This window comes from Dipodomys merriami, unplaced genomic scaffold (genome assembly GCF_024711535.1).
Source record: "Dipodomys merriami isolate MVZ:Mamm:240054 unplaced genomic scaffold, mDipMer1.0.p SCAF_4, whole genome shotgun sequence".
Classification (NCBI taxonomy): Eukaryota; Metazoa; Chordata; class Mammalia; order Rodentia; family Heteromyidae; genus Dipodomys; species Dipodomys merriami.
The window spans coordinates 48425382-48555862 of NW_027205603.1; the positions used below are offsets into that span (position 1 = coordinate 48425382).

The 130481-nt window shown below is 34.4% G+C and overlaps 1 protein-coding gene across 5 annotated transcripts; it reads left to right on the plus strand.

Annotated features, from left to right (window-relative positions):
• The first annotated feature begins 23540 nt into the window (after nt 1-23540).
• Nucleotides 23541-101597, plus strand: Pkia (cAMP-dependent protein kinase inhibitor alpha). 5 transcript variants are annotated; one of them, XM_069990955.1, is made up of 4 exons: nt 23541-23662; nt 24123-24191; nt 94933-95110; nt 99415-101597. In XM_069990955.1, the coding sequence occupies exons 3-4, from the start codon at nt 94960-94962 to the stop codon at nt 99492-99494; spliced, it is 231 nt and encodes a 76-aa protein (XP_069847056.1). In that variant the 5' UTR covers nt 23541-23662; nt 24123-24191; nt 94933-94959; the 3' UTR covers nt 99495-101597. The 5 variants fall into 5 exon arrangements, with proteins under 5 accessions (XP_069847056.1, XP_069847057.1, XP_069847053.1 ...); XM_069990956.1 differs by lacking the exon at nt 24123-24191 and adding an exon at nt 61438-61548; XM_069990952.1 differs by lacking the exon at nt 24123-24191 and adding an exon at nt 89389-89529.
• The last annotated feature ends 28884 nt before the right edge of the window (nt 101598-130481 follow it).

Genomic DNA, 130481 nt, shown 5'->3' on the forward strand with positions numbered 1-130481 from the left:
TAGACAGACTTGGTGAAAAGTCTATTAGGGATCTAGTAGCCGTGGCAGAAAAGGTTTACAATAAGAGAGAGACCGAGGAGCAAAGACAGGAAAGGAAGGACAGAGAACGTGAAATTGAGCATGAAAAGAGAGACCGGGCCAAGGAAAAGAGTTTGGCTAGAATTCTGGAGCAACAAGTACAACATAAGAAGGACCTCAGAGAAATCTTGACTTTCATGCAAACCAGAAGGTTTAATCGGTCCTCCTTTCCAAATAAGGAACAGAAACCTAGACCCCGATCACAAGTGGGGAAAAGTCAGTGTTTCTATTGCAGAGAGGAGGGGCATTGGGTCAAGAATTGCCCAAAGGTAGCCAAGAGAGAAGAGAGAGAACTAAAGGCAAGATGAAGAGTGTTGTCAGCCTTAGAATTGGCTGAGGACAGTGACTGAGGGAGTCAGGGCTCAGACCCCCTTCCTGAGCCTAGGGTAACTTTGAAAGTGGAGGGGAATCTACTCACATTCATGGTAGACACCTGAGCAGAAAATTCAGTATTACTAGCCCTGAGAGGGCCGATGTCCACTAATACAACATGGGTGCAAGGTGCAACTGGCATCAATCCATATAAATGGACTACCCGAAGAACAATGGACTTGGGAATGGGCCAGGTAACTCACTCATTTTTAGTAATTCCGGACGAGCCCCCACTAATATGTTGTGCGTAGGTTGCAGGATCCCCACCAAGAAGACCACCCAGAGTCAGACTTTACAGCTGTTTTAAGGTTTTATTCAGACAGGCTGCATCTCGGGCCTCGTCCTACACTCCAACACAGCAGAGCCTAGAAGGAGAGCCCCGAGCTAAGGATTTTCAGGGGTTATAAAGGCACACAATCAACCAGGTGTTTGGATTACCACCATTTATTGCTCTGCTAGAAACAAGCAACAAGTGGTCATTGCCTCAAAACTTTAACCCTTCACTATGAATTCTAAAATAGTATACCTATCACTATATCTAAATATGAGCATATAACCTGATGAACTTTGTTCCTCACATATATGATAGTAAAATTATATAGGGGAAAGGCATACTGGATGAGACAAATATTTGTTTACATTTCAGGAAAAAGAATTTACACTGGAACCACAAATATGTCCTTTTTTTGTTTTATTCAATCGTGGGCTTGAACTCTGGGCCTGGGTGCTGTCCCTCAGCTCTTCAACTCAAAGGTACCACTTGAGTCACAGTGCCACTTCCAGCTTTTTCTGCTTATGTGGTGCTGAGGAATCGAACCCAGGGCCTCACGGATGCAAGGCAAGCATTCTACCACTGAACCACCTTCCCAGCCCAACAAATATGTCATTTTTTAAAAGAAATTAATATTTAATGATGCTTTAATGTAGGCCAGTTTTTCCTTATTGCAAGTTTATATGCATGATACATAATATCCCATTGATATAAAGAATACTAATAGTGCTTAAGGGACAGTAATGATAAAAACGTCTTTTGTAATACTTTATAAAATTTTATTGATCTCTACTTTACAAATTGTACATGCAAATATGTGTGTATATATATAATTTCAAATTTTTAATATGATAATTTTTAAATGAGATATTCATTTTAATCAAGCTGCTATTTCATTTCCATGTAGAATTTCTCATTATAATGTATATTTTTTAATATATTTTAAATTGAGAGGATTTTTTTGTGATTGGGGAGAGGAATTTTTTTCTGTTCGCTCAGCTCTTAGTATAAAAAAATAATCTAACATATCTGGCTTGCCATACTGATAAAAATCAAACCCAGACAGGGTAAGTGTGTAAGTCATCACACTTCTCTGTCCTCTGAAGCAGCAACTCATAGACCAATGATTAAAACCACTTAATATATTGTCTTGTGACTATCTCTGTTACATTGGTTTGCCCTTTGTTCTTTGTCTCACCATTTTGCTGTTCCCCTACTGTACAACTTGCATGGGAGGTAGGTGAAGAGGGGAAAGTGGGAGAAAATGAGGGGGGGTGTAACAAGTTCAATAAGAAATGTACTCACTACCTTATATGTAACTGTAACTCCGCTGTACATCACCTTGACAATTAAATTAAATTTAAAAAATGCTTAAATCTGAGATCAGTAAAAATGTTTTTCAATGGACCTAAAGAGTTGTGGATTCTGCATTAGGATTTTTAGTGACATTTTGGCTGCATTTCATTCTCTGAGCTTCCTGTTCCCCCTCCCCTCAAAAAAGAAAACGCCTTTATAAATATACTTATTTTTCTGTGTTTACAGGTACCTTTTTAATGCTTTTGAGCTAGACTCTTTAGAAATAAAAAACTTTACTTGTCACAGAATTCTCCTAATAGCTACCTCTAAATAACCTTCCTAAATTGCTTTAGATATATTTCAGTTATTCAAATGTATATATTCAACTATTGTTTTTCCTTCATTTATTTGATATTGTTATGATTGTACTCTTCTTAGCTAGTCCTAGTGTTCCAAATAGAGAAATTATATTCACCTTTTCAGTAACCCATATCAACTGTGAGGAAATGCAGGTATTAAAATAACTATCCTAAAAATAAATACATATAGTAAAAAACCTGACTCTACTTTTGAAGTTAGACTGTTGACGGCTTTTGAGATCAGCCATGTCTTCTTGTTTCTGCCTTATATCTGGACAAGCAAATTTAAAAGGCCCCATTTCTCTGTCAACTTATGTGTTTACACATAAACACACACAAATCATTACCAAAATCAAAATAATAATGAAGATAATGATAATAGACCTCATTTTTCATCAGCCAATAGCTATTCTAAAATATTTACTAATTCATTCTTATATGGTAGAAAGAGGCTCTGTTACTGGTAATTAAACTGTAAACAAAACAGATATGGCCCCACCCTCACCAAACTTACTTTTTAAAGTATTAAATAAATTATTTCAGTGGAAGGGATAAACAAAATTTTATAGTTCTCTATGCACATATATAACTATAAGATTTTATATTTAGATTAATAGACAGTCTAAGTTGAAGAAGTTCTTGATTTAAAAAATTAATAACTATTTTCCAAACAAAAAGAGAACTGCCAGTTCATAGGAAAAAATGCTCATAAAATTATAAAAACATCTTCATTGGATACTCATAATTGGCCATTTTATGGAAAGCAATTGTTATGCAACTGTCCATGATATTTACAAACATTTGTGGAAAAATGAGCGATATAATGATCATCGCCTCTGAGGTTATTATATGTAAAGTAGTAAAAAGCAAAACAAAACAGATAAGCTAGGTTATTCAAATTCCTAATTCAAAGACTACACAAAAGGAACTTCTATATGTGACCAAAAGGGTAGCAAAATCTTTTGTAGCCATGGGATAAATATTGCTAAAAATTCAAATGCAGACCCTCTTGGAAGTTGGCTGTATTACAACAAAAGTCAAGATTGCAGCTTTATGGAATGTGTACTGTTGAAAAGAATGGAAAATATTGTGAACATGTAAATTGGATGGGAATTTGTGAAAAGGTCCTTATGAAGGCAGAGACATCGCACAGCCTGGTGACTTTAATTAATGATGATGCATTACATTATTGAAAAATGATAGCGCTGATTTTAAATTATTTCACCTCAAGTGATAACTATGAGGTGATACATTTGTTGGTTACAATTAATTGTTCCTTGATGTACATATACTTCAAAATATTTTGTCCTACATAATAAAAACCCACAAATTCATATGTCAACTTTGAAAAACACAGTTTTTTTCCTCTCAGAGAATATCCATAAATGCCATGGAAACTCTGTGAAGTTTCTGTGAACTGGGGGTTGGGGATTTATCTCACAGGAAGGGCACTTGCCTGGCAAGGGAGAAGGCCTAAGTTCAGTCCTCAGCTCTGGAAAAAAATAAAAGTGTGTGTGTGTGTGTGTGTGTGTGTGTGTGTGTGTGTGTGTGTGTGTGTGTGTGTGCGTGCGTGCGTGTGTGTATGTGAAAGACAGACGGACAGACAGAAAAAGAGACAGAGAAAGAGAAAGAAAGAGAGTAGCTGGATATTGGTGGCTCAAGCTTATAATCCTAGCTACTCTGAAGCACTGCTTTCAAAACCGGTTTGGTGAATGGCAACTCCTTTGTACAATTACTTAAAGTCAATGTATTTTTTCTTTATTTTAAATTTTATTTTATTTTATTTGTGAACATATTGTACAGAGGGGTTACAATTACATGGGCAGGATAATGCATACATTTCTTACCAAGCATTGGAGCCTCCTCCTTTGTTTACCCTTCACATCCCTTCCCAGCCTCCCCCCTCCCTCCCCAATCATCCCCCCTTCCTCCCCCACCGACGTTGTAAAGCTCCTTTTCGACATGACAACTTGTACTTCTCATTGTTGCAACAGGTCCACCTGTATCCTTAAACGACTTGTTTTTCCCCATCTCCTCCACAAGTTATACTGACATCAAATATAGTGAAAGCAGGGGTTATACTGTGGGGGAGGGACATACAAAGCAACAAAGAAATAATCTTATAAATGCGTTAGAAACACATACATGAAAGAAGAAAAACGTTAAAATACCTATCTAAGGGTTCATTTTCCTAACATCACATTATCTGTCCTTTTCCGTTTGACTCATACATATACTAGATATTGCAAATAAGGGAAACCACGGGACCTATGTTTCTTTGGGCCTGGCTTACTTCACTTAAGATAATTTTTTCCAAGTTTTTCCATTTCCTAACAAATGGGGCAATGTCATACTTTCTGATGGAGGCATAGAATTCCACTGTGTATATATACCACATTTTCTTGATCCATTCATCTACTGAGGGGCATCTGGGTTGGTTCCACATCTTAGCTATGGTAAATAGTGCTGCAATAAACATAGTTGTGCTGGTAGCTTTAGTGAGGCCTTGTTTGTAAACATTTGGGTAAATGCCCAAAAGTGGTATTGCTGGGTCATAGGGGAGCTCTATGTGAAGTCTTTTGAGAAACTTCCATACTGCCTTCCAAAGTAGTTGAACAAGTTTACATTCCCACCAACAATGAAGTAAGGTTCGCTTCTGTCCACATCCCCTCCAGCATCTGTTGTTGTTAGAGTTCTTGATTTTAGCCATTCTAACTGGAGTGAGGTGGTATCTCAAAGTTGTTTTGATTTGCATTTCTTTTATGGCTAGGGATATTGAGCATTTCTTCATGTGTTTATTGGCCATCCTTCTTTCTTCTTCAGAGAAGTTTCTCTTTAAGTCTTTCGCCCACTTATTTATTGGGCAGTTGTTTCTTTGAGGATTTGTTGTTGGGGGATTTAATTTTTTGAGTTCCAAGTATATTTTAGATATGAGACCCTTGTCCGTTGTATGGCTAGTGAAGATCTTCTCCCAATCCGTGGGCTTTCTATTGATCCGGGCCTCTATTCAGAAAATTTCGGCCTGAGCCAAGGAGACCTACGTTTTCTCTTATTCCATCCTGTAATGTTTTCAGAGTGTCTGCTGTGACTTCGAGGTCTTTGATCCATTTGGAGTTGATTCTGGTGCAGGGTGATATATAAGGAGCTAGCTTTAGTTTTCTACAAGTAGTTAACCAATTTTGCCAGCACCATTTACTGAAGAGGCTGTCTTTCTTCCATTCTATTGTTTTAGCTCCCTTATCGAAGATTAGATGGCTGTAGGTCTGTAGGTTCATTTCTGGGTTTTCAATTCTATTCCATTGGTCCTGAGGTCTGTTCTTATGCCAGTACCAAGCTGTTTTGATTACTATGGCTTTATAATAGAGTTTGAAATTTGGTATTGATATTCCTCCAGCAGTGTTCTTTCCATTGGGGAGCGTTTTTGCTATTCTGGGTCTTTTATTGTTCCATATGAATTTTTGGATTCCCTCTTCTATTTCCTTGAAGAATGAGGTTGGAATTTTGATAGGTATCGTGTTGAATTTGTAGATAGCCTTGGGAAGTATTGCCATTTTCACGATGTTAATCTTTCCAATCCAGGAGCATGGGAGGTTTTGCCATTTTTTAAGTTCTGTGTTGATTTCCTTTTTCAAGATTTTAAAGTTTTCATCATAGAGGTCCTTCACTTCTTTAGTTAAGTTAATTCCTAGGTATTTTATTTTTTGTGGGGCTATTTCGAATGGAGTTGCTTTCCTAATTTCAGCCACACTTTTCTCATTGTTGGTATACAGAAAAGCCATTGATTTTGGGGGGTTAATTTTATACCCTGTTACTTTGCCAAAGTTTTGAATCAGCTTGAGTAATTTGGGAGTGGAGTCTATGGGATTCTTTAAATACAAGATCATGTCTTCTGCAAAGAGGGAGAGTTTTATTTCTTCTTTCCCTATTTGGATCTCCTTTATATCTGCATCTTGTCTTATTGCTGTAGCTAGGCATTCTAATACTAGATTGAAGAGAAGTGGAGAGAGTGGACATCCTTGTCTTTTTCTGAGTTAAGAGGAAATGGCTTTAGTTTTTCACCATTAAGTATAATGCTGGCTGAAGGTTTGTCTTATACAGCCTTTATTGTATTGAGGAATGTTCCATGGATTCCTAATTTTTCCAAACCCTTCATCATAAAGGGGTGTTGGATCTTGTCGAATGCTTTTTCTGCATCTATTGAGATAGCCATGTGGTTCTTATTCTTGCTCCTGTTGATGTGATGAATAATATTAATTGATTTGCATATATTGAACCACCTTTGCATCCCTGAAATGAATCCTGTTTGATCGTAGTGTATGATTTTTTGGATGAATTGTTGAAGTCGATTGGCCAAAATTTTGTTGAGAAGTTTTGCATCAATGTTCATTAAAGAAATGTGTCTATAGTTCTCTTTCTTTGATGAGTCCCTGCCTGGTTTGGGGATGAGGGTTATGGTGGCTTCATAGAATGTGTTGGGTAGTGAGCTTTCTCTTTCAATTTCATTGAAGAGTTGGAGGAGTATTGGTGTGAGCTCTGCTTTGAAGGCCTTGTGAAATTCCACTGTAAAACCATCTGGCCCTGGACTTTTCTTAGCTGGGAGGTCTCTTATTGCTGTTTCTATTTCAATGCTTGATATGGGGCTGTTAAGATGGTTTAACTCATCTTGGTTTAGTTTTGGCATGTCAATATTTGCTAAGAAAAGGTCCATTTCTGTCAAGTTCTCAAACTTATTAGCATAAAGTTTTGAGAAATATTCCCTTATAATGTTCTGAATCTTGGTTGTTTCCGTGGTGATGTTTCCATTCTCAACTCTGAGTTTATTAATTTGGGTGTGTTCTCTTCTTTTTCTGATAAGATTTGCTAAGGGTCTGTCAATTTTGTTAAGTTTTTCGAAGAGCCAACTCTTTGTTTTGTTGATTCTTTCTATAGTTTTTTTTATTCTAATTCATTTAATTCTGATTTAATTTTAATTATTTCTTTCCATCTACTGGATTGGGGTTTATCTTGCTGCTCTTTTTCAAGGAGGTTTAGAAGGGTCATTAAATTGTTGGTTTCAGAGCTCTCTAATTTGTTGATGTAGGAGCTCAGAGCTATAAACTTGCCTCTGAGTACTGCCTTTGCTGTGTCCCAGAGGAGCTGGTAATTTGTGTGTTCATTTTTGTTGAATAGCATAAATATTTGAATTTCCTTTCTAATCTCTTCCATGACCCACTCATGATTCAGCAGTGTGTTCTTCAGTCTCCATGTGATACCTGACTTTCTTTGGTGGCTTTGGTGTTGAGTTCTAATTTTATTCCCTTGTGGTCAGAGAGAATGCAAGGTGTAACTTCAATGTTTCTGAATTTAGGCAAGTTTGCTTTGTGGCCTAAAATGTGGTCTATTTTAGAAAATGTTCCATGTGCTGCTGAGAAAAACGTGTATTCTGATGCTGCTGGGTGAAATGTTCGGTAGATGTCTGTTAAGTCTAGTTGACCTATGCAGCTGTTTAGATCTGCGGTTTCTCTGTTGAGTTTTTGCCAAGTTGATCTATCTAGTGGGGAGAGTGGTGTGTTAAAATCCCCAACAATTAATGTCTTTGGATCTATATGGTATTTGAGGGAAAGTAGTGTTTCTTGGATAAATTTGGGTGCTCCATTGTTTGGTGAATAGATATTTAGAATTGTAATATCCTCCTGAAGGAAAGATCCCTTAATTAGTATGTAGCAAACTTCTTTATCTCTTCTCACAAATTTTAATTTGAAGTCTATTTCATCTGATATTAGGATCGCAACTCCCGCCTGTTTATGGGGGCCGTTTGCTTGGTAGATTTTGTTCCAGCCTTTAACTTTGAAAATGTGTTTGTTTTTATGGGCAAGATGTGACTCCTGAAGGCAGCAGGTAGAAGGGTCTTGTTTTTTAATCCAAATAGACAGTCTATGTCGCTTAATTGGAGAGTTCAGCCCGGTAAAATTAAGAGATAGGACTGAGAGGTATTTGGGAGTTCCTGCCATGTTATCCACCTTCTTGGGGGCTGCGAAAACTGGGTTCTTCCTATGGTTCTTGGCTTCTCAATTTGGGTGCAGTTTCTTGGCCTTTATTGTGGTCTTGTTGGTTTTCTATGTGTAGGACATCTTTAAGAATCTTTTGTAGGGCTGGTTTGGTGGAGATGTATTGTTTCAATTTTTCTTTGCTATGGAAGGTTTTTATTTGGCCTTCAGTTATGAAGGAGAGTTTAGCTGGGTACAGTATTCTTGGTTGACAGTTGTTTGTTTTTAGGGCATGGCATACATCATTCCAGGCTCTTCTTGCTTTGATTGTCTCTGCTGAGAAATCTGAGGTGATTCTAATTGGTTTCCCTTTGTAGGTGATTACCCTTTTCTCCTTGACAGCTTTAAGGATCTTTTCCTTGGTGTGAGTTGATCCTGTGTGGATGATAATGTGATGGTGGGATGTCCTATTCTGGTCTGGTCTATTTGGGGTTCTAAAAGCTTCTTGTATCTGAATAGGCCTATCTTTTTGCATTTTTGGGAAGTTCTCTGCTAGGATCCTGTTAAACAAATTTCCTAGACAATTAACCTCTGTTTCTAGGTGCTTCTCTACACCCATTATCCTTAGATTAGGCCTTCTGATGGTTTTTCCAAGTGTTGGATAGATCTATCATATTTTTTGGATTTGTCTTGGATGGTTGTATGTTCTTTCTCTATAATATCTAGGCTGTCTTCAATCCCTGAGATTCGATCTTCTGCATGGTCTAACCTGCTGTCAAGACTTTCTACTTTGTTTTTTATCTCTTTTCCTTCTAATTGGTCAGCTTTGATGGCTTCATATTCTTTGTGGAGCTCTGTTTTAGATCTTGAATGGATTTCTTTACTTCCTTAATTTGGTGTTCAGTGTTTATTCTCAAATCACTTAGTTGATTGGTGATGGTTTCTTTGGACTCCTATTCCTTCTGTTGGGTTCATTCAGCATTCCCTTTGTGGTCTCCCTGACTTCCTTCAGCTGTTTGTTAATGGATTCCATGAATGCCTTTAATGATCTTGGTGTATTCTCTTCCTGCTCTCTCAATTCCTGTATTACTCTTTGATTAGCTTCCTCCCGTTCATGGGATTCCTGCAGTTCTCTTTGAGTGTTCTCAGCCTGCTCATGCCATTCCTGCCTTTCTCTTTTAGTATTCTCAAGCTGCTCATGCAAATCCTGTATCTGTTTTTGAGTAGCTTCCTCACGCTTATGATATTCCTGTATAAACTTTTGGATTGCCTCCTCTCTCTCTCTATCATGCTCATACAGAGTCCTTTGTATGTTTTCTATCTTTTCATTTATCATGTTTGCCAGCAGTGTTTGTAGAGCTATTTGGGAACTCTCCTCTGTATTATTCATTATCTGTTCTGTCCCTTGATTATCAAGATTGGGAATTGAGATACCCGGATTTGCCATTTTTCTTGTGTTTTTCTGGCTTACTCTGCCCATTTGAGATGAAAATAGCACCAGTTTTGTGCTCGAACACTATCTTAAGGCAACCATCAACCAAAGTCTGAATTTGTACAGTCAATAGTCTACAGATACAATCTAGTTCAAGAGATACATCTATTCAACATCAAACAAGTATATGTTAATGGGCTTTGAACCACAGAGAAGAATTTGGAAAACCAGAAATTATTAGGGTTAGGGAGAGATGTGCGTAAAAAATAGGAATAGATTGGTGTGGAGAGGCACAGGGAGAGTTAACTAAGTCCTAATCTCAATGCAGGAAATAGGTTGGGTTGGATGAAAGTAGAGAGAGAGAAAAAAAGAAGAAAGGGAAAGGGAAAAGAAAAGAGACCAGAAAAAATAGAAAAGTAAAAAGTATTAATATTATGGAGAATCGAAAACAATCTATTTAGAGAAGAACGTGAATATATTGAGAGAAGTGGAGGAACATAGAGGAGATGTGAAAAACTTAAAAATAAAAATGCTTAAAATATTATATAGGTATAAAAAGGTAGTACTGCTATTAAGGAATTTAAGTCTCAGAGGTTTTGAATTGAGTAATAAATTTGTGGATTAAGTGTGTACACAATGGGGGATAGGGTCTACTAATTAACTATGGGTTTATCTGAGAATGTGCAGGACAAGAGTTAAGTGACATAAAGAAGAACAAAAGAGAGGAAAAGTTGAAAAGGATAAGAAAGAAAGAAAAAAAGATCCGAAGTTCAGTAGAGCTAAACAAAAACAAAAAGGTAATTAAAAAAGAAAAAAAAAGAGAAAGAAGACAAAAAAAAAAGAAAGAAAAATGCACATTCACGTATCCCTAAAATAAAAATTATAAGAGGGAAAAAAAAGTTACTGGAAAACAATTTTTTTCAAAAAAGGCAAAAATTAAAGATTAAAAAAAGTTTTAGAAAGAAAAAAAATTTTTTTATATAAGGTACCAAAAAAAAAAAAAAAGAAGAAAAAAAAGTTCTTTGATTTTTTTTGGGGGGAGGGGTGGGAAAAATCCTGTATCTCCCTTGTGTCTGTAACCAGCCTCTTTTTGGAGTCTCTGGTCTGCTTGTGGTCCTGTGGCTTGGTTGGTTTCTTAAGTCAGTTTGTTCTAACAGGCAGAAAAATGCTCTGCTTTACCCAGGATTTTGAGATCCTCCTCCCAGGTTAGTTTAATGGGAGGCTGTTCTGCTTTGAGAATCACTAAAGAGGGGGATACAGTGATGAGACTAGGTTCTGGGTAGCGTTGAGGCCTTTCAACAAACAGTAGCTTTTCTCTGGGGCTAGTTTGTGAAAAACTCACAGAGCCCAGCCCGGAGCCATTCTCAGGTTTTCTGTTTACTGAATTTCAATTGATTGTCGAGGCTGCTAGAGGGAGGGGCAGCCTCTGGCTCTGATTACCCAGTGAAGAAAGCTGCTCCTAGGGCTAGCGCTGGAGCTGGGTGACTTTTCCCTGGGTTGAGCTGAGTCTGGCAGGTCACTCCGCCGTTAAGTTCTTGTGACCTGGTAAATGACTCGTTTTATTCCAAGGCCTGAGTTGGAGCTAGCAGCTCCTCCCAGCTTTGTCGGTATCCAAGATGGAGATCACCAGTGCTGGGGGAAGGGGTGGCCTTCCCTTCTCTGCTCCCTGAGAAGGAGTGAGGACGTAGGGCTTCTACTCACCCCGAGTCTTGGTTCCTGGGTCGTCTCTGGTCTGCGAACTGCAGGTTGAAGATGTCCGCTCCTTGTCGGTTCTTGCTGGTGTTGAGTAGAATCCTTTCACTGTCACGTCTGGCTTCTTCGTCCCAGACTCTCTGTGGCGCAGGTATGGTGCCCTGCGGTAGCTGCCACCACCGTTGCCGCAGCGGCAGCGGCTGCTGGCAAGCGCTCTGATCTGTCTCCTTGCCTGGATTTTCCCTCTCTGGCCTGTCTCTCTGTTCTGTGATGGCACACTTGGTGTGATTCTCTGGCTTAGGACTGTTCACTGGAACTCTAAAACTGCTTTCTATGCGAGAGCTTGTTCAGATTCCAGCTTCTCCTCCGCCATCTTCCCGGAACTTCCAATGTATTTTTTCTTAAGTAACTATCACCACTCCATGTTTGTAAAGGGAAGAAACATGTAACTGTCACAGGAAACCTAATAAAATAACTGTGGCTATGATTTCCTTTGATATTATATGCACATATAACTATCAAATATAGGTATATAATTTCAGGTATAATAAAAATTATGACATTCAATGGGACTTTCAAATGACTTTGACTTAGACTCTTAGAAAATCATCACCATTGCATGTAAGCAATGCATTTGATCACTTTACTCCTTTTATGTATAGGACAAACTCATTTTCCTAATGGGAGTTCTTGTACTCTTTAGATATGGGTTGTTCATTAAAATTGATTTCATTGAACACCACATAAAAAAGTTTTGTTCAAAGCTATTTTCCTTCTTTCTCTAGATGATAATTTGGGTTCATTTTTCAAGTGAAATATATACTCTAGGTATTTAAATGTAGAGTATCTCTTCCTTCCACATCTCAGAAAGACAGATATGCTTCATTTTCTATATGGAAACTCTGCAATCTTGCCTGCCTTGAAAAAGAAACAAATCTTTTTTTTTTCATCGCCAAAAGTAGTTTGTCTTATTCTAAATCATAAAAAATTTATCCTTTAGGAAGTAAATTGAAATCATTAATCTTTAATAACAAAAATAAAGTAACCATTTTATTGGTTCTCAAATAATATAAAATGTTGATCATTTGCTACATCACAAAACCTTAGCACTGAAGGTCGAAAGGAAAGTCATAATGTTTTGGTGACTTAGTTGGCAGATTTTCTAAAAGTTTTTATATATGACAGTGACTGCACATACTGGTGCTAGGAAATTTAAAATGAATTATATTCCAACATATTATTAGTTGCATTGATAATGTTAAGCAATTTAAAACTTATCCATGAGATACTTTTACTCTATATCATTAGAAAACAAGATAAATAAAATGTGCCTATGTTTGGACAAAATGTAATTATAGTCTCAACTACTGTTTATTGGTCACTTTCTTAAGCATCTGATACAATACTAAATATTTATAGGAAGTTTGTTCATTAGCCTTGATATTGTACTTTAAACATATCCATTTCATAAAAAAGAAATTGATACAAAGATACATAAAGAGCCTGCCTGATATCAAAATGCTTATATAAAGCATTATATAAAATCAATTTAGACCTTTCTTTTAAACCCTTAGCAAAGCTGACCAAAAACAAAAACAAAAACAACAACAACAAAAAGAACAGGAATAAAATCAGAGATGACAATGGGATCATTATGACAGAAATAAACAAGTGTCAGAACATAATAAGGGAATGCTTTGCAAACCTTTATGCCAACAAATTTGAGAATCTGGGAGAAATGGAAGAATTTCTAGCAATTATCAATAAACTCAAATGAAACCAAGAAGATTTAAACCAACTAAATAGACCTATATCAAGTATTGAAATAGAAATGGCAATAAAAGACCTCCCATCAACGAAAAGCCCAGGATCAGACAAATTCACACCCAAATCCAATGCTCCTCAAACTCTTCATTGTAATTGAAATTGAAAGACCATTAACAAACTCATTCTCTGAGGTCAGCATAACCCTCATCCCCAAACCAGATAGGGAATCCATCAAAGAAAAAGAACTATAGACCTATTTTTTTAATGAACATTGATGCAAACTTCTCAATAAAACTTTCCCCACTGACTTCAACAACTAACCAAAAAGTTCATACACTATGACCAACAGGATTCATTCCAGGGATGCAAATCTAATTTCCATATCTTTAGGCGGTATGTCATATTGCAGATGCTTATAGATAGAAATTGAATTTAAACGCTTAGATTTCAACATCCAGTGACATCTCTGTGGCTTCATGTCCAAGGGAAAAACTTCTGTTCTATACCATTATTGAGAATAATATGACTTTTAAAAAGGTTCTAGGGGGAGGGGATAATATTCACATTTATTTTGAAGAGGCATAGTTTAGTTTGAGTATATTTGCTAAGTTTCTAATGTTGGATAGGAAGGGAAACAGAAAATGAATAGGCCATCCCAGAAAAAGACAATTGTCAAGATGCTATGTCAATAGCATCGAGAGAGAGAGAGAGAGAGAGAGAGAGAGAGAGAGAGAGAGAGAGAGAGAGAGAGAGAGAGAGAATGAGTTCTACAGTTATGCCCCTATCATCCAAGTATGGAAAGTATGAAATAGAATGATCAATACCCAAGTTGATCTACTCAAAAAATGAGTCACAGTCTCAAAAATAGCCAGAGTAGCCAGGTGTTGGTGGCTCACAACTATAATCCTAGCTACTCAAGAAGCTGAGATCTGAGGATCGTGGTTCAAAGCCAGCCCTGGCAGGAAAGTCCATGAGATTCTTATCTCTAGTTAACTACCAGAAAAACAGAAGTAGCACTGTGGTTCAAGTTGTAAAGCACTGGCCTGGGACAGAGCCTAGGTCTAGAGTTCATGACAGACCAAAAAAAAAAAAAAAAAAAATCCAGAGAATAAAAGGCTAGAGGCATGGATTTCACCTAGCAGGCATGAATGAAGTAGTGACTTGAAATTACAGGACAAACACAACATTTTTTTAAGATTTTTATTCTCAGAATCTAAAGACAGTGACAAACAAGAGCTCAAAGATTTAACATAAAATAAATGAACCAGTGGATAAGAACGAATTGTTAATATTGATCCAATGAAGAACTAAATCTTAAGCTAAACAAAATAAACTTATTTCCATGGCAAACAAAACTGAAATGTCAATGATCTGTGTAGTCTTAGGAATATACTTTTTCAAGAATTTTATAATTCTACATCTAATTCTAAGCAGTGAAAACCGGTCAATAGTAGATTTCTCTTTATTTATATTATATAATCTCAAACTATTTTTTATTTTATTGTGAAAATACCGTACAGAAGGGTTACAATTACATGGGCAAGATAATAAGTACATTTCTTATCAAGCATTGTTGCCTCCTCTTTTAAAAACCACTGGATCTTTCTCAGTCAAGTTGCAAATATTAGAAAGTTTCTAATATAGATAATGGTGAAACTAGCTCCCTTAGAAATTGTGCTTTGTCTGAATAACACAGGGCTGATGAGGTTACTCTGTGTAAGAGAATTTATTGAGTCTATTTGAAGCCCTGCATTCTATTGCTAAAAATCACTATGCAAGACAAATAAATACAATTTAAAAAATTAAAATAACCATTTTGAGTTATCATCTCCCAAATTTAGTTACTGTGGTTCTTACAATAGTCTCAAATTCAGAAACTGATAGAAGGTAATATACACTTCTTTTGTCAGTTTTAATATGTCTTTAAATCTAATTCTATTGACTGAACCATTTACACTTTCAACCTTTTCCTTTACCTCCTAAAGACAAGAATAAAATTGCTACTGACAGTTCTAGAATCAACCACAAGGGGGCAAACACGTCACTTGCACAATAGAGGAAAGATTAGTAAGAATAAACTAAGGCAGTTGGAAAAAATGCAAGTGGAATCAGTAAGGACAGCAAGCCCCTATAAGAAAAAAAAATGCCAATATGGCTCCTCAATAAAAAGATATCTGTTTAAATTTTACTTTTTGTACCTATTTTTTGGTGTTAGAGGAAAAGTACTTAAAAGTTAGAGTCAAATGTAATAAAGTCATGCATAACCGTTTCTACTATAAATGCAAATATAGCTTTGCATGTTATACACATTTAGGAAGTATAGTATAATATTGCAATGTAGAGCTATAATGTATAATGATCATATACTATATTTATTCTTATCAGAGCTTTATAAATGTACTCTTAAAGACTTTATCAAAAATACTTTTTTGTCAGGAGTAACAATATACACCTCTAATCAGGGCTAAGAGAGGAAGATCAGGAGTTTGAAGCCACCCTTGGCTACAGAGTGAAGCTTTATCTCAACAACCACACACACACACACACACACACACACACACACACACACACACACACACACACACACACACACACAGGAGTGTTCCTCATCTAAAATAATGGTGAAAGAAGGATGTGAAACTCCTTACAGCAGCGTGAACTATATGGATTCACATTGCTGCCTTTTAGCTTACTGTTAGATGTCAGTTTTCAGGCCTTGTGAACCAACATAAAGTTAAAATCCAATGTAAGAGAAATGTCATAGTTATACAATCTTATCACTTGGCTTACTCAGAATTCCCACTCCATTCTGGAAACTGCTATAACATAAACACCCTAAATGTCCTTGGCCTTTACCCTCAATTTACTGCACTTGCAAAGAATCAAGCTTGATGAAACAGATTTTTATGCTATCTTATTACTTGTGTCAAACAGCTAAACAGGACTGCTGAGACCCCAGAAACTTGCTCACTAGTCTCATTTAAATTCACAGACGCTAACTCCAAATGAACTCTTAGCAGAAAACTGAGTTCTATTCAATTCTCGTTCCTTCTGTCCTAAACAAGTACTTAAGAATGTCCCTATACTCACATTCCCCCATACTTCCACTCTCCAAATTCTCAGCTGCTACTTTTTTCACTGGGAATTCATGGGGGATGAGAAAAAATTTCCAAGAGCATCAAACAACATTTCCACCAATTTTATATGGAACTACAGGATGCCCCATGTTCCACATTCCTTCCATCTTTCAGGAAGAAATGCTTGTCTTCTTATCCAAGGGCAACTTTTTTATGCTACAGTGTATTCTTCCTCTTTTGTCCACTTGACCCTCTCAATGTATCTTCTGCCTGGCATCCTCAGTCATTTACTTTGCATTAGATCTATCCATTCATATGAAAGTAATTATCACAAAGACAAAAAATCAATTTTCATATCCTATTTTAATTACTCCATTTTCTGCTCCTTTCCAGAGCAAAATTTCTCAGAAGATGCTTGCTTTCATATTTCTACTTCTCTACCTCCCATTAATTTTACTTTGTGCTTTCCAGGCTCAGAAATTATTCTTATCAAATACATTAGTTATCTCTATGTTGCCACATCCTATACTAAATTATCTGTTCTTTTCTTATTGAATCTGTTAGAGATGTAGAAGCTGTAATTAGTCCCTCTTCCTTCTAACATATTGTCTCTTGGTTTCTGGGGCAATTCTACCTGTCCCTAGACATAGGCTTTTGTTTGATCATCTCTACATGCTCCTCTAGCCTACACCTCCTTCCAAAGTGATTGCAGCTAGACTAAATGCCTTTAAAAATCTATAGTCATAATATGTACCCTCTGATTTTATACTAGTATATCCATCTGTCTGCTTCACATGTCCACTAAGAGCTCATCAAGATCGTAAATTTCACAAGTCCAAAATCAAACACCTAATTCCCCCCAAATTCATGACCTAAACAGCCCTAACTGATGCTTCACTTACCTGAGTCGAATCTTAACCCTTAATTCCTCTGATAATTGCACTACATGCTAACTCAGCAGTTTGGGAACACATAAAGTAGGTGCTGACCTTCTTGTAGATGTTTAACATTTAATGTGCTTAATATACCTTACTGTCATGTTTTTCAAATCTCTGCTCAAATGTCTTTACCTACCTTATATAACTCCTCCCATGCCTCCTCTCTTACCCTTCTCCCTCATGGGCCATTTCCACCAACTAAAATGTCTTCTTTACAGTCATCTCTTTCTCTAGAATACCAGAGCATGAAGAGATTCATTTATTCACTCCAGTATCTCCAGTAACCAGAGTAACAGTACCACTTATTAAGGTGTACTTTACCTGAGAGGATGTTTTTGTTGATTTTTTAAAAATTATATTCTTAAAAATATAGAGCAGAAAAGTATAAAGAGTATTGTTTTAGCTCATGACTTTATAAAGGTGATAAAATAAAACAAGCTTGAGATTTACCTGTACCACACTACAGAATAATATTATTTCTAAATATTTCACTTAAACAAACATATCAAATTAAATAATGAGTTTTAATTACAAAATAGTAGCTATATCATACACATGTAGTATTACACATCAACTCCTGACTAGTAAAACAACCTGAATCTTTAGTAATGTCTATAGATACATCTCTGTTACATTTGTAGTCACTTTCCTTTTCTTTTTTTTTTTTTTAATATTTCTTTTTACAATTACATAAGTGAGGTAATGAGTACATTTCCATATGAACAATGTCACCTCTTCCCTGGTTATCTTAGGTTTTCCCTCCTGGCCCTCTCCCCCACAAGCTGTAGAGCTCATTTTCAACAGTGTCTAGTGAATATCACTGCTGCATTTGTCCACCCTTTGTCCTACCCTTACACTTCCCAAAACAGATGAACTTACATACAAGACAAAAGGTACAGATTTTTTTTTCTGTCTGTAGTGGGGCCTGAACTCTGGGCCTGAACTCTGTCCCTCAGCTCTTCAGCTCAAGGCTAGCACTCTACCACTTGAGCCACAGCACCACTTCCATTTTTTTCTGCTTACGAGGAATTGAACCAAGGCCTCATGGATACAAGGTAAGCACTCTACCACTGAGCCACCTTCCCAGCCCCAGAATTTTTTTTTAAAGTGGCAAAGGAAAGAAAGAAAAACAAAACAAAACAAAAAAACCACAAACCCTCTTGTTTTCATTTCTTGGGATTCATTTCAATAAACAGCATTTTAAGTGATCATATGCACATAGCTATTGAGCCTTTGTGATCCTTTCCTGAGAATATCTCCTTTGGTCTCACTTGTGTGAATGTTTAGAGACCTGTTTAATTTATCATGTTTAGTCACTTTCATTTTCATTAAACTCTTCTTATATCTGCCAGTATTTTTCAATAGATAATACCAATCTTCATATAAGGAGTTTTCCTGTTATGCAGTATCATTGTTTTTATATTAATATAAAAATACTTAACCTTTCTATAATTATGTGAATAAAACTGTTTTATCACTAGTTTTTAATATCTTTTTATATGATTTTCATTAACTTCAGTAAGTGGATGCTTTTTCATGAAATTGTGAGATTTCTGTAGATTAATCAACTCAAGTATATTAGCCACCTCACATATAATAAAAAAAAAAAAGAAGCAGCACTACTGTTACAAAAACTCTCCACTTACTTTTCTTTTAACTCAGAATCTTAGTATTGATTGTCATAAACAAAATACTCAACTGTTTTCTAGTCAACCAAGTTTAGATTTAGGCAAACCCCTATGGAGACATGAGAGCAAGAGACCTGGCTGTCAATGGAATGGCAGATGTTGGGGCCAAATCACCCTGACAACTCCTCTCAATAATAAATCTGAGAAGCTAATCTCTGCTAAATTGTTAATGGCTGTTAATGAGATACTCAGTTACCCTTTCTGATAGCATATTTGCATATAAATGAACACCTTCTGGAAGGGCTCCCTTAACCCAAACAAGAGGTTCTAATGCTGACTGGGTTTCTGGCTTTGGTTTCACATTGTTCCTTGCTGAGACTCATGACATCAGTAAACCATTTGATCTTTAATTTGAGAGCACCAAAAAGGACATCACCAGACTCAAAGTCAAGATCTGAAGTTAATTTTTTTTAAAAGATTATGCAATGAATAAAAGAGGAGGAGGAGAAAAACAAATCACTTCCACCCTATCCTAAAAATTAAATTAAATTAATCTATATTCTAGAATGAATATCCTATAGGTTGACATCAAATATTTCTTATTTATTGTTCCTTTTCCTCCCATTTTCTTCATGTCACTTCCCATGCTATAATCTTGGAAGCATTTACATCTTGTCATTTAATGCCTAACTTTTGTCTTTTCCCAAGCACCATCAGCACACTGATTCCCTTCTACTTCATAGGGAAAAGAATCTATGTAAACGTGAGAAACTGTCTATTCCTCCAGTAACTCTGCTTCACACAATGAAATCTATACCAAGGAACAAGGGGAAAACATATGGAGCTGTTCCAAATCATTACTCTTAGATGCCACTTCCTTGAATAAAATGAATGAAAAGACAAAACATTTTTTACTCTTTGGGAAAACCTGTGCATCTTACTTTCAAATACAGGCAAAATCAGGTTATGTGTGTAAGAATCCAAGGCCAGGGCTGTTTAACTATAAGAGCTCTAATGTTCAGAATTATATGTCTCTGTAGCTCCCCTTGCTTAATTATTCTCTTATTAGGTCTTTAATCTCCATCATTTCATAACTAACAAATCTTTCACCTATATTATAAACTGTTAGGGGCTGAACATTTTCTGTTTTCCAAGGGGTTTAGAAGTATTATGATAGAAACCCACCCAAGAGGTAAAAAATCATATTTGTTGTGTGTGATTGTCCTTTAAGTTCTGTAGCAAGGCAATTTTCTATCACCTAATCCCTGTGTTGTTCAAATAATCCTATTTTACTATTCTATTGTTTTTGTCTTTCTTTGTGACCCACTGACAATATGGAGACAGCTCAAAATAATGTATGCAGTAAATAAAATGTGGCATGAAAATTGTAAACATTACAAATTTTAAAATGCAGTAATCAAGGTATTTACAAAACAAATTCATAATGTAGAAATAAGGAAATTTAAACTCATTAACATATAGCAGTGGTTGTGTTTGCCAATATATTTTAAAATTGTGACATGTAGGGCGAGATGGTGGTAGCTAACATCTGTAATTTTCCCTACTCAGAAAGCTGAGATCTGAGAATCCTGGTTCAAAATCAGCCTGGGCAGAAAAGTCCATGAGATTCTTAATACCAAAAAGCCAGAAGTAGAGCTGTGATTCATAGCAGAGTACTTGCTTTGAGCAATAAATAAATAAATAAATATAAATAAAGCTACAATATCTAGGCTATGAGGTCAAGTCCTAATACCAGCACACATACACAAAAATAACATCTGGGGAATGATTAATAAGATTGAATCTTTATGCTGCTATAACTATAGACTAGAATTAAATGATTGTGTAAATTAAGAATGGATAGTAGGAATCACATATCTCACTGTTGGATTGGGGATTTACAGAAAAACCTAGAAAAGTAGAATGTATTTGTTGGAGACATCATTGTGCACTCATAATTAGTTACAGATTAAGATACAGATGGATACACAAAGACACATTTGTAGATATGCATAGAGACATGATTAATATTTGTTTTACTGGACAAGAAAATCTATTCAAAACAACACCCTGTTACCAATAAATGAATACATCTGGAGCCCAGGTCTTGGGTTCTGGTATCATTTTCCAATAAATAGAACCAGTGGTCATTTTAGGATGGAGCAGGAAACATACAAAATGAGTCTGGAAAACCTTGTAATATCAAGGAATTGTTGTGCACACAGGCATACATACACAATATTAAGTAATTGTTAACTATACACGCATATCAAAGGGGTAGGACAAAGGAATGTAGACTCTAACTAAATGAAATCCCAATGGCCAAAGCTAGAGTAATTTGAGCAATAAAATAAACATTAAATTATTACCTAAAGTATTAACATACATCCATGAATTCTATACTAATAAAAATAATTGAATAAAATGATCTTTGAGGGAGAGTACACAACATACCATACAGAAGAATTCCACACATTTTTATACACTTTTTCTCCTTAAAGTTTGAGTAAAAGTCCTTAATCCTTAGATTTGAGCTTCACATAGTGACTTGTGATCGCAGAGGATAGCCATTAACTTTATATTGGCAAAATCTGGCAAGCACTGTCTCAGCAAGTGAAAAAGATAAACATCAACTGTCATAAATCACATTGATAGTATTTAATCTTGCTTTGCTGGATGAAAGGGCACTTTACCTCTGTGGATATCTGCTCAATATCCCACAACCCTGCTCTTTCACAAGAATAACAAGAGACACAGGGTAATAATAGCATGACATCCTATAAAATGCTTGACTGCTACTCATCAAAGCTGCCAATGTAAGGGAAAGATAGTGGGGGAGGAGAGAGAGGGAAAAGAGGGAAGGAAGGAGGGAGGCAGGAGAGAGAGAGCAAGAAATGAAACTATCAGCCAAGAGGCATCTAAGAGGTTATGACAAATAAGTATAATGTAGTATCCTAATTATAGTATATATACTATATATGTATTATATACTGCATATAATATGTATTATATTATTTTGAGATAGCTATATAAACTGTAACAAAGAATTAAATGTGATCTCTACTGGTAACAAAAGTCACAAATGTATTTCATGTTTTGTGTTTTGTTTCTAGTATGTATATTTAAAGAGCATTTTTAAATTTTAATTTCAACTAGAGATCAGTAAAAATAAAGATGCATTTGTCTCATCTATACTCTGCAATACTAAAGTATATTCATGCATATTAATTATTGATTTAGATTAAGAATCCCCAGTCCCATGATAATATTTATGGTTAAATTTTATAAAACAGAGTCTCAGAGAGATGAGCTATGTGTTCTAGCTTTCAAAGAACAGAGAAATTCTGAGTTTTGTTGGAACTCTTTTGGTTATTTCTTAATTTGGGAAATAATAAAGACTAACAGGAATTTTCCTTTAGTAAACCTTCTTCCTTGACCTTTTGCAATTGCACTCTACCCTGCTGAACAAATTCTTCTGGACCTAGTGTTATGTAGTTCCAACATCAAGAAAAATTAAATGAGGAAACTCTACCTTCATACAACTCTAGTGTCAAGGAAAATCCCTGCTTGGAAATAACTCTGTTTGGGAAAGACCTGTGGGACAACTGCAAAGAATAATGCTAGGGCTTTCCCCCCTAAAACACTCAGATTCCGAACTGTTGATATGATCGATAATTTGGGTGAAGAAGCAAAGAGGCAACAAGAAGGGAGAGAGAACAACCTTGTGAATAGCTGGTACCAATTTAAAGATAGGTGGGAGGGGATTATATGCAAATATCACATTCCCAAAGCAAATTCTGCTAAATCCATTTGGGAAGAAAGTCACTGCAATCTGTACGTGTGCGTTCAATGTCTGGTTTCCAAGTGTTATACCTGTCAGCAGTGCAATCTGCCTGTGTAGATGGGAGGAAGGGAAGAGAGTGGAGGAGAAGACAGAGGAGAGTAAGGTGGTAGAGGGAACATCTGTGCACCACAGCAAAAGATTAAAAAAAATAAGAATAAAAATGTAAAAAAAATCCTGGTGTTTCTTGAGTCCTTGCTCTGGTCATCCCATTTCACCGTTCCTTTAGGACATTCCCATTCTATCACTTAGCAGAGAGATAGATGCCAGCTTTCATGATTGCTAGCTTAGCTGTGTGTGTGTGTGTGTGTGTGTGTGTGTGTGTGTGTGTGTGTGTGTGTGTGTGTGTGTGTGTGTGTGTGTGTGTGTGGTGGAGTTTGTTCAACAGGGGTTTAGACAGTTAATTCAAAATATTTTCAGAGTGTTTGTATGCATCCATCTCAAAAGAAAACCTTAGCTCTCAGTTTCAGCGAAATGAACAATACTGATAAGATGCAGAAGAGGGGAAACCCACAGTCAGATGGAGCTGTCCACGCAGCCAGACTGACAGGGGAGCGCTGCGAAGAAGGACGTTCTGCAGATCAAGTGTCCCGGCCTCTTCTCCTTTAGACCACAATCCAACGACGCTGCATCTACAAAAACAGTAATAGAAACTAAATCTACAATGCGCCGGGGAAGCGCGTTTCTGGCTGTCTTTCCCCCCAGGCCGGCAGAAGTGCGTCTCCCCCCGCGGCCCGCGCGGAATGTGGTGATCCGACGGGGGGGATGACTTCATACGGCCGGAGCTGGGCGGCGGGAGCGGCAGCTGCAGCTGGCAGGTGGGGTGGGGGCCCGGCAGGATCTGACCGTGCGCGCGGTGCGGGGCGGTGCGGCCGGGCGCGGTGGGACTGACTGCAGCCTCGGGCAGCGGGAGCCCGGGACCAGCGCTGACTCGATCCTGGGAAGGTAAGCAGCTTGGCTATAATTAGCATTGGCCGAGGTGCTCGGTGCTTTCCACCCTGGGGGGGGGGGGGGGAGGGGGGCGGGAATGGGGTTTGCAGCAGCGCGGGGAAGGAGAGGGATAGCCCTGCTGCATTCTGCACCGGGAACGGTAGTAATAACTGGGATTGAAATGTTAATCAGCCAAGTGCTCGAGATTGGAGGAGCTGTGTTACAGGGCAAACAAAGGCGCCTTTCAGCATGTCTACTCTTCTTAAAGATGATAACCATTTCAATGCTGGATTTGCTTAGACTCTGAAGTGGATTGGAAATGTGGACATAATTTGAGTGCCTCTTTCATCTTTCTGCTTTCACTTGATTATTCGCTGGGTTTGGAGCAGCAGGTCGTTGGCTACAGGCTGGGGAAGTAATCAGAAATCTTGGTGCTCTTCATACCATCCTGAGTCCTCTCTCTTCTCGTTTTCAGACTGGGTCTATGTTCATCTCAATGTCGCAGCACCTGCTTCAGTTCTGAGCCTTTCCAAAGAGTCTCTTGGTAAGGGAGAAACTTCCTACATATTGTGGAGTTCAGCTTGGCTAGGGCAGCATTTGACATCTCCTTTCTTTCATTTTCAGTCGATTTTCTCAATCCTTGCACTGATCTTTTGGGGGAGGATGCCCAGTGTCCATTCCCAAGCCAACTCTTGTCAGCTCTTACCTAGACTCAGTGCCATGGACGACTGTCAAGGACCCAGACAGTAATCATTGCTGAGCATTCTCTCTCTCTCTCTCTCTCTCTCTCTCTCTCTCTCTCTCTCTCTCTCTCTCTCTCTCTCTCTCTCTCTCTCTCTCTCTCTCTCTCTCTCTCTCTCTCTCTCATTAATTGCCAGTGTCTTTTCCCCAAATACACAGGAAGCAGCAGCCTGTTTTCACTTACATGCTAAGATGGTTTTCCATAACTTTCTTAATTGTTGTCACTATGGTTGGCTACTGGAAGGTTTGAGAGAACAAACAGAATGTATGGGCTTTGCAGACTGCATCCTAGATATAAATCTAAGTGGAAGTAAACTGAATGCTAAGCTCTCCAGTTTTTCTTGCACTGTTGATAGTTTCAAGACAAATAGCTGATAGAGTTTAGGGCAAATCCAAACAGTAGTGAATTTGCCATTGCCTTTCTAGGTAACCAAGAATGAATTTCCAAAGGTCATTTCCCCATAGGCAATGAGAAAGCTATGGAGCTGCCCAGTATAAGCCTCAGTCTATTTTAGTATCCTTAGATTTCTCTGTCCATTTGCAGGTTCTCCCAACTTGTCCTAGGGTGTCTTCTGTAGGCCCCTTGCTGCTGAGCTCAATTCCTTATGCTTATTTCCATTTGAATAATTTGCTGTGAAATAGCTAAGATGGCTGTGAGGGGGGATTGCAAATGTGCTACTTCATCAATAAAACAGTTGCAATAAGACAGATCTTGGGGTGTCTAAGTGCCAATATTCTATTTAGAAAGCGATCTATTACCTTTAAACTTGAAATTAGAGAGTCAATTTGGCTCAACAGCAATTCAAGTTTATTTTAGTAAATTAAAATAGATTATTGAAGAGAGTTTCTAGCTAAAAGTGTACCTCTGCTCACCTTCTTTTCCCAATACTGATGTTTAGATAGATACTTGTTCTGAAAATGTCATGGTAATTCTAGTATATATTCGTGTAATTTTTCTAATATATATACTTCCTTCAGAAAGATTTGAATTTGTTTATTTGTCTCCAGGTTCAGTGTATGGGTATAGGGAGTACAGTTGCCCAATAGAAATTAGCCTACCTCATGAACTGTCTCTAGGATCTAAAAGATTTCAGGGCTATTTGTTTGTTTGTTTATCATTATTGTAATTACTATGTATTGAGCATTTTTCTTTGTATTTGAAAAACTATGCTTTTGAGAATGTTGAACCAGGTGTACCAAGTAGAAGAGGTAATAAAGAAAAAGATCAAAATAAAAACATTCTATTTTTATCACCATTCATTCCTACTTCTAAAATACTTAACTAATTAAAACATTGTTCTCGGGGCTGGGAAGGTGGCTCAGTGGTAGAGCGCTTGCCTTGCATGCTCAAGGCCCTGGGTTCGATTCCTCAGCACCACATAAGAAAAAAGCCGGAAGTGGCGCTGTAGCTCAAGTGGTAGAGCGCTAGCCTTGAGCTGAAGAGCTGAGGGACAGCGCCCAGGCCCAGAGTTCAGGCCCCATGACCGGACCCAAAAAAAAACAAAAACAAAAACATTGTTCTCAAGAATAACTAATGGCAAAAAATAATTTTTAATAATTAGCTCAAAATATACTCAACATAAACTATTCAGTGATCTGCAGTGCTAAGATTCTATATTTTTCTGAGAGAAGACCATTGATGAAGAATATCCTAATAATGGTTAGGAGTTGAAAGTATCTATGATGGGGTTCCTGAATAAAATGAAATCTGTGGGTTGAAATAAGGTGAGTACCAAAGAATTGGTGCCTCTCAAGTTGCCAGAATACCTGCTAGTGTATCACAGGTGAGACTTACAGGTGAGATTACTCCACTAAAGTTGGAGAAACCTCATTGAAAAATAAATAAAGCTATTAAATTTAATGGTCACTTTAGATAAACTGTGAAAGATAATTAAATTTAAGGGATGAATGAATTTAGAACTAGGTATGTCTGAATAATATGGAGAAATGTCTCAAAATTTAAGTCTCTGTGCAGAAAAGTCTGTATGATTTTGTGATTAGAATTGAATTGTGACATTATTTCCTACCTTAATTTCTCTGAGAAAGGAAAGCTTAATTGGCTAGTGTTCAGAAAGGAAGGAAGAATGGAAAATGGGATGATATATGAATGATTAGATGCTAAATGGACTGTAGACATTTTGGTGGATTTGACAAGATACAATCAAAATCAATCAATCACTTCCCAGTTACACTGACAAACAACACATTTAGTCTGGAAGGCTCTATTATCAGCAGCTTTTAGTACAAATTGAGAAGTCAAATTGACTTCTTATAACAAAAAAATCACTTTCCATATTACTATGGAACTATAGTATTGTATTATTGACATTAGCAACAATTGAAATAGTCTTATCTTGAGATTTTGAAGAATGGAAAAGAATAAGGGCAGGACTAGGACTGAACAGAAAAGCTATTCTATTTACTTAGTGCCTCCACTGAGAATGAGTGCAAATTAGTGCTCTTTTGAAGGATGCCAATGAGCATTTCATTGACAGAGATCTGTAATATTTCCTCTTGTTTAGTATGAGTAACACATAATATGTACCAGATGCTGTGTTTCACTTGATCCAGTTTCTTGGTAATCCTCTTAAAGTACCTCATGTCCAGCTTGAACCATGTGGTCTTTATTTCGAATGTGGAACTCCTGATACCATGCCTATATATATCCACCCTTTCTCTTAGACCATTCTTCTAGGCAGGAAAGGTTTTCACTTCTGACACTGCACTTCCATGAATCCTTCCCTCTACCCACCTTCCTTCCCCCAATCTGCTAAGAATACTTTTCCCTTGTCTATATTCCTATCAAATTTCTATAGGAAATTTTGGTTTTTCTTTCATGTGAACATGCTTTTTCTGCTTATCTAACATACCCTTAGTTAACAGGGACAAGAACTGAACTAAAACTCATGCTACAGTGCCTAGTTGGGAATATGTGTAGTCAGTGTTCAACAATTTAAGTTTAATAAAAAATAAGTTATTCATATAAAGTTTAATATCTACCCATCTATTCTTCAGAACTACTAAGTTACTATAAAAAAATCTTTATACAATAGCAAATACTAATAACACCATGAAGAAGATATGTACCTGATCTTCATGTGCTTGCTCTGAGTAGGGCCAGGTGCCTTGTACTATACAAGCACTTACCTTGTTTTGAGGCATTTTCATTAAATATTATATGATAATTTCACATTGAGAAAAATGTGACCGAGAGATGTCACCTAAATGGCACAAATTCTTTCTTTGTTACCAGGCTGCTCTTTCAAGTGTAATGCAGTGAAAAGAAAGCATTTTAAAAACATTAGGTCAGAGCCTTCAGAGTAATTTTAAATTGTTTCCTGATTCATCTTTCTAGTGTTCCTTAAGTGTGTGGGTGTTAACATCCCTTTAACAATTCGATGACTGATATGCATTCTTCCCACATGTAAACACACACACAAACACACACACACACACACACACACACACACACACACACACACATGTATACTGCCCCTCCCCCCAGGCTTTTGATTTCACATACAGTTATATGCTTTTATGAGTCCAGTAAAGCCCTCTATGAAGGGTTAGAGACTGTCTACTTTGAGCTTAGTGACAATATGTGCTTCTTTTGTTAGCTCAGACATTTCCCACACTTACTGTGATTTCTCCTTCCTCTGTTCTTTCTGCCTTAGAAACTGGAATGAGAGTCCTCACACTAGTATTGCCATAGGCAGCTGAGATGTCTAGGAAGCAAATGCCAGTGATAAGAGTGATTCAGAAAATCTTGATTCATGGAAAAAGGCATCCTAGAAGGAGCTCTGAGCGTTGCACATTGCAGATGATTTATTTAGGGTTTTCCAATCAAAACCATTTTTACATGAAAGAGCCAGTTTTCTCAGATTAGAGTACTACACTGCCAAATATGTAGAAGAACATTGCCAGCAGTTGACTGGTATAGTCTACTTTGAAATATATTCATTTCACTTCAGATGGATTTATATCTGCCTCACAAACTATTTATTCCTGCCTTCAGTAATATATTTGCTTTTTCCAAATTAAGGAAAGAACAAGTTATGCTTGGCTCTCCTAAATCCTAAAACGACTGTCACCCTAAACAGCTGCAATCACCTTCGGTAAACAAAACTGCCTACATTCTTAGCTGATATTTAAAGGAGCTGAAAATAGCAAACAAAGTTCCAGTTGAATTTAGCACACAAAAAGATAGAGAAAGTATAACATTAATGTAGGGGAAAAAGAAGAAGGACAGACGAAAGCACTCAAAAGACCTTTTGTGAATCCAAAATATGATAATAATTATACAAACTCATAAATGATATTAAAATATCACTTACATAACCTGCCAAGTATGAGGTAATTTATGCCTTAATTTTATAGTATATTTTAATGTTTTAAATTTTTTGCAGTGGTAGAATATATACCCATTAGGGGAATTAATTGCATGTAGATGGACACCAGTGGCTCACATCCATAACCCTACCTACTCAGGAGGCTGAGATCTGAGAATAATGACTCAAAGCCAGCTCAAGCAGGAAAGTACAAGAGACTCTTACCTCCCATTAGCCACCAAAAATCTAGAAAAAAAGCAGTAGTTCAAGTGGCAGAGCACTAGCCTTGAGGCCTTGAGTAAAGAAAGCTCAGGGACAGTCTCTACGCCCTGAGTTCAAGTCCCAATATAGACACACACACACACACACACACACACACACACACACACACAAATGTGTGATATAAATTGTATATGGTAAGTTTTATATCACTAAAATTAATGGTAAATATATTTAAATTAATATATAAAATCTAACCATTTTAACTTTTCAGTATACAGTTCACTAGTAGTAAATATATTTACTACTAGTGATGGTTGTATATGTAATCATAACACTACCTACTTTCAGAAGTTTGTCACCATTTCCAACTAAACTGTTAAATAATAACCTGTTATTATTTAGTCCTTAAGTGTCCTTTAGCCCCAAAGCAACTCCATTCTGCTTTCTGTGCTTATGAATTTACCTATTTTAGGTGTCACATAAAAATGGAACTAACGAAATTTATCTTATTGTATCTGTTTTACACCCTTAGCATATTTTCAAAGTTCATCTATATAGTGTCATAAATAAGAATTTACCCCACTTTTTTTACTATCTCATTTTGTATATGCCAGATATTTAATAATTTATATTTGCAAAACACTTTAACTCCGTAATCTTTATATTGCCTTAAAGATGCTTAGCATATAACACTCGCTAATTGTTGCTATCAGAATGCTTTAATCAAAACATACTGATAAGTATTTACTAAATTCAAAGTTATTTTGTGATTTCAAGATATGTGGTCATGCACAAAGTAGTATATATTTCTTTTTATGTTGATGCTTTTCACTTTTGATGGAAGAACATCGGAAGTGCTGCACAATTATATGGCATTATTGTGTTACAGATTATTCCCAGACATTTATAGTTGGATAAACATTTAATGTATAAAAATATTTTATATGTTATTATACAAATAATACTTTGTATGTTCTAGAATGATGTAAACTATGTTAAGATGAAAGCAAGCATTTTGATGGAATCCATTTATCATAATATGAACAAGGAAATATTCTCACTTTTGTCATTTCCAGTTCATGGAGGAAAAATATTTTAAATAATTATTTCATGTCTCTCTGCAACACATTCATCATTTATGAATATTGCAGAATATATAACAGAAGTCAATCACATATTGTAGGAACAATTTATAATGGTAGAACTATTAATAGTTATTTTCTTTTGTGTTACTCTCTAGCAATGGATCATTTTTTTCTAATCCTAATCTAACTTTTGCCCCATTTAAAAAATTATGTATGATAAGTCTTTGTTTTTTTCTTCTGTTCTCCTTCTGTATCCTTTTAAAATTTATCTTGAAACAGAATAAAACCCCAATGAGAATGTCTTACTTAAGTTGTATTACACAGTATGTGGAATCTGTGACGTATCAATATAATTAGCCAGATTTAACTACTCTCCTCATATACTTGTATTGAATGAATTGGGCAGGAGAGGAGAAACAGAAGTGTACTAGAGATTGCATCATGTTTTATTTGTCTTAGACCATGCTAAAAGAGCAAGTATGAAGCAATATGACTTATAGTGGATTTTTTGTATATATTTTTCATTGTAAAGATACTGTACAGAGGGATTACAGTTACATGAGTAAGGTACTTAGTACATTTCCTATCAAGCATTGTTACCCCCTTGTTGTTTTCCCCCTACCATCCCTTTTCACCCCACCTTCCCAGCTTCTCCTCCCCCACCCCCAACTTGTAAAGTTCGTTTTCAACATAGCGTCTTCTACATCTCCTTGTTACAATGGGTCAACCTGTATCTTTATTTCAGCATTTTGTTCTTTCCCTTTCCCTCCCCAAATTAGAAAAATATATATATACAAGATGCAGGGCACTGGAATCAAATGCAGTGAAAACAGGGGTTATACCATGGGGGAAGAACATACAAGAGAAACTAAAAAAATCACATAGTACATTATATATACATTAAAAACAACAGCAAGAAAGATAATACCCCTTGTGTCCCTATCTTGGGGTTCATTTCGCTTAGCATCTTCTTATATGATCATATGTACATAGCTTTTGCCCTTTTCTGCAATAACAATAGTTATTGCAAATAAGATATTGTTAAATTTAAGAAATATTTAGAACAAAGAAATTATAAAACTGTTTATAAATAGGCAAATATGTTGTGTAATGTACTGACTCTAGAAACATCAGAACAGTATAGTACACTTTTTCTTTAGTTGATAGACTTATTGTTAAGCATTTCTCTTTTTTTTGTATTTTATTAAGATTTGGTTGGCCCTCTTTGAAAAGCAGAGTTAAATAAACATTGCAATCTCTGTCTGAAAAAGTAGCAACAAGGCTACTTAAACAATGCACTGCAATGCCCAAGAGACAAAAGAGCACAGCACTCATTTTGTGGCTATTGCAATAATAGTGCAGCACAATCTGCTGATTTCTTTCTGTAACACAACACAGAATCTGATTTAAATCCAAGACTCAGTATGATTTTCAATGCTGCTTCTTATGCTCTACTTTTTATCCATGATCCTCCAGTAACTGAATTATATAGTAGAAAATAGCCAGATTTCAATATACTTATCCATTTACAAAAGTTAATGGTGCTAGGACTTGCAAAACACTGCCCAAGGTGAACTGGTGAATATCTAGTGGAATCATTGAGAAATTTTTCCTTCTTACCCAATTCTAACTTCAGATTTAAAACCTGGCAGACTGTTAGAGAAGGAAGATTGATGTATGGTTTCTTAATTAAATCGTCTATTCACTAGAGAATAACACATTTTCAAGAAGGATTTATTCTGAAAAAAATTGTTAGCAATATTCTGGAAAATAAATTGTGATAACCCATTGTCATCTAAGCTAATCTCTCATCTTTCTTCCAAGAAAATGAGCTCCTGCTGCAACAACTGCCTTCATCAAATCTGTATTTTCCAATAACATGATGAAACCCAATGGTGCAATCAATATAGACTCAATAACAAAAAATCAGGTGGTATTCAAGTGTATACAAATGTACTAATTGAAATGTTGCACATTCAAGAGAAAACTAAAATAATGTAATCTTTTAAAAAGGCAAAATCCATGTTCAACAAAATAAACACCAGGAAACAGGTACTTTAAAGGGATGGGATGGGGTCATGAGGAAAGTAGTAGAAGTAAATGAATGAAGAGGAGAAGGGGATGTGGATGAGTAGAATGCAGTCAAAAATTCAGTGTATATACTACAAAATTAATTTTAAAAAGTGAGAGAAGTGGGGGGTAGGGAGGGGTGGATAAGGATTTGTTGAAAGGGGTGATATAAATCATTATGCATTGTTTTTATAAACTGTTCCTTAATAGCAACCATTTTTTACAACTACTTAATTTTTTTAAAAATGAGGGAAAAAAAAGAATGATAGGAAAAGCCAAGTGCCCATGGCTCATGCCTGTAATCCTAGCTACTCAGAGGGCTGAGATCTGAGGATCACAATTCTAAACCAACCTAGGAAAGAAAATCTATAAGACTCTTATCTCAGAAAAAGCCAAAAAGAACACTGTGGTTCAAGTGGTAGAGCACTAGTCTTGAGCACAAAGAGGATCAGGTTCACCGTCCAGGTCCTGAGTTCAAGCTACCAGACCAGGAAAACAAGAGTGATAAGAAAGCAGAACAAGCTCTACTGGGGGACAATTGGGACACATTTAAGAGGAAGGGAGAAGGAGACTTGAGAAGGTGAATGAGGCTGAATATCTTAAATAACTTCCTATACTTTATATGTGTGTGTGAAAGTAGAACTATAAAACTTGTTGAAATTGTTTGAAGAGGAACAAGGAATGATAGAGGTAGTATGTTTGATTGAGGTACCTTTTAAGCATATATGGAAATGTCCAAATGAAACACACCCTCTTCTTGTACAACTAATGTGATAATTTAAAGTCTTAATTTTTAAAATGTGCTTTTCTAACTGAGATATACAGTGGAGCTAATGTTCTTATTTTAATCACATAGGAATAGTGGTGTAATTGCCTAGTGATCAGTACTGAAAGGTGATGAGAAATTAAAAGGACACATTGAGAACCTCCATTAATAAAAGTTGGATAAGACGTAGGTGGCAGTCCTATAGGAGAGAAATATAAATGGCATTCTTTCATTTCTCCAGATTAGACAGCAACAGGATTACAAAGCAAGGCATGAAATAGAAGTGTTTGATATATTTTATAAATGTTACACTTTCTAGGTAGTTCATCAGTGTAACATATAGTAAGGACTCTATAAATATAACTCATTATTTTTTATAATAGTAAACCATTAACAGCATAAAATTTTCTTTAGCTCATTGGTTATTCTGGCTTTTGTAAAGACATTCTTAAAATATTGGTGGAACTGGGTGAATAACATTTAATTTTTAAAATCCATTTTGAAATAAATTATTGGTACCCCATATAAAAGCATCATAATTTTTGTAAGTGGAGTCACCAAGTATGGATAAGAATACCTTCCCATTGTTTCTTTTCAAATCTATGCTTCTTTCTAAATTCATAAGATAGGAATTAAGGATAACATATTAGCATTTGAAATATATCTAGTAGGCAGTTCAAAATCACAGAAAACCTACAAGAGAGAACAAAGGACATTCATTCCCCTTGTTTCTTCAAGGAAAACAGGTGTAGACTCAGAAAATTGCAAATTGAAGGTATCCTTTTTGATGTTAAAATATTTGCAGTTCATTTATTCTGTATATTTTTCAATCTCACTTATCTTGCAGTTTAAAATCATAGAGAAAGTGAATCACACTCGGTTGAAAATGTATCTCACTTGCATGAAAGTATGACCTAGTGGAGCTGTAACCTCTTCATTGGCATTGTGAGATTACTATTTCAGCACAGCAATTAAATCTGATACTAGATGACCTGTTTGGTTATTTTTAAGATCCAACAACAAGTGCCGACAATGTCTTTAAAGTACAGTGATCTCTGACTGATTCTCTTTCTGTGTTTTTTCCTTCTTTCTTTCTTCCCTACTTCCTACTTCCTTTGTTGTTTCTGGAGCTTGAACTCTGAGGTGGGGTAATATCCCTGAGCTCTTCAGCTAAGGCAAGTACACTGACCACTTGAGCCACAGTGCCACTTCTGGTTTCCTGGTGGTTAATTGGAGATAAGAATCTCATGGACTTTCCTGCCCGGGCTGGCTTTGAACCATGATCCTCAGATCTCAGTCTCCTGAGTAGCTAGGATTACAGGTGTGAGCCATCAGTGCCAGGCTTCTTCCTTTCTTTCTTATAAAGGTGATGTACAGAGGGTTACCCTTACATAAGTAATGCAATGAGTACATTTCTTGTCAAACATTGTTACCCCCTCCCTCACATTCTCCCACTTTCCCTCCCCCAGACTCCCCTCACCCACATGTTGTATAGTTCATTTCAAACATAGTGTCTAGTGAATATCACTGTTAAATTAGTCCCTTTGTCCCACCATTTCTGTGACTCCCCTTCCCAAATCAGATAAACTTATATACAAGACAAAAGGTACAGAAATAAAAAAGTAACAACAAGGAATAAACCAAAGGAGGGGGGTAGAAAAGCAAACAGTACAATAAAAGAACTTATTGTTTCCATTTATTGGAGTTCATATCAATAAGCATCATTTTATATGGTCATCTGCATATAGCTATTGAGTCATTGTGGTCTTTTCCTAAGAATATTCTCCTTTGTCCTCACTGTGAGATGCTTAGATTGCTATTTAATTAATCATGTCCAAGTATAATTATTTTTCTTTTACTATCCATTGGATTAACTTGTAGATTTATAGACATAATCTAGTTATTACAAATGAGGGAAAACATGTAGCCTATGTTACTTTGGTCTGGCTTAGTTTGCTTAATAAGTATAATGGTTAGCACTCTGGACTCTGTTTATTTTCATTGATAGAATCCTGGTGACTACCTTTGTCCAGATGTAGTCTTTTAGGAATTGGTTTTGTGCTTTGAATCTACTGTCTAGCTGGATGACTTACAATAAGTTACCTATCCTCTGTGATTTGTTTCCTAATATTTAAAATGGAGAAATCCAAGGGTGGTTGTGAGAATTAAAGGTGACTTAATAAGCAAAGTATGGTGATGCATGCCTATATTCCCAGCCAGACCCTCTACCTAACAATAACCAAAATGATCATATGACATAGAAGAGAATTTACTGCAATTTCTAAAATAATTCATTGTAAGAGTAAACATTTTCACTCTTTGTAATTTTTCATTCTCATATACAATAACAAACTCATTATCACATATTTCCCAAAGTATTTATGAACTTTATTCTATCTCTTTCCAATGTAACTTGTTTGGTATGTGTGAAGTACTAGAGTTTGGGCTTGAATTTAGAGTTTCATGCTCTCTGCCTAACTTTGTTGATTTTAGCTAGTGCTCTATCACCTGAGCCAGTCGCTAGACTGGCATTTTGCTGCTTAACTGGAAATGGAGCCTCACCAACTTTTCTGCATAGGCTGGCTTCAGACTCTCTAGGACTCAGCTTGCTGAGTAGCTAGAATTACAGGTATTTGCCTGTAATTAATCTTTGAAATGACTATGACTCTCACTGGATGTTTTAGTACAGATAAGTGCCAATGTCAGCAGAGGCTTCAAACAACATAAGGCCAGGTGAAGAGGCCTGATTCTATAGTGGCTGTGGGAATTTGACTTCGATTTTACTTTTGGCTTTTCAAGTAGTTGATTAAATGATCTGCAAAAAGTCACTTGGCTACTAAATCTGCATGTTATTGTCTTTCTGAGTCATTCCATATGTCTATTCACTCTTTTCATTGACTCATTCACAGAAATGACAGTCAGGAGGCTAAATAAGATTGTCGGTTTCAGAATGGATGTGCCACAGAAAATGGGAGTGATTCCTTACTGAAGAGCAAAACTTGGTATTCTCTTGTCAGTTTTATGTCCAGGAGGCTAGGGAAAGACAATCAGATTTATAGAACACCGTCAACATTCACGTCTTCCTTTAGAAAGAAAGCTTTAGGAAAGTCTGCTGATTGAATTATAGCGACATAGTTTTAAAAAATGTGTATCCATTGGTGCAATTTTATAATTAATAAAGATAGTATAGAATTGTTCTAATGTGCAAACTAATGTGTAATTTCATGGCATATTATATATAGAGAGCTCTTTAGAGTCAGTGACCTATTTCTATTATTTGAAACCCCCACCAAATATAGAAAGAACAGAAGGAAGATGAGTATTTAGGTATAATTCAGTACTATTTGATTAATAGATATACCTCTAATCTGAAAAAAATTAGATCCTAACAATATGTAAACTTTACTGCTGAAAACATTCTCCTATAAAAGTTTCACATTTTGTACACATAAAAGCATTCATAGGATGGATGTTTGGAGAGAGGTTTTGAAAACACAAGGTTTTATGTTGTTTTTTATTTTATTGTCAAAGTGATGTATAGTTACATAAGTTAAAGTAGTGATTACATTTATTATCCAACTTGTTACCCCTAATGGTTTTGTTTTTTCTTATGTGGATTTCCATTATTGATGGAGGTCATTTGAGCTAAAGAGAACATGAACAAAAACTGCTTAGGTTATTTTTGTAAATTACTGTTCTCAAGTGAGAAGTGCGTGTTGATAAACAGCTCCAGCTACATTTGCAATCATTTATTGTGATTAGCAGCCTCTTTGTGTTTTCTGAAAATAATTTCAGACTTTCTACTAAAAAATACCACAAGTAACTAACATACATATGTTTTTCTTAATTTCCAAGACAGTATTATTAATACACTTTATTCATTCAGTATTCATGAGAGACTTGAGGGGTAGATTTGGGCATAGTCTCTTTATACAATGAGATATCATAAACAAAAAAAACCCACCTGTTTTAACATATATGTGCTTATATACAAGTATAAACATCCATTTTGTAGATATGTATTTTGTGCATTATAAACTAATTTTATTTATATGTGTAAATACATATTTATATATATATATTCATCACTACTTTCTACTTAAAATATTTGATTACTTCAACATTGGATACATTTATAATTAAACATTTGAGTACTTGGAGAAATATTTGAAAAATATTTGTTTTCACAGATTTTACAAAAAAAATCTTTTCAATGGCAGTTTTTCATGCTTCTAAGAATATTTTAAATATTTTGGTCATTGTTTGATGCATGAGTATAAATATGCATTTTTCTGTTAAACTTGATCTTGTTTACAACTACTGTCCAAATATGTGAGAAGGATAACTTGAATATTGGCCTTTCAGATTGAAAGTGCACTTGTTTCCTTTGTTGTTGTTGTTGTTTTTCATCCATTATACTTAATGGATGAAATATTCAGCCTCCCACTGGGTTTTCAACATTGAGTAATATATTGGCTAATAAATAAGAAATCCTCTTTGGAATCTGTGATTCATATCATAATTTTCCAATGTCTCCTAAAATCCTAATTTAGGAGGTTACCCTTTGGATCAAGTATTTTGTAATACAGGCTGTCCATTATGAATCTGTTTCATAGAGATCTCCCCCCTTTTTATATTGGAGAATATATAGAGAAAGAAGGGAAGAAAACTGTTTGCACCATGGACATTTCCAATTATTTCCCTACAGTCATAGAAGATCTTGAACTTGAGAATGGAAATTCCACAGCTCTAAGCTAAGCCTTAAGCTTAGACATAGAACAAATGTATTATTAGTTTTCAAGCAAAATAAAACAACAACACAAATCAAATCTTGGCCTGGGAATGTGGCTCAGTGGTAGAGTGCTTGCCTTGCATGCATGAGGCCCTGGGTTCGATTCCTCAGCACCGCATAAGCAGAAAAAAGCCAGAAGTGGTGCTGTGGCTCAAGTGGTAGAGTGCTAGCCTTGAGCTGAAGAGCTGAGGGACAGCACCCAGGCTCAGAGTTCAAGGCCCATGACTGGCCAAAAAAAAAACCAAACAAATCTTGTCTTAATTTTATTTCAATCATCCTCACCATGCATCCCAACTCAAAGAATATACTGTTAAATAGATTTTTTAAAATTAACTGTTTGTGGGACTGGAGGTGGCTCAGTGGTAGAGCATTTGCCTTGCCTGCATGAGGTCCTGGGTTCGATTCCTCAGCACCACATAAGCAGAAAGAAAAAATCCGGAAGTGGCGCTGTGGCCCAAGTGGTAGAGTGCTAGCCTTGAGCTGAAGAGCTGAGGGATAGCGCCCAGGCCCAGAGTTCAGGCCCCACGAACTAGACATATTTAAGAGTTAAGTGCAAGAAATGGAAATAGGCCTGATTATGCTATTGGTTTGATAATCCCCTACATACTTCACTGGAGTCAACACCAGGAAGACTCTGGATGACTTATTTTCATCTATCTAAAAATATGTGCAACTCTTTATTAAACTTTCTCCCCTCTTTACTATATACCACTTTATTTGCCTTTGTGTATCAACTGCTTCTCTATAATGTACCATGCATCTTACTTGCAGATTGTGTTGCTTAATAAACATGATGTACTTCAGTTAAATGAGTTGTCAATCTAAGTTACATTACATAATGCTGGCATTCAGGACATTATATCAATTTGTTGATGCTCACACATTTATTAAATTTAAGCTGCAGAATTTTCCATCCTAGAACATAATTTATATAACTTGCAACCCAACTGTGACATACAACTGCATAATCTATCAACTTAAACATGTATAATCTGCCAGACGCTGGTGGCTCACGCCTGTAATCCTAACTACTCAGGAGGCTGAGATCCGAGGCACGGTTCAAAGCCAGCCTGGGCAGGAAAGGCAGTGAGATTTTTAGCTCCAATTAACCACCAGAAAACCAGAAGTGGTGCTGTGGCTCAAGTGGTAGAGCCCTAGCCTTGAGCTGAAGAGCTTAGGGAAAGTGCCAGGCGGAGTTCAAGCCCCACGACAAATAATAATAATAATAATAATAATAATAATAATAATAATAATAATAATAATAAAAAATCTGTATAGTCTATAATCTACACAGTTTTAAAAACTGTATAAATCTATAGTTTTAAATTACATTTTAAATGTAATCTATCATTATATTATACAACTATACAATCTATCATTTAAAAGATACTGAAAATTACAGAAAATTCTCCCCTGTGTCACTGAACATTTTTAATGCATTTCTATTAACTTCTGTTAAGTACAGAATTATTTTAAAAGAACTCATTTATGAAATATGAGGATTTTTATGCTTCTGAAATACCACCACTATAACCTGTTTTTTAAAATAGTCTGACACCTACCTAGTAGTCTTTCACTTCCTACAAGAAAGCAAGAAAAGAAAGCATTTGTATTTTTAATGTTAGTGAAGTCTTCTTGACTTAAGAATTAGTCATTTGCCGTTTTTTGAATTCCAAATATGCTCCAAGTACTTGAAGGCATTATTTCTCTATGGATTTTCTACAATTTTCACAAATATTATTAGTAATTTCATTTTTCACCAAGGCAAAAATTTGATTCTACTATTTTTAATGCCTTCATTACAGTGTTCAGAACCTGCTGTAAATCAGTGTTGTAATTTAGACTATTTATTAATAACATAACATCAATTGGTGATCCTAGCAGTTTAACAATGAAATATGTATACTAAATGTTTTACATATCCAGAGAATTAATAATAATAATACTTCCTATGGTTGTTTGGTGTTAAGTGCTGTTCCCAAACCAAAAATATTTGGTGTTTTTTGTTTTTGTTTTTTGTTTTTGTCGGTCGTGGGGCTTGAACTCTCAGCCTGAGCTCTGTCCCTCAGCTCTTCAGCTCAAAGCTAGCCTCTACCACTTGAGCCACAGAGTCACTTCCTCAAACCAAATATATTTCCCCTTACAACAATCCTAAGAGATAGGTATTATTATTACCCACAGATGTGCCAAAGGAAGCATAGAGAAACTGAGTTAATTATCCATGGTCACAGAGTAAATAAAGTACTGACAAAGAATCTAAAATCAAGTAGTTTATTACTTCTAGAGCCTACATTCCCAATCCCTACAATTAATACTACATAAGAATTTGTGTCTACTACTATTTGCTCTACTCTGTAGAAAAAGATGGAAGGAGACAGAAGAGTTGTCAAAATCTAGCTGACGTAGATATTGCATATTATAATGAAGTTCAACTTCACAACTATTGAAAATGTTAATAATTATATTTTTAATCTTTTTCATTAATTTTAGTCAGTATTACAAATTGGACTCAGGGTCTCACACCAGGCAATAACTGTCCTACTTCAGCCATGTCCCCAGTCATTTTACCTTTAGCTTTATTTTCCTTTTTTTTTTTTACTTTTTTAAGATAAGAGTCTTTCCTTAGACTTTGATCCTACTTTTGCCTCCTGAGTAGCTGGGATTATTGGCATGTATCACCATGCCCATTATTTTCAAAACCTCAGTATAAGTTGTTTAAAGGGACTAGATTGTGATATTTATAATATACATATAGTATACTTTGATCAAATTCTTACCCTGTGTATTTGTATTTCATAACACCTCCTCTATATCCCCATGGTGGATTTCACATGCTGTGTTTATACGTAGATATGATGTAGTCTTTTAATATTTAACCCATCACATTCCCCAATTCCTTTGTTCCCATTCAGTGGTTTCCCCTGTAAACATTTCCTATTTTACTATGGTAGGCTATTGATATGAAATCGCTGGTAAAATTATGACTTGGAGACATCAGCGAATTTCATCTCATAATAATCACAATTAAAATTCAAGAGCAGTCTGATATTTGGGACAAAAACACGTATAGTAAATTTCACATCAACCATTCCACCTTTCTTTAAATTATAACTTTCACCTTCAACTCTATTTAATTTTGTTTACCTATTTTTTAAAAAGCTCATAAGCTGGGTACTAGTGGCTCATGCCTGTAATTTTAATTACACAGGAAGCTGAGATCTGAGGATCTCGTTTCAGAGCTAGTCCAGGCAGGAAAGTCTGTGAGACTTTTATCGCTAATTAAGTACCAAAAATGCTGGGAGTGGAGCTGTGGCTCAAGCAGTAGAGCACTAATGTTGAGCAACAATGCTTGGGAACAGTACCCAGGCCATGAGTTCAAGCCCTAGGACCAGCACCAAAAAAAAAAATGTTCACATATTTATTAAACTTACTTATGTTGCAGTTTGAGATAGGGTCTGCCCATACAGCTTAAACTGGCCTCAAGCTTTTTATCTAGGCTAGATTGGACTCAAACTCTCAAGGGATTGTAGGCGTGCACCAGCATATCCCGTTATTTCATAAGATACAAAATTAGACTTAAACCACTAGGAAATTAAAGAAAAGTTAAACATTTTTATTATGAGGGATGTAGTCTTGACCTACTCAAATGTACATCTTTCTGTTTCTCTCGACTCTAACAAGAAAGAATTATTCTGATAGAACATTCATTGAGTTGTGTTTCAGTAGTACATAAAGTTGCTGTATGTTGCTTGGTAAGAAATGTATGCATTATCCTGCCCATGTAATTGTAACCCCTCTGTACAATATGTTCACAAATAAAAGAAAAGAAAAGAAAAGAAAAGAAAAGAAATAGACCTTAAAAAAAAGTTGCTGTATGTTTAAAAGTACATGGGAATGATTTCCACATTGTTGTCTACTATCTGGTTCTATAGGAGCAAGTTCAATGGGTATCTTTAAAACCTGGACCATAATCTTTTCTTTCTGGTATCTCATGCACCTAGGTGGGTTTAACCCAGCAGAACAATTCAATCTTTCTTGTCTTTCACCTGCTGTTTCTATGTAGATGTGTCAAGGTGTATTTGGAGTGTAACAGATCTTCCATTTACTCTCTTCAATATCTCCCTTTATATTTTACTCAAAAAATCACAGCATGCTCTATGTAAATCTTTACCATAGTTCTGAACTCAAAGTTATAAAATGTAATTCCAAATCACAGATATTTTTCATTTATTTGTCAACAGATAATTGTACTTATGTGAACATTTACACTGGATTGGTCCCTTATTCTTTGTAATTTGAACCTATTTTTCTTCATAAGCTTAACAGTAGGACAGGTTTGCATTTTAATCAAGATAATTTAGGATTTAGTATGTGGTTATTATGTACCATACATTCATTCATCACAGTAAACTCCCAATTGAAGGTTAAACACAGTTCACATTCTAATTTTCAAATAAGAAAATCAAGATACTATACTTAACATTAAAAGTCAAACAGGAAAAGGGTTCAGAAATCATATGCAAGAGAAATTTTAGTTTAATATGCATGTTTGGGATTTTTGAAGCAGAAGAAAAATCTAACACAGGAAACAAACATTAATGATGCATGATCATGTCAGTTGAACTTTCTTGTATTTAAAATAAGGTACTTTTTATTTTTTTAAAAAAACTAAGCCCCAAACCCTCTGACAGTAATTATCCATATTTATACTCTCTTAGATGGATTTTTTAATATTACAAGGTGATAACATTAATGATTTGACAAATTAATCCAGTAATTTAGAAGCTGGGGTTTCTCACTGATATTATCTCTAATAAATTGTCTATCACTCTTATTTTATGATATTCAAGTTAGTTGAAAACTTTCTGATATTAATTGAAAATTTGGGGTATTGTCTATTGTCTCTAGAGTTTCAAGTTTTATCATAAGGAAAGGTAGGTAAGAAGAATCTTTAGGACAAAAACATATCCAAATCCGAATTTTTATTCTGAAATGATTTTTCTGTTGGCTAGTAGATGTGTAGTAGCATATAATCTGCATTGACAGAGGAAATTGTAAAGTTTTTAATCAACATTCTTCAGGCCAGAAGACTTTGATAACTTTTTTTTTAGTTTTGAAGTTACCTTTTATCCTCTAGCTCCATGAGAGATTGCCTCCAGCTCTAGAAGTGATGCATCATGATATCAAGTAATGGTAATATATTATTCCAGGTAAGGTGTCAGTAAGGAAGGATTCAAAGATGACTAAATCATTGACTTGATCCTCAGAGAACTTCTAATATAGTGAGCTTTTGCTTCTGATATCAATCCTATGTAACCAGAAACAATAGGGAATTAAGCAGTATCAGGCAAGCATAATTAAATATACATGGGGCCAGAAGATTTTTTTAGAAAAAAAATCATATTGTATTAAAAATGTAGTCATTGGTATTTTCTTTTATGAACATCATTAACTATCCATGAGATACAAAAATAAAAGTCGGTGAGTAGTTCATTAAATATAGTCCTCTAGGAACCAAAATAAATGATATTTTTCTCCTCCAGTCATTGACTGTCTACATAGCAGTATTAACAAAGCAGTTAAATTTTCTCTGCCAAGATATAACCAGTAAAAAGCAGCATGATATATGTGAGTTATTTACTGCCATGGGTTGAAAAAATCTTAGTGGTGACTTTTTGACTGACAAGCATTTTGACACTTTGGGACAGAAAGTCTATTTAGATATAGAGAACATTTTGTTTTGATTTTCTATATTAATCATCCTCATGAGGAAATGAATTATTGTATAAAAGACCAGAGTATAGGAGAACTGCCATGATATGATTGATTTTGGCTAAAGAGACCTTGAAATCACCATGTGTTTCAATTTGTGGTTGTGTCCAGTCATTTACAAACGGCTCATGGTAAATACCAAATAGAAAAAAACCTATCTGAATTTCCCTATCCACATACTCTATTGATTATTTTCTTTTCCTTTTTTCTCACCTGCTTTCCTAAATCTGAAAGAGCAGAGGTTGAACTCCAGCTTTAGGATGAGTTAGAACTACCTTCAGAGCTTGTCAGAACAGGGATTCTTGGGTTCCGGTAATGACTGACTGATGTTCTGGGGAGACCTTCAGACTTTCTTTCTAATAAATTTCCAGGAAATGTTTCATGCTGCCAAGCTGTGGCATGTATTTGGTTAACTACTGCTGAAATAAGACTGGGAGGATGCAAGAATTATAGAGAACTTATGCCAGTCCTGATCTTGCTCATCTACCTGTCTAGTTTTTATTTTTTTGTAACATAATCACTGATGACTGGTGATGGAAAGTGAATGCTCCTCCCTTGGATGAGAGATCTTCTCAATAACAAGCCAGACATTAACAATAACTTTCCAACCCTTAAATTCATATACAAAATTAAATTAGCCTCACTTCTGTCTAACCCTCAAAAGAGTAATGAACAGATTTCTGCTGTTATTTAAAAAAGTAAAAACAAAAGCATACAAGCCAAACTTCATAGGGAATGTTTTAATACCCAGCAAAACACACACGACATGCACACACACACACACACACACACACACACACACACACACACACACACACACACACACACATACAGAAAAAATTACACACATTAGCATTACATGTATTTACCCACAAATGTGTATTATGCTACTGCAATAGAATTACAAATATATTACAAATTGACTTCTGAGAGAAAAATATGACTTTATTTAATCTATAACTAATCTATAACTATAGCTAGATCACACATAGAAATACAGAGGTAATCCGTTCCAATCCTGATATTTTATATAAATACTAAATCTAATTGGTTATTTCAAATAATAGTTCAGGGCTTTTCATTTTACTTTCTTTTGCAATACATTTTCTAGACATATCAGGAGAGATTTTTAGACAGATTTTGAAAGAATTCAGGATCTTGAAAAATCTGTCATGCAAGAACAGGGAGACCACTTCCTTTTTAGGCTGACTTCCAGACCAAATCTTCACAAATTTCACAAAATAGGCAGGTTAAGTTTCTCACACATAGCCTCTGTATTTCATGGCATATAATAATGGCATTTTTCTCTATGTAGGAAAAATTTCAGGCTAATCTATTTATTACTCCTGTGTATTACATAAAAAAACAAAAACATTTGGCAAAATCTCTCTATGAAGCTTTTAAACTTTGAAGCTTCACTGTTTGGTTAGGATTATCAAGTGTTATGTTCTCTACTGCTGGGAGGCTAAACAATTCCCTAGCCCTAAGAGTAGGGCAATCACAAGGGAATAAATGATTCCTTATAAAGAAGATTCAAAAAGTCCTATCTTTTGTCTGTCTCCACTGTACCCACTAGCATTCTGATACCATCCATTTCTACTGTTCTGCTCCCATATTGAGAACACCAGCCTCATCACTGTTCTTTCAACATAGTCTGGGCTGTTTCTCTTCCCAAGACCTTGCAATTACAGTCACTTCTGTTGGGAATGTTCAAGAAAAGAAATCCACATGTACACAATAAATAGAACATTAAACAATACAGACCTTATTTTGATAAGTAGACAAACACTGCCTTTAGAACTCCAGTCAAATTTCACCTTATCAGTAAATCCCTGATCATACTGCAAAAAATATTACTTCATTATATGCACTATCCCTTTCCTCCATCCTCAATATGTTATTCTCCATACATTTGCTCATATCTTAAAAATAAGATAGTTTCATAGTAATTTATTTTTTATTTCCTTTGTAAAAAAATATAAATTTTGTGAAGACAGGATCTTAGTTTCTTGTTAATTTTTTATTGTCAAGACCACCTCAAAAGAACCATTAGCATAAAGGAGTCACTCAAATACTGTTAGAATGAAAGAAAGGAAGGAAATGTTCTTACTAGATCAGACAGTATAGATTTTTGTTGGTACCTGTTATGCCTCTTTTGTATTCTCAAAAGAATATCCCAGGTTCCAATGGATTTTAAACTGCAGTCACACTTCCATATTACCAGTTCTTTCAGACTTCTATTGCTTTTCAATGCCTTCTTTTGCTTTAAATCATGCTGTTGCTTCTGACCAGGAAAGTTTACTTCTGAAGCTTTTTGATGTCTTTCACAATCCTAAATTTTCTTCAAAATATGAATCAGGGGCCCCATTCTTCTTTAGTATTTCAATACAAACTTACTTCTTGTCCTTGTGTCTTGTGCATCCACTTAACCCATTCTTAATACTATTTCATCTAGTTGGTTGGTATCCCCAGTTTTACTGTGGACTTGAAGGTAGGGAATATTTCTATTTCTATTATCAAAGTTTAATGCCTAAATGTGTTACACATGACAAGTGTTCATAAATATTGAATAAAGGAACACCAATCCACCATAATGAGCTATTTGCTACTACTTTAAACTTCTAAAATTACTTTGGGAGATAAAGTAATGAGTGTTCCTGGAAGTCAAGAGTATGAACCCTTATGACAACATCTAACATACAGAATAAACAAATCCAAAGTTTCAGAATTAACAATGATTCTCAGATAAGAAAGAAGAGAGAAACATTTAAGTTTATTGTATTATACTAAAAGTGATTCTTATATCTCTGCTGCCATAAGGAAAAACATTGCCATATTAAACTTCTCTTACCAATGAAATGTCAGATTACTTCAGGAATATATGCTATTAGATCACTATGCAACTTTTTACAAATTTTCTTTCTGCATATCACCACCTCTGGCATCACAGATGTAATATTGAGATATTAAGTTTCCCCTGGAGGAGAAAGACTGTTAAAGGTCATAGCTTACTCTGACCCTTATAGCTCCAGAGACAGAATTTGTAGATTTTTGTATAGTACATATGGCTTAACTTTGGCATATGTTCAACATAGTGTTCCTAAATACAACTGAGCATCCAGATTGAGTGATTTACTGGCAGAAAGTCAGTAGGTCTGTTTCTCCCATATATCAGAGTGCATTATGCATGCATGCTTTTATAGGAAAACACTTAAATATGAACTTCAAGAAAAAATTTCCCCAAAAAGTGACAATTCTAACAAAATCAAAATTTCTAAACGTTGAATAAAAAGGCTATGGTATGCTTATATATAAACTACCAAGATACTGATTTTGTTCATGATCTCTTTTGGATTTCCACTTTACTTTTTATTGTTTTCTTTTGGTTTTGGCCAGTACTTGGTTTTGAACTCAGGGTCTCACTTATGTTCAACTTGCTTTTTTCCATCTATTAAAATCTTATTGAAGATGCACACTTTTGGGCTATCCAGTCAGAGATAGTCATATGTTGTCTTTCCTGGATCTCAGTAAACTTTCATCCTCAGTGATGGGGTCTCTGGTCCAGAAATTGAGTGAAGACATAGCATAGAATTCAAATAGGGCAATGTTATAAATAATGTTTTTCTTTTTTGGAAAAAAATCTACACATACATAGCCATTTATACAAAAATTTCAATTTGATTTTGGAGGAATCCTCAAAAAACATATGAATCTTGAACAGTATGATAAGAACTGTTGTTCCAGATTTTCTAAAATTTACTCTTGAAAAATACAGCCTAGGGAACTGTGTACATGAGACAAATTGTTGAGACAATATTGTTCCTGCTGGATTGCCCCATCTTGTGCCTTTGTTTCATATTAACAGAGACTTGTAAAAGTTTATATTAGCAGAGATTATTGACTTCCCTTTGTAAATGATATATCTTTGATATACAGCCTTAGAAGTGCACACAGTATTCTAGGTATTGTTTCACAGGGCAAACAGACACTTCGGAGTCCCACCTAGTGATCCAGAAACTCCTGGCTAGCAATGTTCTACAAATAACAAGCTAGTCTTTTTTTAAAAATAAGTTTTTTATTGTGAAAATACTGTACAGAGGGGTTACAATCACATGAGCAAGGTTAATGAGTACATTTCTTATCAAGTTAGTCTTTATAAACTAGCTTATATGTAAAGTCACAACATACTCTGCATTTTCTAGTCTTCCTTGTTTTATAAGTTATTTGGATACTTTGACTTATCATCTGTACTGAAGTGAAAACAAAACATGACATATTTGTTTTGTCTACACCTAGACTCAGATGTTAGTGTGGGTGCCTACAGGCTGAAATGGTGGTATGTGAGAGAATCAAAATGAGAGAATGCCTAAAAGGCTGTGTTCCCCTACCATCTAACTGGAAATGTTTGCAAGTGCTTAAGCTAATGTATTCTGAATATTGTTTTCTGTTTAACATAATTAATGTTCTCTTGCATTATGTATTTGGTTCTGTTAAAAAACACTGTAAAAGCCCATTGATTGTGAAGTCATTTCTACTGTTGGTAGAGCTGCTCTTCTGCTATCATAGGCCTTTGTTAGCATCAAATGGTCAAGTTCTTGGGAAGATTTCTGTGCTATTGACTTCCAGGAGCTGGATTTTCTCAGCTAGAATGAGTATTAGACCACTTTGCTATTATATACTTTTACAGCTAACAAATTAGATGAAATATACCTATGATTCTATAAAGTGCCTACATAAGGACTCTATTCACCTTTACAGGGAGAAGACTCTAAATCTTCATAATTAAAATTTCTTGAGTGAAACTTGTACTTAAGCTTCCAAAGCCAATGTATATGGTGCTCTCTTTGTAGTTCTCTCCTTCTTCCGTACTCCAGAGGAGGGATTCTGCCACTTCTTAAATATGTAAGGTTGGAGATAGCTGGTTTTATAGATAGATAGATAGATAGATAGATAGATAGATAGATAGATAGATAGATAGATAGATAGATAGATAGATAGATAGAGCACCTAAAATATAGAAAGCACTCAAATGAGGGATGTTGATGCAACTACTTTGGAAGTTTTACATAGTAATATTTATTGGAATTTTATCTTAAAGAGTAACTTTGACCTGGAATTAACTCCCAATCCTGGAGTCAAAAGCTCAAATGTTTTCAGGGGACAGGTAGGCAAGATAAATGTTAAGTGTAGCATAAGAAAAGGCAAGTAGAGGACAACTTATTACATGTTTATCACCTAAACAATCTTACATCTTTATAAATACTGCCTAAAGCAAACAAACCATGTTTCATTCTTATTAAAACATTCTTACAAAATAATTTATTAAAAGCAAAGATACATTAAATTTTACTTGTGAATCTATCTATAATAAAAAATAAATTCAAATTAAATATTAGCAAGGACCTGATTAAATTAAATCATACCCACCATGTCATAATCTCCCAAAGTGCAATATGTAAAGAATACTTTCAATATTTCTAAAAGTAGGAGAAAAAACAACTTGTTTGCTACAATGCAGCAGTGAAAAAGCATGCATCCTTATCTTAAAAAGGATAAGATTATGGCCAAGAGCTGGTGGCTCACACCTATAATCTGAGCTACTCAGAAGTCTGAGATCTAATGATCTCAGTTCAAAGCCAGTCTATGAGAAAAGTCCGTGAGACTATTACCTCCAATGAAGCACCAAAAAAGCTGGGAGTGGAGGAGCTGTGGCTCAAGCGTTAGAGCACTAGCCTTGAGTGAAAAGAGCTCAGGGACAACACATACCTGAATTCAAGCCCTGGAGAGCAGTGCACCCACACATGCAAACACACTCTCACACACTCACACATACACACACACACACACACACACACACACACACACACTCACACAAAGATAAGGTTCTGTAAGATGAAAATAGCAATATTAGGATACTCACAATAAAAATTATTTTTCTCATTCAATATTTAGTTATGAATGGTATTGTTTTTATAATCTCAATTTTGAAAGAAAATGTTAGAAAAATCTTTTGTGATCTTAGAAGATGACACATACTAAGCAGAGTCAGGTTACTCTGGGTAAGAGCTTAGGAATAAGAATTGTGGGCTGATACAGAAATATCATTGTCATAGCAACCACCAAAGATTTCATAGAAGCAATAGCTTTTTTTTAATGGAGATGACTAACAAGATTCCTTTTGAAATATCTGATACAGTGTGGGATAATATACAATATGTTTGATAAATGGTTAATATATAGCAAGATCAATTAACTGTTAACTAGAGAATTGAAAGAAAAAAAAAAACCCTCTCATAACCCATAGATTAGAAGTCAGAATCCTGAGTGTGGCACATTTTAAGTACTACTTCACTTTTTTGACATAATACTGATCTGATACCAGGCTGTTTTACCTGTACATAAAATTATATATTTAAAATTAATATTCAAATTCTGTAACAATTGTTGTCACTGTCAACAGAGTTAAGCTTGCCAACATAGATTTCACATAGTTTCTCATTCTTTCTGAAGAATGCATTTTTAATACTACATATAAACTACTGGAAACAAAAGCTGTGGAAATTCTGATAACATCTAGAGAAATAACTGATTTTTTCTCTTTGTTAAACTGAATTTCCATCTTAAGTAACAAATATTTTCAGTGCCCAAACTTCCCACAAAAGATGTATGTGTTTAGTCCCATTCTGTTTGATTTTTAGAGGAAGAATGTACACTATTTCATGAGCCCAGATTTGCTACAGTTTACAGAATCTGTCCCAGCCCACAAACTTTTCTTTATACAATGAAGGTTTTCTGAATACAGTAAATAAAAATCCATTTCTTTGCCAGATTCACCAACTAATGTACCAAAACTATAAATTTCATGATTGTACTGAAACTACAACTGATTTCTTTGAAAACTACTTGTGAAATTACTCCTATCCTGGAAGATCTGCTTCTTTGACAGTATATTTTAAAAGTGACATTGTTATATCTTGCTCAAATTAACTGCCGAGAGACAGTATCATATAATCAAGGAAAAAAGAGAATATTGGAAACTATATTTAACATGAAATTGTAGCATTTTTATCTTGAGATAAACATGTAAATCTGGACTTATAAATTAATTGTCAAATATCAGATTTTTCATACTATGTGCAAATTTTCAATGTAGCAAAAGAGAAACAAATGTAATACCATAGTACCGCAAAATAAGAGGTGATATACCAATGTCTGGTAGTGCTGGTATAAAGTGCACCAGAATTAAATAAGATAGAAAATCAAGCTTGAAATCTAAGCAATGTAGTTCTAATCACTAACCTGTAATTGTTACAAGTAATTTCTTCACTCATTTCTAAAGATGGTTTAACATACACTAAATATATACACATACCTCTTTGTCTATTATATAAGGTACAGACGACAGTCATGTTATGAACCAAATGTAAGTATTGTTTCCTATTCTCAGTTTTTAAACATTTGACCACAAAATTAACCTAAGATATTTAAAGAATGTGAAAGTTGCAATAAATGAATTGGATTTACCCTTTCAATTATTTAGCACTTACTTGCTGGTGTGTTTCTATTTCATAAAAAAGACTGTCCTAATGGGTAGAAAAAACATTTGAGGAGCCACTCCTTAGTTAGACATACAACTAATCATCACTCATAGTGATGTTCTGAATCAGAAAGAAAGAATATAATTAACTTATATTTTTAATCTTTTGTGCACAAATAGCCATAGAAAACCCAAGAAGGGAAGATACTTGCCCTTGAAAAATATAACTTTTCTATAATAAAATATATCTTGTCCATAAAGGTTTTAACTGCTGAAAATATTACTGTACAAAAATCATGCTGTAAAAATCTCTTCTACTTTGAGTCATATGAAAACTTGTTGCTAATTTGAGGCTTTCTAAATTTAAAATTCTTACTTGGGCAATTAATAACCTTGAAGTTTAATTAGGAAAAGTAACTGAGGGGAACTAGCCAAGACAATGCTTGCACCAATTTGATTTATATAACCCTGCTTTCTTCACCCTTCTAAAAATCAGCCAAACAGTACAAATTTTACAGCTTACCTTTTGATGACAGTTTTCCTGATTAATTTCAGTACAGATAAAATGTGATAAAAGACTCTAGGTCTTCTTAATTCCCTTAACCTATATAAACAACACAGCCTGGCAGCAGTGGCTCATGCCTGTAATCCTAACTACTCAGGAGGCTAAGATCTGAGGATCACAGTTCAAAGCCAGCCGGGGAAGGAAAATCCATGAGACTCTTATCTCCAATAAACCACTAGAAAACCAAAAGTGGTGTTGTGGGCTCAAGTGGTAGAGTGTTCACTTTGAGCTGAAGAAAACAGGGACAGTGCCTAGGCCCAGAGTTCAAGCCCCACAACTGACAAACAAAAATACACACTATCCAAATTTACTTAACTTTGGAATTTTTTGTGTGCATCATTTGAATCAGGAAGAGAATACTTATATAGGTCTGTTTATTTTCCAAAATTCTCAGACTAAATATCAGTAAATATCTTCATAGTTATCTCTCAAAACTATATTTCCAAAAATGTCAAAAGAAGAATTAAACTACTCATGTATAAGGCTTATGTTATTTCCCAGAAAATAAAATTTTACTACCAGAAATATGTAAAACATTAATAGTCAAGTTATGGAGCTGAGATACTCTTTGAGCTGAAACAGTCAGGAATATGTTAAATGTTTTTTGACTGACTATACTCCTGTTGTAGTTATCATACGGTAATTAGATTTAAGTGTGCTATTAACCATTTGTCAAAGAAAGCATAATGACTGAATCTGAGTTTATTGAATGATATAAACTTAACCAAAGCTTATTGAAATCTACAGTGTTACAGATTTTTGCACTCCAACTTTGGAACTAGTTTGCTTTACATTCTGGACAAATTACTTCATCCCTTGGTTAGGTGAAACTTTTAAGAAATATATATGTATATGCATGTATGTATGTATATATATATATATATAAAACAACCGTATATGAAGCAAATAGCTATATGTTAACCTAGTATTTTGTGGGAACCAAGTATTAAAGGGTGAAACAACTTGAATTTCTTGAATTGTATTATAGTATGTATGTAAATATTGGGCAGTTACTGAAGCAAGCTTGCTAATAAAAGTCCAATCTGTGCAACTTCTTTTATTATGAAAGCCTATCTCATATTGTTAATATTTAAGCAATAGTTTGATATATCTTTGAAGATAACTACATAAAATTAGCACATTGCCTTCAGTTATTACCTATTTATACCAATACAAGCTTGTTGCCCTAAAATAAAATTGAATGTATATGAGTATGTATATGTATACAGGTGAAGTTTGTGTAATGTGTTAAAAAAAATCCAAGGAGTACTGGAGATGTATATGTGACTCAAGTGATAGAGCACCAACTCTGAACAAAGAGGCCAAACAAATCCATAAGACACTGAACTTAAGACCCAAAACTGGAACACACACAAAAAATAAAATCTATCCAAGGAATTCTGTCAAACAATGTTGATCTTATATTAGGAGAGTTATTTCTCATATTAGATGGAGATTAGTGAAGCTAATGAGGAAGTGGCGCTGTGGCTCAAGTGGTAGAGCACTCACCTTGAGCTGAAGAGCTGAGGGACAGCGCTCAGGCCCAGAGTTCAAGCCCCACGACCGTCAAAAAAAAAAAAAAAACATTGTTTTCCAAGAATGAAATATATATGATGCTTTAATATTATTATTAATAATACAGATTGTTTAAGGGAAAAAATCTATGATTTTTCAGATATACACTAAGAATGCTGCAGGGCACTGGTGGCTCACCCCTATAATCCTAATATTCAGGAGGCTGAGATCTGAGGATTGCTTTTCAAAGCCTGCCCTACCAAGAAAGCCCATGAGATGCTAATCTCCAATAAACTATTCAGAAAAAGCTGGAAGTGGTGGTGTGGCTCAAGTGGTGGAGTGCTAACTTTGAGCAAAAGCAGCTCCCAAATCCTAAGTTTAAGCTCCAAAAAATGCTATTTGCTTACTCCTTTTATTGCTGAAGTTTGTTGTCCCCATGTATATACCGATATATGATTCCAGAAAGTGCTAAGGATGCAGATGTCTGCCTCAAAGAATAAAGATGTTTGAAGGACAGTATTTCTGAACTCATATTGATGGCTCAGACAAGGACCAGAAGAGTAGTTTGAAAGCCCATCAAATACAAACAATAATGTAGGATTGATAAAGACTTTACTAATTTTTAAATTATTTTTCAAATTATATTTAAATTATATTTATATATTTAATTATATAAATATATACCTATATTTAGGTATACAAAGGAGGTGCCATATAACAATGCATCTTGATCAGTGTCACCTCTTCATCATTTTCACCTACCCTTCAACCCAACACTTCCGTTACTTTTATTAGTTTTGTGTTATATACAATAAATTCTTGACTATATTCTCTCCCCTTCTCCCTTGCATTCATTTTCCCTGCCTACCTTGACCCTAAACCCCATCTCAAAAGACATTTTTAATCATGAGAAATGACCATATTTTCTAACAAATTTTGAGTGAGAAGAAAAATAATGTGAATAAATGAACACAATGATAATTGAATAAATATTATGTGAATAATGAATAAAGGGAATGCCTGTTTTTCTTATATTTCCTTGAAATTCTGGACAGATCATGTGATTGGTTTGAGTTCCTTCCTGAAAAAAGAAACAAAACTTTATAAAAACATAGTGGGAGGACCTAAGTTTTAGAGCTTTTCCAATGCACTGTTGACATTCTTCCAATTCTTCTGGGAAGCACCATTCTACCATTGATGTCCCTATAGAAATGAGTTGAAATGAAGAATTTTGCACAATTTCTTATAGAAAAAAATCAAGATATTTTTAAAGGGACCATATTCAAGCAGGCATATTAAAAAAACTTATTGGTTCATCATTATGTCTCAACAAGATTGCAAGGCTGCTTGGCAACAGAATCAGACATCTTCACAAGTAAATGCATGGAAAATGGTGAAAAATAATTGAAACCTTGAAAAGCAAATTCTTTGAACTAAATCCAATCAAAAAGAAAATACTCCCTGGGAAATTACTACAACATAGATATAACATTCTTATTTTTAGTCTTTACATAATTGAGGGAACTTAAGAAAGATTGTTTACCAATATTAGTACTCTTTAATTATCTTTAAAATTCTAGATATATATACATAGAAGAAGATTCTTACAAAAATGAAATACTACAAAATATTCGATTAACTACAAAGGCTTTATTTTGATCTCAACTTACACAACTAGATAATGAAAAATTCAAACGGTTCTAATTTTTAATTTGAATAATATCTACTTATTTGCATACAAGGCACCTGTTCAAATGTATATCTTTTAACTCCCATTTCCAAAAATATAAAAGAAAAGGCCACTGTCTTTATGGAAATTTTAGAAGTAGCAAGTGTAATTTACAATATCTAAGAATCAGGAAGACTTTTTTTCATTATTAGCTTCTTTTCTGGCTTACATTGTGTGTCTGATTATATGTTACAGAGATGAATTTTTAGTCCCTGAAAGATAAAAACATTCTGGGGCAAATGTGGTATGTTGGAGCTCTTTATACAAAACCATTATGCTTTTGAAACAACTATATTCTTTAAAAATAGTTTTTAAAGGGTTAAATGAACACAGCGGCTTTCCTTTTCTTGAGAAATTTTACAGCACCACCAAAAGCCTGTTCAAAAGATGACCAAAAGGTCATATTTAAACAAGCAGACAAGATAAACAACCAAATCTCAGAGAATATCCAATAAGCAACAAACAGATCTGGAGAACTATTTATAAATATTTTAAATAGCGTTATAACTCAGGATGGGAGGGTAGGAAGCAAAATACTTTATAGACATAGCAAAGACATAGCTTTTGGAGACACCCCATGACTCTGGACCACTGTCAGTAGAACTGTCAGTAGAAATATCAAGAACATAGCATTTGGTAAAAGGTATATTAATAAAGATGTTGGATGAAACAACTCTAAGATCATGAAACAGAGAAGCAGAATCATAAGTCACCCCACACAGGCATCTAATTTCTATTCTTATACAAAGAAAAAATGGTGAAAATACTTTAATGCAAGATGGTGAAAAAAGTAGTTTTTCACTCTACTAATTGATGCCAGTCTAGCTTATAACCCAGGATGTTGCCCTGAAACCTTTCCAGTTAAATAAACTCTTCCTTCTCCCCCAAACAACGCTTCTCCTATCTAGAATTCTAAACAAAAAGAAAGTCATTAAAAGATTACACATTAGAGGACTATCATAGGTACTTAAATTTAGGAACTCAGAATTAATAGACAAATTATTAAGAAACAGGTAAGTTTAGCTTACAAAAATAATTGGTAAAGGTTTTCCACTTTCAGAGGAAAAATTTAAATTTATGAATAATAATAGAGAACTTGATGTAACTTGTATTCTGTCTATGATTTAAGGAAGCAGCCTATTTAAAGTTAGCCAGGAGGGAAAGTAACCGACAGGGAATGTAGAGGTTACTAATGCCAAAACTATGATGTAAATCAGACTTACTTTTCATAGGAAAACATTTCAGAGAGAACTATATGATTGTCATCAGAATAATATTGCAGCTATACCTAATATAAATAATTGATTATGGAAATACATAATGATATATTAGAATAAAGAAGCTGCATATAATTTACCTACAATGGTAAAGAGTGCAATCTTTTCAATGAATGATTTTTCACTTTTATTGTCTTTTAATAGCCTAGTTTCAAATAACAGTTTCCAATGTAAGGAATTAGAAGTTTCAAATAAATGAACAAGATCTTGACTATCCAATTTACTCAGAGGGGGCAAGTTACAAAATGATACATGAGTGAGATCTAGGAAAATCTACATTCCTGCACAATTTGAATCATACTGAATTCTTTATTCTCAGACAGATTTTTATACAGGAATAGCAGCCTTGTTAATAAACAAAGACCTTAGTCAAAACTGTGATATTTTGCTTAAGTTTCATGAAGTTCCAATTTCTAAGTTTCTTTCTTCTTTGAATATTGTCTGTTACCTAATACTCCCAGCAGAAGGCAATGCCCTAAAAGTTCTCTTCCCTCCTCCACATTATCAAACCTTGCTTTTGGATCAATCAGGCTGAGATAAAAATGACTAAGGTCTGAAAGTACAGACATTTGAATTTCAATGAGAAAGAAAGATTCAAGCTAAAAGAATGATGTTCTCAGATAAGCTATGAGATCCTACAAAACATCAGTTAATATGTAGCAACACATTTTTAGGTATCAGAATTCTCCTCTGCTCTATTCAATTACAAGACTATAAACCATGTAGTTGGACAGGATTATGCAAAAGCTTCAAAATTTCAGAAAAAAAGCAAAGAACAATATTTTTGAGAAATGAAAATGTCTCCCTGTTTTGTGAACCCAATTAACCCAGCAAGGAAAAAGTGTTAGATAACAAAGGTTTAGGATTAGTGAATGGAAGACAAAGTTGTTTTTAACAGAATTAGAAACAAGATTTTCTGCTAGTAACACAGACTCTTCTTTAGTACTTACTGATCATTTTACAAAGTAAAAGAATCAATTTATAACATCTATTTTTTAAAAGTAGTTCTTTGGTCTACTCTTTTGAATTATTTTGTAAGTGCATTTTATTCTTCTTATTGAATGTCTTGTTCTTTATTCCTTGAGGGGAAAAACACATTTACTAATTCCAAGCAAGTCATCTCCTTGATTTTTCTGGTGATTATGAAAATGAATCCAGTCTTTCAGTACAGAACCTATCTTTTTAAAAAAAATTATTGTCAAGGTGACGTACAGAGGGGTTAGTTACATACACAAGGTAGTGAACACATTTCTTGTCATCCCTCCCTCATTTTGTTATCCCTCCCTCATTTTTTTCCATTTTCCCTCCCTCCCAATCCCCTCTAACCAGTTGTACAGTTCATTTCTAAGATATTGTCTTATGAGTATCGCTGCTGCTTTGATTTGCCCTTTGTCCTTTCTCTCTCCATTTTTTTGTCCTCTTCCCTTCCCTAATTCAGATAAATGTATATACAATACTCAGTGTACCAAAATTGAATACATTGGCAAAAGGGGATAAAACATTTGGTGGGGGGAGGAAACACAAAACAAAAAGGAAATCATCTAGTTCATTGAGAACAACAACAACAAAGAAAAACCTCTTGTGTCCATGTCTTGGAGTTCATTTTGCTTAGCATCATCTTATATGATCATATGTACATTGAGCTGTTCTACTCATCTGCTAAGATTATGCTAATGTATAATAATTATTACAAATAAGAGGGATCATGGGACCTATGATTCTTTGGATCTGGTTTACTTCACTTAATATGGTATTTCTGAGTCCTTCCATTTCCTTACAAATGGGGTGGTGCCATTCTTTCTGATGGAAACTATATATTTATATATATATATATATGCATACATACATATATATGTATATATATCACATTTTCTTGACCCATTCATCTAATGAGGGGCATCTGGGTTGGTTCCATATCTTAGCTATGGTAAATAATGCTGTGATAGACATAGTTGGGCTGGTAGCTTTAGTGTGGCCTTCTTTGTGGTCATTTAGGTAAATACCAAGTAGTGGGATTGCTGAGTCATAGGGGAGCTCTATGTGTAGTCTTCTGAGGAACCTCCATGGTGCTTTCCAGAGTGGTTGACCAAGTTACACTCCCACCAACAGTGTAGTAGTGTTCTCTTTTGGCCACATCCCCTCCAACATCTGTTGTTACTCAATTTCTTGATAATGGCCATTCTAATGGGGAGTCTCAATGTTGTTTTGATTTGCATTTCTTTTATGGCTTGGGATATTGAGCATTTCTTTGGCTGTCTGTTAGCCATTATTTCCTCTTCTGAGAAGTCTTTAGCCTGCTTATTCATGGGGCAGTGGTTTCATTGAGGATTTTTCTTTAGGGGATTTAATTTTTTGGGTTCTAAGTACATTTTAGATATGAGGCCCTTTTCTGTTGTATGTCTAGTGAAGATCTTCTTCCAGTCTGTGGACTTTCTATTTATTTTGCTAGCTATGCCCTTTGCAGGTAGAGGCAGTTTAATGTAATTCCATTTGCCCATCCTTTCTTTGATTTGTTGCGTTTCTATGTTTTTATTAAGAAAATTTCAACATAGGCCAAGGAGCCCTAGTGTTTCTCCTATTCCTTCCTGTAATGTTTTCAGGGTATCTGCTTTTACCTCAAAGTCTTTAACCCATTTGAAAATGATTCTGGTGCAGGGTGCTATGTAAGGATCTAACTGTAGTATTCTACAGGTGTTTAACCAATTTTGTTGGCATCATTTATTGAAGAGGCTCTCTTTCTTCCATCCTACAGCTTTAGCTTCCTATTGAAGATTAGGTGGTTATAGGTTTGCAGGTTAATTTCTGGGTCTTTGGTTCTATTCCATTGGTCCTCAGGCCCATTCTTGTGCCAGTACTAAGCTGTTTTTATTACTATAGCTTTGTAATAGAGTTTGAAGTTTGGTATTGATATTCCTCCAGCACTGTTCTTTGTGCTAAGGATTTTTTTTGCTATTCAGGGTCTTTTATTATTCCATACAAATTTTTTGATTACTTTCTCTATTTCATTAAAGAATGATGCTAGGATATTGATAGGTATTGCATTGAATTTGTAGATAGCCTTTAGTAGTATTGCCATTTTCACGATGTTAATCCTCCCAATCCAGGAGCATGGGAAGTTTATCCACTTCCTAGTTCTACTTTAATTTCCTTTTTCAGGTTTTTAACCTTTTTAATCAGAGGTCCTTCGCTTCTTTATTTCCCAGGCATTTTTTTTTGGGGGGGGAGGCTATACAAAAGGGTTGCTTTCCTTATTTCAGCCTTGCTCTTCTTATCATTGGCATACAGAAAAGCCGTTGATTTTTTTGAGGGTTAATTTTATACCCTGATACTTTGCCAAAGTTTTGGATCACCTCAAGTAACTTTAGAGTGGAGTCGATGGGGTTCTTTAAATACAGGATTATATCTCCCAAGAGGGAGAGTTTTACTCCCTCTTTCCCTATTTGGATCCCCTTTATGTTTACATCTTGCCCATTTCTAGGAATTACTAGGAATTCTACTGTAATGAAGAGGAGTAGAAAGTGCTAATATCCTTGTCTCATTCCTGAATTTAGAGGAAATGGCTTTAGCTTTTCACCATTAAGTAGGTAGCTGTAAGTTTGTAATACACAGCCTTCATTATATTGAAGAATGTTCCATGGATTCCTAGTTTCTCCAGAGCTTTCATCATAAAGGGGTGTTGAATCTTGTCAAATGTTTTTTTCTGCATCTATTGAGATGCTCATGTGGTTCTTGTCCTTGCTCATGTTGATGTGATGAATTACATTATTTGACTTGCATATATTAAACCAGCTTTGCATCCCTGAAATGAAACCTGTTTGATCATCATGTATAATTTTTTTTTCATGAGCTGTTGAAGTCAATTGGCCAGAATTTTGTTGGAAAGTTTTCAGGTTCATCAAAGAAATGGAAATATATTTCTCTTTCTTTGATTAGTTCCTGACTGGTTTTAGGATAAGAGTTATGCTGGCTTCATAGAATAAGTATGGTAGTGAACTTTTCCTTACAATTTCATCGAAGATTTTGAGAAGTAATGGTGTGAATTCTGCTTTGAAGGCCTTAGAGAATTCAACTGTGAATCCATGTGGTCCTGAGCTTTTCTTGGATGGGAGGGCCCTTATTGCCGTTTCTATTTCATTACTTGATATAGGTCTGTGTAGTTGATTTAAATCTTCTTGGTTTAGTTTAGGCATATCAATATTTGCTAAAAAGACTTACATTTCTTCCAGATTTTCAAACTTGTTAGCATAAAGTTTTGTAAAGTATTCCCTTATGATGTTCTGAACTTTGGTTGTTTCTGTCATGATGTTTCCATTCTCATCTGTGATTTTGTTTATCTGGGTGTAGAACAACAAATCTAACATATTCTTCAGACAAATGAAAATATAACAAGAGATAGCTAGAAATCCTTTTTAATTTTTCAGGTTAAAATAGTATTGCAAAGCCAGGCGCCGGTGGCTCACGCCTGTAATCGTAGCTACTCAGGAGGCTGAGATCCGAGGATCGTGGTTCAAAGCCTGACTGGTCAGGAAAGTCCATGAGACTCTTATCTCCAATAAACCACTAGAAAACCTGAAGTGGCTCTGTGGCTCAAGCGGTAGAGTGCTCACCTTGAGCTGAAAAGCGCAGGGAGAGCACCCAAGCCCAGAGTTCAAGCCTCACGACCAACCAAAAAAACCCAAAAAACAAAAATAGTATTGCATGTTGCATGAATTTTTTATTTATCCTTGACAATATTTATATTGAAATTTATGATGCTGTAAAGCTATATTTATGATGAACTTAAAATAAGGTTCATATTTCCATATTGTATAGATATAACATTAAAATTTGAACATTAAATTTTATTATCACATAAATAATGAAAACAAAAGACATTGACAAACAGTATCATCACTTTCTATTGTTTATGACTTAATTACTCTAGTTGTTCCATTAATGGCAACATGATAGATTTTCTCTGAGTACTAATTAATTGATTCTAATTTCACTAGTTTTTACTGCCAAAAGCTTCTACTAATTTTATATGTGAATATTGCGTCCTACTCATCATTTTTCCTTCCAAATATTACTTAGGTTCAGAAATCCCTTCTTACTAACTTTAGAGCTAGATACTATTTTGTTATTATGAGAACAAAGAAGCTGAAATATAAGACAATTTGGTATAATTAATATGCTACTAATTGGAAGCCATGTTGTGAGGATATTAATATAGAGAAAGAGTAGAAAAATAATATAATATGTAATACATACTCAATTTGCACCTATACATAAAAGCAACTGGTGATAAAGAGGGATCAGATAGTTACATATTTGAACAAATCAGGTTGTCCACACAAGGAAATAATGACATGGTCTGCACAATAAATTATTATTCTTTGTTTATTACATTAGATTATCCAAGTAAAAGCACTGCTGGAACTTCCATATTGTGGGGTATTATGCTGAAGAGAACTCAAGGCAGGGAAATTAGTTAAAGAAAGAAGGAAAAAGAGAGAAGAAAAGGTACTAGTATTATTGATGTCTTCTTTTGTTTTTTTACAGATAAACTTTTTTTCTCTTTTTTTCTTTGTTTTCTTTTTTTTTAATTGTGAAAATACTGTACAGAGGGGTTACAATTACATGGGCAAGATAATGAGTACATTTCTTATCAACCATTGTAGCCTCCTCCTTTGTTTCCCCTTCCCATCCCATCCTCCCCCCCTCACCGAACCCTCCTCCCCCCACCACCAAAGTTGTAAAGTTGGTTGATGTCTTCTTTATAGTGATTTTGTTGGAAAGATATTCACAAGCCCTGTAATTGTAACTGTGGCTCTGCAGGTTATACAGTCAAGTCAGGAATTTGAATCTCAGTGAAAATGAAATTTGGGAAGCACAGAGTTTTGGAATAAATGTTGACCAAATAAGATGGTGCTTATCTTCTTTCCAGAATAATGGTCTGTTTTACAGTAAGAACTGGGATTCATTTGCTCACTAAAAATTTTTCTAAGGGCTAAACACTTATGGTTTATTCTTATTAACCTAGGTACTGAGGAGAATGAAATCTGAGAACAATCAGTCTCTATGTTGGATATGAACCTTACAATTTGGGGGAAGGAGAGTAGGGAGGTTTCAGTGGGAGAAAATGAGGGATGGGGTAACAGTGATTAAAAACAAATGTACTCATTACCTTACTTATGTAACTGTAACCCCACTGCTCATCACTTTTTCAATATTTTTTTTTAAAAAAAAGAACTCAAGGGTATTTACAAATGAGATGAAGAAGTACATTTTCTTTAAAAAAAAAAAGTTATTGTGAAAATACCAAACAGAGGGGTGACAATTACATGGACAAGGTAATGAGTACATTTCTTTTTTTTTGGGGGGGGGTCCCGTCATGGGGTTGAACCCTGGGCCTGGTCACTGTCCCTCAGCCTTGCCACTTCTGGCTTTTTTTTTCTGATTATGTGGTGCTGAGGAATTGAACCAAGGGCCTCATGCATGCAAGGAAAGCGCTCTACCACTGAGCCACCTTCCCAGCCCTAATGAGTATATTTCTTATCAAGCATTGTTGCCTCCTCCTTTGTTTCTCCTTCACATCCTTTCCCATCTCCCCTCCTTAGCCCCCATTCCACCACCCCCCCACCCCCACCCCGGCCGAAGTTGTAAAGTTTGTTTTTCGACATAATGACTTGTACATCTCATTGTTGCAAAGGGTCCACCTGTATCCCTATTTAAACGGTTTGTTTTTGCCCTTTCCCTCTACAAATTATACCAACATTAAATACAATGAAAGCAGGGGTTATACCATGGGGGAGGGACATACAAAACAATAAGAAATCATCTTATAAATATGTAAGAAACAATTGCAAGAAAGAAAAAGCATTTGAATATTTATCTTGGGTTCATTTCACCTAACATCAACTTATCTGACCTTTTCTGCTTGTCTCGACATATACTAGTTATTGCAAATAAGGGAAATGATGGGACCTATGTTTCCTTGGCACAGGCCAAAATTTTCTTAATAGAGACTCAGAAACACAACAAATCAAAGAAAGGTTGGAGAAATAGGATTTCATGAAATTGCAGAGCTTCTGCATGGCAAAGGACATAGCTAGCAAGATCAATAGAAAGCCCACATATTGGGAGAAGATCTTCACTAGCCATATAATGGACAAGGGTTTCATACCTAAAATATACCTGGAACTCAAAAAATTAAATCCCCCAACAACAAATCCTCAAAGAAACAACTGCCCAATGAATAAGTGGGCTAAAGACTTAAAGAGAAACTTCTCTGAAGAGGAAAGAAGGATGGCCAATAGACAATAGACATATGAAGAAATGCTCAACCTCTCTAGCCATAAAAGAAATGCAACTCAAAACAACATTGAGCTACCACCTCACCCCAGTTAGAATGGCTATAATCAAGAAATCTAACACCAAATGCTGGAGGGGTTGTGGACAGAAGGGAACCTTACTGCATTGTTGGTGGGAGTGTAAACTTGTTCAACCACTTTGGAAAGTAGTATGGAGGTTCCTCAAGAGACTCCACATAGAGCTCCCCTATAACCCAATAATCCCACTTTTGGGCATTTACCCAAATGATCACAAATAAGACCATACTTAAGCTACCAGCACAACTATGTTTATTGCAGCATTATTTACAATAGCTAAGATACGGAACCAACCCAGATGCCCTCAGAAGATGAATGGATCAAGAAAATGCAGTATACATACACAATCTAATTCTATGCCCCCATCAGAAAGAATGACATTGTCCCATTTGTTAGGAAATGGAAAGACTTGGAAAAAATTATATTAAGTGAAGTAAGCCAAGACCAAAGAAGTACATTTTCATTTGAATTAAATGTTCTTTAAAATTTTCAAAAACAGTCTATTGTTTTTGTAAGCAGTTCACACACATTTGACATTATTGTTAAATTCACTGCTTAGTTTGTTTGCAACCTTTTTGCTTCCACAGCTGATACACAAATCCTTTCCTAATTGCTACATCTGAAACCATGATTTGCATTTTAAGTTATTTGCAATTAAAGTACAGCAGTGTCTGTGAGCTTGCAGACAATAGTCTTCCTACTGTCATTGTCATTTAGAAGACAATTGTACATCAGAATTACTATTTAAGGAAAACTCATCTGTTTATTATTGTAAAGTATGTGACTCTTTAAAACTAACTATAAATTTAATTACACAATTATAAGCTTATTCTTCTACCTTAACAGTGGCATTAACATTGTGTGCATAAAAAAAGGTTTTCTTATTCACATCTCAAAAGCATTGCTCTTCTCTCTGAACCCCAATGAAGATGTGTTGAAATCTTTGAAAAAAAATTTTAGTTTTGCAACTTGGTATTCCTTTAGTATTGATTCATCTCACATTGAAATATCGTAAGCATATGAATTGTAACAGCTTAAGTCATATACTTTACTAATATCGTGACTGATTTGAAAAAGAGAGTACATTGGGAAACCAGATGAACTGTAAAAGAAAAAGAAAAATTTTTAAGTAACTGTCCTTGCTATTTGGTTAAGACAAACATGGAAAACATGAGAACAACTTTCATTCCTTTCAAGAGAGCACAGTGTCTGCACATCAATTCACATTTAATAGATGTACTAGTAAATGTACTACAATCTAGAAAGATGTATAGGATTTTATATATAATTTAAGCATATTCTTTTTTGACAGTGTTGTCTCTAAAAGCAAAATGTAAATTCATGTAATTCCAGAACATAGTTCTAAATTATTATTGTATATATCACTTTGAGAACTGATAAGGACCTATGAGCCTCCTTTTAGAAAAATGAAAAAATAAAGATAGAATAATATGTATGCTAGAATAAATCTCACCAATGATAATGTTTCGATTTGCTTCCCCAGGAAGATCATTTACAAACTTGCCTTCTTCTTTATACATTTAAAATATTTTCTCTGAAGATAATCCATATATGCATGTATATAAACTATTTTGCTTTAAAACTAAAAGAAACTTATTAGAAGCATATTTAAGCATCTAAGTTATAGTGTTACACTATATACCTGCATATGCTAGGACTCTATCTAAATTGTGCCCAGAAACTGTCCATATACTATTTACAAGGCAAAAAAAAAGTAACATTACTTCTTGCTCCTCAGCATCTGCTATTATGTTAGCCTGCCTCACTGTTCTAGACTACTTACTCCTTGCTTCTGTCTACCAACAGTACAGAACATAGTTTTTAAATTAACTTCACAATCTTCTCCACTACAAGTGCATCTCACATAAACCCAAGCCTTCTCATGCACTCAGTTGGTGACAGACGGTCTTGGTGTCAGTTGTACCCATGACGTGTTTATTTTTTGACATCTCAAGTAGCTTTCTTGCAGATCTTTTAAGGACAATCTACATCGATGATTTGCTGTGGAACACTGAAGAAATCTCTTCATATTTCTCATATGGAAAATGCAGTACCAGATGTCCCACATAAGGTTACTGTGTAAATTAACGTAGAATGAGATGATGCATTGATGCCATTGGCACAGTTCCAACCCTTTGTTGGTATCAGATGCTCTCATTATTATCTCCTGTGTGTTCTACTCTTCCTCAGTGAAGTATGTATTCACTGCATTGAGTTCCTTCTAAAGTTTAAGCAAAGTAATTCCATGATGACAGTTATTCTTTTACTCATTACTTATTTTGTACAATACGAGTCATATAACAGATTCCCGTTTCTTAGACTAAATTGTCCATGCCTCAGTTATAAAATAACATTACTGAACCCTAGACAGGCTTTGCATAAAAATAGCTTGCCAAAAAATTGGCTTCCCTAATTGAATATACAACCAGAATCCCAGAGTGACTAACCTTATATTGAGTTTAGTGTGGAATACTAGTGACAATTAGTGAATCCATTCCTTTCAGCTTAGTAGGATTTACAAATTTATTATCATTCAACTACATTTCATATAGGCATGGCTATCTTGTTTTTTGTTCTGAAGGAGACTATAGTCAAACTAACTCCAAAAAAGCACAAATCACTGGCCTGTTTAAAATCTCAAAAAAATATTTATCAAGACTTAGCAATCACCATCTGCCATGATCATAAGTGAGTTTCTCAGATATTAACCTGGCTCAAGGCACATTTGTTTTCTTTAACCATCATATACAGCAATTCCATAACTGAGCTTTCACATCCCATTTTAAGGGGTAAGGCTGCTACAATGGTACTATGTTGGCGAGAGAAAACTGATCTCCTCAGGCCTTTCTTTTGTGACCCATTTTTCTTTCATTAAATGAATGTTTGTTTTCATGTTTACTGTACCTCCCCATTCCACTCCTGCTCCTCACATCTCTCTGAGACATCTGTTTTAAGAGCAAAGACAGTTTGCCACTAAATCATTCAATAAATCATGATGGGTATTCAGGAACATGTGTGGAATAAATGAGTGAATTTAGCAAGAGGGAAACAAAATGATATCAGTGCAGCAAGAATATTTCTCCTTTGAAGGAAGAGAGTAATAAACAAATATATTCACCAAATAGCAATCAATCATAAAGAGTTACTATCATTTGACTCAGTGACTTATATTCATTCCAAACCTTTTCATTGCTTTTTAATGTTTTACAGTAACTAATTAAATTTTACTCACTTTAAGGACTACCTGTTAGACTTTAGTTAACCTGCCTTCTCCGAAATCACAGCATTGGGCTATCACCAATTGCTGGTCATATGAATTTAGGTAAGTTGTGCATAATCCTAGTTTTCTCATTTGTAGTATGAAAATTTAAAAAAAAACATACATTTATAAGAAGGATAAAACATATTAATATACATGAATCTCCTAGAATAGTTTCTGGTAGAGAGAAAGCATTAAGAAATGCTAGTCACTGCTGCTCATATTATTATTATGAAAAGCAAATATTGGGAATAATCGTTCATACAATTCCATATTCCATCAAAGGTAAATGAAACTAGTAGAATATTTAGATCAGATAAAAATGATCCAGTAAACTTAGGTTATGAAGGTTATAAAAGCATAAAAGGATAGAAGTATGAAACCTTTCTGTTTTGTTATTTTTTTTTTAAGAAGGAAAGGACTTGGCAATGAGAGGAAAAGATCTTTGTAAATTATCCATGACAGTGTGGAGATATCTAAGGATCTGCATCAGTGAAGTTTCAGAGTAGTGAGCAAAGGGGTTGGAGTAAGAAAGCCAGATGAGGAATTGTAAAGAATAAGTGATATGTGAAGCAAAAACAATATATAAACATAACAATTTTAATAAGTTCAGCTATAAGCTGAGCATTGCTGGCTCAAGCCTATAATCCTAGTGGCTCAGGAGGCTAAGATCTGAGAATCCCTGTTCAAAGCCAGCCCTGGCAGGAAAGTCCATGAGACTCTTACCTCAAAGTAACAACCAGAAAACCAGAAGTGGAGCTGGCTCAAAGTGGTAGAGCGCTAGCCTTGAACAAAAGAGCTCAGGGACAGTTTCCAGGCCCTGAGTTCAAGCCCTGTGACCGACCCCAAAAAATAGAAAAAAAAAAGTTCACCTGTGGGTTGAATAAATAAGATATATGAGATGAAGAGAAGCTCTCAAGTTTCATGCATACTTTACAATATTTTAAGAGCTGCTAGTCTGGAATAAATGTGGATGGGAATAGTTCATAAGGAGTAGGAGAGCTGTAAAAGAGGCAGAGCTGTGAAGTCCTTGATGAGAGAAAATAGAAAATCTGCTAAGTGCAGTGCAATAAGCCTCGAAATTTGACTCTTATAATAAAAAGGAACTTAAAGATGAGTGCAGATGCTGATAAATTAATGGATTTGACAGGAGTTCATTTACTGGTTTCTGTTTTCTTAATGAGATCTGAGGAAACTCATTATCTGAGACTGGAAAGTAGAGAGGACAGAGGAAAATTTGAGGAGATTGAGAAAGGTTTACTCATTAATTTTAATTTTAAAAATTATCCTAGTAAATAATTTTAATTTATAAAGTTATTCTATAAACAGTAATTTCACTGTCATTTATAATAATAAAATATGTGAAATATTAACTGTCAGTGGTAGGAAAATGATTTTTTAAAGTACACAGTTCTTACAATTATAATAACCAGACTGAAGCAATAATGCTTGAAGATAGTTAACTTCAAATTTGTCTAACTTGTAGCAACTACACAAAATGAGCATTTATTTTAGCATAAAATAAATTAAGTATTAAAGCTCTTTAACAGTATTGAAAATTCTTTTCTGCTTCTAAGTATTATTTGAGTCCTTGTATAGTTTTAATTTCTAAGAGCAGTGTTACAGTTTTTCCACCTCTGGTTACAAAACTTTATGATTGCTATTATCAAATGATATTTGATACTTTCAAATGTCAACAAGTTTGTTATCATACATTAGAGTTATTCAAGTTCATTTGATAGAAAAATGCTGTATGTTCTTGTGTTAAAATATACTTCCAAGATATATGTGTATATATAAATATATATAATGTAAACAAGGAAAAAAGTTAAAATGGCTTGCTGTACTTTTCTATTTTTCTCGTTTTTAACTTATTCATCAGAATATGGTAGCAAATAAGTCTGTAGGTACATCTGCCCATTTCTTTCTTTCTTTCTTTTTTTTTTTTTTTTGTCGCTCGTGGGGCTTGAACTTGGTCTGAGCACTTCAGCTCAAGGCTAGTGCTCTACTACTTGAACTACAGCGCCACTTCTGGTTTTCTGGTAGTTTATAGGAGATAAGAGTCTCATGGACTTTCCTGACGGAGCTGGCTTTGAACAGTGATCCTCCGATCTCAGCCTCCTGAGTAGCTAGGATTACAGGCGTGAGCCACCCGCGCCCAGCTACATCTGCCCATTTCTTAAGTTTCTGTTATCCACATTATGGAACCATGCTAGCATGGAGAAATCCAGTATGTTATGAACTCTTCAGTTATTGAATTGTACTTTGTATTTTTATTATAAAGATTTTATGTAAGTGCAAAATTTGGACTTGTTTTGGAAAGGAGCCTTTCGATTTCTGAATCTAAAAGTGAGATATCCTTAATATTAGCCATACAATGAACAATTATTTCCCTCATTAGGAGTTGCCGATATTTGATTAATGGATATGAATTTGATTCATGGTCCATGAAACCAACGTATCTATCAAAGTTCCCCCCCCTCTGTGTGTGTCTCTCTACACACATGCACACACGCACACACACACACACACACACACACCACTTACTTTAATTAAGGGAATAGACTTCACCACTTTAAAATCCATGGTTCTAACTAACTGACAGTTCTTTGGATTCTAGGCCATGTTACTTTAGGCTAGTAACTAAAATCTCGTAGCCTTGTTATTTTCTGTAAAGTGGAGTATAATCAGTAGATCTGCTTTGATATACTTTGAATAAAGTTTTTCTTATTGAGCCAGGTGTAGACAATATATGGTTTGTGATTTTATGACACTGTTAGCTGATTCTTAGTTGTTTCTGAAATTGTGTTTCCTTATAAATAACTATAATTTATTAAAAGTTGAGTAACACCTGCTATCCACTACATTCATTACTTTGCAAGGCATCTCCAATTACTATTCTGTTTTTGTATTTGCTTTATTTGGCATTCAGTGAGGATATACCTAATAAATAATGACATGAATAAATGATGAAAATATTAGTTTTCATAAGATAGAACAGATAAGATATAGTAGAAATGAGAATAAACAGTCCAGAGAAAGAAGTGAGCTACCTATATACACAGGAAGACCCTAGGAAGAAATATTGTCTTTTGACAAACACATGAAATCCTATGATAACTTTTACATTTATACTAATAAAATATAGAATTAACATTAGTAAATATAGACGGTTTATAAAGCAATACATAGCCATGTTATGGAATATTTGAGTTGGCTAATGAATAGTAAGTGTTAGGTGACCTTTGAATGAGAGAGAGAGAGAGAGAGAGAGAGAGACAGAGACAGAGACAGAGACAGAGACAGAGACAGAGACAGAGACAGAGAGACAGAGAGACAGAGACAGAGACAGAGAGAGACAGGGAGAGACAGAGACAAAAAGAAAGACAGGGAGAGAGAGAATGAGAGAGAGAGACAGAGAGAGAAATGGCATATATATTTGCTAAATCTAGCTGCAAAACTGACTGTCTGTCATCTGGCCATCAACCACTTACCATGTCAAAAATTTCTCCTGTGAATATCAGATTTTCCAGAGAAGCAATTTGTAAATGTAACATACTTGCCAGTGTCTATCATTGGCAACAAGTGCCAACAAAGTGAGCCTTCAACTTGAGTTTATGATTAGTGTTCTATAGTAACATTTCCTTATGAGAATTTTTGGAATAAGATGGGTAGAAATTGTATAACGTGAAGCTTTTATAGACTGAATTAGCAATATATCATTCAAAAACATAAAAAATTAGCTGAGGTTATTACAGAATCTTGCATTCACATTTCACCATCATCTTTTAGACATTAGTCAATGATTCAATCACTGCTATCCAAACTGGAATCATGTTTGTGAACATTTAAAAGATGAAACTGGACAAAAATTTGGCATTTAAAGACAGGTTACTTGGATTTATTCAAAGATTCTTCAAAAAAAATTACACCAGCTAGGTTTCAGTGGCTTATGCATGTCATCTTAGCTACTGAGAAAGCTAAAATCCATATAAAAGTCTCTATAAAAAAGTATCTCAAATAACCAGCAAAAAGCAGGGCTGGAGATATAACTCAAGTGGAAGAGTGTCATCTGAGCAAGCAAACCAAATACCCAAGAAGCCCTGAGTTCAAGCTGCTAAATAAGATACAAAATATTATTTCTTATTGAGTTATGAGTTACTAACTCTTCCTTCTCATATTAATGAGTTAAAATATTTTTCATTAGGAATTACAGAAATAACTACAAAAAAGCTTGAGGGTTTTTTGTTTAGTTTGTTTTGTTTTTGCTGATCTTTGGTCTTAAACTTAGGGCCGGGCACTGTCCCTGACCCTTTTCATACTCAAGGCTAGCACCTGAGTAGTTTAAGAGTCTCAAGGACTTTACTGCCTGGTCTGGTTTTAAATCATGATCATCAGATCTCAACCTCCTGAGTAGCTAGAACCCTGAACAGGCATGAGCCACTAGTGCCTGGCAAAACACTTGAGATTTTAGTAGAACTTTCAGAAGAATTATAAGTTTACAAATGCAATGAGAATACATTGTTTAGATTTTTATATGTGCACCATGGCCATTTTTCTTTACCTGCAAATTATGCACAAATATTGATACTATCATTAACTAAAGTCCATATTTCAGCCAGACCTTATTTGGTTTTACTTAATTTGTGTGTGTTTCATGATTAAATTATATTACATTAAATTAATTACGTTTTCTCGAGATTTTCCTTTTATTTTAAAGAAAGACCTGTACACTTCTGAAAAATGATGATTTTGCAGGCTGTCCACAACCAGATTTTGTCTGATTTTTTCTTATGATAAAATAAGAATATATATTAAGGGGCCAACTGCTAAGAAAAATGGTCATCTTTTTGAATAATACTGAGGGCATTATCAACATGTCATGACTCATCCTGTCAATCCTGATCATTCAGTTGAGATCAGTGGCTGTCAGATTTCCCCATAGGAAAGTTTCTCTATTTTCACATTTTCCATGTTATTGTTTTTGGCAAGAAATCCCTGAACTTGGCCCACAAAATATTTGGACCACTCTAATGCAGCAGGTTTGTCTGTTCCCCCATATGGGTTGTCCTTTATAAATCAACTATTCATATAATTCAGTATGTATTTATACTTTGAGCTATCATCTAATTTCTTGGTCCAGCTTTGACATTGCAAGCTTTTTCAGATAATTTCTGAGATGTTTTGATAAAACTCAATCCATGTGAGCCTTTTTTTTCATTTTGATAATTTCTTACCTTACAAAATTTTAGGTAATATTTTGTATTTCCTGACATGGTTTCAGAATCAGTCATTTCTCCAAGAAGTTCTGATTTCTCTCACTGGAGAAGTAAATTAGACACTGAGAGTTGGGTCCTAAGTACGTTCATCATCAATGAGGTGTCATTGTTTCTAGATCTGATTCTTCTTACTGAAGAAGGAAATTAACACGAAGGGCAGGGTGCTAGCTATATTCACTGTCACTGAGGTGAGACTGGTCTAGATGTTCTCAGATCACTGAACAAAGAGATAGCACTACCACAAAGATTATTCTAGCTTTATCCCTTGGTTACCATTTCACCTCCAACAGAATATTGGACTATTTAAAAGTGTAAATATCAAATGGGGATTTTTTTTGTTTTTCATTTTATATTTTTATTATCTTTAAGTAGATGTACAAATGAGTTGGTATTTAACAAAGCAGTTTATGAATACAATGCATTCTGATCATTGTCATCCCTTTCAACATTCTCACCCACCCCTCCTGACCCAACACTTTTTTTACTTTTTTAAATTTTGTAGTATATACATTGAATTCTTGACTGCATTCCTTCCATTCTTCCTCATTTATTTACCCCTCTCCCCTAGTCTCTACCTCCGCTCCATTTTGTTGGGCTTATGCCTATAATCCTAGCTAGTCAGGAGGCTGAGATATGAAGATTGAGGTTCAAAGCTAGCCAGGGTAGGAAAGTCCAAGAGATTCTCATCTCCAATTAACCACAGAAAAAGCCAGACATGGAGCTGTGGCTCAAGTGGTAGAGCACTAGCCTTGAGCAAAAGAACTCAGGGACAGCACACAAGCCCAGATTTCAAGCAAAGAAAGAAAGGAAGAAAAGGAAGGAAGGAAGGAAGGAAGGAAGGAACGAAGGAAGGAAGGAAGGAAGGAGAAAGAAAGGAAAGAAAAGAAAATAAAGAGACAAGAGAGGGAGGGAAAAGAAAGGAAAGGAAGGGGAGGAGAAGGGAGGGAAGGGAAGGAAAGAGAAGATCTTGTCAGTTTCTATGGACTCTAGAACTTGAGAAATGATGTGGCAATGCAGTTCTTTTGTTGTTGGTTTATTTTCCTGCCTCTCATTTATCTCAGAAAGGGCAAAAGAGGATCCTCCAATTCATAACCATCAACATATTCAGACAAAGAAAGTGTCAAAAAAAAACAAACCCTGTTCTTCTTAGTCAAAATTTTAGAAAAGGTGTTGCTTACTGAAGCAATTTTGGCACTGCACATAACTCCACCCAAACCCTAAAGCCACAATTTCACCATTCACTGTGCCTTTGATTTATGTGATATCAAGTAAAGAATTTGTTTTCTACAATATATAATCCCTGTCCTCCAAAACAGGCAGCACTCTCAGTTCCAGGAGGGTTATTTGTTTGTTTGTTTGTTTGTTTATTGGTTTTTTATTTTAGGATAAGAAAATCTTTTTTTAGGGTCGGGAAGGTGGCTCCATGGTAGAGTGCTTGCCTTGCATGCCTGAGGCCCTGGGTTCAATTCCTCAGCACCACAAAAGCAAAAAGAAAAAAGCTGGAAGTGGCACGGTGGCTCAAGTGGTAGAGCACTAGCCTTGAGCTGAAGAGCTGAGGGACAGCACCCAGGCCCAGAATTCAGGCCCCAGACCGGACCCCCCCCCAAAAAAAGAAAATCTTTTTTTAACTTGTCAAGGTGTTGTACAGAGGAGTTACAGTTACGTAAGTAAGGTAGTATGTACATTTTTTTGTCAAACCTGTTACCCCTTCCCTTATTTTTCTGGTTATTTTAGTATGCAAGATTGATGAGCTAAGCCTCTACCTCTACTTCTTTAAGAACATTTAGTATCAGACATGACTAGTTAACATTGGATCCCCTATACACAGTCATGGCATCCAATGAGAAGCTCAGCCCCAAATTCAATGTCACATCAACAAGATATTCCAAGTTGGACATAATGGTTACTACACCTCACACCTAGTGTCCTTGGGAGCCATTGATAGACTTGAGCCTTCAGCCATATGTACCATCAACAAGATGGAGTGAGGTGATGTAAAAAAAATTAGTTGATGTTTCTTTTCTCCCTACTCTTGTAGAGTATAAGAGACCCTATGAGGACCAGAATTGCCTTCTCCAGGAAGATTCGTTAATATGCCCTACATAACTATTGGCTTTTAGTAAACTGATGAATTATAGTTCTATGTTGTCTTCTCACAGCACTCAGTAATAAATGCTAATTATGAATTTACTTATCTGGGTGCCCCCAACTGACTGATTAAAAATAGTAATTTTAATAGTGGTGTCTAGCCTAATCCCTGACACATGTTAGAGGTAAGCAAATGTATATGAATGAATGAATGGAGTAAATGTTTACCTTGAAATATTGATTCTATTTCTTCATAAGGATTGTATCAAACATACTGACCATTTCCCGGATTAGGGAATTAGGATTCTACACGTGATTTAATACAGCAAATTCTTGTTGATACAAAAGTGCTTAAATACCTGAAAACAAAAACATTAACTCAAATTTATGGTTCCCCATGTGTGTTTTTATGATACTCACTAATATTCCAGTACCACTGTATCAGTGCAATAAATGTTCAAGCCACATCTCCTAGAACTAATCATTTCAGTAGGTATAGGCAGGGTCATAACAATATCTGAAATTATCTTCTTTGAGGTGAGTCCTCATTAATTAATGTAGCTGTGTGTAGCTTGCAACCAATTACAAAGGTGATTTGGATTCTATTGCTTTCATATACATTGCTGGAATAACTCTGGGGTACTTTCTACAGTCACAAAATTTTTCTGAAGGATGAACAGTTACTCACAGGAGTAACCTGTTCAGTAACATGGCTGAGCTGACTTCCTTCCATGCCTCCATTCTCAATTTCTCAGTCTACCCCTGAATTTCCTGTGACTATCTCCTATAGTAACCTTGTATATTCTATTTCTTATTTCAGGTTCTACTTCCAGGGAAACTCAACCTAATATTATATCAATACAATTAAGTATTTTATATCAGTGTTACTGGTAACAAGGAAGAACTGAGTACATGTTGCTCTGTGTATATGCTAATGATTTCTAACATAAAAAATTGCATGGCATTCAAAAGAGAAATAATTTTTATGAGCATAGCCTATGAGTGGCAAAAAGGAAGACAGTGCCTCTTGTTTTCCATTAATGATGGTGTAAAATTTATGGACAGATGGTCAGTAACAGGTGTGATGATAATTTGAGAAGCTTCCCCATTAGTCATTCATGAGCCTGCTATTATTATTTTGGAATCATGACCTCGACTTTATTGCCTCGTTCACTTTTTAAAAACTCTAATATCCATCTTTCTAAATTACTAAGTCAATAGATTTATTCTCTCCCAACAACCCATCACAAAAAATCCACATACACCAACTTTTGTGTATGAAAAGGCTCCAAAAGACATTAAAGGTGTCTTGAGCTGTCATTTAACAAGTTCCTTGTTAAATTATAACTAATTAAGTTCAGTCAAATTAATTTTCTAGAGATCTAAGTCAAGAAAAATGAAAGTGAAGACTAAAATAGGAAGTGAATTTTTGAGAATGTTTTTAAAGAAAACTTGACTCTCTGGCCTACATTTTATTAACCAATAATCTGCCTTATCAGGAAGTCATTATTTGTCTTGAAGTTCCAAAATGCAACCTATACTCTTATCATAATGATTTTTTGTTTTGTTAGTATTCAAAGTTAAATGTCATGAATTAGTTTATTTGTACATTTTTATTGTAAAAATACTATACAGAGGGGTTACAGTTACATAAGCAAGGTAATGAGTACATCTCCTATCAAGCATGTTGCCTCCTTTTTAAGTTATGTACTATTCCATTTAAAAGATGTATGTCTGGACATTTACCTAAACCTATAAAAGAAGAAGCAAAAAGTGAAGTCTATATATTCAGATAATTTCCCTTTCACTTGCTTTTCATCCTGAATTTCTGAGACCTATTTTTCCAAAAGAAGCAAATTTCTGATAGAAGTCTGAAGGATATTTGAAGAAAGAGAAAGAGAGGAAAGAAAGAAAGAAAGAAAGAAAGAAAGAAAGAAAGAAAGAAAGAAAGAAAGAAAGAAAGAAAGAAGAAAGAAAGGAAGGAAGGAAGGAAGGAAGGAAGGAAGGAAGGAAGGAAGGAAGGAAGAAAGGAAGGAAGGAAGGAAAGAAGGAAGAAAGAGAAAGAGAAAGGGAGGGGGGAGGAAGGAAGGAAGGAAGCGAAAGCAAGCAAGCAAGCAAGCAAGCAAGCAAGCAAGCAAGCAAGAAAGAAAGAAAGAAAGAAAGAAAGAAAGAAAGAAAGAAAGAAAGAAAGAAAGAAAGAAAGAAAAAAGAAAGAAAGTGTAAAAGAGAAAAAGAAAAGATCAATGAATTAAGAACAAGAAGGTTTTCAATTAGGTAGGAAAACTGGATCTCACACATCTATCTTAAGCAGACTGATGACTAGATAGCTTTTTGAGAAAAGGCAGATATCCAATTTAACCTACTTGGAAGTTGCTCACAATTCCCTTGGTGTGGTGGTGTTTATCAGAGCATATCCTTAGAGGGAAATGAATACAATAACAGCATGATGCATTTTTCCATTTTTAGCTGATTGTTACTAAGTACACTTAGTGATCCCTGCACCTGTGGTTTAACCCCCAGAGCCCTGGCATATGGAGCTACATGATCCCATTTGGCATGGTCTCTTAAGACAAATTATTTTCATGGGCTATCTTCCATACCTTTTAATTGGTTATCAAAATTAAAGACCATGATGAAATCGTCTTCCAAATGAGGAACTGCCCCAGTCCATAATATGAGGAAATTAGCTAGTCCTTATGAGAGTCATACAGTCTTTGTTTTGGCTTGAAATGAGTACACCTAGGTAGTTAGAAGGAAGGAAAATAAAAGCAAGTGAAAGAGGAGCTGTGCTTTCATTTAGATATGGATGTTTTAGTCACAGTGACAATTTCCTTTTTTATTTGCAGTTTAAGGTCAAATTTAGAGCCAAACACCCTAATCAAAACCAATGGCTACTTTTCTCATTAGTACCTATATAGTACTCAATATTTAGTGCAGTACTTGATCTCTAGACAGCACTCAAAGACATATGTTGAATGAAAGATGGATTAATATATGAAAAATAGTAAACATGTAGAAAAGATATTTGTCCTTATATTGCCTTATTTGTTGATTTCTGAGAACTGAATCCCAGAACTGTAACTGGCAGGTGAAATATAAGCAAGAAATGTAAAATTAGACATAATGGAATTACCATCACAAATCCAAAACACAAATGGTCTAGAATTGCACCCTAGAATTCATCTCAAAGTAAGGGGAAATATTTCACTGTTTTATTTTCTTGTTAACATGATATCCATATGTACTTTCAACTAACAAGTCTGGATTGCTGGATGTACATTAGCTATGTTGCATTTTTGTCTTTGTATGGAGTTATCAACAATCTGAGATGGCTCCCACACTCCTTTCCCTGTATTCTCTTGGGAACAGGAGATGTATTTTTCAGTTGTTATTAAATTTCTGAACATTTAAGAGTAGTATTACTTTTTTTGCTTTTAATTTTTTATGTTTACAAAGGGTTTTCAATTCAACATGTCAGTTTAGGAGTACAGTGTACCTTATCCTAATCAACATCACCCCTTCCATCATTCTCCCAACATCTGTCCCAACTCCAAACATCCTCTCGGGTTACCTGGTTCCATTTTCATATATGTATCTTGAATATTATGACTGTAAAGAGCAGTCTCATTTTAAATGAAAATTGAAAATTGTCCCAAAGTAATAAGCTTCATTGTGGAGTATAAATTTTCATATGAAGTTTAATGGCTGAAAAAAATCTCTTGAATACAAAATGCTTGAGTAAAAAATGCATATTATATATTATATATATATGTATATATGGTAGGAAAGGGGAAATCTTTAGCTCTGTAATTAATGTATAAAATTTAAGATCTGAATCTAAAGGATGAAGATTTTTTAAAATATTATTTTATAGTTGATGCATTTAAAATGGCATGTATTACCCAATAATAAAATAAACTTTTTTTAAAGCTAAGAACTAGAATCAAAACTTAAATTTTCTTTTATCCTCTACCCTGTTCCTTCCTTTCTGACACCATCAAAGAAGAAATTTTTCTTTCAGTCTTATAATTGACATGCATTTGATTCTTAATATGTATTGGGAGTTTACTTTTATTTTGGTTTTATGTTTATATTGTCTTTTGTGTTTGCATTCTTTCACTCAGTATTATTTCTGGTCATTTTTATTTTTTCCGGTTGTGAGGCTTGAACTCTGGACCTGGGCACTGTCCCTGGAGCTTGTCAGCTCAAGGCAAGTACTCTACCACTTAAGCCACAGCACCACTTCCAATTTTCAGATGGATAATTGGAGATAAGAGTTTCACGAACTTTCCTGCCCAGGTTGGCTTTGATCCTCAGATCTCAGCCTCCTGAGGAGCTAAGGTTACAGGAGTGAGCCACTGGTGCCCGACTTGTTTCTGGGCCTTTTACAAGTTGTTTTAAACTAGTATTAATTGTTTTTCACCACCAGATAATATGACATTGTGTAAATATAAAAATGTATTTGTGATCTTGTTGATATTTGGGTTTAGGTTTATTAGAAACAAATATCAGGTACTTATTTAATGGTTCAATAGGAATTTACATGTTCAACTTTAAAAGATAATGCCAAAAAGTTTTTCAAAATTATTAAATTAATTTGCTATTCTTTTGTTCTACAGCCTCACCAGGTATTGGCCAATCAAGTGGAACACAATATTAGCTTGCTTAGGCCTCCTTAACAAATATCAGAGAATGTGGATTTAATAAAGTTATTTTTGCATACATCTAGAGGCAAAAACACTCAAGAAGGTATTGGCAGGATTTATTTTTTCTTAAGGCCTGTCTAAGGTTTGCAGATGTCTGCCATCCTGCTGTGTTCTTCAAATGGCCTTTTCACTGTATAGGTTCATCACTCTCATAAGTATGCAAGTATTATTGGATTAGTGTTCCACCTTATGACTTCACTTAACCTAAATTACCTCTTTAAAGGACTGCTGTCCCTTAAAGGCACATTGGAAGAGGGAGCTTGAGTTGGGAGAGGGAGCATATGAATTTGAGGTAAAGACAAACAGCCCATAACATCTTACTTTGAAATCTATTCTAGATTAATAGTTATATGTGATTTTCAATTTCTTTTTCTCATCTTTCCTATTTTTTATTTCTTATTCTTCTGTAAGTAAAAGTTTATTAATAATCCTTTACCAATGACAATGTATAATAATACAAATAACTTCTCCCAGGCTATGCTTTTTCATTTTAAAAATATGAGAAAATAAAATTTAAAAAATGTTACGGGATAAGCAACATCTCCTAAGGATTTTATTTAATTTTAACCTAATCAAATTTTCTTTTGGGTTTCTGCCTTTTTATTATGCTTACAATGTTCTTTCCTAGTTTAATATCACATAGCTATAATTAAAATTTTTCTTGTAGAAGATTTAGTGTACAAACACACAGTGAGAATATAGGAGGATATTCTAAGGAGAGAGTCACAAGGACTCAGTAGCTATGTGCATAAGATCATGTAAGTTGATGCTTATTGAAATGAACTCCTAAGAAATAGAAGTAAGAAGTTTTTTATTATACTGCTTGTAGTTATTTTTTTCTTCTTTTTGTTTTTCTTTGGTTTATTCCCTTTTGTCTTTTTTTTTTGAATTCTGTACCCTTTGTCTTGAATATGCTTATTTTATTTGGGGAGGGGAGGAGGAAGCGAGAAATGGTGGGATAAAGGACAATTCAGCAGTGAAACCCACTAGACACTATGTTAGAAATGAGCTATACAACTTTGCAGGGGGAGAGGGAATTTTGGAGGGGAAAAACTGGGAGAGAATGAGGGAGGCTGTGACATTGTCCAAAAGGAAATATATTCATTACCTGAACGATATAACTGTAACTCCTCTTTACATCAACTTTATAATAAAAATGTTTTAAAGGATCTAGTGTAATTTTAAATTTTATATTCCAGTCATATCCATCTAAAAGTGATTTGTATGTGTGATCTAATTTTGTGAATAATTAGATTTTCCAGAACTACTTATTAAGTAGTCCATCAATATCTGAATAGTCTTCAGTGACTACTCTGTGATATATCAGGTTTCTAAATATATAATGGTCAATTTCTGGGCTATTTATTGTGTTCCATGAGTCTATTTGACAACTGTAGATGTAGAACACTAGCATAGCATCTTGTTTAATACAAGTTTGTAATGAAGATATTTTATGTCTGAGGCAAATCCTTCCACATCAATATTTTTAATTAGTGTTTGGGCAATTCTTGCCCATTTGGCAATTTATGTAAATTTTTAGAGTTGCCAGTTCTGTAAAACCTCTAGCAAGTATTCTGATTGAAATGTGGTGAATGCATAAAGTTGAGATGTGATATAATATCACATCTTGGTGATACTTACTGCCTTTATAGACATTTCAAAATAAAACACTCATATACAAATTGTTGATGAAAAAATTTTAAACATGGAGTAAAAATTATGAATACAAAAAAGGAAGACTTCTACAAATTGATTCATTACATATTTTTTAATTTGCTAGGTGTTAAACTATGTAACTTTCATAACTGTGTTACATATATTATTGGTACATAATTGTTTGTTTCGAGGTGTTATGACAGATTAAATAAAGATATATAGCTGTGCAAAAATTGTGATCATTCATTCACTTCTTGAGCTGACACTTCTAGTGTCTTTGCCACTTCCTAAATAAAGAACCCCTTCAACTATTCTATATAGAAAAATATAACTGTTTTTCATACTTAAGTGCCTTTCCTCTTCATCTTTGTTTCTTTCCTTCTTGAGAATGTTATTTCAAAAAATATTAAATGAGGCCACATCAGCCTTTGTCAGAATGGGGAAAATAGGCAGACCAAGGAACATATAACTTACATTTGGCACAGAGCCAAAGGAAATGGAGAAGTTCTGCAGTGAGATACTAAAGTTTTATTGAGGAGATAAGAGCCATCTTCTTGGACAGTCCACTACTCAATACAGAAGCTTAGGCAGTGGCTACATAGGAATCATGTTATATAGGATGGGAGGAAGGCAATGATGAAAATCTGCTTAAATATTTATGATTTAATAATTATGAATATTGACAATTGTGGTAAACATTGTTTTTCATTGTCTAAGGATGGAATTAAAGTATGAAATAGACAAAAGCGGAATCAATTTTATGGTATTGGATAAGATTATATGGTATTGTATATGTTGGTAAGAGATGAACATAAACTGTATGTATATGAATGTGCAAATGTATTTTCATATACATTTCCTATGTGTATATATATATATGTATATATGCATGCATGCAAATTCCCTAGCTTTGCTCCTGAGGGGGCCTAAGGCAGTTATTCCCCAATAGCAATGAGCAAACCTAGTGTCTGAATATTAGTTTCTAAATCTAGTTCACTAGTTAGAACAACTCTTTCAGAAAATGACTTTTTAAAGAAATCCCTGCATTCACAGCCAGGAAAAGGTAAGTGTAACATTATGTTAGGCAATACTATTACTCTTAGGAACATCAAGAATTCCAAAGGAATTGACAAAAGACACATATACTTCACATTTAAAGAATTGCCACATGATGAATTGTGAACCATCTAGCCTCAAAACCAATAATGATAAAACAGATTATAGTCCACTAAGTAGGAATCTGCACTGGTGAAAATAGTAGTTAATTATCAGTTTGATATTAGCATAATTACAATGTGCCTAATCAAAAACTTATTATAATGGAGAAACAACTTTACAGTAGAAAAGACAGATGACAGTCTTAGTGAACTGAATTGAAGTTATATTAATAGAATTAATATGCAAATAAAGTACATATTGCTGCCTATTTGGTAGGATCCAATTATAAAACAAGAGCATTACAGTTTAAAATATTCAAAATTTAATCAAGTGAAAATTACAAACAACTAAATTCTACAAAATTAACTGATCTGTAACCTTTAAAAGCTTCAAGGCCATGAAATCCTGAACTTCAAGAAAATTTTCCAGACTAAAATAATTAACCAGACAGTACATGAAAATACAACACAAGTTTCTAGACCCATGCTTTTTATATAAAAGATGTTACTGGGATACCTGACAAAACTTTGAAAAGGATCTGAGAGTAAATAGCACTGAAGTAACATGTGCACATATGACTTCTGATTTTTTATAGGGAATACATAAGTATTTGGGGTTGACAGCTTACTCTCAAATATTTGAGGAAACAAGTCCTTTCTACTACCATTTCAGTTTTTCTGTTGGTTTGATATTGTTGATAAAATTGTGATAAAAATCCATGAACCCTGAGCCAAGTAATCATTCTCCTGAGAACTAGTATAATTAAAGGCTATTTATACTAGTAGTAGGCTTCTGGTCTACCTGATGTTCATCTCTTTCATTAATATTTCATTAAGATAGGGTGTTTTGTTTTTCCTTATGGTATTTTACATTTCTTTTGAGTGTTTATCAAAATGCTAAACTCCTCTTCATTAAAATAATATCTATAAACTTCATAAGAATAAAAATAAATTCTCAAAGACTTTATACATTTTTATTTTCACTCAAAATGGAGTAAATTGATATAACATTGAATATAAACAAATTATAAAGAATACTAACATTCAGGAACATAAAAGCATGGAGTATGTTTGACTGATAAACCAGCAGTGTGAAATTGTATATCCAGACAAAAGTCCAATCTTTGGAATCATGTTCATGCCAAGTAACTGGGTAATCAACAGCTATTTTTTTTAATTTTCTTCCAATAATCCCTTAAATCAGTACTTAAATAATGAAAACGTTTATAATTTTCAGAAATAATTAGTAGTTACACCAAACCATTGTATGGACCTACACATACTTTTAAATAGCAGTAAGACACGAGAAAACGTGAGAAAGATGGACTTTCTAAATATAGCTTATCTCCAAAACCTTGGGGAAGAATGTATATTTTGTGATAACTTGGCCTTTCAAAAAGACACATAGATTCTAAAGTCAGAGACTGTTAGAGCTAGAAAATATTTGAAATATTTCATCTGAAAACCCTCAATTTGGAGACATGAAAACTGAAGTCTAAAGAAAGTATTAGCAATGACACTCAAACCTTTGTGACTAAACTATTCTATGCATCACAGAATATGTTGAAGTAGCTGTTCATTTCCATCACCCTCAATACCCACGTTCTTTCTGTACCTCCTCCCTCTTGCCTCTTAGAAGGATGCTAACATTATTTGCCAACATTAATTGTAACTATTTGTTAATTTGTCTTATAACTTACTTCTGAATTGCTAATTCTGAATTAATATTTGTGAGAATAGCTTCCTTCCTTTCTTTCTTTAAATGACTGCCTACATTTGTAATATTATTCTTTTAGATTACCATACAATAATTAACACAAAAACATAGTAGAGTAAAGGAGGTAAGAGTTGGGGGTAATAAGGTAAGGAGTACATATGTAATACCTTATCAGAGATGGGGACAGAAGGAAGAAAATAAAAATTCAGTTTTTTTAAAGAATTAATGGCAAGTCAGATAATATTTTGATAATTTTAGTACAGTACAAATACAACCCTCCTTCATTTTAATCATAGGGAAACTGATGTATGCTATTGACTTTGCCACAGACGAGGCAGTAAACAGAGCAGCTAGATTTTTGTGTTTTATAATTTCTTTTCCCAGAGATATCTTTTCAATAAATAAAAAAACCAAAAATATTGCCTTTAACTTTCTCCTTACTTGTTTGTACTTTAATAAATTGGTAAGTGGTATTTCATCTACCATGATTTTTTTAAAGCAATAGGGCTATGTGTGTGTGTTTGTGTATACACATTTGTTCACAATTTTCACCAACTATTGTGATTGATGCCTATCTAAACAGTGACCTACAGGTCTCAATCAAAAATGTGTTATCATGTGGACAAAAAACAGATTTGATAGATTTGATAGGGAAGTCAACCATTGGTAAGTTTTAAAGTCATATTAATCATTTATAAATGTAATCCAGGTTTAATACATATTCATTCAGCTCTTATATGACAGTATAACTTTGTAATATTCTGAGTCACTTGGAAAGACTTTATCCTATTCATTATAGAATCTTTGGTTGTAATAATATTAAAAGTTGGTTGAATTAGAGAATTGTCTTTATTTCACATGTAGAAATGAAAACCTAGAAGATAGGGTATATACCAGGCCTTGTGCTTGACAGGGAGCATTATGATGATTAGAGACAAGCATTACTAATTCATGACCTTGAATTTAAAATCTTCTAGTCATGTAACTATCAAAGAAATTCTAATTTCAAAGCAAGGTGAGTTAATTAAAGAACATCTCATTCATTAACTGTTCGTACCTGCCTGTTTCCCCTATTTTGAGACCTTTTGCCATCTCAACCAGTAACTTCCTCAAATTACAATTTACTTGTTAAAAATCAATGTTTAAAATTTAAAACAGTTTCTTCTGGGTGGGAGGCAATCTTGGGGTTTGAGCTCAGGTTCTGGGTGCTGTCCTTGTGCAGGCTAGTGTTATACCGCAGCTCCACTTCTGGCCTTTTAATCGTTAATTGGAGAGTCACACAGACTTTCCTACCCAGGCTGGTTTTGAATCTTGAATATCAGATTTTAGGCTCCTGAGTAGCTATAATTATAAGTGTGAGCCACCAGCACCCAGCTAAAATTTACAATAGTTTCTATAATGTCCATAATAATGTACTTGAATCATAACTAATTTCTCATCTCAGAAACATCTAAAAATATACTAGGTATGGATAGTTAAGTGAATTTGATAATCCATAAAGTATCAAGATTTTTGAGACAAAAATCCTTGAAGCAACATATCACTATGGCAGAGTCTGAAAAATTACCAAACATTTTACAAGCAGTTAATAAATAAAAGGTTAACAACATTCTAATATTCAAATATATAGTAAAGTTGAGAAATTTTCTTTGCAATAGGGAGCAATGACATTTTCTGAAGTGAAAGAAGATAAACATTATTTATGAAACTAGCATCTGCAAAGCAGGTCAGTTGGCAACAAATATACATATTTTAAAATATGCTGGAATGCAGTCATAGAATCGTTTTGGCTGAAGAGAGTAATACTGGAGAAGATAAGTGACATTTTAATTAAAATAGATATGAAGATATCATGCAGAAAATGCTTGCAAATATTAGCATGTGTGTGAAATGTTTTTAATGTATTTCACTCATTCAGAGAAGAAAAGATGGTTGAATTAAATTTAAATATAGCATTGTAATGTCTTAAAAGTGCCATTTTGAGAATCCTCATATTGCTGCTCTTTTGCATTCACCAAATAATACTGCTCTCTCATTTATCCAAGTTGATAATCTGGAAGCAATTTAGAATTCTCATTAGAGTCCTCTACCTTCATTCCTCACCCTTATTAAGTCATTAATTCCTGGGTCTCTCATGCAAGAAGGCTCTTTGTAATGTATCCTGCCTATTATCTGTCTTTCAATCTCCCAATCAAAGTCCCAATCAAAGTAGACAATCACTGTTTTGGAAGTGCCACACGATATCTTTATTACAATATGCCCAAATTACATATTTAATATAACTCATAAGCAAATTCATGAGAGTTGACTGGCATTCAATCTGATGAGTTGTATTAATATTAATGCTGAAAGTTTTAATTAAGCAAGTTTTTAGCTCCTTATAGAGGGTTTTGTCCTATTTTCTGAGATGTTAAATTTTCTTAAGTGTTAAATAGTTGTATAAGTATTTCTCAAATTCATAGACTGTAGGAAGTATATTGCTACTATCCTAAGGTTGAACAAATTTTCCAAGAGAGGTGTGAATATAAAGAACATCAAAGATGTGTGAAAACTGCAATCAGAGGTGTTGATAGAATAAAAAAATGAAGTAAAAGAGGAGTTAATAATGTTAATATCTGTGTATCAGATGATAATATTAAAAATCCAGGTTCTATAGAGGTTTCAGCAGATTATCACTTTACATTGCAAAGGAATAAAAAGGATTTCTTGCTTACATTTAAAACAAATATTGATAGCAAACCATCAGTGAAAGTGAAGTAAGTTTAAAATACCCTTAAATGAATATTGGAAAAAAGTAACTCAAAGTGATTAGATTACTAGTGTCAGAACTTGCAGTGTCCAACCCAATGTTATTTCATCTTTAAAACTGAAATAATGGATGAGAATATATTGAGGGAGTCGTTAAGAAATTTATATTGTACCATTCTCATGTATTCTTTCATGTATTGGCACATAGTTTAATTTTTGTTATTTTTCATAAAATACCAACAAACAATAGCTATTTCATTATTCTTATGGCCATTGTTATATTTTACAACAGTGTAGAAAATCTGAGCTTGATTAGACCCTTCATGATGAATTTAAAGATGGAAAAATTAAGTCGGGCACTGGTGGTTCATGCTTGTAATCCTAGCTACTCAAGAGGCTGAGATCTGAGGATCGCAGTTCAAAGCCAGTCGGAGACTCTTATCTCCAATAAAAACCACTAGAAAAACTGGAAGTGGTCGCACTGTGGCTCAAGTGGTAGAGCGCTAGCCTTGAGTTGAAGAGCTGAGAGACAGCGCCCAAGCCCAGAGTTCAAGCCTCACACCGAAAAAAACCCAAAAAACAAAAAAAAAGGAAAAATTAATGGTGAGTTACTCTGAAAAGAAATGTGTCCGTGTCTTAATAGTCTCCTAAAAGTTAAATAGTTATTTGACATAGGGAAACAAACCTTAGTTTAATTAGATGTTTTACAAGTATCTGTCCTCTTTGCACTCATACAGAACCAGGGAAAGACAAGATGTTGTCTAAGAAAGATTACTGCTGCTCCCAGGTTCTTAAAGCTTTTAAGAATTTAATGTGGATAAACTCAATCCTCCTTCTGATATTAGTGCTGTCACTGACTGTGTAAGACATGGTCAAGTCAATTAACTTCTTTCTGCTTTAGTTTATTCATTTGAAATGTACACTCTCCAACCAGCAGTGCTTTGACAGCTAATTGAATGAGTCAGCAGGGATATTGTAAAAATTAACTAAATGATTTCTAAACTCTTTGAAATGTTCAATAAGTGATGCAAAAAGACTTAACATGAGATTAGAATAAATTATTCTGTGCACTACTTTCTAACCTGAGATGTAAGTTTTATTTTGAAAAACTTAAGACAAAAGCTGGGAGGTGGTGGCTCACACCTGTAATCCTAACTACCCAGGAGGCTGAGTTTTGAAGATTATGGTTCAATGCCAGTCTGGGCAGGAAAGTCCATAATATTCTTATATCTCCTATTACTTATCAAAATTAGCCGGGAGTAGAGCTGTGGCTCAAGTAGTAGAGCACTAGCCTTTAATAAAAGAAGCTTTGGGATGTTGCCTATGTCCTGAGTTCAAGCCTCTGGAGAGACCAAAAATACATGCAAATATACATACATACATACATACATACATACATACATACATATGTAAATACGTACATAAATAACAAAAAACTTAGAGACAGCTCTGAATAAAGTGAAATTACGATAGACTTATTAGGAATTTCAGAATGCTTTATATTGCTGGGGTTATTTCTTTCTTCTATTATAAGATTCCCATCCTAGTATGAGAAAAGAAAGCATAAATTAAACTATGAGACTATTTCCTGAAGAAAAATAATGCTTCTGGCTTTAGTAACAGTTGCAGGCTAGGATTTCTCATCTTAGAATTTTCATGGATTAAACATTATAGTGACAAATAAAGTATTTAGATATAAGCCTAAAATGGTTTCTGACAAAAAATAAGTAATTATATAATTAACCAACTTCTAAATTTACAAAAACAATATAAAAATATGCTTCTGTAAGGAAAAAAAAGTTGACATTTATACTCATAGTGAAATGGTACAATTGGGTAAAAATAAAAAACTACTGGTAAATTTGCACTCATCAAACTGGTGGTATTGAACTTTATTAGCAACCCAGGCACTCTTCACTATCACACAAACACAGTTAATAACTTTTAAATGCCAGATTTATCCAAGGAGACAATTGACAGTGCAGTGTAAATTGCTAATCTCCAACTTCAAGTGCACATCCAGTTAATGTCTCATGAAGCTACCTGTACCAAACACATAGCTGCTAGTGAATCCCTACTATGATGGAGAAAAGAGAAAAAACAGTCTCTTTGAAAGTGGATTGCTATTTCATTACAAAAAAACAATTACCATTCAAAGTTGGACACTTGTTAAAGTTTCATTAAAAAATTAATGGAAGAAGTTTGTCACTGTCATGGAAACAAAGTCCAACAGTGTCTGTTGCCAAAATCTGAGCTCTCAAAAAAGCTTGAAATTGTGGACAATTTATAATATAGATCAATGAACTTTTCAGTTTCTCAACTTCTGAAGACTTTAACAATTGACATTACTTGGGGGGGAAAGAGTGGAGAGGTGGGGGGAGTGGGAGAGGATAAAATAAAAGTTAAAAAAGCAATTGACAATATTAATAAATGAGTTACTGTATAACTTGATGCCACATAACCCAATGAACCAATATTTTCTACAATATTGATGCCTGATATCATTTGTGTATACTCTTAGATACACAAATATGCATTCATAAGGACAAAAGATTTCATTCACAATACAAGAAAAACAATGATGATTTTAATAAAAGTTAATTAATATATAGAAAGTATATTGCTATGATTTTTAGATTGCACATTAAAAATTATCTCAATGACTATTAAAATTGTCCTCACTTTTCCCACAGGGAAAAATATCTGTATATGGGCAGATTTTCCTCATATACTTTAACTAAAACAACATATTGAAATAGATAGACTACAGACTCAAATTTAAGAAACCAGATGTCTCTTATTAAGCCAGACATTTGAAAAATATGCCAGTTACAAATGTAAAACTATACAGAACGTTTGTCACTATTTTTAGATTTGGCAAATGCATTTCACTGTCATTAAAAATATTCGTGTAAAGGGCTTAATAGTACCTATAGCTGAATTAATAAACATAAATTATTCTCAGTTTTTCATATGGTTGGTGTTAGTTTATTTAATGACACAGATGAAAGCTCACTATGTTTCTCTATAAACTTTTCAACTGTGTATATCTAAACACAAACCAGGTTTGAAACACTAATGCTGAATTTTTTTAAGTAAGCATATAGTTAACTCTGCAAAGGCTTTTAACATATTTCATATGTTTCATGAAGTGAAAGAAGTTAACCACATTTATAATAGTAGAATAGGAAGAATTTTCTTTCTCTTTCTTTTGCTCATTTCAAACTTTTAAAGAAATCATTCTGTTCATGTTAGAGAGAAATCTTCGGTGCATGCTGATGACATTCTCTCCATTCTTTCTTCCAAGTCTGTGAGTCTCATTTCATGTGTCCCATTTACAGGAGTAAAATTAGCATGTTCTCCAGTCGCCATTTGGCTCATGACTCAGTGTCACTATAAAAATCATCTTAGCAGCTTCATAGGCCCAGCTTCTTCTAGGATACATCGATGTGGAACATTTCAACTTGTCCAATACAGGAGACGTAAGTACATACTTTCATAGGTCCTTGAAATCTATCTAAACCTCTAAGTTCTACTTGAGTAGGACCTTCTGTTTATTCTCTCAAATAATTTACAAATATAGTATAGGTAAATACATAAACAATCATATATCCATGTTCAGAAATGAGTCATACAATGGAAGATTTTTTTCAAAGCAGTATTATATTGTTTATGTTATTCATAGTGAGAAATTGAGGCTTTTAAACAAGGCCAAAAAGAGCAAGCTGATTTCTTTTTCATAATTTTTGATTAAATTTTTAGGTATTTATATTTTAAGTTTTAATCAAAGTTTGATAAGTTCAATATCCAAATATTAATATGCAGTTTTCTGTTCCCATAAAACTTTAAATATATATAACTGGTTATTTTATATAAATGTTTATTTAATGTAATTAGCACATCAACTATATTTCCTTATCTATATGCAATTGTATTATTTATTCATGTGTAGAAAATCTCAATTAAACAACGTAGGAGGAATACTCTAATGAAGATTCCCAGTCTAGATTGTGTAACTTTTCCAAGGCCTGTGATTACTTTAGGCTTTTGACATTTCTGACATTAAAAAGATATTTTGGAATTTGCTTGCTTGCTTATTTGCTTTTGCTTGCTTGCTTTCGCTTGCTTGCTTTTGCTTTCTTTCTTTCTTTCTTTCTTTCTTTCTTTCTTTCTTTCTTTCTTTCTTTCTTTCTTTCTTTTCTTTCTTTCTTTCTTTCTTTTTCTTTCTCTCTACCTGCGAATCATAATTTTTGGTCAAAATTTCAAAACAAAAGCCCAGGTCATCTGTATAGAGACACAATGTAAAATATATTTCTGTATCTTTGGTAGTGGTAACACCAAATATAACTTTGTCTAAATACATAACTAAAGAGACAGAGAAGTAACTATACTGAGAACTTAATAGGATTTCATTAAAAGAACAGTGATCATGGAAAAAAAAATCAGGTATGCTACATCTTTATTTGTTGATAAAAGCTACTGTTATTGTATTTCATTAACATATGCAGTTTGTTTTGTCAGCTATTGTTCTTTTATCACAAAAAAATCTATTGACTAAAGAAAATAAAAATAAAACATGTCCGGTTGTGGGGCCTGAACTCTGGGCCTGGGCGCTGTCCCTCAGCTCTTCAGCTCAAGGCTAGCACTCTACCACTTGAGCCACAGCGCCACTTCTGGCTTTTTTCTTTTTGCTTATGTGGTGCTGAGGAATCAAACCTAGGGCCTCATGCATGCAAGGCAAGCTCTCTACCACAAAGCCACCTTCCCAGCCCCAAAATAAAACATTTTTATATCAGCTGTTTTTATAAAAAATTACTGGCTGTCAATAAATAATTAGTACTTAGTTTTTATGTCAGTATAAGGGAGAATTGTATTGCACATCTCGCTAACAAATATATTTGCTACAGAGAGAGGAAGTTTATAGGAATAAGATATTACCATTGTGTATATTTTCTTTCACTGAGTCCAAATGAAATCACTATGAAATCACTGACATTTATGTTACTGTATATATTTGTCATTTAAGAATGTACTAACTGAAAGGTCAAAGTAAGTTGTTAGTTCCCCTCAAATAAGTAAAAAAAAATGACAGATTATTTAACATCCCCAAATATACAGATCCAAAATTTTTAATATTTTAATTCATATACACTCATGGAAAATGTTACCATTTTTCTCTGCTTCATTCTTGATACTTCAAATGTCCTTAAAAATCATATGAGCTTAGTACAGTGGACATAAGTCATATTTCTGTGTATAATTTAGTAGTCACTTAAAAAATTAGTATTTTTAAATTTTTGTCGCATTATTATCAGATAAACAAAAGCAATTATACTCTCATGTTTTGAAGAAAACATATTTTGAAAAAAGCCACAAAATGAGACAGTGAATATTATAGATTGAAGTACATAACTTTTACATTTTGGTAATTTTGTATAATCAGAAAGCAGGGTACTTCTGTTACTAATGAAAGGTAATCAGTATATTTCTTAGTTGCCATTTCTATTCAACATACTTTTATTTTGCACAGACTATGTACAAAGAACTCAAATAGAAGTTGATGTGATTAAAATACTTTTTAAAATGCAATTCCTGTCTTACCAGAGCCTCTGATGTATCTGAAAAGAGCAATAACTGCAATGTTGACTAGAATGTAAATGGCCTACATGGGGAAAACATGAGCCCATTAAATGTTAAAAAGTCACATGAAGAGTGGTAAATGAGAAAATGTTTTGCTGGGTGAATGTCAATGGGTAGATTTCAACAGTCAACTTTATTAGGGAAGGGCATTCTAGATGGAGTAATAAAGTTGAGCGTATGTTTACACAAATGTTTACACAGAACCTCTTAAAATGTACATTATTCTATAATATAGAAAGCATAAGAACAAGTTAAAAATAGTAAAAACGGGACCTATCTAGATAATGGAAATAGAAAATTCGTTCTGTGGACTGTGAGTTAAACTTTGGAGATATTTGTTGTGAAAAGCATAAAAATAACTAGCACTTTTTATGAACAGAACTTTGGATTAACTGGAGCAAGAAGAATTTTTAGGAAATGGAGGAAGTAAGTAATAGTCCTACAGAAAGAGTTTACTATGATTGACAGTGGATAAATATGAATGTCATCAAATCAAAACCAACAATATTAACAAATGATTAGAGAAGGAAGACAGATACATAAAAATCTGTTCCAAAATGATTTGTCCTTAATGTGAAGTCACCAATGGCATTAGAGATTGGAGGAAAATCAATAACGTATCTTTTGGGAGATTTTTTGTGTTTTTTTGTGGGTCCTGGGGCTTGAACTCTGGGCTTTGGCGCTGACCCTGAGCTCTTTAGCTCTTGGTGAGTGCTCTACCGCTTGAGCCACAGTGCCACTTCCAGTTTTCTAGTGGTTTATTTGAGATGAGAGTCTAATGGACTTTCCTGCTCGGGCTGGCTTTGAACTATGATCCTCAGATCTCTGCCTCCTCAGTAGCTAGGATTATGAGGGTGAGCCACCGACGCCCAGCAGTAGCATAGCTTTAAAAGAAAGAGGCAAGAAAAGGATAAATAAGATAAGTAAAATTACAATGAAATGTTTGGAAAGGAAAGTCATTAGGAGAACTTACAGTAGAGGTTCTCTAAAAAAGAAGATAGAGTGTCATTTCAAGGAAGGAATTATCTAGTGTGTGGGTTAGAAAAGTTTATCTGGATGAGGACTAGTCAGTCCTTTTAGTTGTAGGGACATAGGGTCTGGGAATCTTACCAACAGGAGAAAAAAATTGTGAGAAAAAATCAACTGGAGGTGAATAAAGAAGGTCTATGAAACTTAGAGTTCATACTAATAATAGACAGACATCTTAAATTCAGCCAACTAATAAAATTCTGTCACTTTTTTCCAGTAGCATTCATCCATTTAGTAGTAGGATCAAAGAAAATGTACTATGGAGTGTTTCCCAATGGTAAGGAGCCAGATAGGAAAGAGATAACAAGAATAGATCAAAGGAGCTTTTTAATTCAACATAAAGGCTACATGATTCACAAAGCAGTGGACCTAGAAGAGCCTAAGATAAAAAGGGTTAAAGGAATAAAGACAGTATCATTGTGAAAAACTGATACAAGGAATAAGGAAAAAAGGAATGAGATAAAGTAGTAATGGCCAAAAAAGAGAATTTCCACATTTACAGTATGTGAAATAAAGTCATTTTGCCAATTTTATTCCTTCACTTTAAGTGAAACTAATGATCACATTATCCAACTCCTTTACTAATAATGTAAAATGAACATATATTTCACTTAACTAATTCTCTCCTTAAGGTATCAACAGAGTAAGCAACAGAGACTAAGTTCTAGGCACTTCATTGTGACAAAAGACCTAAGGAAAAATAAACTTATAAGGAGAAAAGATTTATTTTAGCTCATGGTTTTAGAAGTTTCAGCACATGCTTAGTTGGGCCTGTGAAGAGGCAGAACATTATCGTGGAAATACATGACAGATGACTTAACTAATTTCCAACTACCTCCTAAATTTTTAACTACCTCCCCATCTACCTCCCAATAATGCCAAGGGCCAAGGACCAAGCTATTAACAAATAGACCTGAAAGGCATTCAGTACATAAGTATACAGTTTGTTTGGGAAACCTCACTTTCATTGACTATAAATTTAAAGATTTTCTTTCAGAGTCAGTCATTAACACAATGTTATTCCTTTCAAGCAATAACTCAAGGGAGTTTGGATCACTGGCAGTATTTGGAATTGCTGGCAATAATAAAAAGTAAACTTGATTTTGGTCAATTTCTTTAATATCCTTACAATACCTATAGTATATTTGCTTACCATTTACCCCTAGTTTGTACTATTTACACTTTCAACTCATCTCCTGATCTCAAGTATGTAGCTACAGTGGTTTTAGAGAAAGAGGATTATATTATCTAAAGCAAGTGTCAATAAAGTGTACAGACTAAATCTGATCTACCTATTTTTGTAAATAAAGCTTGTTAATCACATATGTTCATTTTGTTTTCTGTGGTTGCTTTTCTTTTAATACTTTTTATTGAGAATAAGTGATTACATAAATTTCACAGCATTGTGGGATAGTGATACTTAAGTCACAAGCACATTTTAACCTTCACAAGGCCAATTGTCATTATCATATTCTATAATATTTGTGAGTTCTATGAGCTTTGACAATGAAACTATTTCTTCTGTATTGATTGATATGTACTTTTCTTTCCTTTGGTTTAGTGTAAGCTGTTCCCTCTTTCCCTCTCATTCCCCCCTCTTATCACTGCCCTTGAGTTGCTTAGTTCATTTTCATCCATGCCCAGTGCAGCTGGTGGGCCCCTCTGTTGTATATTTTTCCCTTGTTTCCATCTGATTCTGTGCCCTCCTCCTAGCTTTCCTCAGATGTGCATATATATATTATATATACATATATAATATATGTGGTCAGAAACATGGAATCCATTAGAAATGATATGACAAATTGAGTGGAGGTCCTTTGTTTCTTGAGTCTTGTTTACTTTGTCATATTCCTTGCATTTTGGATTTAACATCCACATATCAGGGAGACCATGTGCCATTTGTCTTTGCTCTTGGCTTACATTGCTCAAAATGATTTGATCTAGTTCCATTCTGTGGTTGGTTTTATGCTTGAAGGACAGATAGCAGACTAGCAATCACATGATCCTCAAAATCTAGATATTTTCTATTAGACTCTGAATGAAAAAGTTCTTTCATTTTTTATATAAATGCTTAGGTAAGAAAAGAATCAAACTGACTCCTTCTAAAGAAGATATTGGTTTCTTATTCATATTATAGGACAAAATTTAGTGACTATTAAATGTTTAACACTGACTAACATTATATTTACCTTTTCATTCTTTTCTCTCTATTTTAGTCCCTGCTATGTGGATATTTGTTAGCAATGACTGATGTGGAAACTACATATGCAGATTTTATTGCCTCTGGAAGAACAGGTAGAAGAAATGCAATACATGATATCCTGGTTTCCTCTGCAAGTGGCAACAGCAATGAATTAGCCTTGAAATTAGCAGGTCTTGATATCAACAAGACCGGTGAGTCATTTGATACATATCTAACTGTGACTGTGGAGTAAAATGCAGCATTTCATCTAGTAGAATTAAGGGGTGAAAAGCTACCTTGAAAAGTAACCTAAGAGTATAGACTAGATGAACGTCTACAACTAGCCTTTTAATCTCTTACATTTTTAATGACTTATTTTGAAAGATTCTCTCTTCACATGTAGAGTCCTTAATCTAGTTTAACTAATGAAATCAATAAAACCCATAGCACTTCTATAATCCTAATCTCTGAAATCCGAGAAATTGCTCAGGTAAAATATGAAACATGGAGTTCCTTTCCACATTTAGAAGGTATTAAATTTTATTAGTTTTAATAAATGTTATTAAAATTTTAATGACAAAATTTATACGTGCAACTGATGAACCTCAAGTAAAAGAACAATTTCAAAAGAAAAGGTTCTCCAAGACCTACTTTACTGCAAAATAGAATAGGTATTGACATAATTCTGATGTTAAAAAGGCCTTTTCATTTTCTTTCCATGACTGAATAGGTTTGTCTTATTACTTATCATGGTAATCTGGTTTTACTGCTAATAAAAAAAGAAAAGAAGTTTAATACATTAGTACTCAATAGCCTTATTGCTGAGTATTACAGTAAATCTATCCATTAACAATTCCTCTACTCAAAGATATTGGAAAAAATATCAAAGCTTAAAAGTTTTTACTTGAGAAAATTTCTGTAAAAATAACCTTTAAACCTTTTTTTCTATGTGCATTAGGACATCCTACAGAAGATATTATGGGTTTCCAATTCCACTTATAATATTCAATATATTTCCATTATTACTATGTTTATGACAAAGCATTATGTGATTATGAAGCTGAGTCAAATTATGTATGTTAATAGAACAAATCCTTGACATTACTCTAAAATACAAAAAGGCATTTTTTAATTCAATGGGTAAAAATTAGTAGGTCACAGATTAATTCTTTTTCAATTTCAGCCTAATAAAACGTTAACATTACCACTTTGAAATGTATAAGCAAAGGCCTATGTCTATTTTTGAATATATTTATTATCATAAGAAGTTGTAAAATAAGTTGTCTTTTAACATAGTTCATGAATACAGTACTTGTTGATCACTAGCACACTTTCAACATTCTCACCCATCCCTTGCAGCCCATTCCTTGCCTTAACTTGTTAGACTAGGTACTGAGTATTTTTTTGCCATTAAACTAAGCAGTTTATGTACACAATGAATCTTGACCTGTGTCATCCCTTCAAAATTCGCATCCTCTCTTTGACTCACTGCTTCCCTTATTTTTGTTAATTTTGTTGTATATACAACAAATTCTCAGTTGCATTCTCCCCACACATCCCCCTTCATTCATCTACCCATTGCCCCTTTCCCCCCATCTGCAAGTACCTATTTCCTGGTATTTATTTTGTTGGGTTTGACTTAGTCTCTCTAAAGAAATATACTATTTTAGCTCTCCATAGAGTCTATTATATTTAAGTTAATTCATGTGTAACTGCTTGCATACCACCCAGTGTGTTTACTTATAGATTTACATGCACATTCTATCACAAATGAGGGAAAGTTTGTTCCTCTAGGTCTGGCAAACATTTATTTTTTAAGTTTATTTTTTCTCTAACGTTACTACCACTTCTAAAAAAGATAATAGGAAATTATTTCATTGTCATTGTCATTGAGAATTTAACTCTTTTATATATTGTATTTACATGTTTTTTTCTTGTTGATTTAAGAAAAAGAAAAGGAGAAGCGGTAGAGAGTTGAGTGAGTGTTTCTGACCACTGTCCATTGTAGGAAAATATGGATATGCCAAGCATTAGTGAGTGGCTCATGATACAATCCAAGCTGCACAAGAGGTTAAGATCTGAGGATTGAGGTTCAAAGCCAGTGACAGCAAACAAATCCGGGAGATTTTTACCTTTAATTAACTAGGAAAGAGCTGAAAGTGAAGATGTTGCTCAAGTGGTAGAGCACAGGCCTTCAGTGGAAAAAGCCAAATGAAAGCACTAGGCATGGGCTAGAAGGTGACTCAGTGGTAGAGCGCTTGCCTTGCATGCCTGAGGCCCTGGGCTCGATTCCTCAGTACCACATAAACAGGAAAAGCTGGAAGTGGTGCTGTGGCTCAAATGGTAGAGCGCTGGCCTTGAACTGAAGTGCTGAGGAACAGTGCCTAGGTTCAGAGTTCAGGCCTGAAAACCGACAAAAAAAAAAAAGGCACAAAGCACTAAGTTCTCAAATCCTAGTACCAAAACACTACACACAAAGAAAATATGGATGTGTCAAAATAAAACTCTTATGTAACTAGTAGATACTAGTAAAATGTTTTAAACCACAGAAAAATTACATTTCTGCTTTTATTTGAATATTGTACTTTAAATCATCTGCAGTAATTTTAACCAACTTAAATAATAGATCATTTTTGCACATGATTTAATTTCTTCCTTTTCTGTTTACCCTAATATTGAAAACTTTTAGCCAAAGGCCTTTTATATGCAAAATAAAACATTAACTTAATAAACATAATTTGAATGCTTTTTCATATTAATAAATATACCAAATGAAAAAAATAATATTTTATATTCATATATAACAATTATATAATTTGAAATTATTAAAATCTTTTCATGCTTCCAAATATCTTCTTTTCTACAATTCTTACATGTCAATTACAATTCTCCAAGCCCTTGCAAGATTTTCTGTTTCTCTTCTAATCATAATAGATTAATTTATTTTGGAGCATTGACTTCATTATTCTCAGTACAAAGAACCACAAATGATAATAAATGAATAAATATAAAAACTGACAAATACATAATGGTAAATTTATCATTACTGAATTTTGAGCAACTTCCTTTCTACTTTATTCATTTATATACAATAGTATTGCTCCCTGATAATTTTTAAAACCATCTATTTAGTCACATCTCTCTTTGAAGCATAATGCAAAGCTTGGACAAGTGTGTCTAGACAACAGAAAGTCCAAAGCCCCATGAGAGTCAAGCTCATTATCTTGTATTTATACAGCCACTTTTACCCTTAAGTATTCTATTATCTTACCTTTGCCACATTTATCTTCATTCTTTTGGTTACCAACAGCTTCTTCTCTTTACATAGTTTTTGTTGAATGCTAATCTCTATGTCCCAGGTTCAGACCATCAGCCTATCCCTAGATGCAAACAACGAGACCAATAGATCAAAATAAAACATGAATTTGATATCTGATAAACGATGTAAAATGCCCAGGTACTACCCTAGATAGTGCTTTAGAATAAGGTATGCTTCTTATGTTGAAAATCTACTTTTAGTTTCTATAAAGACATAAATAATTGGAGTATGCAAATATAGTATACTTTTACATTTTGCAAAGTACAGCTGTCTATACTGTAGAGTTGAAAGAATGGTCATCCACTTATCCTCAATCTATTGAATTATGGTAACAAACAGAAAATATCAAAATATTTTGCGTGGTTGCAATACTCTCTAAACTTTAAACTATTTGGTGTCCAGTAAATTTCATGACATATACAAATATTTAAAGAATTGCCATCAGCTTGCAATCAAAAAAGGGAAATATGGAACTAAAGTATTGTTTGGTTTCAGTGGTATCTATGTCATTAGCTACAATTGCTGCTGTGGGTACAGTTATGAGGGTGCTTTTATTAAACTGGAATATATTTTCTACATATAGGCAAGAATCCACTATAACTCTTGAGCAAAAACTGAACAAGTAACATGAAATCATTTCATCTTTTGCTATTATTTTCAGTTTAAACCCAGAGGACTTCTGAAGAATTAGAAATTAGCTGGGTTGACCTCAAGTGCTATCTGACTTAAAAATATTTTGTTCAAATCAGAGACTGAACAGAGACTCCCACCTCTGATTTCTATGTTAAAAGATACAACTGATTTCTACAGCTTATAAAACTATACTTAAATGTTTGACCTGCTCCTGAGATTTCTTAGGTTTTTATCAAGCCTAATCTCTAGCCACTCTGAAAATTCAAACATATTTTGTTTTTGAGTCATGCTGTCCTAACTTCACAGAAGCCAGGCTTTGAAAACATGACTATAATCTGATGATAGTGAACTAATTCCCAAGAAAATAAGTTTGTCTCTGGGAAGATTTCAGGTATCATGAATATGTCTGTCATTTCCATCCAACATTGGAAACTAGATAGATAGATAGATAGATAGAGATAGATAGATAGATAGATCACTACATATATGTCACAATATATAATACTCTGTCAGTAAATACTAGCCTTTATCTTGACTTTATCCTCCTTTCATTCTCTCTTACAGAAGGTGAAGATGATGCACAGCGAAATTCAACAGAACAAAGTGGGGAAGCCCAGGGAGAAGCAGCAAAATCTGAAAGCTAACACTCTACTCTGACCTTCAACACCTGACAATGTTGCAAATCTCCAGGCCTTGCTGGAATGCATTTGTTTCCATGAGTGGAAAGGGGAAAAAGAAAATGGCTGTGCTGCATTGCAGAAAGCTGCCCATTATCATGTCAAAAATGGGAGCCCAGGCTGTGGTTGCAGACAGACCTTTCTCTACCTCTGTCATGAGCAATGGTTGAAATCATGTGGCTTGTGTTTGGATGTCATTTTTGTGTGGATCCTTTCACTTGACCATGTGATGAAATGCTTGTAGAGAGTAGCACTGATCTAGATGGTGATTCCTGTAGCATTTGGCCCCTCACACTGTCAGAGGATTTAATTGTGTCTATTTGCAAAGGGTTGGTTGAACCCCAGAGATTAAATATCTCTGGCTGAAGTAGTCATCTAGTAAAAGAACCATCCAGAAAGCACCGTTTTTAGCATTTTTTAGCATTATATATGTGTGTGTTACTGCTGTGTATTTACATACACACTGTTTTGTATTGTACAATAGAGCCACTCAGCACTGCCCCCTTCTTTGATTGCTTATCAAAAACAAAATGATGTACATTAACTGTGAATTTTTATACCACTCATTTTTAAAGGGCTGCCTTTGTTGTTGTTATTTTTATTTTCCATAGTGTGGTGGCGTGCACAGAACACACTTTTTAAAAATATAATCTTTACTCTTGGTAATTGTATGTTAATGAACTGATAAAATCTACAGATTGATCAAAGCTTTTTGCTTTATTATACAGGCATTTAAAAATATTCATTCATATGAATATTACTTGGATTCAATCTGTTTTGTGTCTGCTCAGAGCAGAATTCAATCTGTCAATTCGTTTTATCCCTAAAATAGGGAACCTTTCCCAACTAACATTTTTATATTAGTTATAAAAATTTTGAAGAATTGGAAAAGTAGAAAAGAGGATAATATTCAGAAATATTTGGAAGTACATTGCTTTATAGCAAAGAATCAATTTTCTCACAATGTTGTATACTACTATTTAAATCTGAAGTACAATATTTCTCCATCAAAGTGAAAAGGATGGAGAATGTGATTTCCTTACAATCTTGTGGACACCAATCACAAAATTTAAGACCTCCTGTTATGTTTTTCATGTCTTTTTTTCTCAGCCCTAGCAGATCCAAATATTATAATGCACTTTTTAATGTTTGTAAACTTTTACTAACAATTAGTGTGAATTGCATTCTGATATAATAATTATCACCATTAGAAGCTAGTAGAATTTTCACTGATACTGTTGATGGCCTATGCTGTATTTTGACATCATAGTTCTTAATAGAGAGTTTCTGTGAACTGTGTAAAGCCTCTGGCAGTATTATGAAATCATTCATCAGTGGTAATAAATAAGGAACCAGAATTTGTAAATGGTTCATGAATTACTGGGCAAACAATAAGTCTCCTTATAATAAAGAACCCACTTAGCTGTCCTTGGGGTTAGGTACAGTTCCAGGCGAAATAGGCACAAGAGCATTTTGACAGGTAATCTATGTGGTTATACCAGGAATTCAACCTTTTTTCTATGTTCACAGAGAGAATGAAAGGTAAATCTTCTCACATGCCCTTTTTCACTGGCTGGATTGAGGGCCCGAGTCTCAATTTTTCTTCAATCAGATGATTACCAGAAAGCAAATGTTAGCAATGTGAGTCCTTCTGCAGACAAAAAGATGACAGACTACAATTTAGGGTACTTTCTTCAATATAGTCCATCAGGGATCAAAATAGACAGTTAAATTTAAACAAATCCACCCTCTTTTTAACTGACAAGTATGAACAGAAGTTCTTGGGTCTATTTTAGACAATCTCTGGTAATCTGTTTAAAATACCCTGCTCATGTACTCAGTTTTCAGTGTTGTCACTTACTATCCTATCCTAATAGCTTTCTTGTGAATCTAAAAATCCTTTTTCCCCCTTAAAATTGTGGAATTTCAAGCTGATTTTATGTGATTTTTGTAAAGTTAAAACTAGTGCTGAGTATATGTGGACGATTTATTATCCCATGTGATGTACTATTACTAATGCATGTGATGTCATGCTTGATTTTAAATATACAGTGTTAAATTGCAAAGTCATATGGAGCTTTTGATTTAATTTGACCTACTGCTACTTGGTCCACTGTATTCAAACCTAGAGGAATTCTCAAGCTGGTAAGTTTTTTTTTAAAGTTTCTAAAACATCTACATCCTATGAATTTTGCTTGGAAAAAGTCCACACTACTTTCCAAATTTTATCTAACACTTTATATTAGGATCTGAATTCTTAAAGACAGAAGGAAAGGTAGGAAACCAAGAAATTATTTGGTAGCAGGTGTAAGAAGTCTATCAACCAACTATTCCTATTCTAATCACTTCACAGCAAATGTTCTCCTGTTTACTGTTCAAACAATTTATTTAGAGGACTATCATTATTCCAAGTCACATATTTGGAAATCAGCACTCAAGAAGGCATAATTTTTCCAAGCTTAGAAAAACAAAGGTAAAAATAGCTAATAAGTGATCTTAAAAATATTAAAATTTGAATTAGCTGTCTCCAGGAAGCTTCCTATTCGATGTGCCATAAAATTAAATACAATTACCAAACAAGTTTATCTGTAATGAAAAATTTAAAGTAGAATTGCTTCCCTTCTAATTTCAGGAAAGAAAAATCCCAGAAAGAGAACTTAACTTTCTTGGGATTATCCACATCAGTAATGCCACAGATATGACTAGATTCTAGAAAGTTTTTTTGTTACTTTTTCTTTCCTTTTTTTTTTAACAAATAAGCAATTCAATTATTGCTTATTTATAGGGTATACTACCCAGAGATGTTTTTCTGGGATGTAATCTATAAACTTGGCATGAATCATATTTTTATGTTCAATTCTATCTATTGTTTAATGCTCTACAAACATGAAGATGTCAGGAACTTTTTTTATTCATTTGTAACAAGAGTGAACTTGTCAAATTTACCTTTTATCACCTGCATGTATCTTATGCTAATATATGTCCATTTTAAGTACACAGAAAAGCGTTTTCAGTTGAAAACAGAAATTGCAGCCTCTAGTTTTTAGGCACTACTCTCACAGTAGCACATTGGAAATGCCCTACACCTGCGTCTTATTCAGACATCATAGTAATGTATCAAATTAAAAGATGAATGATATTGTTCTTTCTGCTCAAAGGAGTAACAAGTGTAAAGATTGTAACTGCTGGACAACAAGGATTCTGAGTGAAACCTATGTAGGATTAGGAATAAAATATATAGTTCTCAAGTGAAAACAGGAAAGAATCCATCATTTATGATGTTATGTTCTTAATTAAAAGTGGCAGTCTCTGAAGTAGTCTATGAGCTTACATGATTTTTGTATTTAGTAATGTTGCATGCTCACATACTTGATATTAAAAGTGACACATTTTATTCTGAAATGCACACAGTCTATTAAGAGTATTTATTGATAACACACTTTATACATGGTGCTAGAAATGTTCTGCACAACATAAAAGAGAAACCACAGTTTCAACTATCATTTTGTGAGATGTATGTAGCCTTCCAGCTTCACTTCACAAGTCTTTATTCCAAATAGTGTCACCTCCATTCCATTCTAATAGCCCATGTGATGGACTTTGTCATCTACCAAGGCCATCACACCTCCTACATCTTAAACCTCAACACCATAACTGTACTTCTTACCTGCTATCTACAGGGAAGTAATCAATAATCAGGGTAGAGATGTGCTTATCAGATTCCCTTGATTATTTTCCTAACATCCACCATTATCTCACACACATATACATGTATATAATTCATACACAAATACTCCCTTTTCTTTACGATTACTCAATGCATGTCTTTAATGACTTTTGTCTCTTTCACTTACTCCACTACCACTTGAATACCTCTGATCTGTAAGACCGTGTACCCCTCTCACTCCATGGTAGCCCTTTGAAACAAGCTACCCACAAAATGTAGTCCTAAGATACCCATGGTTTCACTCGATTGAGAATGACATTTTGTGGTTGAGGAACAGGGAGTATGACTATTTTTATTTTAATGTTCTCTTTTCATCATTTTATTTTAATCATATATTTACAATAAAGAACACAGACTAACAGGAGGCATGGGAGAAACTAGGTATCAAACAACATTCAGCCTGAGTCCAGACAAGGGTTTTAAACCAGTGGAACTCAGTCCACAAGGCTAATTTACAACCTAGAAACTTGGAACAGTTAAAATGCAGGCCCATGAAAAAAACTATTGATTCACTGGTGTCTCCTCTGCTTGTATATCTTACACTTGTTTTACTTAGTGTATAAGAATTTAAGATCCTATTTTTGATTGAAAAGTCAAATGAAATAATCTAACCATAACCTATTCATTTCTAATTTGTACCAAATCTCTTTTCTTATTATATCAAAATGATTGTTTCTTCAATATCCTTCCTCTTAGTTAAGAATCCATTATTTTTTCTCATCAATGCTCCGTTCTTTACTTTCTTGGATTTCTGCCATTGTTGCTCAATTACCACAAAAGTATCACCTCTTGTCGTATTCATTATTTAGGTAAGTCTAAAAAATCCATAACAATGTTTACTCATTGGCCCCAACCTAAGCTAGACACATGTGCTGAGCAATTCTCTTCTTCTGTTCCTGGGGAAGAAGTATGTCATATCACAGCTAAGATTTATTCCTTGATCTGATATTTTTAAGGAATTTCCCTCCTTATGCATTTTTTGTTACTGTAAATGTGATGTACAGAGAGGTTACAGTTACATAAGTCAGATAAAGAGTACACTTCCCCCTGAATAATGTCACCCTTCCCCTCATGCTCCCTAGTGTTCTCCTGTCCCTACCCACGAATTGTATAGTTCATCTTCAATATAGTGGCTAGTGAGTACCACAGATGTTTTTTTCACCCTTCATCCCACCATTTCTCTGACCCTCCCTTACTTTGCCAAAGACAGATAAATGAACAAACAAAACAAAACGAACATAAAACAAAAATAGCAACAAAGAAAAGAAACATTTACTTCCATTTCCTAGAGTTCATTTCAATAAATTTTATTTTATGTGATCATATGCACATAGGTATTATATTTTTGTGTTCCTTGCCTGAGAATATACTTCTTTGTCTCATTGTGTATAAATGCCTAGAGACCTCTGGAAGGCAGAATGGAGGTTCCTCAAAAATCTAAACATAGAGTTTCCCTATAACCCAGCAATTCTACTCCTGGGCATTTATCTAATAGAATACAAACAAAGCCACACTGAAACTAAAAGCACAAACGTGTTCATCACACCATTGTTACCACAACCAAGATTGTTTTTTAGTTCACCAAATCTACATATTCATTACTTCTTAAAAATACTGCTTCTTCTATCTACTCTTCAATTTTTTAAATATTCACTTGTCAAACACAAAATAGTGAGCTCACTAGGACCTGTGTGATCCAGAATTCTTTCCATTCATCTTTTAACACATATAATTATTTTACTCTCCTAATTTAAAGCGTTATTTAGTTTAACCTGTCAAACTTTATGACAGAAGAACTACATTTTATTTGTATATAATATGTTGTTCAGTTAACCTTATTCTAACTCCTAAAAGTCTTCTTGATTGTTGGAAAATTCTATTATTTCCTTCACACTACTCAATACATCCTCTTTTAATGATCTTTTAGTTGAATCTTCATTCTTTTTTTTTTTTTCTGGTTGTGGGGCTTGAACTCTGGGCCTGGGTGCTGTCCCTCAGCTCTTCAGCTCAAGGCAGGCACTCTACCACTTGAGCCACAGTGCCACTTCTGGTTTTCTGAGTGGTATATTGGACATAAGAGTTCCACGGATTTTCCTTCCCGGGCTGGCTTTGAACTGTAATCCTCCAATCTCAGCCTCCTGAGTAGCTAGGATTATAGGCGCCTGACCTGAATCTCCATTCTTAATACCTGTTTCAGAAATTAGCTGTTCCCTATTCTATGTTCTCTAACACGTTATCTACAAACAGATTTTAGTAGATCATAGATATTTGTCTACATGTGTTTCTCCAATTGTTGAGACCACCAAGTGCAGCAGCCTTCTTTATTTATATTTATATCCTCATTACCAATTAGATACTCAATAAATGTTTGTAAATGAATAATTTCTGCCCTCCTGATGAATACAGAATTTATATATAGATAAACTAGCAAAAAGTATAATTCAGAAACAAAGTTTATGGACAAAAATAGTGAGGACTATAAAACGTTTCATTTGCAGAATATAAACACTCGATTCCTATCACCTTTTTTCTTGTATGCAATATGTTAGCTATTTTTAAATTTGCACCTCAAATTTTATTTTGCAAATACATACACATATACAGATTTAATGTGGTGTACAAAGATGATGGCAAAAGCAAATAAAATTATCAAATGCAAGGAAGCCATCCATCTAACTAATGTTCCTGGTAATAATATTTCTTGGAATTCATAATAAGATGAGGCAAAACAAAGAGGCTGTGTCATACTGTCTTGGCCTAGACAGCAAATCTACTAGAGAAGATCTCCAAGAAGTGTTTTGAAAACCTTGGCTAAGCAGACACTTGTGGTTTCTAAGAATATACTTTACTAAAATTCTCTCTTAGTAGCCTAAAGTAATGAGAAGTTTTGATAAAAATATGATAAATATGAAGAATAGAAATTCACAGCAAAAAGAAAGATAATAGAAAAGGAATAATGATTATATATACTCCAAATAAAGCAGATAGATAAGATATAGAAAATAGGTGGTATGTAGATGACAAATAAACACATACGTAGCAATTTAGTCTCTTTCCTAAATATTGTTATTTTTCAGAAAACACAAAATGGAATTAATATTTGAAAACTGAATTAACATTAAAAATCTAACACAACTAAGGAATTAATGTATACCTTTTGACTGAATTAAAGAATTCCAATAGACAATGTAATGATGTAGATAACTCCTAACAGAACATAACTCTACATCTTTTTTAATAAGTTTTTTATTGTGAAAATATGGTATAGAGGGGTTACAGTTGCATGAGTAAGGTAATGAGCACATTTCTTATCAAGCCTTGTTGCCTCCTCCTTTGTAACTCTACATCTTATCTGACGTGATTTGTTTTATATGTCACTTGAGGAAGATGGTGTAACTATTATGACTATCCTACTGAATTTCAGTTTTCTCTTTTCACATATACATTTTAGAATTCACAAAATTATGTTTTAAGAATTAATATTATGTAAAAATAGCTACCATGGTGGAACAAAGGGTGAATAATTTAAGCAGTTATATTCACTAGGCACTATGTTAGAAATGAACTATCCAACCTGGAGTGAAAGGAGGGTCCAGAGAGGAAAAACTGGGAGAAAACGAGGGAGGGGGTGACACTGCTCAAAAAGAAATGTACTCATTACATGACTTATATAACTATAACCCTCTGTACAACATATTTACAATATATTTTTTAAAAAATAGCTATCAGTAAGGAGGAAGAGCTTTAACAGAACCTGCATTCTCTAATATTCCTAAATAAATTCCAGTAATCATCAAACAAGGAAAAAAGAATTGAGATTTTATTCAGTTGTAAATGAAATAAAAAATAAAGTTAGGAAAGATCCACAAAGATCCATCACTATTCCATGTAAGGACTTTTTATCTGATTCCACTCTTTTTCGATTTTGTTTTTGTTCATTCTTAGGCCTCTGAAACATAGAACCAAGAGAATAAATACTCAGGTTAGAATGATAAGAGGAAAAAGAAGATTTATATGCAAAGAATCAATACAGAATTTTTCTGTGCTAGGAATAAGCCACTGAAGTGTTCAAGCATACAAAAAGTATGTTAATTAAGGTATTAAGTCAACATGCCTAATAGAGAGCTAAGAATTAGAAGATTGCAAAAGAAATGAAACTGTAGTTTCTAAAACATCTGGGAGACAGACAAAAGTATTCAATGAAAAATGGAAATACATAAAACTGCTAAAATAGAGAAGGAGAATTCATAAGGCTCTAAACCAAACTTTTAATAGTCTTGAAGAGATATAAATATTAGTAATTCCTTTATTTTTCTGTATTTTAAATAATATACTTTTATAAGTCTGCATACCAAAACAATGCCACATGAGAACCAAAGATTTATAAAAAATATAAACATACTAATTTAATTTAAAGTGTACTAATTTAATAGAAATGGTCACAAAATACATAAATATATACAGTAAGTGATTATCCTGCACAACAAAACATAAATATGAAATATGAAATATATATAGTTTCTGGAGGAGAAATATCACTCAACAGAAAATAGCATTGAGAAGTATGTACTGGTGTTATTTCTTGAAATACTGATTTCATTGAAGAAGTAATCTTTAGGCATCCTATATTAAAAAATGACCTAACCTAGACTGACAAGAAGCTTCATATAGAGTCATTTATTTGTTTAAATCATGCAAGTTAACTAGAACAATAGGTTGAAGTTAACTCCTAAAATCTTTTGTACAACAGTCACAAAAATCCAAAAGCTAAAAAAACATCACTGAAGACTTGATTCTGTTCCTGACAAAGTTCAGCAACAGCTGCCAGGCCAACTCCAAGAGATCAGCCATCAGGAACAGCTATGGTCCATGTTAAGAAGCCTAATATAGTGAGTGAAAGAATTTTGAAACTAAATGTTGAGTGTTTGAAGATATGCTAAAGGTCACAAGCTGAAAGTAGATAAAGGACTTTTTTTCTCAATATTAATAATTTGGAAGCTGATAAAGCCAGAGATGTCAGAAGAAAAATGAGATGCAGCAAAGGGTCTTTCTGACAAAGCAGTTGCTATATGAATTTATCCATAATTTCTATCCATGCACTGATAACTTTTTCAGTTTTTAGAGGAACCATGTTTCTTTGATGATATTGTGTAGTTCAAGGGAAAAATGACTTCTGAATAGGCAAGAATACACCATTTTTCTTAGGATAATGACAACTATTATGTTCTGAATATACATTAGATGCTTGATAAATTAATTTCTCATAATTACTCTGAAATAAATGAATATTTATCTGCTAACAAATAAACAAGCTGGGACTTAGAAAACGTAAGTGACTGTCCAAAACTTAACTGTCAAAAGTCATGCAATGTGAGGGTTTCAAATCTAGGAGTGAAAATTATATTTTCTCTGATGACAATTCCTATGTTCTCCAAATGGACAAGGACTGTCCAAAAGAATAATAATAAAGCCAAACATAATTTCACAGTTTCTAGTATCTACATTAAGAATACAAGGAAAGCATTAAAATAACCTAATATATTTTAAATAGTCATTTACTAAAATTATTGATTCATTTTACTTATTATATATTCTTTGACAGAACTGCTTCAGAAACTTTTAAAATATATTAATAATTGAACTTAAACCCTACAATTTTTTAATTCATTGTAGGGCAAAGCCCAGGCAACAGGATTTTTTTTAAAACTTTGTGTTGAAGCACAAGAAATATTTTGAAGTGCACATATATACATAATTTTATTCATGGTCATAAAATGAATACATTCAGGTAACCAGAATGCAGATCAAGGATGTGAATGTTACAACCCTCTGGAAGCTTATCATATTCCTTTCTAATCACCACTGTCTAGAGAACCCATCTAAAAGACAAATGCATTAATGGTCACCTAAAGCATTAATACTCATTGCAGATGGCTCTTCCATACAGCCTTACTATCATGTTTTTCAGAAACCAGAACTTTCTCAGCACCAGAAATTTAGCTATGTACCTATTCATCCATGTTCCAGAGGAGCAGTACTCCAAAAAAGTACAAATCTTTTTTTTTTCGGTTTCAGTAAAGATTTTTATTTTTTATTTTTTTTAATTTAATTTAATTTAATTTGTGAACATACTGTACAGAGGAGTTACAATTACATGGGCAGGATAATGCGTACATTTCTTACCAAGCATTGCAGCCTCCTCCTTTGTTTACCCTTCACATCCCTTCCCAGCCTCCCCCCTCCCCCCCATCCCAATCCTATTCCTCCCCCCCCCCCCAGCACCGACGTTGTAAAGCTCGTTTTGGACATGACAACTTGAAAAGTACAAATCTTTTGAGACACATTCTCACTTGATTCATGAAGATCCCAGCTCCATTCAGTCCGAGAATATCGATGTTCTCTGTCTCTATTCTGCTTTTCTTAACTGCATGATCTTTGGATTTGATCCTTTCCTCTCCTTTCTTAAACTATCTACCCATTTTCTTATTTAATTATCAACAGATCACATCAGTCACTTCATTTGAAGCCAGCTACATGTTTACCCATTTTCTGCTGAACAGGCTTTAATGTCTCAGTTTACTCCCTTTTCCTTTGTATATAGTTCCTCAAATTATCCTCCAATTTTTATTACCAGTGTAACTTATAGATTTATTCTCTCCCACTCTGCCGACATTTATTCTTCTTACCTCTTTGGTTATCTTGATGGCTGTCATCTTTCTTAGATTCATGTGCATTAACATAAATTTATCAAGTAAATTAAAATGCAATGGTATTAATAGTTGAGTATGTGTTGACATAATTTAAAATAATAAAACATATCTGAATGTCAATTGACTTGAAAAACAAAGGTGGATTGAATCATTAAGTCTTACGGTATAAAAATCCTGACTAAACAATTTTTATATGTATGATTTACCCAGCAAAGTTTGACCTGCCATTTGCTACAATAAAAGTTGCTTTACACCACTGTTTTAATTCTCTGCTCTTAGAACAGTGCCTTGTACATCCAGACCATACAAGAATATTTTTTAGTGAATCTGACTTTGCAAAGAAAACACTTACAATTGAGAAAAGAAAACAAAACCATCTGTTCAGCCATTCATGGTTCCATCTGACAACATTCTAACGCAGTTGTCTCTCCTTGGTTTGTCTTCCTCCTTCCCAGCCCACTTGCCTTGTTCTCCACTTTCATTGAATCTCTCTGCATTCCTCTCCTCCTACTCATGAATCATTATTTCTCCTTATATGATCTCTTCTTCGTCATTCTTACAGTCCTCAAGAATACTTAGTTACTTGCCATCTCCTTCTTCCTAATCTCTGCTTCCTTCCTCAATCTTTCTGCTAGCGCTTTATTTTTATTCTTAGACAATACATAAAATTAGAATGAAAAGTGAAAGGAGATACATAGCTAAGGTTTAGAAAAACAGTTCAAACCTAAAGTTTATTAAATTGTGGGAATAATCCTTATGTACATACTAAGAGAGGAGCTGAGGTTAACGGCAGAGTGGGTGAGAATAAATCTATAAGTTACACTGGTAGTAAGAGAAATCTTCACCTTTATTATTATAACTTTTCACTGGGTCATTCATCAAGTATAAAAGAGATGGTAGATACCACCTACCATCCTACCAGGACCACAGTTCAGAAGTTATCTAAGTTCCCCAAATATCAGGGACATACCTTGATTTCTCATTTTGTCCATTTAGTGAAACTCCACTGATAATTTTAGTAAATACATGAAAAATTTGTCAATTATTTACTCATTATTTAAATTATAACAACAGTAAAATGAAAAGTATTCCTCTAAGCCAGTTCTATACACCTGACATTTTAGTTAATCAAATTTACTATAATTGTCCTTGAATAAATGTTTTCAGTGAGGCACATTTCTCAATCAGATGAGAAAAGTAAGTTATTTTACAATATTTGAACTAGTTCTTATACATCTTAAGTGAAAAAATTAAAATAAACCTTTGTTTTTGTGTCCATATTTCTATTTTCTAATGTGTATTTTTATAGATATTAATGAAGAAAATAATAGATATCTGCCTCCTAGTGGCCATGTGCACTATCTAAAAAAAATTCTGTTTCTTAAAACATAATGGAAGTATTTTGTTCTCAAAAACTGCTGCTCACTTTGAAAAGCAATGGAAGTTTAGCTTGGTATCAATTAGAGGAAAAGTCAACAGTGCAGCCAACATGTCTGTCTTCCAAGGACATCATGAAACATAACTGGTTCCTTTTTTACTCAACTGATCTGTAAGTCATAAATACACATACATTTGTCCTACAAAGTTCTCAGGAAAATTACTTGGAAAGGAACTAAATGTTACAAATCTTGTCCTTTAAATGTAAAGTACTGTCTATAGTATAATTTACTCTCATACCCTTAGTTAAAGGGAATATGCTTCATATATTTTCTCTTTGTCTTAGGTTTCTTTGATAAATTTGGCTAAAGAAATATATGCTTCTTTGGCTGGGCTAAGTGTTTTACTTGTTGATAGAATAAATCTCTTGCAGCCGGGCGCCAGTGGCTCTCGCCTGTAATCCTAACTACTCAGGAGGCCAGCCGGGGTAGGAAAGTCTGTGAGACTCTTATCTCCAATAAACCACTGGAAAACCGGAACTGGCGCTGTGGCTCAAGTGGTAGGGCGCTAGCCTTGAGCTGAACTGCTGAGGGACAGTGTCCAGGTCCAGAATTCAAGCCCCATGACCGACAAAAAAACAAACAAACAAAAAACCCAATAAATCTCTTGGGAAGTATCAGACATGCCTTCACAGGAATGTAGCACCACTTATAAATATCTGTTAGAAATGCTGAAGGCCAAAACAACCTATAGTAAATTATCAAAAATTTAATCAATCTTTCTGGTCCCCGAGTCTTGTATATATGTTTATCGGATTTGGGAAAGGGAAGGGGAATAACAAAATGGTGAAACAAGGACAAAGGATGATCCAGAGCAACAATATACTCACAACACGAGACACTATGCTGGAAATGAACTTTACAACTTCGGGGTTGGAGGTAGGGAAAATGTGATGGGGGAAGGGAGATAATGGAAGAAAAATGAAGGAGTAGGTAACAGTGTTCTACCAGAAATGTACTCATTATCTTGTTTATGTGACTATAACAGCACCTTTACAATAGAATAAAAATAGTCAATTTTGAAATATTGTTCCAATAGAAAAAAAATCTTGCAGTTCATGTAATTAATATTTAAGTACTTACTAGCATTATGGTACAAACTAGAAGAAGCATACATTAGTAAAGGGATATAGAAAGTATATTACATGTAAATATCTTACCATTTTTCCTAATTAGTGCTAGTTGACAGATGGGAAAGGGTTAACTGGATGTGTGTGTGTGTGTGTGTGTGTGTGTGTGTGTGTGTGTGTGTGTGTGTGTGTCTGTGTGTGTGTGTGTGCCCTCAGCTTTCTTGTCAGCTGGTTGCTCTATCACTTGATCCATGCTATGAGTCTGGCATTTTGCTGGTTAACTATGGATAGAGTCTGACAGACCTTTGTGCACAGTCTGGTCTCTTACATAAGAAGGATTATAGGCATGAGCCAAGAGTGCCTAGTTTGACTAGATATTATTTTAATATAGATAATAAACATAACTAACAAGTTACTAAAACCAGAACCACCAAATTTTTCTAAATACAAGATACTTTGTTGATCTCTTTTTAGCTATCATTATGAAGACAGCAAGATTGTATTATTATGGAAGAATTCCTATTTTAACAATTGAGTAATAAAATCACCTTGATTATCAAGGATAAATATTAATTCCCTCCTGACATGCTTCTAATATGAATCATAATTTAAATTTTATTAGGAAATTTTAGACAAACATGTCAAACTCTATGTAGTAAATTCCCATGTGGCCATTGTCCGGCTCCAGCATTACCCACTAAAACATTCCTGAAGAATGTTTCATAATTCTAAAACTAACACAATTATTTTGATGTGAGCCCGGACATAACATCCAATGTATCGCAAATACTTTTCCTGAGATCTCAAAAATATGAAAACTATTCATATACAATCACAGTGTATCATTAGTGCAATCAAATAGTGATACCTGTAAAATAGTAAAATAGTCATGTTTACCATGGTCATACAAAGAACTCTAGTCATTTGTCTTGAATCTGGGCTCCTTACTAAATTCATAATTATTGATTATTTTCATTAATTATTAACAAATATCTGACATTTTTATTGTTATATAAGTAATTTACAGAGGGGTTGCAGTTTCATAAGTCAGGTAATGTGTAGCATTGCTCTATGGACAATGTCACCCCTTTCTTCTCTCTCCCGGTTTCTCCCTCCCATCGCCGCCCAAAAGCTGTATAACATAGTGTTTAGTAAGTACCACTGCTCAAATGCTTACCATTTGTCCCTCAATTTCTGTGGCCCTCCATATCCCCCTCCAAGACAGATAAATGAATAAATGAGGCAAAAGAAAACAAAACCAAAACCTCTTGTTTCCATTACTTGGAGTTCAGTTCAATAAATATTGGTTTAATGATCAGAGGCACAGAGGCATTGTGCTTTGTTTTCCTCCCCTATGAGTATCCTCCTTGGTCTCACTGTGCATGAATGCCTAGAGTACTGAATAACTATCATTTCCTGGTGAATATCTTACAGCTTTTAAAAATGATTGTTGATATAGTGTTAGGTTTGCAGAGGAACTGAAATAGATATTACAACATTCTAATATATGCTTTCTCCTATTCCCTTTATATTACTATATTAAATTTATTAGAACAGAATAGTTATAAATTATTGCTAAATAAAGTCCATACATATTTAGACTTTATTTGTATCTAATGTCCTTTCTTTGATTTCAGATCAGTAGATACGACTAAGATTTTTAGTGCATACATTTTTTCAAGGCTAACCCCATGGTTGTTTTACAGATGTCCCTAGTTTTAAGGACTTCATGGTTTTAAGGACTTCATAGTTTTCTATGAATATTTATCAGATAGTCTGTAGAATGTCTCCCAGTTGAAATTTTTCTGTTTTCTCCTGGATAAACCAAAGTTACAGGCTTTGGGGAAAAAAGTACTTAGCCATTTCCATCATATCAAAAGATACATACTACAATAAATAGCACTACTTACGTTGACCTTGATCATCTGAGAAGGCTCAGTTTTATTGTTCTCCACAAAAGTTATTCCTTCTGTTTCTTCCTTTCTATAAAGTACTCTAGAAAGAAGACACAGGTACATACACTGCATATTGAGTTATAGGGAGTTGTATAACCCTTCCTTTGGGATAGGGTTTCTACATAATTAATTTGGAATTATTCTGCATGGAAGATTTGCCTCTTCACTTTTATTTATTTATAGCTCTTAGATACTTCTTTGGGTTATATTCAAACACTATTTGTATTTTGCTACTAAGTTGTTTTAGCCTTAAAATACAAAAATATTTCAGTTGGTCCCTATGTGATATATATATATATATATACATACATACATATATTCCAAATCAGTGTAGAATTTTTTTGACGCTTTCTTGCTTTCTGGAACTAGAAGGCCTTTTTAAAATTTATTGGTTAAAAAACTCTGCCCAGAATCACCCATTTCTACCAAGACTTGATTCTTTAACTGGTGAATGATATTAGAAATCAAGAATTGCATACTACAACTTTCTCTGCTGTTCCCTTTGTTTATTTTTGTTTCTTGAGATAGTCTTGTTATGCTGACTGGGGTTGGCCTACTTTAGCCTGTTGAGTGCTGGGAATATAGGTGTGTGCTACCATGTCAGGCAAAGTGCTACTTCCTTTACTCCTCAACAAACATAACCAAAGAGAAAAATATGCATGTGTACTGAGCTTTGTTCAATATACATCTATAAGTATTTCTAGGCTTTCTATATCTGAATTATATCAAATGTAAGTTTATATTATTCTTCAAATCCAATTCAACACTGCATGGATCATTCTAACCTCTACTGCTAAAATCCCTTGGTTTCCACCACCCAAATCCACATGTAATTGTTCCAGTTCCACTCACATGTATAAATATATCAGAATTGTTAACCCATACCTAAGTAGATTCTTTTTGCCTTTAATCTTACAGCTATGAAGGACAACATTATTTTCTTCACTACCTTTGTGAGTTGGCTGTATATCTACATTCATTTTGAGAGTCATACTACAATTTGCATCTTTCCTGGGAAACTTCCATTTCCTAAATGAAATTTTTAAGTTTGTATATATGAAATCTCACTAATGGGGCCATAGAATCTTATATGAGTTTTGAAAATGTATAATGTTGGCATAATCTCATTTTAATACAAAATAGATTCATCAACCTAAAATAATCACTTTTAACCTATTTATCAAGTATCCTCACCCTAAATCCAAACAACCACTGATTTTTCAAGTCTATGGTTTTTCTTTTCCAGAATGACAGAATTAGAATCATACAGTGTGTAGCCATCTAATAATTCTTCCATTTAGTCTTTTTTAAAATTTTCTAATATATAGAGGGATTTATTAATGCCTCCTCTGAATCTTTTGTAATTTCAGTTTTTACATTAATATGCCTGAAACAGTTCAAGTTTATGAGTACAAGTCAAAATTTTCTATCCTGGGCCAGAGAAAGATTCCAAAATCCAAACTTGCTCCTGAGGATCTTGTTTAAAGACTATAAATGTCATTTTCAACTCTAAAGGATATTTGTTTTTATATTTCATTTTGTGAAATATAATTAAGAGTAACAATGATTCATAAAAGTATTTCATAAAAGCTTCCTTTAACAGTAAGTTAAATGAGAAGTACAACTTGTGGTCTCAATAAAATAGTCTGCTCACTGTAGTGACCTAAAAGCTTTGGCTGTTCATGAAATATGCAACACACTTGAAATACATTATTCAATCTCCTATTTAGAAACATGGTTTCACAGAGTTAACATGATCATTCAACTTTCAATACTGAGAAAAGATCAATGGAAGAAATCATTCACTCTAAAGTGTTCTATATTTTATCTAAAATTGTACTGGAAAGCAATGAACAAGATTCCTTACATATGTTTCTATAGAATAAGGTCCCATTCTTAATGATTAGAAAAAAATGTATTTTTGAATATAATTACAGCAATCCCTTGAAAATAAAATCCGACAGATAGGAGAGACATGAATTTTGCATAAACAAAAGCATCAGGAACAAAATAGCAAGCTAAGTAGAACAAAGAGAATCATGGGACTCAAAGGACCTCTCCGACTGTTAATATCCCTTTGCCTCCAATGCCAGAAAACTGCTTTCCCTAGTAGGATTATAAAGTACACAGTTCTACTTATGACTTCCATTTTTTTTCTGTTTATGTGGTAATGAGGAATTGAACCCAGGGCTTCATGCATGCTAGGCAAGCACTCTACCACTGAGCTACATTCCCACCCTACTGACCTACCATTAACCCTGAAAGTAAACTGCTGGCACTTCATTGGCATCAAATAAATTTTTATTTTTAACTGCTAATTACAACTCCATGCTGAACTTGGTTTTTCACTGGACAGCATTTGCATTTCTGACAAGCAACATATAAACAAGTGTCCAAACTATTTCCAAAACCATAGACTTGAAATGTTCAAATTATGGAGAACTCATGACATAGGTGAGGGATGAGGGATTTTTTTTTTTTTTTTTTGGTCAGTCATGGGGCCTGAACTCTGAGCCTGGGCACTACCCCTCAGCTCTTCAGCTCAAAGCTAGCACTATTATAATAGTACCACTTCTGGCTTTTTCTGCTTATGTGGTGCTGAGGAATTGAACCCAGGGCCTCATGCATGCAAGGCAAGCACTCTTACACTGAGCCACCTTCCCAGCACAGATGAGGGATTTTTAACTTAAGCTTCTCAAATTGTCTCCATTCTAGATTTGTAAAGCAAAGAGTCAGAACTCTTCATTGATCTCTTCTATTATTTCTGTCAAATTTAAGAAGTGCAACAGGTAACTGGGCTTTTTCTTCTCTTTATCTGCCATACTTTATTTATATCACCATGAAAAGGCACAGAAGCAGCAAGTCTATATTCTGGTACATTATCTTACCCTTTCTGCTAACTTGAACATGAACACTGCTATACTATTGAAAATCTTACTTCTTTGCAAGTACTAGGGTAATTTCTGATGGATTCAAATAAAATCTAACATTTCAAGCAGTGTATGTGTCAACATTCCAATCAAGAACCAAGCCCAGAAAGGAGTTGTTTCTATCCACTCAAAAAATCCAGACATGAGAAAACTTGTCTTGTATGCTTAAGGAAACCACAAGTGAGAATCAAAATACTTCCTGACATTCTTAACAGAACTTAAATTTGTCTCCTGGCAGCCCTGCAGTTGTCTTTGTCTGTTAAGCAAGACACCAGATGACCTCTGTTAAGCAAGACACCAAGTGGACACTTTACATTCCGATTTGATTATCAGGACAGTCCATTTGCTTTTGGAACCAAAACTTAATTGAAAAAATAACAGAATCATTCCTCTTCCCAAACTCTGGTTGAGAATGACCACGTTTATTTCATAAAATAACAAAAATATGACCAAAAATAATATAAAGTTAGTAATGAAGCTTTAGTTACAAATGCCAGAGTAAAATATTACCCTCTAGAAAATACAATTGTGGTTTTAATTACCTTAGAGATTTATTATCTTGAGGACTTGAGATAAAATAATATTAAAGTTCTTGGGAAATTATGTTGGTTTTACTTGTGATTGAATATAACCTGTCACATTGCTCTGAATTTGTCTAAGTATTTAACAATGTTTAGGGACTATAAAATTTGGCTATAAGAAGAATCATTCTTGAAGTGTCAGCACAAACTTTGGTATATGTTCTGTTTAGCCCTTAAATTATAGATTAAATTATACTAAATTTAAAGATAAAGGGCAATGTTAAGAGAAAAATGTGCTACAAATGGCTAATTTAGAAAGTAAGAACAGAGGAAAAGGGTCAATATGTATTAAAGGTCTTCTCTACCTGGTTTTCATATCAGTTTGAACATTGCATGCTTCCATCCCTTTTCACACATACACTGATAATGTAAAAATTTAGTTCATTTTCCTCCCAAAGCTACCAACTGTGAACAATCATTTTACTCTGTTATACAGATTCTTTTATGTAATCCACAAAAAGGAATTAAATGGTTCCCACAACCCTCCATTGCTGGGTTTGAGACTTCTATTTTAATAGCCATGTTTACCTTCACTTATTAACACTCAGTTCTCCCAGTGTGGCTCCACAGCCCACTCAGCATACAAGGAGGAATTCCCCTTCCCCCTCCTTTTTTTTAAGTACTGGGAATTGAATTAGGTCAAGGACTATTTTAATTTTAGTCTGTTTTCAGATAGGGTCCCCAACTATTTTGTTTTTAGTCTGTTTTCAGACAGGGTCTCATACTAACTTTCCTAAGTCTGGCCTCAGACCTTGGTATCTTTTTTTTTTTTTTAATAAGTTTTTTATTGTGAGAAGACAGTACAGAGGGGTTACAGTTAAATGAGCAATGTAATGAATACATTTCTTATCAAGCATTGTTGTCTCCTCCTATGTTTTGTATCTTACTTTCACTTCCCCAGCAGCAAGAATCACACCCTGCTTGTTTTGGGAGAAAGGGTCTGGCTAACTTTTGTTTGGGCTGGCCTTGCTTCAATCTTTCTGCCTTTGCCTCCCAAGTGCCTGTGACTATAGCCATGTTCTGACATGCCTAGCTTCCACAGAAGACTGGTAAACTTATGTCTAATCAAAGGATGGATTTGGCAGTAGGTGAATCATATGATGCTTAACTCATGAACCTTTAATTTAGGAAGAATTCAAATATTTGAAGTACATATATTTTGCTTTGGTCCATCTAAACGTATTGACAGTTCTGCTTTCCGCTGTCACCTGTATTGATTTTTTGTGTATCTGTGTGTCTGTCTTCTAATTATTAAGTTGCTTTGAAGTAGCTAGTATAAAACAATCTTGTGACATAGTTTAGTGCATTTATGTAAATGTATTTTAATGCACACTTTTCATTATTTTGTAAAATAAAACTATGAAAGTTGACCTCTTGTGAAAAACTAATAGGGGTTAATTATATCAGTTTCTATTATTACAACAGTACTGACTGATGTTCAGTTTTGTGTGTGTGTGTGTGTGTGTGTGTGTGTGTGTGCAGGTGTGCGTGTGTGTGTGTGTGTGTGTGTGTGTGTGTGTGTGTGTGTGTGTGTGTGTGTGTGCCAGTCCTGGGACTTGAATTCAAGGCCTGGGTACTATCCTGAACTTTTCTGCTCAAGTGGAGACATGGATCTACTTCTGGCTTGTTTTTTTTTGTTTTTTGTTTTTTTTTTGGTTTTGGGGTTTTTTTTGGTAGTTAGAGATAAGACTCTCATGGCTTTCCCACTCCTGCTGGCTTCAAACCACAATCCTCACATCTGAGTCTCTTGAGTAACTAGGATTACAGGTGTGAGCCACAGGTGGCCAGGCTGATTTTCAACTTAAAAAAAATTAGTCTTTTATTAACCAGAATTATTTTTAACTTATAAACATAAAATATATACTTTAATATGTACTATATGATGCTTCAGAATGTATACACATTTTGTAATGTTTGTCATGTTAAATATGTGTCCTAGAAATTATTACATTATGGTGAAAACATTCACAATCCTTTCTTCTAGCTTTTTATAATGCACAGCCTCTAATTACTGCACTTCTAATTTCACCTTGTATGAGATTAACTGTTTTTATCTTCCATATATATCACCTATTATTTTTCATTCTGATCCTGGTTTATTATACTATCTCCAATTCAATCCTTATTGTCACAAATGACAAGATTTCTTCTTTTACATGACTGAGGAATATTCTACTGTGTATGTCTCACATTTTCATTATTCCATTATTTGATAGAAACAGGTTGATTTCATATCTTGGCTAGTTTGAATGTTCTGCAATGAGCATTGGCATGTAGATGTCTCCTCACATAAATTCATTTCTTTTATATATATACTCTTGTGAGAATGCTGTTGTTATGAACTTCCTGTTTTTCATAATGTCTGTACTAATTTGCATTTCCACTAACAGTGTATGTTTTGCTTTTTGAAAATAGTCATTCTACCTAGAGTGTGATTTGGATTTGCATTTCCTTGATGAATGGTGACACCGAATATTTTTTTTTCATATAGCTGTTGGTTATTTATGTTTTGTTTTGAGAAATGCCAATATTGGTCTATTAGATACTTTTTCATTGATTACTGGGGGTTTTGCTATGAAGTTGAATTTCTTATACATTCTCTAATCACATATATAATTTAAAAATACCATCGCTCACTCTATATGGAATTTCTATTCTCTTTTTATTGTTTCCTTCACTGAACAGATGCTGTTGAATATGATGTAATCTTACTGGTTAATTTTCATTTTGTTGTCTGACCTTCTGGATGCTATCAAAATCATTTTCCCATTGCAATGTCCTGGAGAATTTGCCTACCTTTGGTCCCAATGGTTTCATTTCCTCATGTCTTTTGTTTTTAATCCTCTTTTTGTTGTTGTTGTTGGTGGTGGTGGTGGTGGTCCTGGGGCAGGCCTGGGAGCTGTCCCTCAGCTCTTTAGCTCAAAGCAAATACTCTACCACTTGAGCCACAGCTCCACTTCTGGTTTTCTGAGTGGTTTATTGGAGATAAGAGACTTTCCTGCCCTGGCTGGTTTTGAACCTCAATCCTCAGATCTCAGCCTCCTGAGTAGCTAGGATTACAAGACAAAGCCACAGACACTCAGTGATTGTTTTTAATCCATTTTTGATTAACATTTATGTATAATGAAAGATAGTAGTCTAGTTTTATTCATTTTCCTGTAAACATGCAATTTTCTCAGCAACATTAATTGGAAACACTACTCTTTCTCCAATGTGTATTATTAACATTATTGTCAAATACCAATTGACTGTAGATGCGTGGATTTACTTCTAGGTATTATTATTTTTTTTTAAATTTTATTTTATTTTATTTGAGAACATACTGTACAGAGGGGTTACAATTACATGGGCAGGATAATGCATACATTTCTTACCAAGCATTGCAGCCTCCTCCTTTGTTTACCCTTCACCTCCCTTCCCAGCCTCCCCCCTCCCCCCCACCCAATCATACCCCCCTCCCCCCCCACACCGACATTGTAAAGCTGGTTTTGACATGACATTTTGTACTTCTCATTGTTGCAACAGGTCCACCTGAATCCTTAAACGACTTGTTTGTCCCCATCTCCTCCACATGTTATACTGACATCAAATATAGTGAAAGCGGGGGTTACACTGTGGGGGAGGGACATACAAAGCAACAAAGAAATAATCTTATAAATGCGTTAGAAACACATGCATGAAAGAAACGAAAACATTAAAATACATATTTAAGGGTTCGTTTTCCTAACATCACATTATCTGACCTTTTCCGCTTGACTCATACCTATACTAGATATTGCAAATAAGGGAAACCATAGACAGTACTATATAAAACATATTTGCAGTATAAAGCTTCCTCCTTTCTTTCTTTTTTTAAAATTCCTTTCTTTCTTTCCATTCAAGATCACTGTCTATTTGGGTTTATTTTCTTGTTGTTTTGTGGAAACCCTCGGACAATTTTTCCATCTTTTCAAGAAAAATGTCCTTAGTATTTTGATAGGAATTGCAGTGAATCTGAAGATTTCTTTCAGAAGTACAAACAGTTTAATTTGAATTGTAGCTACTATAATAAAAAAATTTTATGTAAAAACTTACAAAAATTTTTCTGTAGTTCTCATGATAGCAAATTAATATTGAAAAACCACTAAAGAATGACTGAGCATACTTCCTTGGTTGCTAATATTATTCACATTATACTAACAATGTTTATATATTTTAATATAAATTAATTCATTGGTATTCTTGTGAGATTTTCCTCAGTAGAATTATTTTTTAAAAGAATGACTGAAACACAAATTTCTCACAAAACTATTCAGAAATCTCTCATTTGATCTAAAAGCATTTGAATAAATAAAATTAATTAAATATCTGCAATCCTTTAAAAATTAGAGTAAAAGTCAAATGTGAAGGATGAATTACTTTACTCCACCAGAACTATGTTAGAGTTTGCTACATAACTAAAGGTTATGTGTTTCAGAAGACATTTATTATAAAGAATTGGCTCGTGTAATTACTGAGACTGAAAATTTCGCAATCTGCTATCTCTAATGATCCAAGAATGAATGCTGGCTGTGTAATTCAGTTAGACAACAGACACATGATAAAATAGATGTCTCAGCTAAGTAATCCAGTAAGAACATAGGAGGAGTGTTCGTCTGTCCGTTCCCTCCTCACCTCCCTTCTCCCACCACCACTTCCTCAGTTTTGGTGGTGGTTGCTATATTTGGATCTAAAGATGATCTACTTCACTGGAATAATGTAGTAAAAAAAATGATTAAAACTTGACACCCCTGATATGGTCAAATGGAAGCCAAACTATCACAAAACCAAAATTTTTAGCCCATCTGAGATTCTATTTGACAGAAATTAGCCATCTTTTTTAGGACAACATCCAAGTGTGAAAAAAGTATATTTCATCATTTCTCAATATTTGAAAAATGGTGTGCTAACTCAAAAATAATTACATATTACATAAAAGTCAGTAGTTCTATTTTTGAGAAAAATGTTTGGCATATGATTAAATTTTATAATATTCAAATTTTTCCTAACAGTTATTCTGAGAGATCTTAATAATAGTAACAATCAAAAGTAAAACGTTACAGTTGCACAGTTTTGTGGAATAATTATAGTAAGGATTGTAAAGAAAATAGGTTTAGCTTTCAGAATTCTGGTATTCTATGATATTTTAGAAAATATAAATCATCAGTTGGCATTTTCAAAACAATAAGACATTATAGAACTAAGTTTTATTTACAAAAATGACATAAATTTTATTATTTAAATCAGCAAAAAAGAAACTATCAAAAAACAAAAAAAAAACCCTAATTTAACAGTTCTTCAATCTCCCTTTAAATCTCCCCATATATACATGTAAGTATATATGCAGACATGCATGTATAGGTGCAAACATGTACACAATGAATATTTGTGTACATATTTACACATGTGCATATATATATGTATATGTATATTTACATATACATAAGGGGGACTGAGTGTGTTTGCATGTGTGTGTGTTGTTTTGTTTTTGGTAGCACTAGGTTTTAAATCCGGGTCTTAATATATGTATACATATATATTCATGTAAAGATAGATACATATACATAGATGTAAATTTTAGAGACAGGCAAGCAGACAGAGACAGACAGACAGAAAATTCTAAATTAAGGTCTCTAGATGGGCACTGGATCACTTGAGCCAGACGTCCAATCCTTTCTAATTTAGTTTTTTTGTTTTAATAGGGTCTTGTAGGGTTTCTTTTAGGAGATATTATTGGTTGATTTTGGATGGGTTTTTTTTTGTTTGTTTTTTCTTTCTGGGGCTGGCTTAGCCCACACCTCCTATTTATGCTTCCCACATTGGTAGGAGTGTGACTAACACCCAGGTTATTGATTGAGATAGGCCTTGCTAACTTTTTGCGTGGAAGCCTTAGATCCTCTTGATTTCCATCCTCTCTGTAGCTGAAAGCCTATTTTTTAAAATTTCTATGGTAAAGATGCTGTACGGAGAGGTTACATTATGCGTAAGGTAATGAGTACATTTCTGGTCGAACATCCTTACCCACCCCCTTATTTTTCTCCCACTATCCCTTCCCTCTCCTACTCCTTCCCCCACTTGAAGTTGTAAAGCTCATTTCTGACATAGTGTCTTGTGAGTATCATTGTTGTAATAGGTAATCATTGGTCCTTGTTTCAGCATTTTGTTATTCCCCTTCCATTCTCCAAGTTAGATACATGTACATACAAGACACAGGGTACTAAAACCAAAGACAATGATTGCCAGGGATAAACCAATGGAAAAAGAAAAATTAAATTAAATTAAAAGAAAGAACTAGATACAGTACATTGGCAACAACAAGGTCAACAACCAAAAACCAACCAGTTGTTTCCATGTCTTGGAGTTCATTTCAATTAGCATCATTTTGTATGCTCATATGCGTATAGCTATTGAGCTATTATGATTCTCTGCCAGGACTATCTTAGACATATACTAATTATTACAAATGAGGGACACCATAGAGCTTATGGGTTTATTTAATTATTTATTTATTTTGCTTTTTTTGGTCTGGCTTACTTCACTTAATATAATTTTTTCCAAGTCCTTCCATTTCCTTATGAAAGGGGCAATGATAGGGCTGGGAAGATGGCTCAGTGGTAGAGCGCTTGCCTTGCATGCATGAGGCGCTAGGTTCAATTCCTCAGCACCACATAAGAAAAAAGCCAGAAGTGGCGCTGTAGCTCAATGGTAGAGCACTAGCCTTGAGCTGAAGAGCTGAGGGACAGCGCCCAGGCCCAGAGTTCAGGCCCCACGACTGGACCCCACCCCCCCAAAAAAGAAAGGGGCAATGATAGAAACATAAAATTCCATTGTGTTTATATACCAAATGTTCTTGATCAATTCATCTCTTGAGGGGCATCTGGGTTGGTTCCATGTCTTAGAGTTGGTAAATAATGCTGCAATGAACACAGTGTTAGTGTGGCCTGGCTTGTGATCATTTGGATAAATGCCCAGGAGTGGGATTGCTGAATTGTAAGGTAGTTCTATGCTTAGCTTTTGAGGAACCTCCATATGGCTTTCCAGAGTTGTTGAAACAGCTTACATACCAACCAATAGTGTAGTAGCATTCCCTTTTTGCCAAATCCCCAGCAGCACCTGTTATATTCATTTTCTTGATAATAAGGTCTATGCTTTTGAAGTCACATATAACCAGTAGAAGATAAAATAGGTAAAGTGGTCTTCCCTCAGATTACAGTGTTTAAATAAACTCTCAGAGAATAGACTGACCTGAGAAAAGGCAATTCTGTTCTAGGATTGTGTAAAAGCTATGATGTTGCTGTACTTTTTTGTGTGTGTGTGAAAATACCATACAGAGGGGTTACAATTACATGGGCAAGATAATGAGTACATTTTTTTTTATCAGGCATTGTTGCCTTGATAAGAAGGCAACAATGTTTTGTTTCCCCTTCCCATCCCTTCCTATCTCCACCCCACCCCCCTTACCCCCTCTCTCTCTCCCTAGTTAGAATAGCTATAATAAAGAACTCTAATAACAACAGATGCTGGAGGGGATGTGGACAGAAGGGAACCCTACTGCATTGTTGGTGGGAGTGTAAACTTGTTCAACCACTTTGGAAAGCAGTATGAAGGTTCCTCAAAAGACTCCACATAGAGCTCCCCTATGACCCAGCAATCCCACTTTTGGGAATTTACCCAAATGATCACAAATAAGACCATACTAAAGCTACCAGCACAACTATGTTTATTGCAGCATTATTTTTACATAGCTGCTGTAATTTTTAACTAGAATTCACAGAATTACTGGGTAGAATGGTCATTATGAAGTTGGATACAAAAATTAATTTTCAATTTATTCCTGTTGCCATTTCTAAACAACTATAAAGCATTTGTTCTGTGTCAAGGGGAAAAAACCAGTAAAAAAAAATTAACAGAAGCATAGAATTCTCTATTAATTGGCTTGCTAATGTTCATTTATATAGAATGAATCATTTAAACGCTATTTCCAATTTAAAAATATAATCTAATTTAGTTTAAACTTTTGGCTACTTTGGAACTAGAATATTTTTGGAAACAAAATACTTGAGAGAGAGGAAGGATAAGCAAATGCAGTCATACTATTCAATATACCTAAATGAAAATGGAATCAAATAAACAGGGCAGGTATGGGGTTAGGAGTGTTGGGGGAGATTGATGAAAGGGATACTAATCAAGATGCATTGTACTTACAAACTGATTTTTGAACAGTACAACTACTTAAAGCCAATGAAAAAATACAAAAAAATTAACCACAGTTAGACTCTAGATGTATATTCTATTTACTTAAAGCCAGATCCAATCAAATTTATATTTTCTAGTATCTGAAAATAAAAAATGTAAAATCACGGGTTGGGAAGGTGGCTCAGTGGTAGAGTGCTTGCCTTGCATGCATGAGGCCCTGGGTTTGATTCCTCAGCACCACATAAGCAAAAAGAAAAAAGCCGGAAGTGGCGCTGTGGCTCAAGTGGTAGAGTGCTAGCCTTGAGCTGAAGAGCTGAGGGACAGCACCCAGGCCCAGAGTTCAGGCCCCACTACCAGCCCCCACAAAAAAGTAAAATCACTCTATTAATCATTTTAATTCTAAATGTAAAATTAATTTTGTAGCAGATTAGCAATTTAATGCCAAATCTTAAAAGAATGACCACTGAGATAGATGTTTTGAAAAATATCATCTTAAAAAGTTAATTGAATACTACTAAAAATATTTTACCTATTTTATCTGTATTATATCATAAATTTAATGATTATTTGCTGAGAAAATAAGTTTTTATAATAAAAACCTGAAAACATTGGTTAGTAATCTAACTAGTTTTCACTAGCACCTTTGGAGAAATTTATGTTTGTTATGGTAAACACTTGTTTTTGAAACCTGTATTTTGAATCTTATATTGTAAAATATAATAAACTTTGCTAATCAGCCTTATAATAATTAAATTAGTGTCATTATCTTTACTCTGAAATTTCTCACACATGTTTTGATTTGCTGGCTAGAAAGCATCAACTCTTTTATTACTTTATGTCTTGCTGTGAAGGTATCTGTAAAAACCACCATATCTTGAATGATTCATTTTTTTTTAAAGAGCAAACAAATTTAAGATTTTCTTTGTCAAACAGATCTCATCTACTTTAAAACGGCATACATATTTAGCTTTGTTGTTCATTTGTATAATTTCTTGTGCTTATAAAATATAAATGGATATTTTTATTTCATACAAATGCTTTGCCAATTTCCTACTTACCCCTGTAGAATGGACATTCTTTTTTTTTTTTTTAGGGGGGGGGTCCAGTCATGGGGCCTGAACTCTGGGCCTGGGCGCTGTCCCTCAGCTCTTCAGCTCAAGGCTAGTGCTCTACCATTTGAGCCACAGCGCCACTTCCGGCTTTTTTCTTTTTGCTTATGTGGTGCTGAGGAATCAAACCCAGGGCCTCATGCATGCAAGGCAAGTGTTCTACCACTGAGCCACCTTACCAGCCCAGAATTGCCATTCTTTAGATAATTTAAAGTGAGAAATACAAACTTACTTTCCTTTTCAAATTTGATTTCAGTCCATTTCTCATATCTCACCACAAATTGTGTTTATAATTTTTAGTAAAAATCTCCTGAAGAATGAGACTATTTTTACTGTCTAATAAAGAAAAGTTATGCCTCATTCTATTTCAATTGGTATAACATTTTTGTATGTTTTTATTGTAAAAATACTGTACAGAGGGTTTACAGTTACATGAGCAAGGTAATGAGTACATTTCCTACGGGGCATTTTGCCTCCTCCTTTGTTTTTCCCCTACCATCCCTTCCCTCCCACCTCCACAACTACCTCCCCCCCCCAACACAAAGTTGTAAAGTTTGTTTTCAACATAGTGTTTTGTACATCTCATTGTTACATTGGGTCAACCTGTATTCCTATTTAAGCATTTTGTTTTTTCCCTTCCTCTTCCCGAATTAGAGAAGTGTATATACAAGATGCAAGGCACCAACATCAAATACAGTGAAAACAGGCATTATACTGTGGGGGAAGAACATACAAAGAAACAACAAAAAAAATCACATGGTACATTATAAATATGTTAGGAACAATAGCAAGCAAGCAAGAAAAAAAAACACTTGTGTACTTATCTTGGGGTTCATTTTGCTTAACATCATCTTATATGGTCATATGCTTTTGACCTTTACTACTTGTCCTACACATGTACTAGTTATTGCAAATAAAGGAAACCATGGGACCTATGTTTCTTTGGGCCTGGCTTACTTCACTTAAGTAGAAACTTCTCTGAAGAGGAAATAAGAATGGCCAATAGACACATGAAGAAATGCTCAACCTCCCTAGCCATAAAAGAAATGAAAATCAAAATAACATTGAGATTCCACCTCACCCCAGTTAGAATGGCTATAATAAGAACTCTAATAACAGATGCTGGAGGAGATGTGTACAGAAGGGAACCCTACTGCATTGTTGGTGGGAGTGTAAATTTGTACAACCACTTTGGAAAGCAGTATGGAGGTTCCTCAAAAGACTCCACATAGAGCTCCCCTATGACCCAGCAATACCACTTTGGGGCATTTACCCAAATGATCACAAACAAGACCACACTAAAGCTACCAGCACGACTATGTTTATTGCAGCATATTTACCATAGCTAAGATATGGAACCAACCCAGATGCCCCTCAGTAGATGAATGGATCAAGAAAATGTGCTATATATACACAATGGAATTCTATGCCTCCATCAGAAAGAATGACATTGCCCCATTTGTTAGGAAATGGAAAGACGGAAAAAATTAGAGCAAGTGAGATAAGCCAGGCCCAAAGAAACATAGGTCCCATGGTTTCCCTTATTTGCAATAACTAGTGTATGTCTGAGTCAACCAGAAAAGGTCAGATAAGCTGATGTTAGGGGAATGAACCCCAAGATAAATATTCAAATGTTTTTTTTCCTTTCATGCAATTGTTTCTAACATATTTATAAGATGATTTCTTTGTTGCTTTGTATGTCTCTCCCCCATGTTATAACCCATGCTTTCACTGTATTTGATGTTGGTATAATTTGTGGAGGGGAAGGGAAAAAAAACACATTGTTTAAATAGGGATACAGGTGGACCCATTGCAACAATGAGATGTACATGTCGTTATGTTGAAAAATGAACTTTACAACTTTGGTGGGGGGTGAGGGGAGGATCAGGTGGGGGGAGGGGGGAGCATGGGAAGGGATGGGAAGGGGAAACAAAGAGGAGGAGGAGATAACAATGCTTGATAAGAAATGTACTTGTTATCTTGCCCATGTAATTGTAACTCCTCTGTACTGTATTCTCACAATATATTAAAAAAAGACTACACATAGAGCTCCGCTATGACCCAGCAATCCCACTCTTGGACATTTTACCCAAAGGATCACAAACAAGGCCATACTAAGGCTACCAGCACAACCATGTTTATCACAGCATTATTTACCATAGCTAAGATATAGAACCAACCCAGATGTCCCTCAGTAGATGAATGGATCAAGAGTAAGTGGCATATATATATATATATATAATATGTATATATATGTATATATGTATATATATACATATATATGTATATATATGTATATATGTGTATATATATACATATGTATATATATGTATATATATATATATATATATAATGAAATTCTATGCCTTCATCAGAAAGAATGACATTACCCCATTTGTTAGAAAATGGAAAGACTTGGAATCAATTGGTACAACTTTAAATATTAGAAAACTGTGTATAGTTGATCCTTTATTATTGTAGTCATTGATCTTAAATTAGGTAAAATAGACTGAAAAAACATTCATTCACAAGTCCATGCTATTAAGCATATATTACATAATTGTTAAATATTTAGTTTTTATTATAAATATATTTCTATATCAGATGTATCTAATGGAAAAAATATATTTCCCTGGTCTCCTCAGACATATTTCTAAGATGACTGCCCAAATACAATATGAAAAAAGTACCATTGCTTTTTTTTGCTCTACAAGTGCTGTGAACTCTTCCTTTGAGAGATGTACTTTAACTTTCTTCTTTAGCTATCTTAGAAAATGACACCTTCGGCCGGGCGTTGGTGGCTCACGCCTGTAATCCTAGCTACTCAGGAGGCTGAGATCTGAGGATCGAGGTTCAAAGCCAGACCGGGCAGGAAAGACCGTGAGACTCCTATCTCCAATAAACCACCAGAAAACCGGAAGTGGCGCTGTAGCTCAAGTGGTAGAGCGCTCGCCTTGAGCTGAAGAGCTGAGGGACAGCACCCAGGCCCAGAGTTCAAGCCCCACGACCGACAAAAAAAAAAAAAAAAAAAAAAAAAAAAAAAAAGAAAATGACACCTTCTGTATCATTTTGCACATTTTGAATTATACTGAATAGTAAAAGCAATCACTGTACAGTAGAACGTCATACCCATTATATATCATTTTAAAACTTTATGCCTAGATTGTATTATATCTTCTCTTCTTTATCTGTTTAAAGATAAGGATTTTAGGATGTAAATAA

Coding starts and splice junctions, on each gene's coding strand:
- Pkia (XM_069990955.1), top strand. CDS start 94,960: ATGACTGATGTGGAAACTACATATGCAGATTTTATTGCCTCTGGAAGA. Junction 95,111..99,414: donor TCTTGATATCAACAAGACCG/GTGAGTCATTTG, acceptor TCTCTCTTACAG/AAGGTGAAGATGATGCACAG.